Source organism: Strongylocentrotus purpuratus, unplaced genomic scaffold (assembly GCF_000002235.5).
Source record: "Strongylocentrotus purpuratus isolate Spur 01 unplaced genomic scaffold, Spur_5.0 spur5_scaffold_1, whole genome shotgun sequence".
Taxonomy (NCBI): Eukaryota; Metazoa; Echinodermata; class Echinoidea; order Camarodonta; family Strongylocentrotidae; genus Strongylocentrotus; species Strongylocentrotus purpuratus.
In genome coordinates, this window is record NW_022145594.1 from 40408366 (window position 1) to 40532404 (window position 124039).

Below are 124039 nucleotides of genomic sequence, written 5' to 3' on the forward strand. Positions count from 1 at the left end.
ATGTGAATACAATGATCTGATGATGAAACTGCCCATCGAAGTTTACGAATTAAGTTCACTGGCGTGAATACTTTTGAGCAATATTAACATCTTCGCTGATTTGATTATATGAAACTCTCTATACCAATGCAGTTAGAATGTCATTCACATAGTCAAATTCATTTCCTCATTTGCGGAAGCGATGGGGTTAAGAGATCAAACGCACGAAAACTTGATTGACTAATGGGAACGTTCTTTTGAGCTTGACCTTCCACATATCAACCTCAAAGTAGATATAGGAAAGAGAGAGTTGTAAGATAATTGAAGATCGGTATACACAGCCAAATATTGTATTTACCACCATGAGGGTCTAAAGCCTGGAAAATTACTTTATATTGGAAAGATTTAAGGAGTATTTCGTCACAACTCATTTTATACAAAGAATACATATTTTGTGATGTTCAATGTTTGGGTAACTCGGAAATGTGTTTGTGTAATGTTTATAGAAATTTAAAATTGTGTCAAATAATGGGGACGTAGGAAATGATCTCTTGACGTGCTACACACTAAGAAAAAAAGGTGCAACTATGCACCTTTAGGGGTTCAAACCGATGCAACAATAGCAGCACCTTTAGGGGTTAAATCCTGTACCCTTTTTAAAGGTGCAATCCTGCACCCTTCAAAAGGGTGCCAGATTGAACCTTTTGGGGGAAATGTTTGTACCCTTTATGGTTCAATCCTGCACCTTTAGGGGTGCAAACCGATGCAGCAATAGCAGCACCTTTAGGGGTTAAATCCTGCACCCTTTAGGAGGGTGCCAGAATGCACCTTTTAGGAGACATGTTAGTACCCTTATGGTTCAAACTGCTCCTTTAGGGGTGCAAACCGATGCAATAGCAGCACCTTATTAAAGGGGTTCAATCCTGCACCCTTTAAAAGGTGCAATCCTGCACCCATCATCGAGGAATACTCGTGACCTTTGCTCGTACACATATACATATTAAACATGCATGATGTTTCTTGGTTAGTAATCATATAATCAATATATATATATTGCTAAAACGTGAATGTAATTGTAACATGATCAGACAAAATAATCTATTGGTTAATGATTGCCGAAGGAAAATACAAATCACAAAATTGATGTGCATTGTCATAATTTGCTTAACAAATCATATGATAAATGTATTTTTATGTGAACACGTGGAAAGTAATCATGAATATGCATGCAATATGCAAACTTTTATTTTTGCACCTTTTTGGGTTGTTAGGGTTCATTTTTGTGGGAAGGGTGCAAAATCTTATATTGCACCATTTTTTGAACCCCTTTTCCTTTAATAGGGTTCATTTTTATGTAAAGGGTGCAAACTCTTATTTTGCACCCTTTTTTGCACCCTTTTTTCTTAGAGTGTACTGTAAATACCTGTGACAACAATATACAAACGAAACAATAAAAAAAGTACGTATACATTCACTTATTACAATGAACGTCAGAGGGGGATGAAGAAAAAAGAAGAAGAATTGCTTTAAGAAAAGGAGTTACCTAAAAGAAGTGCCCCCAACACAGTGCACGTATGAATACTTAAGAAACAGAGAGGTAGATTGATAAAGAAATAGATAGGTAGATGTAAGGAATTTTAGAGAGAGAGAAAGAGAGAGAGAGAGAGGGAGAGAAGACGACGAAGAAGAAGCGAGAGAGTAAGAGAGGGAGGGAGGGAGGAGGAGGAGGAGGAGGAGGAGGAGGAGGAGGATATATATATATATATATATATATAGAGAGAGAGAGAGAGAGAGAGAGAGAGAGAGAGAGGGAGATTTGCCGAGAAACAATACGGAACAGGGAGAAAACTTGGCGATATAGAGGGGAAGTATTCACGTGAGCAAGAACTAGAAAGAGGGATGAATAAAGAATGAGGATATGGGAAGAGATAGTAAGACAAATAAACAATATAGGCTATTCAAAAGAATAGAGAGAAAAAGATTGAATACACATCCGAACAACCAGAATAGAACACTTTTGATAAAGTCGTTCACCTACCCCACTACACGTCAAACCACTTCATCGTCTCTTCTATTAACACCTATCAAAATTTGATACACAAATCCACGGAATTGCATCCTCGTAATTCGTTTATGGAAATCTAATTTTCATATTAGGGCGATTCCTTATCAGGGCTGAGCGCGTTAGCGACGAGTGTGTTTTGACGAGGAGCTGGTTATCGGAGCCGATTGCCAGATGTGCACCTCGACCTGACATAACACGGCAGGTGACGTTCCGTGTTAATGTCACCATCGTGTCGGGTGAGACAGACATATGGAAAGATGGTTGGAAATAAAATACGAAAGTAAAGGCTAGGTATCTAAATTCAAGAAGAATTTGTATGGTGTTGCTCTAAAAAAAATTGGCAGCTATACCTAAACCATAAAAAAAATTTGTTTACTTCTCTCCAAGTCTTACGACTTTAATAAAAGTATCACTTTGGCTGTAGACAAACAGTCATTATTACAAACGCTCATATTGATAAATCCAACGATTTGGTCTATTCTTTTTTATATTAGACCCGGCTGTGCACCTAAATGAGAACAAAAGTATTTTGTGAGTAGACACAATCGACGGAAAAAGATTACGACACGAATTATGATATAGGAGCAGGGGCGTACGCAGGATTTTTTCAAGGGGGGGGTTTTAAAATATTTTGCTCCCGAAAATTTGAAAATCGCGCCGGCCGAAAAGTCGCTCAGTGGGGGGGGGGGGGGGGGGGGGGGGGGGGGGGGGGGGGGGGGTAAGCGGACCTTTTTTTTTTTTTTTTTGTCTCAAATTTCAAAATTTGACATTTTTTTACGTATGGGGGGGGTAAGGTCACCTTATTTAGGTTAGCCGTGGGTATAATTTTTTTTTTTTTTTTTTTTTTTTTTTTTTTTTTTAAATAAAAAAAAAAAAAAAAAAAAAAAAGCCAAAGGGGGGGGGGGGGGGGGGGGGGGGGGGGGGGGGGGGGGGGGGGGTTTTAGGTTTTTTTAGGGGGGTTTACATACATTAAAATACCAAAGGGGGGGTTTGAACCCCCAAAACACCCCCCCTGCGTACGCCCCTGTATAGGAGAATCAATAGACTTAAGAAATCAACTATATTGGGGTGATAAGTCGGGCAAGAAAAAGGTTCGGGTTGGTTCTACAAAACCACAAATTTCTTTAACTCCTTAAAATAAAATGAGACCTCGTGACTACGTTGTACCGGAAGCAAATTAGACTGCGATGTGAGTAATTTCTTCCATGGTATTTTCCTATTTTCATCTCTTTTTGGGGATGGCATTGCTTCTCTATAGGATCACCCTTGAAAACCTATGTCCCCACATATCGATTATTGCGTCTGGTTTGTCAACGCCTACGCGACGAAACTCTCTCTCTCCGTGCTGTGTGATTCATACTGTCACAATCATTCTGCGAATGAGAGCGATTGATCTACCAACCCGGGTGGCATGCTCTTTTCAGCGCCGAACTCTGGCGATGAGGTTCGGCGGATCTTGGTCGACACATACGCGGGTCTGGAAGGTCGAAACCACAGAACTTGTTTGACAAGTTGCAGGTCATGTCCATACGAGAATTTAGTTTATTCTCTGTTTCCTGCCTGGTACCTTTTACCAGGGAATAAACATCTGATGCCGGAAAATGAAACTTCGGTAAAGAGCCCATTTTCATTAACACAAAGCTCTTACTATCACACAATTAAATCCCATTGCCAAATTACATTGGTGGCATACGTAACGAAATATTGTACTTATTCAGGAACTTTTTCCGTAACAACGAAATTTAGTAGTGTTAATGACCACTTATCATTATACTAAAAACGGGAAGATCATTTAGTTATGCAAGTCTTTTAAACCTTGTCGAAACGAGGGTTCCTTTAGTTTCTGCATCCGTACAAGTCATTTAACCCAAAATGACATCGAAATGAAAATGTCGCACGACAATATACAAACATGTTTTAAGGTCGACCATCTTTTTCGAAAGTCGGTTAATTATATAGACTTTGTTTAAAAAAATTATAATAAAATTTTAATAACAAAAACAAAACATCATAGTTTTTCTGGACACCAAACGGTCTGAACAGAGTCAGAGAGATAGAGAGGCGAATTAAATTCTCGTATGAACAGAGCCTCTGTACCCGTCGGAGAGGGACGTGAAGACGATCGACAGCCCCGCGTATCTGTTCCCCAATGATAGCGTCTTCATTCGTGGCACCTCGGAGCAGTCGCGTGGCACGTAAGAGGGTCTCGGTGGGAAATTCAAAGTGAGTGGAACTTCACGATGGTGTAAATCCGACGATTATTTGGGATTTGAGGAATTGTTGCAACTGTTGAATTAGCAGCGATACAACATTATATCCTAATCATAATGACATGCTTATAAAGCTTCTATCATGTCTGTGATACCGACCGGGATACCGACAATGGGAACAGGAACTGGGTAAAGGGTTGAGAGGGGATGGAGGAGGGGGAGAACTTTCGCCAAGGAAGGACCAATAGTTGGCTTTACAGAGAGAGAGAGAGAGAGAGAGAGAGAGAGAGAGAGAGAGAGCGGAGAGAGAGAGAGAGAGAGAGAGAGAGAAAGTGAGAGAGGGAGAGGAAAAGAATGAGAAAGGATTGATAGAGAGAGAGATAGATAGATAGATCATGGATTGAGAACAAGAGAACGAAGCGATGAAAGCGAACGATGTGTATTTAGATAGGTAGAGAGAGAGAGAGAGAAAGGAAGAAAGAGAGAGAGGGGCAGAGAGACGAAGACAGAGGAAAAGATGGGAGACATAGACTATAGGAGATTGGGCGTTAGAGCGAGGTGGGGGGGGGGGGGCGACGATGACTAAATTATTCATCCCTTCTAGAGCTTTACTTTTCATTTTTCATCAACATTCAAACATAATTGACAAAACTGTAATTATAAATGATGATAATCATTTTGATAGATATGTACGCGGGTACTGCACTTTTCACGAATTCTTCCACATAGACACTGCCTGAAATGATCAATATAAGCGCCATAAGCTTTGGAGTGGTATTTTCATTTAATCATTTTCCTCCTTAAACATGCTGGGATATTAATACTGTATATATTCATCAATGATATTACCCGTTCGGTGCACACATTCATACATACATCCGATACATTATTATCATTGTGATTATCTTTTGTGAGGTGCCTTTTCACAACAGCGCGCGGCAGATCGGACCATCGGAGACATATACATATCACCGCCGAGGCTAGTCCGGTCAATACTCGTTGGGGTCGTATCACCTGCCGACGCGCTCGCCCGATCGATTTTCTCTGAATCTGTTTCAAGGAAGGAAAAGAAAAAACTGTTATGATTCAGTCGCAATTTGGACAAGCTTCAATTGCTGCTGCATAGTTCATTACCCCCTTCATTCACATGAGGCCTGAGGAGTAGAGAGAGAGAGAGAGAGGGAGGAAGGGAGAGAGAGAGAGAGAGAGAGAGAGAGAGAGAGAGAGAGAGAGAGAGAGAGATGGGAATGGCTGAAAGAGAAAGACAGTGATATGAAAACAGGATATATGGAAATAATAATAATAAGATGATGATGAAAGAGAAGAAACAGAAGAAGAAGAAGGAGGAGGAGAAAACGAACAAGATGAAGAAGTGTAGAAGAAGAAAAAGAAGAAGAGAGAGAGGGAGAGGGAGAGAGGGAGAGAGGGAGAGAGGGAGAGAGGGAGAGGAGAAATGGAAAAGGGAAAAAGAGAAAAGGCGAGGTATAAAGTGAAATAGTGATAACGAGACTGTAAAAGGAGTCTGCAAAAAAAAAAAAAAACATTGTCGTGTTATGAAATATTAAATTGGAAGTTCTAATGATAGTTATAATAATTAGGCGAAGTAATGAAGCACAGGTAGCAAACCAATTTACCACCCTTCACTGATGGATGTTATTTCTCTCCAATTTTTAACCATTACTAGGATATTCAACTTAGTGGGATACCAAAAATACATCAATTTTATCCTCACTTAACATGATGATTGATGTAATGATAATATGAAAATCTAGGACATAGTGTAGCGACGTACACAGCTCGAACATACTTCCATCTATCATCTTATTATCATGAACGGAGCTAGTTTTTGATGGTGAATATATTTGATTAATCTATTCTTTTAGCTTTTCTTTTTTCCATATGCTCTCTGAATGATTTCTGGTGACATTTTGACCCTCATAAACCATTAATTGATTCGTTATGACATTCATCATATTAAGCCTGAAGAAAAACTGTAACTAAACATTTTGAGCAAATACATGAAGAATCTAATAGATCTGTAGATATCATAATTTCCTTCCTCGTTTTTTGTGTCGCTGCCTTCAGATGTCAAACGCCATCTGCGGCAGACGAGTTGTAACAATTGCTGGTGAATATCGCTGATGGATGCGAGAGTGATATTCAATTATTAATTATTCCAGGCTTTTGAAGGGATTAAGTTGGATTTTGCTAAGTAAGGTGGACTTTCCTAACTTGATTTAAGTGAAATCACTGTCCTAAGTTTCTCATAGTTTAGGAGCTGTATTTTTAGACCCTCTAAATCTCGGAGTAATTCGAAAGTTTCGGCATTGTCTGGAGCATCCTCATGATCATTCTTGACTATAGTCACATTTATACGGCGATTTCTATAAACAAATACAAGTAGGAGAATTAGTAGAAGCAGAAGTAGAAGCAGAAGTAAAAGCAGTAGAAGAAGAAGAAGAAGAAGTAGTAGAAGAAGAAGAAGAAGAAGAAGAGGAAGAGGAAGAGAAGGAAGAAAAAGGAAAGTAAACGAAATGAGGAGGGTAAAATTTAGGAATAAGAAAAAGAAGAGAGGAGAAAGGGAAAAATTAGAGGAGAGGAAGAAGGAGCTAAACATATAAAAAACAGATAGTGTTATTGAGAAGAACACGACCAAACAACCCTCAACATTTACTAGCAAGAATTTAATGGTGCAATCTGAAATGTTCGACACATACTACGTGCATGATTTGTCCGTCGTAATGACTTCAATCGCATCCTGTTCAAATTAACATACTGGGTAGATAGGAGCAATCCAGACACGATTACGTAATCAAGTGATTAATACATCTACAACATTATCAAATGTAATGCAAGCAAATGCGGCCTGTTGTCGATTAATTACTAGAAATATTTCACCTGTTATGGGTAGCCGCCGTCGATGAGCGATCAATTTTGAAATCATGCCAGGAATAGTTTTGCCTCATCCCATTTCACGGTTTTGCGCCGCCATTTTGGAAATAAAACCCGCTGTTGTTTACTGGAATCATGTATTGCGTCATTTGTAATTGGAGTATCGTGAACCACGTTGGGTGTAAGCGGTGGATAGGCTTTTGTTGGCCAGACAAGGCCCTATAATAAAGCAATACGGGTACTTGGAAGATTATCTTTTCAATGTCTAAAGAGGCGGGCTGTGCTCTTCGGCACCTGTTTTGTGGCTTGTCTGCGCGAGCGTCGAGAATGACGATCTGCAAGTGGCGTTTGTTGGCTGTCAAAAAGGGATCCAATGAGTGGTTCAAGTGACTTTGGTTGTTTTAGAGGTTGGATGAGGGTAGGAATCGGGTGGGGAACGGGAAGGGGAGTACGGATTGAAAGGATATCGAGTGTGCCTTAATATAGTGAGTTAGGCCTACAGGAAAATAAGTCAACCTGATATGTGTACCTACAGACAAGGGAATTCGGAGGGGAGGATTTAGAGACCATTTAAGCTGATTTTCTTCATTTTTCACAAGCTGTTTATTCTGAATGGCAACGTCATTCCTTAGCGTTGCTCAAAATTAAAACAAAATGTTTATACAAATAATGGAAACTCCCGTTATATAATAGAATGGTAAGATGGAGAGCCGAAAGGGGGACAAGAGATGGCTAGCAGCAGGATGACGAAATGGAACAGGAAATATTACGAAAAGGATGAAAAAAGGTTTACAAAAAGGTTGACGAAGAGGGTGACGAAAAAGATGGTTAACATCGTGATGAAATGGAAAAGAAAAGACTGAATAGATAGAGACGATATGGTGACGAAAAGGGTGATGAACAGGGTCATGTATAGAATGAAAACATGGGGACAAAAAGGATGAACAGAGGGACGAAGAGAATGAGGAGCAGGGAGAGGAGGAGGATGAACAGAGTGACGAGTAGGGTGACGATAGGGTGACGATAAAATAGAGGACGAAAAAGGTGACGAAAAAGGATGAAGAAAAAGGGTGACGAAAAAGGGTGACGAAAAAGAGTGATATTATGTAGTGACGAAAGTGATTATCAAATCACCAGGTAAAATGATAAAATGGTAGCGAAAGGGTGTGGCGTGAAGCAGATTGGTATACAACCTGAGGCACAAGGGTGCAAAATCGATGACAAAAGGGTGACAATGAGGAGAACATAGAAGATATGTCCGATCACAAAAGGGTACTGAAAATATACGACATAGGGATTGCAACATGGTGACTGACAAGTTGACGGACATGTTGTCGAAACGGTTGACAATAGAGTGACGAAAGGGGAGATAAAACGGAATCACGTTAATAATGACGATCAGTTGTGCAACTTAGATAAAATAAGAATGGTGATTCTACATAAATGTGGTGGTATGATACATCGCTTGAATAGGCCTATATAGATTTTCCCTGGCTAGATATATTGAACAAATGAAATAGCTGGGAAATACTCGCATACCCTTTCTTGAGTATAAGATATGATCGTGTCTATACAATTATTTATTTATATACAGTTGAAAGTTAGGGATAGTCAACAGTAAATAAATGAATCTTAAAATTGAGTTTATTTCTTGTCGTATACTCTTGCAAAAAACGTTGCAAAGCATGTTAATCAAGGCAAATATTCTCTTGTCCATTTTCACTCAATTAAGGTCCGTTTGGGTTATTTCAAAGTACACACGTCATAGGCCCTAAGCAAGCGCGGAGAAAGTTCACAAAATCTGGGCTTCACCCCTGCGTTACCTATTGCCAGTACTTCGAATACAGTGTATGTGGACGAGATGAAGCAAGGATAAGATGTAAGCGATAATAAAGATGGAGAAAATAGGTATTACCGGTAACTGGCAGGACAGAGACCTCTGGGAAAACTTCCCCAAATCCAAGGAATCTTCATATTTTATGTCTTATCCGATTGGAGCCGTCAGCTCCGCTTCCTCCAATTAAAATCAAGAGAGAGGTGAAAAGAAGAAAGGCGATGGGAGGAGGGAAAGAGAGAGGGAGAGAGAGAGAGAGAAAGAGAGAGAGAGAGAGAGAGAGAGAGAGAGAGGGGAGAGAGAGAGAGAGAGAGAGAGATAGGGAGAGAGAGAGAGATTTTTAAGTGAAAGAACTGTGTGGCCTACTGCACAACTGAAGATGGTTAAACTTGATTTTCCTTCTCTTTTCTTCACCATCGACCTCTGACTCGTTCTGCTGACCGTTGTCCCATTGTCTTTCTGTCAAATTCTTTTTCCTTCTCCCCCAACTCTTCCCTCTCTCTCTCTCCCTCTCCCTCTCTCTCTCTCTCTCTCTCTCTCTTTCTCTCTCAATTTCTCTCTCTCTCTCTCCCACTAGTCACTCTCCCTGATGTCCATGTCTTTCTATCTCTTTATTTCTCTCTCCCCTCTCTTTCCTAACTCTAAGCTCACATTACCCCTTCTCTTCTTATCAATGTTATCCTTTATCTGAAATGATTTTTTTTATCCGTTCGATGTAGTGTCTCTCAGCTCCTGGTTTTGACCTCAGTAATTCTTAAACGAACATTTCCTTTGAAGGGGGAAACGGCAAAACGAATTTAGGAAATCTAGACAGACCGCGGGAATTCTCTCATATTCCTTTTCTTCCTTTCCTTCTTTCCCTTTTTCCTTCTTTCTTTTCTTATTGACTTACTTTCTCTATCTATCTGTCTATCTTCTTTTCAATATCCATCTGTCGACCTCTGTATTTCGACCTGTATTTTCGTCTGTTTTCTGTTCCCTGTCATTTTTGTAATTTATCCACCTCTCTCTTTTATCCATCTCTCCCTGGTATCCATCCACCTCTCTCTCTCTCTTTCCCTTTTCACTCTCTTCCTTCCCTCTCGTTCTCGCTCTCCCTCACTCCCCTACATTGCCATACTCTTGCATCTTTCTCCATCGTCCCTCTCACTCATTCACACACCTTCTACTATCATTGTTCTGTCTCTTGACCCGTCAAATGAAAGAGATGGGAAGGCCCTCTCGCCTCCCTGATGTTTAAAAGCATCCTTTCCAAGAAGTAAGAGGATTAAGCTCTTCCTTTTCCTTCTTTACTTTTGTTTTACTCTTAAGGTTTTCTTATTTCGCTTTACCCCATCATCTGTCACGTCGCATAATGCCAACAGACATAACAATCTTCGCATAACGTCAGCGAAAGCCTCTTAACGCTCTTAACATGACGGGATTTTTCCTTTCTCATTCGGTCCGAATCGGAGGAAGCAGCCTTAGATTCAGGTGTCTGTTTCTTAATCTACCATGAAAAAATATGACGTTATTCCCTGCTAATCCTGCCTTTAGTTCTTCCGTCAAAGACACGAAAACAATGTCAAAGCTATCAAATTTCATTATTTTCATGACGACTGGCATAAAGAGGTGCGAATAGAAACTTGCTCCATCATCATAGCGACGTCCAATTTAGAAATATGGACTTAGGTGATCGTTATCAATCTCATCGCGAGCTCGCTGATAATCCGTCTGACTTTACTTTAGCAGTATGTTTGAGAAGGGAAGCCTTTCTATGCTATGAGATGATACAACTCATCGAAAACGGGGTCAACTTCAGAATATTGCGCAAGTTTTTCTTTTTCTGATTGACGTTTTCACTGCCATGATTGCCATCGATTACCGTCTCGATTTTGTTCGATATTTGTTGAATTTACTTTGTGATTGGTGATTTTTTTAAATTTGATCTTTAACTTATGTTTCTTGCATATGATATTCCTGTTCTCATTAATAATATCTTACTGTCATTCAACCATCTTGTATTTAATTTTCCTGTCTGTTTTCCTGTATGTACTTAAATCGCAACATTTTCAGTTTTCTATCTTCTTCTCTGTTATGTCTTTTGTTTCTTCTTCTATCGCCTCTTTACCTCGTTTCAGCTCTGTATCTCTTTTCATCTTTTATAATCTAGGAATAACAATCGAATAATTATAAATATTTCTTTTCAATCTTTTTCTACACCCCCCCCCTCCACTTCTCGTTATGAAGATGTGATCATGAGTTGATTTTCACAAAATGGCGCCTGAATGACGTCACGATAACCTCCTTGATTCAATGAACTCCCTATATAATCGTGCGTGATATTCAGCGGGACCCGTCTATCATCTCTCGGCGAGGTCAGGGCAGGATGCTCACAGTCTCACACGGGGAAATCTTAACTCCATCTCCAGAACAAATTTCCACAATGCCGTTAAATTTGTGATATTTCCCTCTTTCATAACCCCCCCCCCCCCCTCGATTCTCTGTCTGGATACGTTGGTAACTTTATAGTGTCTCTTCCTTTATCTCTTTATTCTTTCGTGCTTTTGCTCATCTCTGGCTATTTTTTTCTTCCGAGATCTCTCTGTTTCTGTCTATCTCTTTCTCCACCCCTCTCTCCCCCCTCTCTCTTGTTCTCTCTCTCTGCCTCTGTGTATAACATGTATAACACATTATATCTCCGCCATGCACAACCCATCTCTAGCCTCGTTTCCTTGCCTGTCTTGATCTGTCTCTTCTGTCTTCTACCTCCCCTCTGTCTCTTTGCCTTTGCCTTTCTCTTAATTTCATCTCTCTCTGTTAGTACACATTATGAGCTCCTGTTTCTCTCTCTCTCTCACTCTCTCTCTCTCTCTCTCTCTCTGCATTTCCCCCTCTGTCTGTATGTTTGTCTCTCTGTCTGTCTCTCTGTTCTTCCTTCTTCCCTCTCTCTTCATTCCATCGAACCTTCTCAGAAGAAAAGTCCCTTTTCTGACTTGCAAACCATCGACGTCAGTAGCTCTCGGAACCCACTTTACAACCACATGATTCTCAGTCCCGGTTTTCATTTGCTTAAATTTCCGTTGTTTGGTCGCTTGAAAACGGACCGAGACAGTCACAAAACTGAAGGGTTTCACGACCAGATGAAAGGAGGCCTGTCCTCACCAGCTCGAGTTTGCCAAAATAACCCGCTATCTTAACTATCCCGATCGCAAATTAGCCAGTTAATTTGCGTCTTCATTAGCTCGCAGTTGCAATTAGAAGGATATTTGGTCGAGAAAATACCCCGGGAATTCTTGGTCTTGTTTCCGAATTATCCCGATATTTAGGAAATATCGGGCTAATTTGTCCCCGTCCGAGCAAGTTTGTGATGAGCGTATTGGTCTGGTGAAAATGTAATTTCGAGCTTCGGTAAAATATCAAGAGTCTGTACCAAAAAAGGGATAGATGTGAGGAGGCCATTTTCGTAATGTAATCAAATTTAATGCACAAACTTTGTGAATTGCATACATTACGTGTTGTTAGGTAGGATAGTCATAATATTTGTCTAACCTAGCAACAATTAATGTTTGCAATTCGCATTCTGACTATTGAAATACGATACCTCGTAACGGGTAAATGTGCATTACACTCGATCACATTACGAAAAGTATTGTCTATTGAATGAATATTAGGTCGATTTATTGGTATGTGGCAGAATTAATTTGATTTACTGAATTAACAGGAGAACCCGTGTTTCTGATATTTAAAGCACACTTCGTTTTGCATATTGGGAAGGGGGAAAGGGGGGGGGGGGTGATTTTGATCTTCTATTATTGCGGGAGTCGGAAATATACGCCTTCCTTTTCATGGCTTTTTGATACGAATTACAATGCCTATGGGTATCATACCGGTGTGGCTATTCCCGAATCAGGAAGCGATCATTTATCTTCCAAAAGGAAGACTGATTGACAAGTTGAATTCGGGCAAATTGTCTGCCTCTTTCCCCTAAAAGCAGAAAGGAAGGAAGGAAAGAAACGATTCATGGAAAACGGTAAATTGTCTGTTTCTTACCCCTAAAGAAGGAAAGAAAAGATAGTAAACTATTTATTGATAACTGCGATTGTCTTTTTCTGACTTTTGTTTGTGTTACCCTAAGTAGGGATTCGTCAGTTGCAACAGACAAGTAGATTACGTCCATGTATATAACTACATAACCATGTGTTGCATTTTATTTCTTATTAAAAACAGCGGCGCTTCCGAGCTCCTGCGAGCTTAATTTGTTTATTTTAAAAGTGTATCTTTTTTCAGACAAATGTATGTGCGAAAACACAGAGTTTATTGATTAACACTGTCATCTTTTACACAAAAAAACCAAATAAAATAAAATCATATTCATAATAATGGACAGGATTCAGGATAAACATTAATAATTTTAAAAAGACCTTCAAGTTTCAGGTTGATCAATATTCATCATAGTAAACCTATTAGGCCTATATATTTAAGCTAGTTTGAAAGATTTAAAAAAAATTGTGATCGACTGTGATTTTATGTTTATCAAAGGATACATAATCATACATGTCTTTTATCACAATATATTCAATAAACATGCCAAATTAAAACCTATACATGCTGCCCAAATAACGAGTTCTGAGAATATTTAAACTAAGTCAAATATAATATTATATTAAAGGCAATGTAAACAGGAAGACCCTCCCATCTCGGTTCATTAATCCAAACAAAGCACATTTTAGAATTTCGCTGGCAACAGACTTTAGGCGTGGTGGCCCTTGGGACTATAAATGTTGTTTTCTCAGTCCCGTAGCTAATGTTATGTACATGGGAAAGGGTTGCTTCGTTTTTAAAGCACATTTACATGTTTTCTGTAATAACGTTTTGGGGAAATTTGTGTAAGACTGGCAGGTAGTAGAGATGGTGATGGAAAATGTATTGTTATATTTACAAGAAAGTCAGAAAGTAAAATAGAAGAGGGAGAGGCAGAGAGAGAGATGGAGAGAGATAGAAAGAAACAAAGACAGGGGGGAAAGAGAGAGACAGAGACATTGATAAAATAAGAGAGACAGAGAGACAGAGACATTCAGAGATAGAGAAAAAGAAAGAACGAGAGAGAGAGAGAGAGAGAGAGAGAGAGAGAGAGAGCTGAGAAAGATGAGAGCATGTCTGGGCGGTTTTTAAAAAGAGCAATGATGACACACCCATTTCCGGCCTTGCAGTCAAAGGTCACGCTGATGACGTCATCAATCAGGAAATGTCACCCTCTTCGGACTAGTAATGTTAACTCTCAGAAGTGAAGCATGACCGGAATAGATTCGCCAAAGACTTTCCTTGTCTCCTTAAAACTAATGATTCCTTTATTTCTCTTGCTAACGTCAGGAAAAAAAGTTGTCAAAGTGACTCGTTAACATTGTTAAAGATTGACGAAAAAAATTGCGTAATTTTTGTATGAAATGTTACCTTTTATATTCCGTCTTCTGTACTAACCCTTTCACATGCAAGAAATCCCTAAAAAATTCTCGAAACACAACCATATTTATGATTTTCTTTTAAGGTGTCACTGTGCGACACAAGACATAAAACTGGCTTTTAAAAATCTTTCAACACTTAAATGTCCGGAATGGTATATAAAGCCAATTCTTTGCCTTGTGACTATTTACATCCACCTAAAGTGTAATTAAATTGGAATAATATAGTTTGGAGAATTAAGGAATGGATCAGATCAGTTTTTCCCAATTTGTATCATTAATAATGGTCTGTTTTCAATCAAACTTTCAGATTATCTTTAATTAGACATCTATCATTGAAGTCACTATACCTTAGCACCAATTTCTCTCGTCTGAACAATGTTACCGAGTCCCTTTAAATAAATGTGGTTAATTTAGAAATGACACAAAGGTATCAGAGTAAAGTAACACTGCATGCAAAGAAGCTATATAAAATTATATTGCAAATGAACTTTGAGAAACTTAAGCATATATGAGAAGGTGGTGATAATTGCTACGTGTCTCGAACGAATGTGATGGTTTACATTCTTGTTTTGTTAGAATAAACCAAGTCAATACAGAAATGAACAAAAATTGTCAAATTTTAATGCGATCTGGCAACTTATGAACACACACAAGCAACAACAACACGTATTGATTCCGAATGCTGGATATTTATTAACACGCTCTAATAGCACATTGTGGACTCTCAATAGATATGACACTGCGAATAAAAGCCCCTTCTGTTAGGCATATTGCTAGTTGAGTACTACCAAGAAATGAAGCAGCTTGTAACTAAATAAGAAAGATATGAACATTATAAATATGAGTTAATGAAGAAGAGGACACATGAGAACCTGAAACTTCAGCATTAATTATTAATTTTCAATTCACATAGCGTATTGAACAGTGATCATGGATTACGACTTCAGTCTCATGTCGCAAAGAAACAAAACTATATTGTTTGGAAGAATAACAAACTTCTGGGATGTATAGATATTTAATCGGATCTGTTAATGAAGATTAAGGACCGTTGCAACGCGTTGGTACGAATGCGGAAGAAGGAAGCTCTTGTGTGTACGTATCAACTGTTAGATTTCCCCCTTTATTTCCTGGTCGAGATGCATTACGCAGAAAAAAAAAGAAGAAAGACAATAGAGAAGAAAAAAGATTAGGAGAAGAAGATAATGTTTTATGTTGGAATAATTTCTCGGAATATAAGCCGCACTTAAAATGTGCTAAGAAGATAATTGACATAATACAAATAATACATAGAGGGATTAACGACGTTACAGTGAGAGAGAGAGAGAGGGTGAATAGGCAGAAGTATAGACAGAAAAATAGCAAAGACAGAAAGAAAAAGAGAGAGGCAGGGTAGAGAAAATATGGATATAGAGATAGAGATAGAGAGAGAGAGAGAGAGAGAGAGAGAGAGAGAGAGAGGTAAATATTAAATATAAAATAAAATTGAAATTTTTGCTTTGATCGATAATTAATTGACTTCACTTGACAGTATGGGGTGAAACTAAACAATATTTTCTTTCATTTTAAGCAAGAGATAATCCGTGTAGTTTGCGCAGAAATTTAGAAGGAAGATAAAAGGAGACATGGAGAAAATTGATAGAATAGCAAGGGGGAAGGTTGACGGGAAATGAAATATCATAAGCTATCATCATAAAAGTTAGACTTTGATTTTAGTTAAATCTGACAAAACGCTTGACAGTAGCCAAAAGCGTGAAGCTTTTATCGACTGCAATAATTCGATAAAGAGATAAAAATAGCTCAGTCATGCTGATATAAAATAATGCACTCGGGCTTTTTTTATTCTATAATTTTCCCCACCAAATATAATCCTGATTATCATTTTAGACATCCCTAGACAAAACGATAATTATTTTACATCCCTCGATGCTTAGAAAGCTATTGAGCTATTCTTTTCTCTCGTGGCTGTTTTGAGCTAAAACCGTAAACGGAGGATATTTGGGGGAAATGATGGTGGAAATGCCCCCGCAATCTGTTTTCACTTCACTGTGTTTAGGGTGCGAGGATCACCCCGCACTCAACTCCTCTTTAGTAAAACTTTTTATCCTCATCTCGACCCGATTTCTTATAATACTTTCTAGACTTTACTGAGCTTTTAAAGCACGTGCTATGATCAAAAGCAGATTTTCTTTTCTCGGTTGATTGTAATGTATTTTGAAATTGTTTTTTACTTAGAATTTTCCCTTTTTTATTATGAAAGCATCGTATTTTATATTACTCGTCCTTTGTCAAAAAGGTCCTTTTTAAATGTTCGCGCTCAAATACACGTAGTTTAGTTGTTTTACAAGATTTAATAAACGTGCATATAGCACATCAAAGAATGCTTGTAATAAAGTAAATAATCATATTTAAAGAAATTAGTTTTATTCAATACTAAATACAGCATATCAGTAAACAAATATTTGTTTTTCCTTGATCGTAATACAATGGTCTTTTAATACATCCAAAAACTTTGATGACGATAACTCGGGATCTGTATGCAACCAACAGCTCTTGCCTAACACATGCAACGCGATAAGTTCAACGAATCGTGTGCCAATTTGCGCCTTTGGTGTCAAATTCTAAGGATTTCTCACATATCGAGTGTACATATCACTCTATGAATGTCTGATTAGGTCTGAAGTCCGATCAGATGTGATCTAGATAGGTTCCAAACCTTGATTCCAACTGACAGCTCTCAAAACTATCCTTCTCTCCCCTCTCCAAATATGAAGATGATGCCACACGAAGACGAAAGGCGAAAGAAAGGAGAGGATTTGAAGCATTAACATGATTAGTTAGACATAAAAGAGGCGAGAGGGTTTTAAATCCCCCCTTAGGCAAGCCGCGATAAAATATCATTTTTTATTATCTCTTCAGAGGAACCATACATGTCGCCTTTGGACGATTTGAGGATCTTGGAGGACGATGTGTTTCGAATAAAATGGCCATGATTGCTTGCAGATATAAGAGAGTCGGCTGGTTTTCATAAAGTTGACGGAAAGTTGGGATTTGTGTTAGTCCGTCCTCTAAAGTCAAGAACGATTTATCAATTCGTTTAACTTGGACCGTAAGGATTATCGACATGGTGTTCAAGATACGAAAAGGAAAGGAGGAGGAGGAGGAGGAGGAGAGAGAAGTAAGAGAGAAGGAGAGAGAGAGAAAAGAGAGAGAGAGAGAGAGAGAGAGAGAGAGGGGGGGGGGGGGGGGAGGGAGAAATGGTTGAGAGTGCGTTATAGCAGAGAAGTAAGATACAAGGAAAGACAAAACTTCGTCAGAGCGAGGCACGAAACAATACTTTAATATAGAGAGATAGAGAGGAAAGAAAACAAGGAAAAGGGACGGAGAATACGAGAGAGACAGAGAGAGAGAGAGAGAGAGAGAGAGAGAGAGAGAGAGGGAGAGAGAGAAAGAGAGAGATATAGAGAAATGGAAAGAGAGAGATATAGTGGAAGACATGGAGGGCAACACACACGGACACACAAACAGACAGATGGAATTATTGAAGGAGAGAAGGGGAAAAAGTAAACAGAGCATGAGAGGGATCGGCAATGAGAAAGAGAAGGAGAGACGAACACAGATAATATATCACATTAAAAGGGGCCAAAATAAGGACACAAATCATTGGCTCATCTCGAGACAAATTAGCGACCTAATTCTACACGGCCACTGCAGGGGAAGTGTGGTGACCGGGCGTCGTAAATTATACAATTAGGATAAGAAGCGTAAAGGGAGCTGCAATTTGTCTCGATGTCAACTTCGGTTTCGTTCACCGTCGTCACAAAGTCTGGCCTCGGCCTCGTGATATTAATTAAAAATCATAACTTTCCTCAAGTTTTATCTTGAAAAAAAGAACACACTTTTGACCAGAAAGAGCAAAACAACTTGGACCGAGAGATTTGTTTACTGTTAAAAGTGCGCTCTCTTTCTTTAAAAAAGCAATCAAAAAGACAGTGAAAAATCATTCAGTAATGTAGTTCACCTTTAATTCGTTACATTTTGTTTTTCATCCTACATGTAGCTTACAAGGGGGGGGGGGGAGGAATAACTGATAAAGGACTACAGCAAACTACCAAATTATCTATTTTACACTTACTATTTTCTTCATAATTAAAAAACCGAGTTAATTTGAAATCCAAGCTTCCATTTCTGAGCATCACAATTTCTTGATCCGTGTTTGGCATCTAGCTATTACTGTATGATACGAAGATAAACAGCAGTTAAATCTATACATTTTGGGACATTACATGGACTCGAAACGCATGATAACATTTATACAGTACCCCTTTCAAATAGAATTGAAAAAACATGATAAATGTGAAATGTTCGCTCTACCCGAAATATAACTTGTTATGCCATGTTACATCCAGTTCCAAGATCCTCAATCTTTTCCTTACCCGGCTTACTCTTTCAATTTCCCCCACTTCTCCCCCTTTCCAATAAAACAAATTTTGCAATAAAAGTAAACTTCAATCTTCACGCAATGACACGTGTTTGACATTCCACGTTTCGCTGCGTCCTGGGGGAAACGTAATGATTTTCATACTAAGCTCTGCAGAAATGGTTCATGTAATTGTAAAGGATCTTCGGTACATGGGTGTTGGGGGATAGGGGGTGTGGCGACCCCCATACAAAGGAGGTGTCCTTAAACGCTTTACTAGAGATGTAAATGTCATGGGTTCGAAGCAAGGCATTTTAATCTACATCGCTTCTCTTCACCCAGGTGTTGTATTGGTACCCGATCAACGTACGAAAGTCATTGCAGTTTGATCAGTATTGTGAACGTCTGTAAAGTGGCTCCGATGACCGCGGTAATTTTAGATCGGTAAAGCAGTTTGAGACATCGTCGATTTATTAAGCGCTTCAAAACCAGAATATCTATATGACCCTCTTCTTTATTTCTACTTTGCTGCTACCAGTTGACTACAACCTTTTTGCCGGGAAATGTTGTCGTAACCGCCCCGCCCCCCTCAGTCAAAATGTTCTCGCGCCGCCCCTGGTATGAAAATACAATGTTCTTCTTTTTGGCGAATATTCAACTCGAAGTCGCTGCTTAAAATACATCGCAGCTGTTGCATCGAAGGACCAGACTTTTGATTTTTTCTTCTTTTCTTCTTCTTAAGATTGAATCAAGATTATCATCGCCAGACACTATATAATTATTGCGGCAGATGAGAGATCGCACGCGAATGGTCCCCAGCTCACAAACTATCAACAACTGCATGTCACTGTGGGGCACACTAACATGTTAACAATGATATTTTCTCCATAGCATGTAATTGTATAAATTCGTTGTGAGAAGGGCGTCGGCTCTGTGTTAAATGACACGAGTTTAATGCCCTTCTGGCTTCCATTGGACGCCATTTTGCAATCCTTCTTTTTACAGACTTTACGATGCCAATTTTAATTGTAAATTGCGATTCCTTCAAACACCATTACGTAGATAGCTAACACTTTAAAAAAAAATAACTCCAGAGCAAGTTATTGTAAATCATGTTCAGATTACATAGTGTATGTCACTGTAAATGTTCGTACATTTCAGACAGGGACGCACACGGCTTTTGAAATTACATTAGGTTGAATTTTGGAAGTCGAAGTTGCGATTGTATAGTCGATACGCAAAAACTATTTATTTATATTCTTAGATAATTATTAATTGTATTGATTAAAAGATAGGCATAGGGAGACCTGCGTTTAAGGCCGCTTAGTAGGTATGACTTTTCTTTGTATTGGAAGAAGTCATGCAGGATAATAGTTCGGAAATAACAGCAATCAGCAAAGTGTAAATATTAGGTTTAACAAAGAAAAATAATATAAAAGAGGTATAGTATATTAGCATATTAACTTTCTAGTTTTTAGGCCTAGTCTGAAAAACAGATTGGACAACTTTTTTCTCTGCTCATGCTGCACTCATAACGAAGACCATTAGTCTCGTTTATAATAAAATATTTTAGAAGTTAGCGCATATTTTCAAAAACGAACAAACAAATACAAGTGTATTAATATATAGCAGTGTTTGTGTATTTAGGCCCCTTTCCGCCGATTTCTAGCACGATTATTTGGTCTCAGAAACAGACTACAATTTTGTTTCTCATTTCATGCACTCATAACAAAGACCATTAGCCTCGTTCAGTATAAACTATTTTAGAAGTTAGCGCGTATTTTCTAAAACAAACAAACAAACTTACACAAGGGTATTATAGCATCATTAGCCTATTTAGGCCCATTTTTGCGGATTTCCAGCACCATTTTTTGGTCTTAGAACCAGACTACAATTTTTTCTTGTCTCTCGTCTCTAGCTGTCACTCATAATCAAGTCAATTAGTCTCGTTCGTTATAAAGTATTTTAGAGGTCAGTGCGTGGAGGAAGTCTATGTTATCAACCATGTGAGTATATAGTGAGCGCTGATGGAGGTATAGAAACGAACAAACAAGTGTATTGCAAATACATTATCAAGTTATTACATGACAACGTACTTAAGATATGAATACAAATGATTTCGATGATGTTATGACAAAATGATTACATTAACAGGATTTATTCCATTGTATTAGTGTATTTTGTACTCGCGTTCTAATAATGCTCACTGCATCAACCTGGGAAACGTAACGGTTTTGTAGATCGCTTGCAGGTATGCGTTTTTTCTGGTTAATTGAACAAACGCTTTTGAGATGGATTTGCGAACGAATATATTGACATAAAGACAATAATAATAATAATATATAACATTTATTAGGTGCTTAATACAGACAACATGATTTAATTAACAGGGATTCTTTATTCGTAGTAATATAGGCCTAATAAAGGAGTACTTGTGTTGTTTTCTTATTTTCGCGTCTGCTCTAACTGCGCGTGTAATACTTTCGCAAAATGCAAAATTTGCACGAAGTTGATGCGCTATGTATGATACATTTGGCAATGGTAAACGCTTATTTACAATGGAAATGGGAACAATTTTATAGACGTCGCGACAAAATCGACATGTTAGCAAGTTTCTCTCATTGCGATGATTAACTATACTTGCTTTTCTTTCACTCACCGTATAGTTCGCTGCGAAATTGTAAATGGAAGAATGAATTTGGGCAGGGTGTTTTGGGTCGAATGCAACAGAATTTCAAGATGTCGATACAAAAAATAATTACAATCCCTACCTCATATCTCTTCTGTTTGTGTTTTTGGTATTACATTCTTGTGTATTTTCTTTCATCGCTTGTTCACTGCGCATGCCCATCTACAAAAGGGCAATTTCTGAGAAAGCATTTACAACTTTTGTCAGACAAAACTGGCAACTTTGATCGTCTGTCGTCTGCAGCTATCGCGTTCGATGGAATGACCCCAGCTGATACGTTGCCATAGCGACAGACAATGGCTGTCGTGATTTATGCGTGTTTGATGTGGAGTGACAATGACCACGCGCGAGGCAGGAAGAGGTGCATTGACGGCGGGCCAGACGGTGGTCACCACCGTAGGTCACCCGGTGAGAACTCGGGCAAAGAGAGGTTGGAGGGTGGGAGGGAGGGAGCGTTGGAAGTGTGAATTGGACAGTGAAGGAGAGAGAGAGAGGAAGAGAGAGAGAAAGAGGGAGCGAGAGAGAGACGCAGAGACAGAGACAGACATACAGAGACAGAAAGAAGGAGAGCGAGATAGAGATAGAGAGAGAGAGAGAGAAAAAAAAAAGATACAGAGACGCAGAGACAGAGACAGACATACGAGACAGACGGAGACATAGGAAGATATATAAATAGATACATAGAGATAGATGATAGATGATAGATGAAATAGAGAAATATTGAGAAATAAAAGGAGAAGGGGAGGATATCTAATGAGACCGAAAGTTTGAGAGACTTTTATTAGCGAGATAGAAAATAGAGGCATAGGAAAAGGAGAGAAAGAGAGAAAGGAGAGAGAGAGAGAGAGAGAGAGAGAGAGAGAGAGAGAGAGAGAGAGAGAGAGAGGGGGGGGGGGGGCTTTTGAGTGAGATGAGGGCAGCAGGAAAAGGAAGAAAAGAGGAAGCCGGATGGAGAAATAAAAATGAATTCGTGTAAATGAATTTGACACTTGCTCTTTTTTCTAACAAATCACGGAACACCATTAAATTATCAGAAATTCGATTTGTTTCCTAATAGAATTATATCTTCCCGTCCCGATATGATCTCTCAACTTCAATCGACCTTCTTTTTAACATCTAACAGAGATTCTTCGACACTCAACCTATATGACCTTATCCTTTGAATACGTCGCTCAAACATAATATAGAGCAATTAAGCACCCACCTCACTGATCAGATAACGGAATCTTAAGGATTCTTTTTGAAAGATGCCAACAACTCAAAGGAAAACGAAAAGCTGAGAGAGGAAAAATTGTGCAAGGTAATAATATAGTAATCCGGTCTAATTATGTCGTCAAGTAACGGAAAGGGAATTTTTTCTTGTTGCAAGTTGGCGAGTCAAAATTTGAAGGAAATTCGGCTAAGCCCGGTATCCTGGCTTAGCCCGGGTTCAATTCCCCCCTAAAGACCGGGGTAAGAAGCCCGGTCGCAGTAGGGAAACACAGGTGTATGCGGGTGGGTAAATGTTTTCCTGGAGCATGTAGTTCAACTTGAACCCAATGCCCCAGAAGATTTCCCTTGAAGATTCTGTTTTTTATCGTATCGTCTCGTTTGCTTTAATTTTATGATGATATATTTATATAAATCTACCTTTCGTTCAACTGATTCCACTTCTTAATCCTACCAAAATATCCTGCTATATTGGATTACCTATGACCCAATGTAATCATATGTATTGCATATTAAATTCCTCATACTCGATCAATATCAGCTTCCTACAATTCAGTATGGGAATGTGGATCATTATAAACCGACAGTCGTTATGAGCGAAGTTATATCTATCCATGAGCCCCAATCTTCTTCTTCTCGATAAGAAGAAGAAGAAGATTCCGAAAAATCTTTCTAAGTTAAATGTATATACTCGTCAAACGTAACTATGATTACGTTATTATGAGACTTGTGGGAAAATTATCTGAGTCTTCTACTATATTGATTTTGATGAGTCGATCCGAATCGTTAGGAGTGAAATTGCTAACGAACTATGTCTCAATCGAAACGATGTTACATTTATGCATATTTTCATATCTTTACACAAATTCAACATGTAAAAAACAAAAAATGGGCTTTACATATATTTATTACTCCATTGATGTATATTTGTCACGTATGTATGTCACTTTTCTATCGGGGTTAATGGACATACTCCACTCCTCCAGACATTATTTCTGATGACATACCGAATTCGTCTCTCGTTAATTTATGTAGTCACATCACACACGAACGTCTCGTACATTTCACCTGTCGATCTATTGTTTGGCGCGCTAAGGGGTGAAAAGCGCGCGCTTTTTCACCTGTCTCTGTATTTATAGCTGACTGTACTATGTCTCCACAGTATTGCGCTGTCCAAAATTAGCTTCAGATGGATTTAAAGGACCCTTTCAAATTCTTTTAGACAGCATATATCTATACAAGCATAAATTACTGGAATTACATTAATTGTATTTCAGTACAATTCTCAATTTGAACAGTATGTATGTAAATAACCATTGGAGTGACAAAACCCCTGCTTCTACAGGTTTACCCTTTTCCGTTCCTGGTGTTGCATTATCTATACTTGTAAAGTAGGTGTTGTTGCCTATCTGATTTGTAATGCAACTTTCTTGGCCAAACAGATTTATTATTATAATAGAAACGAAACACAACAAATCAAAGCAGAATTGTGATCATATATAGTTTAGACAGACAATTAAAATCATATTGACATTAACCGAGTTTGTTGTTGACTCCTATTTTCAACGAACGTTATCATCTTTAGAAAATGCTTTGCGACGTACTTTTCCGTATCAAGCCTTATCCAATGCGTGTTCTAAACACTATGTTCAGTCATTACGCAAGCTATGTGACTGATTGCAGGCAAACTTGACTGCTGACGCAAGAACACTCGATGCGCCATTGTTGCTTTTAACCACCCTAGTTCGACCTGTTCAAGACAATCAGTACATGAGCCATTAACCCGAAGCAATGTTACTATCAAACCTTTTGCGTTAATGTTTTGTTCGATGCAACTATAGCATGGTGTGTCAATGCAAGCGTCAGTCACAACAACAACAATTCCTTGACGCATCACCCTATCTCAGCAAATGACGCCACGTGTGCGACGGACATTATCTACATGATTGTTCACTCTTTGTTTTAAAAGTGTGTTGACAATGGTTTGCCCTAATGTGATGGAGACTGCGAGACTGCCACAGGCTTAGGGGCGCAAGAAAATGGTATTCACTTATTACGCAATGATGAGTGATGACTGCACATTGATTACGTAACATTCTTATTCTCTACCCTACTTTGAAGGCATTTGCGGTCTGACACAAGAACTCAACTATCCCTTTAAGTATTACGTCTTCTATCTATTGAAAAATTTGATTATGTAAACTAATCAAGATTGATTTATTTCAGGTATATGCTTTGCAAATTCTGCATATTAGCCGTTGGCTGCGAATGATAAAAAACATTTACCTTACCTTAATTCGTCTATTTATTTATCTATCTATCTATAGGCCTATGTCTATTCTATCCTTTTATTTTGCTACCAATTATCTATGCATCTATCCATTGCATCACCTCCTGGAAAGCATTAGCTCCCGATCTTGGCACGCACCAACCCCCTTTCTCGATCCAGCATTACCCATCTCCGACCTTTCGTCATTTATAAAGGGGGAAAGGGGGGTTACTTTGAGGTCGAGGAGAGATAGATAGATAGATGGAGAGGAAGATGGGTAGATATAGGGGCGATAGCTCAGTTGATAGACCAGTGGTCTCGTAATCCGGCGACCCGGGTTCGAAACCAAGTCGATGCGCTATACCCTTTGGTAAGGCATTAATCCCCATTACCAGGTCCCTTCGGAGAGGACCTAAATCCGTCGGTCGTTTTGGTTGTTTAATAATAACAAGCATTTATGCTTTCTTAGCAGTCAGGTAAATAACAACCCACCAACCAACCAACTTGTAAGAGTGTAAGAGATATACAATGTACAAAGACAGAGAGAGATATATAATTTAGGTTTATCAAAAAGGATTGGAGATAGCTAGCTAGATATATAGATAGTTAGATAGTTAGAGAGAGAGAGAGAGAGAGAGAGAGAGAGAGAGAGAGAGAGAGAGAGAGTGGAGAAGACCCGGGATAATACGTCATATGCTATTTAGCTTCCTGTTCAAGTAAAGACGCGCTGCTTTGCCTGATAAGAAATGACGATTTCCGCTCTGAACCCCTCCACGGACCCTCGGCCAGGGGATACCTTAACCCCTTAAACCCCTCAAGTTCTGGTCACCATGAGAGGATGGGAGGGAGATTGAGGCAGAGTGAGAGAAAGATACACGGAGAGAGAGAGAGAGAGAGAGAGAGAGAGAGAGAGAGAGAAAGAGGCAGAGAGGACGTGCTGCATGGGGGGGGGGGGGGGGGGGGGTTAGAGAAGAGATAGTTAGTTAGTTAGACAGATAATTATAGAGATATATTGATTGATAGACAGATGTATAGACAGATATATTTCCGTTAACATACGGACATAACGGACCCTTGGCCAGAGCGAACCAAAGAAAAAGCCGAAGGATACCTTAACACCTTAAACCCCATAAAATCTGACCACCACGCAATCCATTATGATGTCCGTCTTTAAGGACTTGGTTGTGTTAAGGAGAAAGCTTGACGTTTGCAACCTGCCACGAAGATAACAATATTTAGAAGAGGTTTCAGGGCTATCTATCTATTGATAGAATATTAGCACATGCTTACTTTTTTAAAGCAAAAGTGTCTATTGATAACAAAAGCTTGCCCGACGTAGCAACAAATAAATACGTAAGTTAGATCAGCAGGTTGATTAAATCCCGTCTACACTAGTTTGGCAAGAGGGAGTAGACCTCCATGCAAGGTCACTGACAGGTGGTTATCTCATCAAATCAGCTCTCAATTTAAAAGAAAAAGAGGAACATGGGGGACCAACAGTCACCGATTAGCCTTTGTTTGCTACATGTATATAGAGGGCGCAAGTAGCTACAAGTAGTGCAATGGGGCTTTAAATGAAAAACGAAGAAGATGAAGATGAAGAAGAAAAAAAGGAGAGGAAGAAGGAAAAGAAGAAGAAGAAGAAAAAGAAGGAAGGAATCGCTACGCCAAATCTAGATCTTACAGTTTGACTGCAACTCCTTAAACAACCGTTGTATCTCAGTTTATAAGACATTTCTCCACAAAAAGAGTAACGATTTGTATTCCTTACATCCCAATACAGTCTATGCGCGCACGCTTTTTAGAGAGAGAGAAACAAATACACACACAAACCCACACACACGCTATTTTTATGCCGTTATTTCACACACGCATACACACGCACACACCGGACGAGTAATTTCTTAGCGACCACTTAAATGACGTCCGGTCATTAAAAAATCGCCGGCGCTCTTTCCCTTTTCTTTCAAAAAAACTTCTTTTCAAGTGTCTCCCTTAAAAGTTTTGTAGTGTGCACACGGGTTACTGCAAGCTCAGATTTTAGGAAGAAGAGGAAGGGGGCAATGAAACGAGACAGTCAAGGAGGATACCCATTCAGTTTAACGCTTCTTGTTGCCAAAGGGGGGTTCGTGCAATATCGGGTGTATAATTATTCGTCTACCTTTTGAGATAAGCGACGTTGTATATGACTGGTGATTATTTATTCATGATTATTGGAGCTTTGAGGGATCGTTATACTTCGTAAAAAGGGTAAGTGTCTAGTTTTGTTTATCATTACTGGACAGTGTGGGCTTTCGGAGATTTTGTCTTCTTCGGTGCGTTCGGTTGTCGTTATTCTAGTAATTATATTCTCACGTTAGTCCGAGAGTGAGTGGACATCAATTCGTTCTTCATTTAGCAACGTAATCGACTATTCGGGATTTGCAGAATATCATTTGTAGCTGTCAAGAAATAATATTAATAAAAAAGTCTTTAGAATTGTCCACCTTTCTTTAATGTAAACCAAACATTATTAAACCAACAAACGCATCAACACGTACAAACGTTTTCTAAGTACATAATGGATTATGGATATATTGTGTTTACATAATCTTTTTTAGTACACTCACAAAAAATGCCGATGAATTCATTCGGAATGCCAGCCTCATGTATCACAATTCAAACTTATTTGTATAGTTATATTTCCTATAATATCTGTTCATTTCTATTAAATATATATTTTATCGGAAATGCGGCCCTGTACGGGTTCTATCAAATCTGTCGCCGTATCCCCATACTTGTTTAGCTTTAAACCGAGTGTCTACGTGAATATGATTACAGATGCAAAATTATTATTAAAATTCATACTTTTACGAAATAAAATCTCATTGTGTTGGAGTGTACTATGTAATATACGTGCATGTTTTGACTCGAAGATGGAAGGATTTGAAATTTCGATCCGGGCTTTATTGCTATTGGAAACTCAATATATTACCCGACCCATTTATACGCGACAGGTGATATTTTGTAGCCATGAATGTATAAATATATATTTTATTCCAGAATGACATTTCCCCCTCCTCATACATTTAAATCCCCGCAGGTTTATCATTGCCATTTGTAGCTTTTGAAAAATAGAAATATGTTTTACAAATTCAATTTCACGTCAACTTCGTTGATATATTTAAGATCGACTAAAACATGTTATTTCAATCAGTAGGGGCTTTAGCATCATCGCGAGTAATAATTTTTACTCCTGTGCGTGGTAATGAAACATTATAATATTAAATTAATGTACAGGACTATTGTGAAATTAATAAGTTGTAAGTAAAGTGCAAAAATACTATCATGCTGTTATTTATGGCTAAAAAGTTCAATTCCATGACTCTATGCTTCTTTATAAATAGTGTTAGCTTTAAGTATCATGCATTAATTGTATTATTTTCTAGCTAATTGCATTTTTCTAATGTCAATATGTCACCGACTCATTTTATTGCCTTTCTCGGTTATCGATCTATCCTTTTTTCAGATTTTGAAGGCTTTTTTTTCTCATTGTAAAAGCGTCGGAAATGGTTACATTCATTCACCTTGAAGATGAGGATTATAGAGCAAATTAATCTACATACTTCAATGAAAAATGTGAAGAGTAACACAAAAAATAGACATATCAAATAAAGAAATGGAGAATCAAGCAAAGACGCAGAAACGAAATCATGACGGATAAATAATTTACACTTGCAGATACAATGTGTTTGGTTATGGAGATGAATTAGAGGCAATTTGTCTTGCACGATTGGTTTCCTAGCTACCTCGTTGTGTATCAATACTTATTGCAATATTACTTGTATGATTTCTATTGTTCATGCAAAATAACACTATTTTATTATACACACTTGTTTGATAATTTTATGAAATAAGATATCTGTCATAAATACTGGATATCTGATTTATTTATATGTGTATATATTATAAATACATCATTATGGATTGATCTAACACATGCACACGCATAATCGCATCGGTTCTTTATTATGGTTTTATACCTTTTCGTTATACTCTCATTTCCACCTGCCCCATTGACTACGACGTACAGCGAACCTTTTCATTATAATATATTCGATTTTATTTGAACTGTTTACAGAGTAAATTCATAAATATAATGCACTTTAAAATGATGATTTGATAGAAAATCAAAGCCTACTATTGTGCTCTTGTATATGAAACCCAAGATAATGATTATGATAATAATCATGAATGTATAATAAAACTAGAATTGCTGTAGTCTAGTCCATAGCTTACTTACGTATCTGACGTTTAAATATATCTCATAAAATTGCTTTCAGGAAAAAGAGACCTGTAAAGCGTCCATATAAACAAAATGTTTGATACATCAGTAAGCATTTTAGGGACTAATATTCATACATACGAAATATTATACAAATCGTTGATTTTTTTTTCCAGAAAGTATGGTCTGTTTATTAGTCCTGATCCTTTGTTTTGTTTGCGATATTCCGGGTAAAATATGAGTTTCCTTTGTAGCAAAACTAAGTCTTCCGCTGGGGCGCGATTAATTGCTCACAATTGACCGGAAGTGAACCTCTAAAGTGTCAATTATCGCTTTGACTTTGTAGGCGCTGAACAAAAACGGCCTAGTTGCATTCTAACGTTATGGCAATGCTACCTAACAGGTGAATATAGACATTATACAGAGTAGTCACGTTATAGTTATATTACAGCATCTCTCAAGTAAGTAGTTATATATTACATGACTACAGTTAGAAGTTAAATATTACATCTGTGCAGTAAGTAGGTTTATAACATCTTTGTAATATAGGATCAATTATCAGCCATGCAGGTGAATAGTCATACTAACACCATATAGACAATAGTCGCATTGTACTTATATTACACCTCTTTACTTACTTCTCTATAATACAGTAGAGAAGCACGTAGTCTAGTTAATATATATATATTGCTATCAACATAGATAATATACACATCGTAGGTAAATTGCATATTTACATGGCTGAAAGCACAGTAAAGAACTCCAAATGTACACAAAGAAAGTGAAATGGTTAAGCGTGACGTGCTCGTTTTTAATTAAGTCAAATTATCTTATTTATCTCGGAAGCAGAGAATTAGTCAAGGTAATGATGGGAAAGAGTTGAAAAACAAGTACTGCACGAATATGGAGATGTACACAGAATCGTGGGGAAAGGAAATTGGTAAAAACAAGAAGGAAAATAACAGTAAAGCATGGTGATAATACGCCTACAACATAATTAGAAATCACGAAGAAAAAACAGAGGAAGATGTACGCACTTACTTATTTATGTATGTTCAGATAAGACAGGTGGGGGAGAGCATCTATGCATTAACGTATATACGCCTTGTAACTGTGAAGTCATACTGAAATATTAAATCGATGAATACAATGACTGATGACTATATGATATCACAAGCCTATACACTTATTAAAGAGAAGGTTGAGTTCTGGGAAGAGGTGAAAAATAATTTGTGAGCGTAATAATTCTTATTATGCAAGTGTGGAAGATCATCAGATAAGACATGTCCCCTGAAAAGCATGGCTCTTCAAATGTCTTTATATTCTAAATATGTCAGTAACATCGTAAAACTCGGGGGTAGGATTTTTACGCCACGTGTTCATGTAGTCCCATATACATCTTTCTGTGTACAGTGTTTGTAACTTTACCAAGACTTGGCCAAATTTCTTACCATTTTGATGATTCTAGAACCTTGCAATACACACAAATTCTTATATGCTAAATGATCAACCTTTTCTGGTCGATTCCACATCGTTTCTTTCACAATGCAATCGCATGACCAGAACTCAACTTCATCTTTAAGCTTTCAATGGAAAATGACATTAATATTTCGTATGACTCATTATTATGATGATATTTAAATGTTTTAATGGGTCGTCGTCAATAAAATAGAATCAAAGTCGAAACCATATTCCATGTTACAAATAGCGTTCTTTTAAGTTCATATATTTTCTTAGAAAGTTTTAAATGCTAACGTCAACAAAATGCAGTACTAAAATTGTAGATATGCATAATTCACAGCACTATGAATACACGAGAAAAGAATGATGTTAACATATTCAAAAGCGTAACCCGCTAAGAATAAGTAAAACCCCTTGTTCTTTTTGGTAATTCTAATTTATTTTATATTGACAATCACCACCATCCTACTTCAATAATGTAAACATACACATTTACCGGGATAAACATGCGTGTCTCTCATCCCCGTGTGAATTTATTTGATTCAATGTAAATGTAAAAAGTAGGATACCCCTAATCCTATTCAATAATAAATTACATACTTCATTCATCTTATCCCGAACCAGCATACTTGTACCACATGTAAACATACTCACTTCTATTCTTATATACGGTGGCATATACAAGGACAAGGTCATTGTCTGTGGCTTTTGTAAAAGGTGTATAACAACTCTTGAATAGGCTAGCCGTGGAAAGCAGGGTATTATTGATAACCGTTATCTCATCGAGGGCATCTTGTATTGTTCGCGACCTCTGACCTGCTTTGCACGCAACCTTTGTGTTTGTATTCTATTCCGGTTTGCTTAAACATGTACAAAGGAAGATATTCTTTCTTCTAAGCTTTTTTTTATTCTTTTGATATTAGTTTGGGAAGACATTACAAAATGTTCTCTGAAACACATTGGTTTTCAAACGAATCCCCTTTATCCATTATTAACAAGAAACACCTTAGATTTTTACCAAACTTTTCGACAGTCAATGGATATGATTTTCAGCAATATTGAGGTAATTCCTTTTCATTCCATAACTTTATAGTAAATACAATTTGTTATGTATATACTAAATAATCACCCTTTCCCATCTTTTTTAGACAGTTTCTTGCACAATAATATAATGACATGACCAGAATTCAACCTTTTCTTAAATCGCACTTGATAAAGGCGCGTGCCTTTATTCAGCATAGCGGCGGAGTGAAAGGGGTTTAACCTGTTAATCGGGATTAAGAGAGGATTAAGATGCGCGTTTAATGACGTGCGATCCGTAAGCATCGTTAATCCGCTATTCGCTGACTGGTATTTAATTCTGTTCATCGCGGTATTTATACGCGAATAATTTTCCCAAATGCCAGTTTCTTGCAGGTACTTGATTTTGATTTAACTTCTTCGGTTTTTTTAAAACGCTTTTTCCCAATTTTAAAACGTTATGGTAATTTAGTGCTTCAGCGATCCCTAATAATTCAATATAATTCTGGTATTTAGCAAGATGCATTAAACTATGTTTTTAGGCGATTTTGTTATCTCATATTGCATGAATTATGTCGGTCAATAATGAAAATGACATTACAGCTAGCACATAATCTCATTTAGGTACCTGACTATAGGATACTCTAAATAACTTATGACCAAAACGATCGTGTATTGAACATCTTTTTTTAAATTATTTACTCTCTTAATAACCCCTAACATACATTTTTGTGTATCATTATTTTCTTTTTATTTCATTATTGAAGGTAGTTAAATATGTATTTAAACTTGGGATGTGAGACCGAAACACAATATGTTTAAATATTAGAAGGCATAACAAACAGTTTTTAATCATGTCGATCATGTAAATGCAAATCGAATCCTATATCTATACGAAACTTAGAGAAAGTCTACCTATTTGAAAAGAATATATAAAGAAATGTATAACTTTTCATCGTGTTTTACAGCTTTTGTCTCACCTTCACATCCTGAGCACCAATAGAAACAAGATTTGAATCGAAAGTTATACCCGGCTAATACAACAAACATTAACATTATACCATTTTAATGGACTGTCTGAAGAAAAAAAAAAGAAAAGAAAAGAAAAAAAAAAACGTTTCCAGTTGTTTTCAGTTGTTTTTTCCCGATCGCTCCGCAAACTAAACCGCATCTTCTAGTAACCTATCCCCGGGTCGCGTGCCGGGTTGATAATGATTTTCCGGCCTAGTTTTGTTTTCGCAAGAAAACTTTCTGGATTGGTTTATTTCTTTCAACACACGATGGTTGAGTACTTCTGAACATCACCGTAATATAGAAAACAAATTTGTTTCGCTCATCAAAACATTCCTTTCAAGAAAATTTTTAAGGGACACCATTAACTACAGCGATGAAACGTTACTTTATATATTTTCTGTTGTTTTTGTTGTGTTGCAAGGTATACAGATATTTAAAAAATAAGTGAACTTAACTTCAGTTTCAGTTTAGTTTCTTTTATTTTACATGAAAAACAATACTTAAAAAAACATGGCATAATAAAAAAAAAATTAATATTCATGAGAAACAAAGACATATACACAATGTTAGTTTGTATTGTATTTACACTGACTAATTTCAAAATTATATGTAGAAAAAAGGGCATACAGATATTTACAAAAATAAGTGAACTCAAGTTCAGTTTCAGTTTAGTTTCTTTTTATTTCACAAGAAAAAACAATACTTAAACAAAACATAGCATATCAACAAAATTGATATTCATGAATAACAAAGATATCTACACGAGCAAAACTCTGTATTGCATTTAATCTGGCTGATTTCGAAATTACATGTAAAAAAGGGAACTTAAGTATATAATACAAAACAATGAAATGATATAGACGGTGGATGTAAGAAAAAGAGAAATGGGAAGATATGGTAAAGAATGGGAGTCATTATAGGAGAATGAGAAGATAGAAGAGAACAATTTATAATGGAATGTTTAAGGTTCAGTTTTGTCACTATATTATAATACAACGATGAAATGATTTCGATAATAATGTACAAGCAAACGGCAATACCATTGTTTTAATATGAATATCTCTTTAATTTTATAAAAATACAATGAAAAAAAAAATCGTCCCAATGAGACTTTTTTTAATAAATATATTTCTTTACACTAATGTTTTATATAGGCCTATTGTTTTATTATACACATATTTATTCACATAGAGCGCTTTTTATATACAATTCAGTATAAAATATGATATGCCTAGAAGACCAATATTAAATTCACTTCTGCTTTTATTCGATTAAAACAAATATTTATTTGTGTCAAACGCTTCCATACTTCATTTTGAACTCCTGAATCTGTAGTTTAGATGTGTGCTACACTTTACCCCCAAAATGATAATAAAGCAATACAAGTTAAGGAACAGAGGCACACCAGTGTTTCGCTACTTCCGTATTGATACTCCGAAATGCAACACACATTGCGCGCTGATACTACGCGTCCAACGAGGTGTTATTAATCTTTTGATTATAATCAAGGAAGAGATCTTCCTTTAAGATTAAAACATTATCACCATCTTGCACAAAGTCCTCGTGACTTTGGAACTTTCATGATAACAAGTATAACTGTCTTTTTTGTATAGAGATACACTGCAGCAGGAGGGGGAACTAAAGGTTTTTCCCTGTTTTTTAAGAGTTTTTCCCCATTGGGTAGACGGAAAGAGGTGACAATGTTTATTTCCGCCTTCGAACTAAATCGTGTCGGTGTACATGGCCCCTGTGTGTATACAGAGCTCATAGGTCATACTCAAGAACCATTTTATAGCTATCCCTTCAATAGACGTTCTATATCTGGCTCAATAGTCAAACTATCCATTAACTCTTCCGCTGCCAGTAAGGGCTGATTGCATGGGATACTTGCATGTAGGATACCTCTCCAACCGTTGACGTGTTAATTACTTTCTGAGGCAGAGATGCACCAAAGAAGATCATTCGCTTTTTGAGAATATATTTAGACAAAGGCTTTTTTCTAAAGCTACTCCTACATTTGAAGTGCTATATTTGGATTAGTAGTTACTATCTCTTAACTCTTCTGCTGCTAGTATAGGACTAGATCGCGTCGAGCTACATGTATTGAGAGCCTGGACTACACTGACGAGGTGGTGTTAATTGCATTCGGATCTAGAACCGCGAGAAAGAAGACCTTTTGCATTATATCCATACATCATTTTTGTTTAGTTAGCCTTTTCCCCTCAACCTTACTGGAATTAGCAGAGTCTTATTATTATATTAATATGACTGAAATATACCCGCCATCTTTAGAATTTCCAGTGGACTTTAAAAGCACATCATCTTCGAACTTCGTGGGACCAATGTCTTTCTTCCCCTTTCTGGTATTTTGCGTACATTAATTCAACATATATAAAAATGATTTTTTTTATATTTTTTTTTAAGATTGTTATTTGGACTTATTTCTTTTTGTATATAGATGCTTAAATATTTTTTTAAAGTGATATATACTGTCGATTTGTTCAAAGAAGTGATGTTTATTGGATAAGTAAAGCATTAAAATTTCCTTTTTTATTTCCTTTTGATATAATTTTTGTTATAACTTTCGAGGCGAAGCTCAACTTCATGGTTCTTTTTGCTGTTGATTTTGTCTCTTAAAGGGATCGTTTACCAATGTTAAATCTGAGATACACGGCCCTAAGTGTTATCAGTGTCTGTGATATGGTGTAATACTGAAGCCCTAAAAAATTGCGCTTCAAAATGATCAAGAAGTGCCTCAAAAAAGTAAAAATCTTTGAGTGACCGGTTTTACCATACTCGTTTTCCCCAATAGACTGTAGTGTTATGAAAACCGTCAGGCGAACGGTTTTCAAAATTTGTAATTCCAATCATAAATATCTTGATAATCAGACAGGCGATCGGCTTGTAAAAGTCATGGGGCTCCTGACTGACCTTAAGGTTTATAATTATCATTGCATCATGAGCTAAATCCAGAATTTTATTTCAGAATCTGAGACAAAGTTACCGGATCCCTTTAATACCCCTATATCGCAGCTGTAACTTGAAGATATATGTGTTTCGTCTCATGAAAGAGGAGATACATTACATATGCACACTTTCTACTGTCTGATTATCCTACGTAAACAAAACAAAGGATGCATTAAACCTCTTTAGATCATATCCATTTACTTATACACAAGAGGGTTGAAGGTTATCCTTGACTTTGTGTTTGTTTGTTTGTTTGTTATTCTCTTTGTTTACGCTTCTTAAAATGGTGTAAAATTCAAAACAACAATTCTTTGATTACCCGTTCGCCCACATATTCTTAATAAAAAGGGCACTACCTGATAATATTATTTTGTTTTCAAGTACTATGTAATAAATGGACACTTATAACTAGGTTAAAGTTGTGCTTATACATCTAGGGTCAATATCCTAGTTATCATAACCATATGAGGAGTCTTTTTTCCGCAGGATCAGATGAACAATATTTGTCAAACCTGGAATAATACAATCTATGCTGACAGCGGTCGAATCGAGTCTGTTTTACGTCACTCGAGAGGGCAAGCGAATTTGTTCCTAATTGACCCGGAAGTGGTTAGTGGCGTCTCGCCTTCCCATATTCCACTAGGAGTTGTAGAGGTCAATCTTTAAGCGTTTTCCCCTTCTCAGAAGATTTGCGGTGAGGGGGGAGAGATAGAGAAGTTGGACAGATATTGTGGTGGGGTGCAAAATATAGCGAGGAACTTTCAATTCCTCTTCCATTACGTGCACATTTCCTTTTCAAATACTCTCGTTTATTGGCACTTGTGACAACCGCGGACTCGGGAAGAAGTCAAAGGTTTTACGCAAGTTAGCAAATTTTACAATACACTATCTTTAGTCAAAAGCGTCTGAAGTGCCTGATCAGTATTCCTCAATTTGTTATATGCCTAATTGGACCTCAATGATTATTGGGAAGCAAATAATATTTGATTGTGCAGTCATAAGGAATACTACTGTTGATTTTCGTCTCATGAATATCATCTCATTTATGTTTTCTGTATAGGAAGCATTATCGGTAGTCTCGGACGACCAGACGCTATTTGAGAACACATACCGTGAGGTGAATAAGTCCAACACTATCGTCTCGTCGCCACACAGCACCCACATCCTGACAACACCTGTCCACAAGCCTAAGCTATCCGTGGTTGCATCCCCCACCAACGAGAGCCACATCTGGAGCTCGTGCGTACAGGACCAAAGGATGAAACAAGAGATTGAGCAGCCCACTTCCGGTGCCCACGATGGGCTCCCGGGGCCACAGGTCAGTCGCGGGGGACCCGAGTCGCCGTTGGATTGTAGCGTAGCGAAACCCCGCCAGCAACCTCCTCCCCACGGAGCGCCACAGGGCACCATCAACGCGGAGCCAACACAGGCCGCGCCACCATATCCGTCGTGTCCGCCACAGCCGTACCTGGGTACCACGGGTTCCACGCCCGAGGAACGGTCGGCTTCAGCGGGTACCACGGGAAGGTCACCGCCACCAAATGTCACCACCAATGAGAAGAGGGTCATCGTACCTGCTGGTAAGCATATATCATTGCATATATCAAAAAACCATCTGATAATGAGTTCACATATCCCATTTGATCAGAATACTACACATTACTGCAATGAATAGTGATTCCACTTAATGTTACTCAATTTTAGTATACCATAAGGCGCCAGTCCATATAATATGTTATTTGTTGTATGTTTTCATCTTTGTTGTCACTTTATTTTCCCATTTAAGGGTCAGCGATACGAGTTGTATCAACGGGATATGCATCTTTAAAACAAAAAACCTATTTTCAATCCTTCTACAGTAGATAGATATTCAATTTAAATCAGAATATTGAATAGTCTCTTGAATAATCCTTTAAGTTATACAGAGTGCTTTAGTTAGATCGGTAAAGCCTGATTCTCTCCTGAACAATTGAAAATGATTCAATGATCATTCGCTCGTTGACATGCCTGTGGTGAAACTGAAATTATAAAGCCCTCTCACCTCTCTGTCTCTCTCTATCTCTCTCTCTTTCTTACTCTCTTTCACACCCCTCTCCTCCCTCCCACCGCCTTTCTCTCCCTCTCCCTCTCTACAGCCATGACTGTACACAATAAGTCATCATTGTTTCGTTATTGTCGTGAGTAACCGCGTACACTCACTTCATAGAAATACCTTAATAAGTGAATTGACGTTCACAAGCAGTCGTCAACAATTGAACAAATCTATTTTCACTGATGACATTTGTCATTCGGATCCCCGTATGGATTTTGTCAGACCACAGAAAATCCGAAGTGATCTAACGCGTCTAAAATGTCTAGCTCTAATTAAAGGGAACAGGGTACGATTAATCCATTGGCTACGAATTTCTTGGTATAGTCCGCCTTAATATCCGCATCATCTGCTCCTAAAAGATAGAATAAAGGTACATGTACATGTATATCTTTCTTCGATTTTTATTATTTTTTGTTCCCATTCCGTTCACCTAATTTGTCCTTCAACTCCACTCAACTCCACTCTTAATAGTTATCTCTTTCTTTGTATACCGTTCCCTCTTTCTTCCGCTACCTCTCATCCATCTCTCCTTCTCTAATGCTTATCTATCTCTCTCTCTCCCCGTCTCTCTCTCTCTCTGTCTTTACTTCCCTTCATTCTCTCTCTGTTATTTTCCCCCACCCGACCATCCTCTCTCACTCCCTCTCTCTCTCTCTCCCTCACCTCTCCTCACCTCCTCTGCATCTCTCTACACCTTCCCCCACATCCTCATAACAACTTCTTCTTGATATCAATTAGATTGGTAATTCACAAACCTTAATTGCTTAACCTCCTATTTTGACGCGGTTAATATTTGCGTACGAAGGCAGAACAGTGACATATTCATGATGGTGGTCAAAAAAGTGACGAACACTTACCATCAAAGTCCTAAACGTTTCACATGGAAATTTAAAGGTACATTTATAGTTGATATGTCAAGGATAATAGTACAAATCTATGATCTAAAAATCTGTGAACTATATCAAACGTTCAACTAGAAGTTATCTAGAAATCTATATCACCATAAGCATCATGACCATAGGTCTGAACTGACAAGAATCGATATGTCAAGAGAAAAAATAGTTAAATCTAGTTGTAGCCAGCAAAGAATTTACAAGAGGCATATGTGCTATATATGAAACCTTTAACTAGACATTATACTAGCACATCCCTAATACCATGAGTTTGACTTGATAAGAGTCGATATGTTATGAAAATAATATGAAAATAATATTAAAAAATATATTTTTTTTCTCGACATAATACCGTATACTATTAACACCTATGGTTTATATGCAACCTTTAACTAGCAGTTACCCGACCAGTACCTCATCATGAATAGCATTGACTCGATAAGTGTCGATATGTCAAGGAAAATAGTTAAAATTATTTCTGAAAAAATAGCACATGCTACTTATATTATCGGCACCTGTGGTTTATAATTCATGTAACCTTTAACTAGAAGTTAACCAGCCATTAGCTCATCATAAATATCATGGTTTTGACTTGATAAGAGTCGAAGGAAGTGTTCCATTAGTGCATCGCTACCTGCTGATCGGAGTCCTCTAAGCTTTCCACGTATCCCAAGACCCCTTCCCCACTGCCAAAATGTTAAGATTTTTAAGCCCTCGATAATATTCCAAAACAGGGCCAAAGAGTAATCGAATGCTGATACGGACTATCATTAATTAACTCACATCTGTTAAGCGCTCAAATGTATCAGTCAGTCCAAAAAGTTGGAAAGCAATGTCCTGGAAAACAAACGAATGCCCCAAATTAGAATACTACATTCAATTATTCTTTGGTTGCATTTTGATTGTTGCGTGTAAATTAGTTCTATATTTGTTGTTGTTCATAAGTTCAATATCTAAACATCAATTATGTATAATTCAAATCTCGAAACACCATTTCGGTTCTCATGATATACACTTAATTGTTAGAAGAAACATAAACTGAAACATGATTAAAGAATACTTTTATAATTTATTATTATTATTATTTACATTTATGTATAGCCTGATTTCGCTTTCACTTTTCACCTTGGAAAGTGCATGTAGCAGTTTACTTTAGCTTTAACTTGTCTGATTTAGAATGAAAAGAGTACTTCTAAATTCTTGGAAACCATGAATTTCATACTCCTCCCCCCAACTCCCATCGCCTGTTGTTTTGCTGATTTACACTCATTCAATCCACAATTGTATAAGCTTTATACGCCGTCCGCTGGTGTATACAGCGCCACCAAACCAACAACCTAACAACTGAATCCTATGGGAACATTCCCCTTCTAAACCCGTAGGTTATCGTGGAAATATTTTGGAGGGGGGAGAGAGCCTGCGAGAGGAAAATTCACTCAGCAATTAATTACGATGATGGTGAAAATAAACCGGAGTCTTATCGCTCTAGAAATTACTCGACTGTGTTCGTAGGTAGATGGTCGTTTCCATCAAAGTGTATACGGTCTGTATCAATTATCTACATGTTGATGGCAATGGGATCCGTAGAGACCAAGTGGTCTAGTGGCTTGTGTCCTACCTGGAAGGTCCGTGGTCCGATTCCCTTGTTCAATGTTGTTTGTCACTTATGGTGGCAGGAAAGCACAACGGTCAAGTTGAAAACTTTAACAAACTAAGTTTCCGAGTTTGGGGGGGGGGGGGGCACAGGAACCAGGGATAACCCGAAGAAAGTCCGACTTGCCCCTTAAATTAACGAGAACTACATAATTTTCGGCAAACTGTATTCACTTTCTCAGGGAGAGTAAGCTATTTGTATTCGGTGCAGTTTCAACTTGATGCATAATATCTTTACAGATCGCGTATCTTTTCAACCAAAATGATTATGATCTAATCGGATGGTCGGCCGTTTAATTTCGGGCCGAATTTAGCTCCCATTTCTTGAAATAACTCGTGACGTCACACAAGTCTCGTGGGAGCAAGCACACGCAACAAAATGTATCACGTGATACCTGGTTTTGATGAAAGAATCAAAGCAATATTCTAACCCCTTTATATAAACTTCCACATCAGCAGAAAATGTGGGATAATGCGAGAACATTCGGTATGATTGTGAGAGGCAATATTGAATTTTGTTGGGAAACAAACGTCCGTAGAGGGTTGATTTCCCCCTCTTTTTCCAACACAGATCCGGTTCAATTTCATTTTGATAAAAACTTGGCCAAATCTATTCAAGTACAAAAAGTGCGTGTGTACCGAAAAACTCTCTCTTTTTATTCCAGTAATATTTTTAACTTTTAAAAACATTCAACTCTATTTTTCTTGGTCTCAGATCGTGTTCCATGATTTTTCTTTAATAAAATATACAATTGCAGTGTTCAACATGATATGGAAACCAATGTTACTGTGATATGCAGTTATTATGCAGCGATATTTGAAGGTAAATTAGGCATAATATTTGATAACAATTACGCTCTCAGTAAAATGCTAACAATTTATCGATCTTGATATAATTTGATAGATAAAAGCAGAACCAATGATAAACATGCCTCCTGCTTTCTTTCTTTTTTTTTTTTTTTACCTATAACAAAACCCACAGAAGTTTAACACTGCTAAAGCTTGAGAAAACTAAATATTCATTTATTTGGACAAGGATCTTCATACTTCGAATTCCATGGCCCATAATGATACAACCTTTTTTTAACCAGTTGTCAACTGATCACGTATCACTAGGCTGTAGTACATACAGTAGTTGTATAGGTATATATTCTCGCCAATGACGATCGTAACCATTATGTTTTGATAGACGAATGATTGATGAATACAATCTTCACACTAACGAATGTGCACATTCATGCAACTTCATAAACAATGCATGCTTGACATTAAAACATGTGTATAGCCGAAGAATGCATTGCAACCTGTATCTAACATTCTTGCCTCAACCAAGCCGGCCATAAACTCTCCCGCCTTTGTTATTGCAGGCAATCGATCGCGCGGCTGACAGTTTTGACTAGCGCGCAGCAGACGTTTTTTGAATGAATAATACAGAAAAAGGCGGGAATAAACAAAGGCGAGCTCACGTGACATGGTGTGTGTGTGCGAAAATGCATGGTACACTCAGGGCATGTGAGTTTAAAGTCTCACCTCCCTGGTACACCTGCCTCGCGGATTTCGGAGAGTACGCCATTTATAGCCTAGCTCCAAGGAATATAATTTATTCTTTTCTATAGTAATCATGATCAGTATACAACCGGCAAAGCGCTAATTAATGTTATTTGATTAAAATATGAAAAGTGCTATTCATTATATTATATTCCCCTGTGTGGATAACGAGTAACATAATATTCATATTAGTATTATTGAATTGAAAGCTTTCTCGAAACAAATTAAAGTATTGATAAGTCTGTGACCAAAAACGTCAACTTCGTAAATAAAAAGAAAGAAGACGTAGATGAAAATAATGTTTGATCAGAAAAAATACTTAGGAGGGAAATTCAAAACAGGGAGTGCCTATCATAAACAAAAAGTAGTGGAAAAATCAACTTGATTGTGGTAAAATAAAGCGTACATGTACATCAGTTAATACAGCAAATAAACCTTCAAATTCCTCTACTAAACTAAATTGCATTACAATGTACTAGTTTAAATTTCTTCGCGACTTTCTTGTTTCCAACTAAACAACCCCTCCCGACCCCGCTGTTAGACCAAGTAGACCGGGAGTCCACTGGCCGGGCAGACACACTCCTGTTCGGAACAATTCACTGACAATGTTCAATGCATCGCTTACATTGCCCGGCTATTGGACCTGACATGAACGGGAAGCTGCAAGCCCCTAGCCGCAGAGATAACCATCAGACTTGGAGAATACAGCCACGGACGGATGCGGGCTAATGAGCGCTCTGAAATACTATCTTCCGAAGGCTGCGCGAGCAGAGGTGAAAACCGAGCAGGGATAGAGAGAGAATGAGGGAGGGAAGGAGAAGGACAGGGGGAGTAGAAGAAGAACTGGAGGGAAATAAGAAGAAAAGGAAGATGAAGAGAAGGAAGAAGAAGCAGATTAAGGAAAAGGAGAAGGAGAAGAAGGAGGAAGAGAAGCAGATGAAAAAGAAGGAGGATAAATTAAAAGAAGTGGAATATGAAGAAGAAGAAGAAGAAGAAGAAGAAGAAGAAGAAGAAGAAGAAGAAGAAGAAGAAGAAGAAGAAGAAGAAGAAAAAGAAGAAGAACATTCCATCGCTAGAGCAGCACGAATGACATTATAAGCAAATATCAAGGATTTCATAACAACATTAGACAAAACAAAAATTATTCATTAACCTCTGTACTCTAATACAACATGTTCATATTATATAAGAAGTCTGAAAACAAGGTTACAAAAGGGGTGAGGCAAGCCATCAAGTACAGGGGGTAAATATCTTCCAAGGAAGACTATTATCAGGCTTGTTAAACGCTCAAAGATTAAAGGTGCAAGTCAGTAAATAGTTGATAACTTATTCTTTCCGTCATCGCCCCTTCTGGATTAACCCCCTCTCAGATTACCAGATAGCCCCCTTTTCCTTTTTGTTTTCCTTAGAGGAGGGGGTCTTATCCCATGGTAGATGGGGATAGAAAGCGGCCCCGGGGAGGGCATCACCAAACCCCTTTCCCTTATCCCTCTCCCCTTCCCCTTCCTCCCCTCCTCTTCCCTCCCGACTTACCCCTCCTCGATAGCAAAGACTCTTCAGCGAATAGTTAATTAACCTCGACCGCTCAACAGACCCCATCATCTTCTCTTTTTTTTGGGGGGGGGGGGGAGTATTTTATTGTTTGTTTATTTTCGTTTGTTTTGGAGGTTGTTTTGATATGCACGGTAAAGATGATATTACCATGGCAACAACAACCATATCCTCGCAGAGCATTATAAACTTGTATGCATACATCGGAATGTTTTGTGAAATCTGTTTTAGAAAATGTGTAAAAGTGTAAATTTTACACAAAGGTTGTTAATTTCAGGTTGTATGTCAACAGGTAATTAATGAATATTAGGTGTAGCTGTTTTCAAAGTGGTATCAACGATAACACTATTACCTGTCTTTGGGTTATAGTGAGGGTACAAATGTGATGATGTATATAAGACCTAGGGGAAAATGGGTATATATATTTATATAAAAAAGTAAATATAGAAGCTAGGAAGAAATAATAGTAAGAAAAACAATTTTTCTCGAAGAAAAAGTGAAAACATACGCATCAGACTTAGACAGAGGTGATTCATTCAAGTGTATTTCATTCATTTTTGGAACTGTTGTTGGAACTGTTTTTTCGTGAAATACTTTCCAGAAAACAACCTTGCATTAGACGCTCCATATAGCCTGTACTCGGCTTCAATGCAATACCCATTGAACGCTTCACAATCCATTAGCCATGTCAAGCCCGAGTCGCTGGCCAGGCTCACAGCGAATGACGCTCGGCACCCTACGGGGCGTTTCCCGAGGGCCGTGCGGGGGTAAAAATAGGATGTCATTTTTCAAGCCGAAAGTCAAAATGTAAACACAGAGTCTGAGTCGAGGCACTATTCTTGAGAAGTCTCGAAAATGAAGGATAAAAAGGGGGAAGAATGAGGAAGGGGGAACAAACAAAGTTTCTTTTTGGAGAGGCAGAGCAGCTATGAGTAATGCCCGTGATGTTCTAGGCGGGCCGTGAATAGACGTGGGTTCGTCTGCAAGTGCTTTTATAAACATAGACGGGTATTGATCCCTTCTTTTTAGTAATAGACGATATAGCCATGATATTCATATTTGGGAGAACATGTACAAAGTTCATACAAGTTTTATTCATTACGTAATTAAACACTTAAAACCATTGTGCCGTTTTGTAGGAAAACACGGTAATACATGATGTAAATGTTCTTCTTTTTTCTTCAAAAGGGCACTTTCAATTTCATTAACATGGACAGTAAAAATCCAATACTAAATGGGGAAAAACGCAGAGATTAAAAAAATTGGAATGAAAATAGGAAAAGCTAGTCATTTGGAGAAAGGACATATTAATCTATAACACATAGAAAAGAGAACACGGAAAAGGAGAAGAAAAAAAAGAAGTGAGTGTCATTGAGGAAAAGGAGATAAAAATTACAAACAAAGTTAGTGAGGAAAATTAGTTGTCCAGATATTCGGCTACAACTTGGTCTCTTGGGGACCGTTCATACCTAACTCCTGAAATTACAGTTGACAGAACGGTATCTAACAACCAACTGGGGTGACGAAAACTTGTATAATTACCATGACAACACGGTGCTTTCTGGCAATCACGTGACCTTACTCTCTATAACTCATCCTTATCTCTGGATAATTCGTTTATGAATATCCTTGTGATATATGTTTTAACGTAGTAAAGATTGTCGTGAATTTGCGTAGAGGGAATTCCATTAAATTGAGGATTCGTGCAATAAAATATCGACGGTATTGAATTAGACACAGAGGAATTCCCAATAGGTATATTGTCAGCAAATGAAATGAAATCATAGAAATTAAGAAGATCATCTTGACGAGAGAGTGCATTGGAAGTCTCTTCGGTGGAAGATATACGTTCGGTAATTTTCGAAAGAGAATTCAGACTCAGTCTTTAATTTACCTTTCAAAGCGAGAACCTAGATTAAAGAATCTACGACGAAATTCATCATTTTTATGGAAAGCTCAATAGGTTTTTTTTTTATTTCTTGCATTATATAAGTTTGATGAACATTTCGTATTTTGTATGTATCATGTTTATGGTTGCATAAATGTCATTTTCTACTGTATGATATGCTCATTTATTGGTATATCAATCGAAAAAGCGCTTAATTCTTGCTGTGAATCAGAAAATATTAGTGAGAAGAAAATCTACGTGAATATAACAATAGTCAGGTGAGAGTACTTTGACTACAGAAGACAAAAACAAATATTTAAACTAAAAATACTGTGGGACATCTCAAACATTTTTGAAATCGAAACATTTGTTGAGATAAATTATTCATTGTTGATACAATACAACAGTATCCCATATCGTGGAAATAATTTAGTGTAGTATAAGGGCACCGACCACAAAATATACGTTATTAGGCCTACCTAACTCAGTTCTCGCACTAAGTAATAGACGGAATAACTTTGTCAAACTTATCAGACTTTTTTCGTCACTCTGCTTAAGGTAAGTTCGAGCTATGAAAAACCTGTAAACATGCTACAGTTTTGCTACAGGCTAATAATATCACAGTTAAATAGAGGGTTAACTTCCAAAGTTGACGGAACGAAGTTTTTTGGGAGAACCGTGGAAAGCAAATTCGTTTTGACACTTGTCCCTCAGTGGCAGACCTTTACCGGAAATAGCATCAATTGTCGGCCGTGTCTGTCGGCCTGATGGATACCGCGCCGTGCTCGTGGGCGCGTGGACGAGGGAGGCAAAGATGGAACATGTAACAAAATAATTTATTGAGAGAGAGAGAGAGAGAGAGAGAGAGAGAGAGAGAGAGAGAGAGAGAGAGAGAGAGAGAGAGAGGGAGAGTAACCAACATAGACAAATATATTCAAAACTTTTCGTCAACTTTGTAACTTATTGCATGTTGATAGCTCGACAGTAATATGTATTTTGGGGTTAATATGGAGGTGATATTAAACATGTTGATTGAATGTTTCAACTTTTTCTAGGAAAATCCCAGACTATAACTGGTTAGTTTGGTCACTATTGTGAGGAAAGCAGCATTTTAACAAAAGTCCTGAAATGAATATTAATCGTACAAATATGCGAGGAATTCCATAAAGGTCGTCTTTTTGGCGAATCAAACCGTAATTGACTGCAGGATGCGAAACAAATTTATACTTGTGTTGACAAAACAGGCAAGTCAGAAGTACGGCCCACGCGTCTTCTGTATTCTGCCTCTGGTGACGAACTTATGTTTTCTGTTTTAGAAGTAGAACAGAAGTATGTATTCAATTTGGGAAGGTACGTTCTTGGAATGGCTGACCGAAAAACAGTTGCCAATTTAGAGCACTGAAATCGTATTTCATGGGCAGCGATTTTAATTCAAGAGGGGGCGGGGGAGGGGGGGGGGGGGGTGTAACATTATATGCAGAAGTTTCATATCAAAATACGTGTATCATTTCAAATTGTAGTTCATTTATGAACATAACAACGGACAAAAGAAGTTAATTATTACTTTTTAAACAATTTTAGTGAGGAGATTGTTTTCCAACTTTTTGTTGATGCCCAAAGGCTTACTGAGGCATTGGTGGGTACCAATGCTTTCCCTCTAAAATTACAAGGGAATATTTTCATTTCTACACATTAACCAATTCATGCGCTATAATGTACCTGCTACGGCGATGTGTCTGATTCTCACTTACATGAACTTCAGCTGAGATAATCCCTTTCAAAGCAGACATAAACTTTTCCTAGCATTTCATAAATCGTATTAATATCGACCCTGAGTGATCACGATACAATACCGAAGGACGTTTCAAACAGGTGCATGTGAATATGAAAAGTACACCCTGCAAAATCAATATATCAATAGATAGAATGTTTTGCACAAACGTTGATCAATCATTTTAGACATTACCCTACCTATCCAAATCCAATGTATGTTTAATAATATGTCTTGTCCATGTGCAAATTAAACTTGCGCAGACGTTTTTCTCACGAACATCGAGATCGATATCAGCGATCGATTGGACGTTTACAAAAATAGGTTCGTAATCTGTATTAGCTTATTTTAATGTTTTCTTTTAGCTCTGAAAGACACGGATTGCAGTCTGGCTTTCAAGATGCGACAAATTTGAAATGATTATAATGCATCGACGATAAAAAGAACGTAGTAAAACGGACTATTGATAATATCAGTCAAGCTTTAGTTGAGAGAATTTTATAAAGCAGTTATGTAGTAGCGATTGCTAGTTTGAGATTGTATTGGTATGTCCACGCTTCCGAAGATTATTGATACGCGCTGATCAATTCTGCTTGTTCCATATACGGATTTTTACATGGTTTATATATTCATGGGTAAGACAGACACTCTACATAATTATGTGCAGTTTGCTTTAGATGTATTTGTGCATCAGGTTTTCTGACGCAGTTAATAACTTATGTTTTGGTTTATTATATCTCACTTGTCAACTCTAAAACTATTTTTTAAGAAATGACTGAATTATTTCCTTGATGAAATAAGCTGTATAGTATCTGTCATTTACTTTTTGTAGATACATAAGACGTATATACAACTGTAAAGTATAAGATTATTTTCATCTTTTAAATTCTTCTTGTCTCGAGGAGGTTCAGATCCACAAAGTTTTCAAGATCACTCCCACATGCTCACATTTGTGTATACCTCTTTTCATTCCTTTCCCAGACCCTAACATGTGGACTGCTGAGCACGTACAGCAGTGGGTCCAGTGGGCGGTCAGGGAATACTCCCTGGTGGATGTCCAGGTGTCCAGGTTTAACATGGACGGGAAACACCTTTGCAAGATGACCAGAGACGACTTCAGCAGACTGACCAACAACCTCAACGTAGATGTCCTCATCTCACATCTAACCTTCCTTAAACAAGGTAAGAAAATCTTCGATATATTCAGCAATCAGTCCATGAGGGGGGGGGGGGGGGAAATATGCAATAATGCTGAATGATATACTGGGCATTTGTTCAACAACAATAAAAAATGCCTAAGGTAGGCGAAGTAAAGTCTAAACACATTTTATTGATATTCCTCGTTCTTCGATCAAGATAGGGAAACAAAAATCGCCGCTATCTTCAGCAAAAGGCGATACACACGAATGGATTACGAAGTGGGCATTGACTGTAGCATTGTTTTAAGGTAGCTTTACTAGATACATACACGCTTATCAAAGAAATGTTTCTCTTTATTGCCATAGGACGAATGAAGTATTATGTCGTTCCTAATGGAATACAGACAGCGGGAAACATTCTACATGAAAAACTAAGACAAACATAAAATAGGAATAAATCACACTCTCGCTATCGAAATCCTTTTAATGCGATCACCCCCTCTCGTGACGAAATCTTGCACTAAATATTTTAATCACGCTGTATATCATGAGCAATTTTACGGATGGAAGATGAAAACAACCAATTATTAAGAGTATGCGTTGAAATGTTTGTATACATATTTCGATCAAAATAACGCTTCTGTTTTGTTGACTGTTTGTTTGCTTGATTGTTTTGTTTGTGTTGATGAAAAGAGCTTTACATCTTGTTTAGATCACAGTTATCAAATATAAAGAAGTGTAACAACCTTTTCTTCCGCATACACTACAACATTAAACAACAACTAAATCATATCAAGATGCCAGAGATTAAGGAAAGCAATCTTGTTCTTTTCGCCATATAAAAACACTTTTCGGTTCTATCTATCTTTTTTAAAACTGATCAGTTGACAGTTGATCTGAAGGAAAAAAAGTAAACTCGGTTTTATGTTGATCCTTGACACATGCCACACGCCGAAACTCTGCCGGGTCATGACCCCGTCACTTACACCTGTCGAGCGCGTGTGGCAGCGGTAGAGCACACCTGAGCACGCGCGTACCCCCTCAAGTCGCTTAACCCTTATTCACAAAGACAGCCAGACAACGAGGGGGGAGGAGTTAGCTTGATTAGGGGGAATCATGGAGATCCGGTGCTAGGGCACAAGACAACAGGTTGTTTACAAATGGGCGTGTCCAGGTGAAATGTATTTTTCAAAAAGGGTGGTCGGGGGGAAATGAAACTACACCATTCTTTGCTGACACAGAATACATTTAGTTCACAATGCCAGCTGAAGAAATTCGTAATAACTAAGGATGACTTTTGATATATTTTGAAGGATTTCAAAATTGAAAAGGAGGTTTGTATTGCATAATAACTCATATGTATTTAAAGCACTTTCTAGGCGTTTTATCGCCTTCAAAAACGGTCACAACACGGGACTCTACCATTAAGAAGATTGTTAAATATACATGTATAAGCATATCAATTTATTTTTAAAAGCCATGACAGCTTAAAAAAACACTAAATCACCATGTTCTTATCCCTTCCCCTCTTTCGATATTCGTCTCTACAAGACTGTACCATCATTTTTCCTTTCTGCAGATATATAAAGAACGATAACTTCATTCATTTCGTAAAGCTTTACGATAAAATTGAGAGAAATAATATTATAATATATTTTTTAATTTAAGGGGGACGCCCCTTCTCTTAGCTTCCCCTATTCCCCTTCGCTTGAGGGATACGCCATTCACCTGTTTCTTCGTGTTTTCCAAGTGTCCGCGAACGCTCTAATTGACCCTATAGCTCAGCGCTCTTAATTAGGAAGCCGCTTATCGGAACTCGGTAATCATAATCCTTCATAGGGGTACCTATCTTGACAACAAGGGGTTAAAGAAAAAGTTGAGATCTGGTAAAAATTGAAAGTTTATGAGCTTTCTCATCTTTTGAAAGGTCAGAACAATAATATTTGTTGAAGATTAACCATGGAAGAAACATCCGTTCTAAAGGATTGCCCTGCAAATGCCCTCATATTCAAAAGATTACTCGAAATGGCTAAAAGACTTGGATCAAACTCTCCTTCCACATGCTTGTACAGTCCCATATTTTGGTGTGTGTATAGTAAATGTAACATCTAGCAAGTTTTGATCAATTTCTTATAATTTGGATGATTCTAAAACTTCACAGTCCACACCTGTTCTCATGTAATACATAATTAACCTTTCTCTAATGCTTCCAGACAATTCTTTTTCATAATGTAATCGTGTAACCAGAATTCAACTTTAACCTTAAAGGAGGATGGATGGGAGGGGGGGGGGGGGGTAGAGGAGGGGGCAGATCATTGAGTTCTTCCTCTGTTTCGTCTTCGCCTGCCTTTGTCTTTTCTGGGTAACTGTCGCTCATGCTGCTTTCTTCAGTGACATTTAACCGTGTATATCAGAGTCCCCTGTTTATATTTATTGTCACTTTCCGTTTCCTTTCCTTCCTCTTGTTCTATTCTTCAAATGTCCTCGTTCTCTTTCTCGCTCTTTCCCTCTCTCCTTCTCTCTCTCTCTCTCTCTCTCTCTAATGTAATTGTCACTTTTCCCCGTTTCCTTCCTTTTCCATTGAATTTCTCTTTTTGAAAAATGCTGTTTTTCTGTTTCTTCCTCTTTCACGTTTCGATGTATTAACAACGATTTCCTTACCGTCCATTTACATCAATAAGTTCCACGAATAAGAATTTTAAAAGCAGTAAATTTTGGGTTTAAATCCACATGACTTTTCATGATTTATGGCTTAGCGTCGACCTACACACAACAATGTAAGCTCACAACCAAGCAGATGGCTTATTTTCCCAACTTTAACACCCTCAACTCAAACCACCCTGATTAAAGATTCCATGCGATTAAACGTTACCCCAATGCTGTCCACATTTTTTCTCTTACAAAATACACATTGACATGTATACAATTTTAGGGGCATTTCCATAACTGAACAGAAACAGCAGTTGTTATTACCGGTTTAATTAAGAGATGAAAAAGCGAAAGTTTCAGGAAAAACAAGATGGCGTCTAGCTAAACCGGACGTCGTGTATCTCTCTGCATGTAAGCCCGGCCCAAATCCCCCTAGCCTTACCGTACGTGTCACGAACGCAATTAAGGGATCTATCGGGACGATGCCTCGTAATACAAGCTTCGCTAACAAGCTACTTCCCTCCCACTTCTTAAGGAGAAAGAAGGTTAAGTTCTGGTTAGGGCGAAAAAGAATATTGGTGAGCTTATTAATTTTTCCCCAGGGATGAAATACCATAGGATCATAACACCCTTGAAATGCCTCATAGTTTCAAATATGAATACTAGTAGTAATGGTTTAACTCTTTTGGACCAAATAAGGATGTCAAATTGTCCTCTAGTCCCATGTACCCGCATCGTTGTGCAGTGCCTGCTACTCTTTGTGATTTTCTCCAAGACTGATTAAAAGTTACTTGTCATTTTGCTAATTCCAAACAAATTTACAATAATTATGCAATATCGTTCTTTTGTTCTGAAAAATCGACGTTTTCACAAAACCTCTAATCAGTTAATTATACAACGGCATTTGGTGACCATAACTGACTTTATCTTTAAACCCCACAAGGGTACTCAAAAACAGGGGGAGATTTACGGTAGAGCCTCGAAGACAAGTTAGATTGCCCTTCGTTGCGCAAGACGAGTATGTGGCATGTTCAGAGAGAAAACTATACCCTTTTATTTTTTTCACCAGGGTCGAGTTCTGGATACAGTTCTTATGAAACTTTCGTGCCTCAATCTTTCGCCATCCACCCTGTCAGTGCTGTTGCAAGGCAGGAATGACAATGCTACAATACGTTATTATAAACACGATTAACATTACAAATTCATAGCAACAGGATCACGTTGTAAATCAACTAATGTCTCTGAAAGTCATCCTATAATGACACTTTGAAACAAGTAAAAACGAACAAAACATATATAAATTAATAAACTGACTATCAAGTTAAATAATCATAACATATAATACGCTATAATATACAGAGTATTTAAGTATTATATATTTTTGGCAATCCATCCGTTTTTTTGTTTTTCATTTTTGAGGGAGTCTTTTGAAAGTGGGAAGTGTACAGCTTTGAAGCAGAGAACCAACCTATATAGCAGGTGACACATAGATGGCGCTCTACTGCTTAGCTCTAAAAACGTTTGTCTTGTACGATCACGCTGGAGCATTCCGAATGATTGAACAACATGAATATTCGGTAACAATCAGGCAGGCAAACAATTCAAAACATTACATGCGTCAGACATCTTTTAAAAAACGATTGCAAGATTTGTTATAATCTTTGGATAAAATTCATGTGAGGTTTAGATATCAGAACACATTATGCTACAATATTGCCGATAGCACACAACTCAATTTCAAAAATTGGGTGCTTTACTTTCTATACCAATGAACTGCTTTTTATAATCAACATCTGAACAAAGTGTTTCAGTTATACCGTAGATGGCAGCCTTGCTTTAAAAGTCGAACCGTGATCACAATAATGAAGTCCATCAGACCTTATCCGTTAAATGTTTGAAGGATGGTTCTTGAATGTTGTTATTAAAAAAATGGAATAGAAAGAAGAGGCTTTTAGTAATTTGATGGCTTCCAACAATTAATTACAAATGTATTTCTCTACATGAAAATCCAAAGGCAGACTCATAATATCATAAAACATATGGCAGCCGTAATATAATATGCCTCGATTTACATCCAAACACACGGCCTTTCATAAAAAACAAGCAAGCACTCATGTTAAAATTATTACAAATTGCGACATTTTGCGACAATGTTTGAACATCAGTCTGACGCCCACATATTTATGACCTTGTTTCATTGGCTTCAGCGACAGTCATTTGAATTCTATGAAGCTAAGGGGCAAGAGCAATCGCTAACATAAGGGGGAATACCTTTAAGTGAAGGAGGTGTCATAAAAAGTGGACCTTACCCCCAATAACTTCTCCGGAGTAGAAGTGGCCTTTCTCCGACGAAATTTGTATTAATCGCATTCTTTGAGAGGTTGGCCCTCGAGTAGCGGCGCTATCGAACGTCTCCCTCCCCCTCTCTTATGGTTAGAAATTAATTGATATGACTTACATCACAATCTCGTCTCTCGTCGCTTATTGAGAAGGGAGGGAAAAAACGCGCGCTCAAATCAAAATTACACGCGCTTCTTTCTTGTTAAAAGGATAAATCTCGATGACTTTTTTACTTGACAGATGAATCGATTTCAGAGCAGAGTGTGTGGGAGAAGTTCATAAAGTTCATGTTTAACCTGACATGCTATTACATGGGTATCTATCAAAGAAAATCAAATTTGGTGTGTTGAGATGACCGAGGGTTTAATTTCCTTTGCATATTAAGAGAGAGGGCTGTATTTTTATTTCTAATCTTGCTTTGATTTGTTCGTTTGTTTTATCTTGTTTTATGTTTACCTGTAAAAAGATGACACATTCATCAAACAGTCACAGCTAGATTATGTTTACTTAATTTTGTTCATGCTTTAGCGCTTGATATTTCAAATTTCTACATTGATCTCTTGCTTTAACCAGACTGTTGCAATCAGAATCTGTTTGCTATTATTGACTTAATATTAATTAATTTAATAATTATACAACTATACTTGCATACTGTTGGCAAAAATACAGCCTTCACATGAATATCAATGTCTTCAATCATTATATTTAGATAATAAAAATTACCATTTCATATTCTCAGTAACCATATTTAAAGCTCTTTGGTTTGAAATGCAAAACAGACTTGACAAATTAATCGGAGCTTCGAACCTTTCTCGTTGGAATAAAAAATATAATATTTCAATGTTTTGTTGACAGAATTATATTTTGTAATCTATGAATATTCTCTCATTAGATTCGAAGCTTTGAACTACAAGTAAGTCTCAGTGTATTGGGTGGTAATTGTCACGTGATCATGCTGATATTCTCTTGCTCTTTTGCTCTGCAACTTTAATTTTCTTTTTCAATTAATTTATGATAATTAATCGTAGTATGGGCTTTTACTAGATGAAGAATAAGTCAATTACAAAAAAGTACGAAACTAGCTGATTCAAATTTCCCTCGTTAAGTCGTTATACCCGACCAATTATAGATGGACCTTTTGATTTCATACTCATCTATAATTTTACAATTTTTGTCTAAATTTTCTGCAGCTCCACTGCCTAATCTAACGTCAGATGATATAGACAAAGCGCTGCAGCCCAGCCCGAGGAACCCACCCTCCTCTCAAGGTACGTAGGTCATCGCACATGCGCAATATATAACATATTAGCCCCGGGGGTCATTAGACATCCGCAGTAGATTAACCTGAACATCATCATGACTATTTATATAAAAAAGAGTAAAAATTGAAATGGATAATTATGAAAGAACAAAAATTAGATCGATTTGTGACACGGTTAATGGAGGTCAACAGCCATGCGCAGAGAAAACTCCAAGAACAAACAAATGTTCTGCCAAGATCCTCAGAGCTGATAGAATGTCTTACAATACTTGAATTCCATCGAGTTCATTAAAAACCCACCCCATTTCTGTAAAACATCCCTGCTGCGCTTTTTTATCGATACATTAGGGGAATGCCAAATGTAAAGATGTTTCAAATATTTATAACGTAACTGGGGAAATTTGGAATCAGTTAGTATTTTGGATTTTGGAGTTATCACATTAGAATCCTTATCTATTATTTTACATTATTGGGGAATATGGAATGTTTCTTCTTCTTCTTCTTCTTCTTAATCTTCTTCCTCATTATATTCTTATTTCTTCTTCTTCTTCTCCGTCTTCTTCTCCTCCTCCTCCACCTTTGTCTTCCTTTTCTTCTTGGTTGTCGATTTCTTTTGTCTTGATCGCCCTCAATTTTCTAAAATAAGTTTTAATTTCCATCTCCATGTCACTTTATTTTACTCTCCCTTTCAATTATCTCCCATCCTTATTCCCATCTGCAGGTTATACACCAGGGGCCAAGAGCAATCTGGATGACAACAAATACAACACTGCAGACCATCAGACCACTCTGGACACGAATCCATCAGGTATGTACGAGCACGCCCTCTCTCGACGTTTGCTATATATATATATATATAAGAAAATTAGAGATTGGAGGAAGATGGGAGGAGGAGAAGGGGGGGGGGGGGGGGGGGGCGGAATCAAAACAAATAGTAATAATGATGATGATGATGATAATAATAATAGTATTAATAATAACCGTATGATAATATTATATGACTAATGATATATTAAGATTTATAATACATAACCAGAAAGAAATAGAGGAAGAAATAAAAGAAGAAAAAGAAGAAGAAGAAGAAGAAGAAGAAGACAAATCAATAGAAATAAGTGAAAAGAGAGAGAGAGAGAGAGAGAGAGAGAGAGAGAGAGAAAGAGAGGGCGGGGGGGGGGGGAGAGAATGGATGAAGGATTGAGGATGGAAAGTTCATGGTATATCAAACTTAGCTTGACAGCAATAATTTTGACTCTGGTGATAGACCTGTCATCAGAATACGTAACGTTTTTATTATCACCAACATATTGAAGTAATTTCCATCTTCCTCCATATTTTTGTTCGTAGGTGGGTCAGCCTTTCCTTATCCTCCTTCCACTACTACCACTGTTGACAGTGTTCACCGCATGCCTCGCACAGGTAAAACGATAAAACAATTCAAAATAACAATTCAACTGATGGTACTACTAACACCACTTTTGTTTTAAACAAGTAACTAATCAAATAACTAATCAAAGCGCTTCAGAGTATAATGTACCCGTGTCATTGGATTAGATTGCATTGCTTACGATTCTCCACTGATACACTCTCCACTCCCCTTGCAGGACATGCGATCAGTTTACAGGTGTGTGCATTTTTTCGCATCCTACGTGATGCGCGCGCATTAAACACCTGGGTGGAGAGTGGCAGAGGAGAGAAAATGTTTCGTTTGACACCTCTTATTATTATCATTTTTGTATTTTGCTGTGCCTGTGCTCTAAAACACGACATTCATCACAGGGAAGTGAAGAAACCGCCCAAGTATAGTTTCTGACTGCTTTCCGTGTATGGATTGGATCTGATTTCACCTGTGGCGTTTTGCATAGAAAAGCAGACAGAGAAAGAGTGACTTATACCTTGTATTTGACAACATTGATGCTCATCCTGCAGCACTTTGAATAGGTTCGAACCCATACCCCTCAATTTCCATAACCGTGTACTTACCACTGAGCCACATGGGATATTTTTTTCCAACCACGATATTATTGTGTGCATTAAAACTAAAGTTATGGGTCGAACGTTATGATTCTTGAATGATCTTTTTAATTTTTTACTGATTGAATATGTTTCCAAGACTCTTTCATTATGGCAATACGGCACAATTGGTTTACTTCGTAAGCAGTTAGTTTCTCGTGACAGACTATCCAATTTCAGATAGCCTACTTTAGAAAATCAATATAATTTCTATGATATCTTTTGAAGAAAAAAAATGATAACGAGAAATGACTCGGTTCAAACATAATATTATCTCTGTCTACAGATGATGTTTGTAGCGCTGCGTGAGAAACCGTCTTATTGGGTCTTCTCAATTGCCGTATTAAAAAGATGATCTTAATATTGTCTTATCAAGAGGCTTCCGTGCTTTCAAAATGAAATTAAGATTACCCCGGCTCGGCGTCAATTAACCAAAATTATCCCGCTACTCTCCAAAAGGAAATTCTTTACACAGAGCTTGGACAGGAAACTGGATAAGAAAAGGGGTTCTTTTAGTTGAGATCGGGCCTGTCAATGGTATGTGTGTCTAAGACGGGAGGCAGTCAATACGAAAAGCTTAGCTTTGCCACGCGCGTGAATTGTGTAAGTTGTGATTATTAAAAAGTTGAGCCTAAGTCGGAAGCAAATCGTTTCAGTGGCCGTACGGTTTTTCAAACAGAGGAAGAAAAGACGGGAAAGCGAGAATCGTGAATAGGATTGGAGAGTTTAGCTTTGTCGATTGAGGTGGGGATTTGGTCACTATTATGTTTTCTCCCCTTTTTTTCTTCTCTCGCTCGATTTAGAGCCAAACATTGTGGGGGTATTGTATCGGCCACGCGCCGACTTAATTGGCCGACGGAGCCCCGTGCAAGTGGCGAGAGCACCCCGCTCCAGGAGAGAGGGCTAAGCAAATACTAATAAAGACCTGAACTCGGGCATGGATCATGCGCTTGGCCTCAATGTCCCAGCTCAATGTTAGGTTTACTCTTAATATCGGGGTACTCGAGGAGAAAACCTAGCTAAAGCACGTTGCTTCCTTCATTAACCGAGCATTTCTTACAATATTTTATTCATGGCACTCTCTAGAAAATGCGCAACACTTATGTAAATCTCATATTTTGAACATGCCCTGCAGAGACCCTCAACAACATAATTATCGAGGGCATTCATGTCTACATTTCAAAAAGAAAATTGGGGTGGTTTTGATCAGTGACAATTTTTATCTCCGTGAATTTAATTAAAACAATTATCGTAATTCATGTCGTCATTTCATTTTGCATCTAACATGATTAAAAGGTTGGGGCGGTCTCTCCGAAACTTGCGCTTGTGTAAGCCTTATAAGAAAATTCCGATTTTTTTTTTTCAAGTTATAACACGAGTAGAATATTTAACCAACTAGAAGGAGGAGGAGGGATCGGGAGGAGCTAGGAGAAGGATGTTTGGCTGTACAACTTTCACATTTCAAAGTTGTATGGAAAAGGGGGAAACACGAAGCTTAATAGCGATGGCAAATGTAATTTCTCAGTATTCAGATAATCACGCCATGTAAATCCCAACAAACACGACAAACCTCGTGCAAATGGTCTAATTGAAATGACGCCCCTATACAAGATATCCTATTGAAACAAAATAGAGAAGTATGCTGATGAAAGCGAGGACATCATTGAGAGGCCATCTCCTGTAGATGGGTAAGGATTCTCTTACACGAAGAAGTTCAAGAAAAGTCTGAGGAGAGGGACAATATCAGAGAAAGGAAGGAGAAGAAGACGAATAAGAAGGAAAAAATCTTTTATTAAGAGCCGAACGGGAGGTAGGGTTACACATACGCGATGCCGCCGGAAATACGCCTGATTTGGCGGTAGCAAAAGGGGACAGAAAGACAGAGCGAGAGAGAACAAAATTAAAGAGAGAAAACGAGAGAGATAGAAATAGAAAGATAGATAGATAGACATATAATTTATATAGGTATAAAGATAAACATATATTTAGATAGATAGATAGATAGATACAAAATACGTATACTTATAGATACATAAATAGATTGATTGATTAATAGATTGATAGATTGATAGATTGATAGATGGATAGATGGATAGATTGATAGATTGATAGATGGATAGATTAATAGATGGTTAGATTGATAGATGGATAGATTGATAGATGGATAGATTGATAGATGGATAGATTGATAGATGGATAGATTAAAAGATTAATAGATGGATAGATTGATAGATGGATAGATTGATAGATTGATAGATTGATAGATTGATAGATGGATAGGTTGATAGATTGATAGATGGATAGATTGATAGATGGATAGATTGATAGATGGATAGATTGATAGATGGATAGATTGATAGATGGATAGATTGATAGATTGATAGATGGATAGATTGATAGATGGATATATTGATAGATTGATAGATTGATAGATGGATAGATTGATAGATTGATAGATTGATAGATGGATAGATTAATAGATTGATAGATGGATAGATTGATAGATTGATAGATTGATAGATTGATAGATGGATAGATGGATAGATTGATAGATTGATAGATGGATAGATTGATAGATTGATAGATTGATAGATTGATAGATTGATGGATAATAGATTAATAGATTTAAATGGGCGGACAGAATGGCAAAAAGTTGGGTGAGGATGTTAAAGTGAGAAAGAGAGGTTGCTGTAAGAGGTAAATCGAAAGGTTATTTGTCCAGACAGAAAGAAAGAAAGAAGGAAAGAAGTTAGTAAAGATATATATATATATATATATATATATATATTGGTAGAGAGAAAGAAAGATAGATGGATAGGTATCTAAATAGAGAGATACATAGACAAGAGTAAAACGAAGCAAAAAGTAGAGATAAGAGCTGATTGATACATCAATATCTTGATTGAGAAAGGGATAGACTGATTGAAGGAGAGAGAGGGGAAATGGGGGACGGGGGACGCGGGAGGAAAGAAATTATGTATATATGTATATATAATGAATGAAACAACTTTTAAATCATTATTGTGATATTACCGTGATGGAGGATTATCCAAATGGATTTTTTTGGGTTATATTTATATATAATATTGTATATAGATAGATGAGAGAGAGAGAGAGAGAGAGAGAGAGAGAGAGGGAGAGAGAAATAGCCAATTGAAAACAGCTAAAGTCAGAGATAAAAGGTAGCTGAATATCAATACAATAAAGGGGAAGGGACAGACAAAGACAATGAGATAGATTGAGAAAGAGAGGTAGAGAGAGAGAGAGAGAGAGAGGGAGGAGGAGGAGGAAAAAAGGGGGGGGGGGGGGCAGGCAGGGGGAGATAAATACAGGGGTTGAACGATTTCAATTCCCTTCACTTAACTCTTCGTCCAGCCTCCATCTCTCGATCGGTGATGAGGCGACGTTGGTGTAAAGAGAGCGGGAAATGGCGCGAAAATTTAACACCGATACTCCTCAACGGTATCGGGTTTGCCTTGTCGTCTGCCGTCGGTCGTTGCTTCACGTAACCGATGGTCCAACGGTCCAACAACGATGACCAAATGACCAAGGATAGCTCAATCACTTTTAAAAAAAGTGATATCAGTGCTGAGTGGTCACTTGAATCGTCTCCATTCCAACATCTATGATGGATAAAAGAAACAAACAAAGAAATTCAGATGAATGAGATCTGAAGGCATTCTTCAAAGAGCCGTGAAATTACATACTTACATCTTGCCATGTTAAGGCATTTAAGAAATGTTATGTATCAGAGAGGAAGTGTCAATGTAATCATCGCATTATTGGACCGCATGTTGAGATAATTATTTTAGTTGTTAAAAACGTTTAACTCATTTATTCTGTGTTGTTCTCAAATATTTAACTTGAGCTACAACATTTCCTTCCCAACAATCATCGCCTGTCCGGTACTTTGCTCTAGCTCGTCTTTAAAATGGCGCAACAAACATGACCATGATGACAAAGGGAATTTTAACGCAATCCCTTGATTAACAAAGTTTATCGGATCAACTTCGCTCGGTGAACATTATCCGAGTATTAAAGCAATTAGCATGGAAGTCAACTTTGCGTCCTAGATTTTTCATCTTAATTTATTCCGCCACCCTTACACCGACAGGAACTTTGTTAACTGAGTCCATTAATCAAACTTGTAAATAAGACAATTATGTCAAAATAAATTTGTTCTCGTATCAATCAAAGTATCGTTGTTTTTTCCAAAATTAGACAAGAGAGAATGAGAGGGGGTAAAAAACAACACCAACAGGTTCTTGGCGAAGATCGACGGCAAGGGATGCGGTTGGGCGGGCTTACTCGGGGCGGGCTTCGGGGAGGAGATCGAAGGAAGGAAACTACCCTTTAAGAATTGATTGCGGAAAATTTGAGCACTTTCCAACATCCTTCCTTTTACCGGTTCGATATAACGACTGAGGGCGTTTTAGGCAACGGGGGATGCATAAATGAGGGGGGGGGGTGAGGATGAGATGATGTGAGTTGGGATAAAAGAGAGCGCACGTTTTTTTCCTAAGCCTGTCGGGGTTAGCGAGAGAGATGGAAGCCCGTTCAAGACTTCAGTGATTGAAAATGAGTGAAGAATCACCCTAGTAGGGATCGCGCCCCTAAAAAGCATGGAAAACACATCTTAGAGAGAATAATGAATTGGTGATAAAGACAAAAAGGCCCATTTTCGGCGAGCACTAAACGAAATGACGGCGCAGAGGAGATGGGAAGACTGTCGCGCGTACATGTTCGATCGAGTTGTGTTTGTACTCCTATTAAGTTACCGAAGAGATGTAGTTTGCGCCCTGCTAGTCAAGTATTTGCCGTGGTGTCCCGGCACGGCTAATAGTAGCGCTAATGGAAAAGAAGACGAGTCGCACGGCGTCCAAGTCCGCCACACTGCCTTGATGTCGAATTTGCAAGTCAAAATTGAGTCCCGTAAGTAGACGAGGGTCAACCCTAAGACCTTAGAACAAATAAAGGGTATTGGATGATGATCACGGGAGAAAAGGGGAGAAGAGAGGCGAAGAAGAAGAAAGAAGGGGAGAGGAGTCGGTGAAGGAGGAGAGGGGGAAGAGGACGAGGTTTATTGATTATCGCGAGACGTTGAAGTCCCGATGCGGTGGGGGCCGCCCGCTTCTTAGCGTTACTCATTGCTCGAAGAAAAGAAAAAAAGTTACGTGCCTTTTAGCATTTGATGAATGCCCTCTGAAAATGGGACTTCATTATTGACTCGAGAAAACATGACAGTCGGTGATCATTTCAGTGTCTCCTACAGACAAGGTGCAAATAGTGACATTATAAAAGGAGGACCGAGGAAGGAAAAGAAGTCAACAGGGGGTTCTTAAAGTCTTAACCCGATAAACGGAGAAAAGAAATCGTACACTCTTGCGCTACAAGCATTAACTGAATCAACTTCTATTATAAAGACTTGATTTTAGATGGTAAAGATATAGGCCTAGTTATTAATTCGAATCTCCTGAATGAAGAGGGTAAAGAAGAATTGACAACCTTGCCCCCTCTTTTTTGTTTACTCTATATTACCCTATCCCTTTTATTTATTTGCTCTCTCTCTCTCTCTCTCTCTCTGTCTCTCTCTCTCCCTCTTTCTATCTATTTACACTCCCCAAAACGTCTCCCTCTCTCCCCTCTCTTTTTTCCTTCTATCTGTATTATTGTATCAAAACATGCTTTTTGCAAACCCTAATGACGTTTTTCTTCTCTCTCACCCCCCAAAACTTCTATATCATTCTCACACTCCTTTCAATGCCCTCTCCATTTAACATTTCATCTCTCTCTGTCTCTCTGTCTCTCTCTGTCTGTCTCTGTCTCTCTCTCTCTCCCTTTCTGTTTCTCCCTCTCAATCATTCTTTTACACCTTCGCTAGATACTGTTACAAATATAACGCTTATCAGCTCAAGATATTATGAATAGAATGACTTCAGCGCTTAGAGGTTGCAAGGAGCGTGAGGGGTAAAAACAAAAGAACATTAGCGCAATTAACATCCATTGTGAGTGGGGTATGATGGATGGATGCACTCCTGAGGGGTGTAAGGTCTTTGCTTGGTGGTTCGGCTGGTCCTACAGAACACCCATCATGGATGATGAATGTGCTAATTTCTACGTGATCTCACTGGTTTATAAGTCACTGTTAATACGCCTTGAATGAACTTGAGCAATGTTTGAACAGTGTTCCCAGTCTCCTTTGCGATTGAGTTTTAATTAGCACGTTTGCTCAGACGAAGGGGCAGAGACAAAGTGAAAGCGGAGTTGAAATTGGTGTTTGATAAGAAACAGAGAGTGAAAGAACGAGAAGTATGTCATGTTTTAAATTACAAATGCTAGAAGCATCCCTAAGAACAAAGGAACAGAGTCTTACACTCGTAACTTTCATGGGGAGGGTCAAATTAGTCGAGGATGAAAGGATATCGAGGGTGAAAATGATTATGTTTGGCGGTAAAGGTTAGCCATAGTTAATGACTTTCGAGAAAAATTAAAAGATCAACGCAAAGTTCAACTAAGAGGAAAAAGAAATCAATTCATGAATATTGAGAATGTTTAAGGGAACCCCAAGTGCAGTTAAGAGGCAATCAGGAACGAGCTTGTGAAGAAGAAAACAAAATCAAACATTGAATTTGAAATATAAGAAGTATTAATTAGACAGTGCGAGCTGAGGGAGGCATTTGATGAAGTGAAATTGATCCAACGGGTCATAATTAAAGGGTTTTCGAGACGAAATGAGGATGCTAATGAATAATTGGACTACATTAGAACACCTTAAGGTATGCGACAGATGGATGAAGAAGTTGAGGGCGTAAGACGAGAATTAATAGATGTCTTGGATGTTCGGAATGTTTTTGTCAGAACAAAGCCCAACCAGTCATGAATAGAGAACATTATTCTCAGTTTCAATATGTATTTTTTTCTTGTTCTTTTAAATGTCTTGTGAAGAGAGGAGAGGGTTGTGATGGCAGCGCGCATCATGAGATCGACTCCAAACGATGACTGTTGGTATCGATAACAGGAAAACGGAAGGAAGCCATCATCTCGCATGCATGGCCGCCATATTGGATAGAGGGCAGTCTCCCTCTCTCGTTTCACGTGCCTTTAGCTCAGGCATCAAACATGCCTCCAAGAACCATCACCCGTTCATTTAACATTCATAACCATTCATTTAGTTTTATGATGTCAAGGTAGTGCCAAATGCTCACATATTATATCGCACGTCCCAACAACCTCGTCCGTCTGTTCACTAATTTCTCCCACATTGCCCTACTTCTCGCTAACCAAGTCCCAGATTCCGCCCCCATCCTCACCGCCTCTCTCCCCGGTCCTCACCCAACCTTTGGTCGTTACTACCGCGCAATTGTTGGTCAATGAAGCTCATTACTTCACCGTTTCCCCGATACGGTGTATGACTTAAGCCAACATGGCTCCGAGCTCGCCCTTTGCCCTCATGTCATGGATGTTAGAACCGAGGCGGAGGCGTTTGAAAAGTCGTCCCCTGAGTCAACCGGGCGAGGAAGTGGAGGACTTGTTCGGCAATCCCCGCACTCGCCCCGGAGCGGCTAATGTAATACAGCCCCACGTATATATATCCATGTATGTGCAGTCTTGTCATCCAGCATATGTTCACAATCTTGGCTGGCCTGTAAGGGAAGCCAAACTGCTCAACAGCCCGACAATAAAGCAAGGATGAGAAAGCAAGACTCAAGTGGTTTGTTGACTATGTAGTGAGCAAACATTTCTCGACTTATCACCATATGGGATTGTTCCTTAAACCGCCAAAGAATCGCATTTCCACCCACGCCCTTCATACCAATTTGCATTTTTATGACATCTTGTAACATACTGCAGTCTTTACAAGAGTAATAAAATGTGGTATTAGGGACATTATCATTTTCTCCCCACTATTTCGTTAATTTTAACTGTCACATGATTTAATGACTACTTATACTTAAATAAATCAGAATCTCGAAAAATATTAATGAAATAGTCATCTTTGTTTTAACACTTGAGAGGTTTATTTTGTAAACTCTTAATTAAAACATAATGTAGGCGTAAATGAATAAAGTTGTATCAATCTCACCACTTCAAACTTTCAAAAAAGACTAGAGCGTAAGATCGTCAACATCAATCAGATTTCAGGGGAGGGGGGGGGGGGGTAGGAGTAGAGAAAGTCAGATTACGCCCCACCCACAATCACATATGCACCCACTCTCTTGCCAAGGTACAATGTCGAAATTTTAGCATTATAAGAATTACCTCTTTTAGTATTGAAAACATTATCACAAACGGGGGGAAATAAAAAATAATTTAACGAACACGGCCGTGAAATTCAGAATTTAGATATCCTTCGTAGTTAGAATTTTACACCATCCTGCTTTTGAGAACTGACGACCAACGTGTTGCTAAATGTACTATTGATCCCCAGATCGATTATGCTAATCACGCCCTGGCCCGGGTTTGATCTCGCTTGAGAGAGGGTAATGTCAATACGGGAGAATATTGAATGAGAGAGAGAGAGAGATGGAAAAAAAAACATAGCAGGTACAATGTAGAGAATATTTAGAGTGAACAAGTGAAATTTAAGAAAAAGAAGGAAGGCAAGGAGAAGAAGGAAAAGAAAAACAAAATAATGAGAAGAGAAGAAGAAGGAAGAAAGGAGATAACCAGAGGAGGGAACAGAAAGAATAAGAGGAATAACGTGATGGACGGTTAAAACACGATGATAATAATAGGCTTTACTCAATATCTGCAAATGGAACATGTCAATATAATCATAATTATCCTTATTATTATAAACAAATTAAAACAAATATATTATTGCTATCATTTTAGTTTGCTTCTTTGTTTGGTCATTTTGCTTTTTTTGTTTTTTTGTTTTACTCGTTTGGTTTGCCTCTCTTTCATACTATCCAGGCTCTCTTACCCACTCCTGCGTTTTCTACAGATTCATAACTATCACGTGACCAAATTGTTGACTATAATAAGTTTAGTACATGCTAACCAACCATACAATGACAGTCATATCAAATATCTAACATTAAAAAGGAACTGAAAGAATTATCTCGTTACCCATACCATTTTAATTGTATTTTCTGACCGTAACGCTCATGTTGATTTTCCATCCATCACTTGATCGCTGTATAACAAATACAGTGATATGAAATAATCCCCCACTTTCCTTTCGATCAATGTCGTTTCCCTCCGCTTCATAGCGCACCGTCTAAATTCTATCCGCCGGAAAAGAGCCGCATCCTAAGCGAATAATATATCGCCCAATATCATAATCTTACTATTGTCTCATCATCCGATTTCTTTTTTTCTCTTTTTGCTTATACGCTGCAATACACCGACGATCACTGGACCTCGCCCGTCTCGGAGCGTGCGCTTCTATTGTTTCGAACGCGCGCGTGGCGAGATACGCGTGGCTGCGTAATCGCTCCCTTTGTCTTAGCCAGGCTTTTGTTAAGCGGACGAGGCACGCGCGCAGCACAATAGCTATGTAGATTTAGATGAGCGCTTTTATTAGCACGGGTTAATCGAAGCTAGCAAGTGCAGAGTTTTTACTACGCCGTGCCAACTGAAGGGGTAAATTTGGATCGCGTAAGATCGATGCAATTTGGCCTTTTTGATAAAAAGATAATTGAGCTATTTTGCTAGCACCTGACTGTTCACTCTGCATTTGTCGACCGGTGTGCAATGGATAAGTGCTTCCGTTGAGCTAAGCAAAAAAGAAAATCGTGAAATAAATGATTTATGCGTGATTTCATATCTCATATCAAATCTTTACAGAATATGAAATACAGGAGCAAACGTAAAAAGATATAAATATAAATTCCAAATCAGATATTAGTTGAAATCAGTTCTTAATAGGATAAAGCAATAAACAAGAACGCCTATTCAAAATGCCTCATAATTATACTAACAAAAGGTGAAAAGGTATGGAAAGAGAAACATGAAATTTTCACAAGATGCAGAGAGTGAATATTCATTAAAAAAAATTGAATAAAAGGTGCTGTGTTGTGCATTCATATACCGCAGAGTGATGCGCAAACTAAAAGATACTTTTACAGTATCCCAAGAAGACAGTGTGACACAAATCATAACGAATTCATAATTTTTATAATAAATACAAAATACTCATACTTAGATGGTGCAGTGACAGTATTCATGCAGTGGTGTGCATTCATCTACCACAGAGTGATGCGTAAATTAAAAGATACTTTTACAGTTTCCCAAGAAGACAGTGTGACACAAATCATAACGAATTCATAATTTTTATAATAAATACAAAATACTCATACTTAGATGGTGCAGTGACAGTAGCTGACTTGATTTAACCTCGCTTTTTCATAAAACTTTTTTTGTCTCGCTCCTCGGCGGACCACCCGTCCATCTATATACTGCCCACAGGTCAGGGGCACTTTAGGCATGCTCGCTTGGCCTCACTCATACCATCCCTCATATCTCATTCTCCCCATTATCTTACTGCCTCTCTCTCTCTCTCTCTCTCTCTCTCTCCATCTCCCCCCTCCATCTCCCCCCTTCTCTCTCTCTCTCTCTCTCTCTCCATCTCTCTCTTTCCCTCTTTCCTTACGGCCGCAATCTTCCAAATATATTTCCCTAGCTTTCTCTTCTTCCAAAAAATCACCTGCTTTTTAACTCGTCAATCTTTCATGAGTGAGTGCACTGCCCCACTCCCGGCGCTGCGCCTCATAATCTCTCGCCGCCATCATCCCTATATGAAGTGAACAAAGTATAATAGTAATAAATCTACTGATATCATAAGCAATCTTTATACTAAGTTATCACCCGTCATCTCTCTCTCTCTCTCTCTCTCTCTCTCTCTCTCTTTCTCTCTCTCTTTCTCCCTTTCTCTCTCTGTCTCTTCCTCTCGCTCTCTCTGTCTCTCTCTCCCTCTACCTTATCTCTTTATCTTCTGTAACTGTATGTCTGCCTGTCTTTCTCCCCCACCTGCCTCCCTCTCTTACTCTGCCTATCTATACCTATCCATATTATCTCTCCCTTCCTCTGTTTCTATCTCTATCTCTCTCTATACGTTATTATATCTCTCATCCGGACCCTCCTCCTCTCTCTGCGTCTATCTATGTTATCTCTCCCTCTATTCCCCTCTCTCTCCCTATCTTTTCTACATTCACCTTGCTTAGTAGTAATACCAACTTCACTCTATTTCTCCATCCTCCCACTACCTACCATCGTCTCCCCCATCTCACCCGATGCCACCTCTCAGCTCCTCTCTCAATATCTCCCTCACCGCATCACCAATCGTTAGGAGGTCAGAGAAGATGTAATACATCATTTCTGTGCACCATAGTGACCAAAAATATGAAAGAGTGATGTCCATATCTATCCCCTGTCATTTACTGCCTCGTCCAGCTCCTATCACCCGTCCCAGCGAAGGTCAGCTTTACAGTGAAAAACATAACATTTCCGCAGAGAGACAAAGAAGATGTCATAATACGAGTGACAGAATGAAATATGGATGCTCTTTTTAACCCATTATTGACCAGAAAGATAACGATGCTTTGATCGAGGGTGTACATCAGGGTGGTGTGGTCAGACAGAGTAAGAAAGTGCTGCAAAGCTTGAAGCAATCATGAAGCATCATGTCTGTTGTATAGCGAGTTTTATGCTAACGATAGGTGTGGTAAAATCAAATGCAAATCTCAAGATGGCACCCCACAATCCGATGTGTTTCATTGTTGCCCTTACTATATAAACGAGTTAGAACCCCCTTCGTGCTTTGATGCTTTGCTGTTAGAGGGTCAATCAAGCGCCTTGCATGGCCATAGAAAGTAAAAATCACTGCAAATTCTAAAGTCACTTCTGTTTTCATATGGAAACATGACCAGGATAAGCATTACCAGCATCAATTGTGAAAGAAGCAACATTTTCAATGTACATTTCAATTTTCCCCAAAGTAACTTAATTTCTAGTTGATACTTTGCTAAGGTATGCTACATGACACGACACATGATGTTGGAAAGAGCAAAACTCACTGCAAAGCTTGGAACAGATCCTCTTGTATAAGGACATTTGTTTGTAAGGTTAGGTGAAGAATAATAGGAATGGTAATCGTAAATATCGCAACACGCTCACGAATGTCATTTCACTGATACCACTGAAAAGTAGTTATTTTTAATTGATTAATTTCATGTTACACATCTATTCTGATTTATAACTGATAAAACTGGCAACATTTAGAAGGCGCGTTATCCTTCTCTAAAGATGTTCACGGCGCCTAACATTCCTTTCGTATTCTGAAGCATTTCAGATATACTAAAATATAATTAATATAAGAAAAATACATTACAATGAACAAAAACATTAGTAGTTCATGGAAAAGAATAGTATCTATAGAAAAACAGAGTTGCCAATTTGAACTGAGGAAAGAAATTCTTCCAGTCCTTTAGAATTTTCTTTCTCGACGGGTCAATATGTCACGAGCTTATATCCTCCACCTGGTCGTCCTAGATAAGACGACATGTATTACACCCGATCTATCCCGGACAATAGTGGGTGAAGAAGGAGCGATGGTGTCTTTTGATTAGAGTCAAGAGCGTACTTCGATTTGAAAAACAACATTCTGATACCCCCCTTCTAAACAAATATATTTCAAGGGGAAACAATTCTAAAGTTGTGGCAAATGACATTTCTTTCTGAACCAAGACAATAGAAGATGGGAGAGATAGAGAGAGAGAGAGAGAGAGAAAGAAAAGAGAGAGAGAGAGAGAGAGGGAGAGAGAGAGAGAAAGAAAATGAATTATCTGATTAGAGTCAATATAGATGTCCGATTTGAAATTAAAAAAAAGGTTGTCTCATCATCCCTTGTAAAATATTAGATGGAGAAACAATTCTAAAGGACATGGGAAAATACCATCTCTAAACCGACAAGTAAGGCTTGACCTTGTTTAGGTTTATTTATCATTTCCTTCCTTCTTTTTTTTTTTTTATTTCTCCCCCTCTTCTATATCTTTCCACCAATTTCAAACAACCATAATACAATCAGTGTTTCTTCCCGTATCTTTCTATTTTTATTGAATTATTAAATGTGATGCGTTTCACCTTTTATGGTTCTCTTTGCAGACGTATCATTCATACTCCTGTATCTCCTAACTGTCTATTCAAATATTCTTTTCCTACACCATAAACCTCTTCTTGATATATTTGGATCGATATTGAGTTAGTTCATAGTTTTTAGTTAAGCCACCTTTTGACCTTGACTCCCTGTGAGAAACATATCGTCGATTGCAAGTCCTTCATTCATAACGCCTCAGCTCATGCGAATAGACCCTACGTCCTATGTATTTCTTAAAGGGCTAAGGCATCAAGGATTGGTTAGTCAATCCAGATATTTCTGTTATCTTCTTTCCTCTCTGGTTAATGATATTTTTTTCAGTGATTAACAACTTTTTCTTCCCCGATATTTAAAAAGATTGCTTGATTTTGCCAAAACTTCCGCACTTCGTAAAATACTGTTTTAAGTTTCAAAGAAATACTGTTTTTTTCTTTTGATATGAAATAAATTTAAACATTATTTGAAGTGAAAGCTTCTAAAATGATTTAGTTTCAGTTCGGGTTTGACTTAGATCATTTAATCACGGTTAAATGGCATGCTATCAGCTAAGATCGCGTTTATAATCATGAATGTGATTATATGGCCTAATAAAGAGATGATAACCATTTGTTTCATGATTTTCGGTTGTCACCATACTTGATATTGTAAAGACAAAATGGTCGTTACGTTTTAGTAAATACATACCAACATCAAACGTAACAACAACAAAAATGAAATTACATCGTTTTTTGCAAGTTTCGCGTCATTCAGATGCATGAATTTTCGTTCACGCGCGGCAACTGTTTAGAAATCACTGTGTTACAAGGGCTTTTATCATATTTATCGTCATGATATTCATATAGCTTTTATCGATATAGTCAGAACAAATTCTATAGACAAATTTTCATGACTGTTAACGGGAGGATTGATACTCGTGGAATAATGAATTCCAGTTCCGTTCGAGAATGGTTTACGATTTAAAGTTGTATAGAATAATACCGATATTGCAATCCTTTAACGGTCTTCTGCACGAGATCCGTTCGCGTGTATATGATTGGGCAGGTGCGATTACGATACACCGAGGTCATATCGATTAATCGATTGGAAATCACAGTGCAGATTTCCAGACGATACATAGCGGCTTGGCGGGAATGTTTTGTTGCAACTCTTGTTATTTTCTCGCAATCGTTCGTTGCTCGCAGTCAGTTAATTTCCGCTTTGCTTTTGTACCCAGTAATATATCTTGCGACCCTCGAGTTGCGCTGGATTTCCAGTAGCTATTTTCCTAACTTCTCCCTCTCTCCTTATCCTTTTCTCTTCTCATCTCCCTTTCTCTTATCCTGATTCTACGTCAGGAGTTTATTTGAATTCATACGGCGCTATTCACAATTGAGATGACGGCAGAGCGATCGATACCATGGAAGTATGTCAGGCTTTCAAAGTAAAGGGTATCTTTGTTAGCGTACAGGGTTTTTTTTCGTGGTAGCTCTTTCTCATAAATCTGCTCTTAGAATTGGACAGGAATATTTGAAGGATATCGATAAACACGTGTATTTTATTCGAAAGCGATATAAAGCTTCGTGTAACTACGTTGTTGGCTTTTTCCGACTCAGCCGGGGGGAATAGATTTACATAAACATGCTTCTTGTAAAGCCAGGCCTTCACAATTTCGATTTTATTATAAACATCGACCAAGACGTACGAATGGCAAAATCTGCATTTCGTTTGACTACAGGCTTGGACTTATAGATCATGTAAAATTCCATTTCTCCTGAATAAAATTACATATTTTTACCAATATATAAACCTAAAGATAGGAATTATTACATTTTTGTAACATATGGCATCATGAACCTTTTTTTGGAAACCTAAAATATGTAAAACGCAATATTTTAGTAGTACAGTTCAATATTATAGAAATTGAAGAAAGTACTGAGGGTCTCTTTTTTTCCAAACGAAGAATAAAAGCATATAAAACCACAAAAAGTTCCTTAACCACCTTTAAAATGATGTCATTTGCTGAAGGCTAACTAATCAGACTGCAGTATAAACACACTGTGGGTTTATCTGAGAAAAAGACTCGTTTACTTTTATCAATTTTCGGAAATCCAAACAATCTATTCGTCCCACATAGGCCTATGCTAAAGGCTACCTTCTTTTGTATAGAGGTTACCTTATTATTCACTGTTGACGTACTCATTTAATGTGAATTACAATTTTTGTTAAAGGTTGCTTGATTTATAGAGACTCTTTCATATGAAGTTCATACCAAAGTAAGATAATTCTTAGTGTTTAAAGTACAGATGCTTCCATCTGACTACCTTTGCATAGGGGTATATTTTAAGACTGTTGTGGATTTATATAGAAGAAAGAAGTAAATGGAATAAAATGATTATATGAAACGTAAAAGAAGTCATGCCAAAAAGGATTTTCATGTTTCTTTCCCCCTTTTGGAATACCTTAGAGGCGGGTTTCTTTTGTGGGCCATTTAAAGATAATTCAATCTCATCATTCGGCTCGGGATATTTGTGATTATAGTTGGCACCTGTTTCCTCTTCTGTCTCATTTCATGTAGCCAGCTTCAGATCTAACGAAGATGAAGACTTATTATTTACTTTAGTCTTTCTCATTTCATTGTCTTCTGATTTTGATAGCCACATTTGTGATTCTATTTTAATTTCTATCCCTACTTTTCTATGTCTATTACCCCCTCCTCTTTCCCTCTCTCTCTCTCCCTCTCTCTCCCTCTCTCGCTTTCTTGGTGTATTTAGGTCTAAGGGTCGCTCTCCAGGTACTTATGTAATTATTACCTCTAATACCGTAGTGTAGATAACTCACACCCCACCTCTCCCACCTCTCTCTTTCTCTTTCCAACTCTCTCCATCTCTCTCCATCTCTCATCCTATATAAATAACTGGCACCAATGCGTTAATATACAGCAGGAAAATAGCCAGCTGTGTATTTCTAAGAATATATAATAATATCATCTCTACAATGAACAGCAGTACTCGTTTATTCCAACCATATCTGCACATCATTCTCCTTGTATGGCCAGCTTTCTAGAATGTAATTCTTCAACCCAATGCTTCAACCTATAGGCTTAAATGCTCCCAACGGGTATGTAAACTGACCTTAATCTCTCCATCATCTGCCAAAAAAAAAAAAAGAATTCGAAGAGGGGCGGATCAGGGATATTGCAGAAGAGGGGGCAACACCATTTCTAACATTTGTTATTTAGCAAAAAGCAACACCAACAAACAAACACAGTTAAATGGTTCAACCTCAACAAGAGGCGCGGGCACAATTTCAAACGTAATATGTAGTGAAGATAACAATTATGTCGCTTGGGTTTTAGGAGGGAGGGGGTCGTTGAGCCACCCCTTAAATCCTCCACTGCTCCTCAGAACCTACAGATGATGTGTTGGCATCATGATTCATTAACCTCAATCGGCACACCAGGTTCGATTCTCTCATCTCTACCTACCAGCCAAACTCTCCTCCTTCGCCATCATCACATTAGTCACATCTCCTCTCGTTAAGGCAATCCTCAATCTATCCACCCTCCCTGACATATATATTTAGGCTCCTCCGGTATGCCTACTTTAAAGCACCACCGTACTACTTATAGCTACTTACGCCCTCTATATAGCGAGCATGCCTCATCGGTGGCTGTTGGTTCCCCATGATTCCCTTTTTCTTATGTTAATGGAGAGCTGAGTTGATGAGATAACCACCAGTCAGTGAGCTTGCCGGGTGGTCTTATCCCTCCTGTAAACTAGTACAGACGGCCTTTAAACCTGAAAACGCATCCCAGATAAATGAGCATCTCATGTGGATCATCATCATCTATCTATTGTCAGCGTTGGGCCTTTTATTTAGACTGGACCTAAAATTCATTGTCAGGGTTTCAACGCCTGGTTGCTCTGTATAGTCTGATGCAATAACAAAAAGAGAAAATATTCGGTTGGCTTGGTAACAAATCTCACAGAAGAGATGCAGGTCATTCACAATTTCTATTTGGGTATAATTTTTCGTAAATAGATAAAATATTGAAAGTATTTTTCTACAGTTCAATCAGTAGTTTCGAAAGTCAACATTACTCTTACAAAGAAGCCCCTTTTCTTGTTTCATTATTTACAATTATTTTCCGAAATTATACAATGATATTTGAATTTTCTGCCGACGCTCATAATTTGTTTTCAGTTGCAATAAATTACATTCCTCCCCTCCCTAAAACTGAAGTCTCGTTTGTAATTATGTTTTTAATATGCTCAATGAGAGTTTATTTGCCTCCCCCACTCCGCTTTCCCCTTTCGAAATCACTCAATATGTGCTTCAATATTGGCAATAACTGTCCCATTTATTTCTTCTTCTTTTCCCAGATACAATACATTTGCTCTGAAGGAGGAACGTATTTTTTTAATGAAACATCCCACCGCTCTCACCTTAGAAAAATAAACAGACAAAATAGGACAAAAGCTAAATGAAATAGATAATTAAGGCGCAAAATCAAAGCACGAAATGACAATAAAGAAAAAAATGAAAAATTAAAAAAATGAAAATGAAGCCACAACTCCCTCGTATTCTAATAACGCTCAATAATATATTTTTTGATAGAAATGGAAAAGACAATTAAAGAATGGCAATGTGTATTATGACATCATTGTCAGTGCGATGCAGATAAAAACACGGCACAAGAAGCAAACCATCCACGTTTAACAATGGCATATATTAGTTTTGTTAATTGGATGGTAAAAGTCACGTGGGGTTAGCTTAATTAAAAGCGGACCTGACTCGTGATGGTTCTGTGAGCGTGTACTGATTTTGTTTTTGTGTGCGGGCGTGTGTGTGTGGGTGCGTGTACAATGAACACAATTTATGCATAAGGAATGAGTTGCGGAGTGCTTTTGATCACTCTGTATTGTTTCGATGTCTCTCTCCTCGGTTGCTAGCACGAATCCGTTTATTAGCTTTTCTTGAATTGTTTGGTTTTGAGCGGTAGGCATTATGTAAATAATTGGGTCATTCTTAATGGCCAACTTTGACTTCACAGTTATGAAAGAGTCTTTTTTTCCCATCTAAAACTTGACTTGGTAGATTTGAAGGGCAGTTTCTCATCTTTTAAATCAATGATATGGATGACAGAGAGTGATACAGAACCTCATTAAATGTTCAGAAATGGAAACATTATAGAGAACTGATACTGGGTATAAACATAACGCGACCTTTCTCTATTTTAGATGTTTAGTTATGACACCCCTATTATGATCATTATACCACTGAAAGTTCATCATTAATTACCATACAAATATTTCTACCATATTTCCCGATGCCTATGCTAACAGCAGGTGATTTATACCATACTACTTCGACATCTACCGCTGATAGCCCTACCAGAAACTCTATTTTGATACCACTGTCCTAATTAAAAACCATTGGATTCTTACCATAGTTTTAACATTACATTTTCCTAAGACATTAACCAAAGAGATTACACCATCGGTAATAATTATTACTCTGATTTAGACAAATAATGTTTCTACATCTACGTCTGATACAAATTCCAAATAACTTCAATTGGTACCTTTATCATACCTTTCATGTCACTGAATTTAAAAACCATTGCACAGCTCTTGAAATGTTCTCCTATTGAAAGTTCAACTTACCTAATCAATATTAGAACGACTTTTTAAAATAATACGCTTACATCTACGACCGAAAACAGTATACCGAACACCATATTCGAGTATGATTACTTTATGTATTTCATGATCATCCAACTGATAATATACTTTTGTAATTGGTTTCAGTCACACATATTACACTTAGCCTTTCAATTCTGCTTTTTATCTCCCGATTCGAAGATCTTTCTCTTTTTAATACTTTTAACTTCTTTCTATAATGACAGATACAACTCTTCACTTTTCGCCACATCAAGATTATTGCCCATGATAGATTTCTATATCACGAAATCTATCATCAAAATCAATCATTCCCTAACTTCCGTTATCGTAGAAATGCCCATCCCTTGTCTCTCTTCATCCTTCTTGCTGCCAAAAATATCAATTCCACCAACCCGACCAACGTATCATCTCCATCTTATCCTCTCTCCAAAACTTTTTTTAATTTTGAGACTTCATCATCTTTGGTCTCCATCTGACCTTTCTGTCTCCATTCCTTTATCCAGGGGGTGATCATGTTACCCCGATGGCGGCTCCACCCAGCCGCCGTAAACAGGTTACATTAGACGTTCGAGCCTGATTAGGTGGTGTTAGGCCACGTTCACACATGACGAGATAAACCTCCTCCAAAACCTCGCTCGAGAAGATAAAACGATATAAGAATAACTGCGTGCCACATTCCTCATCTGAAGAAACACATATCACTGAGTACGCGCCTGAAACTTGCTCCAGCAAGAATTGTCCCGGTCTTTTTTCGTCAAAGGTAAAGGGATAGTATTAGGGTTGCAATCGGGTTTTAGGTTAGTTTAAGGGTTAGGGTTAGCCAAAATGTTGGGCCAGAGGTTGTTCTTTGAAATTCGATAAGTGTAGGAAATTATCGTGGGGACAACTGTCGCAGGTGCGTGAGTGAAATAAATGCGGAGGGCTCTTTTAGCGTGCAGCTATTTTGTATGACCACCTCCTCTCGCCATTCGTTTAAAAGGAAAAGTGATTTGATTTGACCTGGTATGAACGAAGCTTTAATGTTTCGTTGGTATCCAGCGACTCGCATGCAACTCGTCCTGACGTGGACGCCACGCCGCTATTCCAACCCACCCGCCTCCTTTCCGCTTCCCTACGCTTCATTTCATCACACATACACGACCCTACTGCGGCCGTTTACAATATCCATCAAAAAATCGTGCGCTAGATTATTACCAATTTCCAAATATCACTGATTCCCTGCCAAACCCGGCTGAGGCTGGGCTTTAGACGATACACTTTTTTCTTCTCCTTCTTCATACTCCGTCCCTTCTCCTCGTTTGATTAAGGAGGGAGCGTGGATAATGCTTCGCTTGAACCTTTAATCGTAAAGCTTTGAGCGACTTAATAAAGAGCTCTTCAACAGCGCGGAGAATAAAATCAATCAGGTCCCCTTCTTACTCACTCATTTTCATCTTTATTTTTTGTGTTTGATTTATCTCTGATGTTTTATTAACTCCAGCCCACTTTATTGGCGCTCTCCGCTGACATTTTCCTTGCAAAGTGGATGATAATAGATTGCCCGTCTCCGTCCTCACCAAACCCAATTTCTTCACCACCAAAAACCCTTCCCTATTTTTTCTCCTCCCCATCTCGTTCCATCTTGCCTCAGGGTTGCACTTTTATGTTCACGAGAGCTCGTGTTAGGTAGGAATTCTTCCAATAAAGACCCATCTTAGGTGGGAGAAATGAGAGAAAAAAAGGAGGGAAAGGCATAAGACAAATATAAAATGGCTGCCGGCGAACTATTAGAGGAAGGAAATTCTTTGAAATGATCGATTTCCTCAGCATATTTTCTCGCGCGCGGGAAACTTCCTGGGGTCTTGAATAAGTCTTCGTCAAGCAGTGCCATTAAGGATTTCCTCTACGACAAAGGCATTTTCCTTTTCTTGTTTCCGAGACGGAAAGTTACGTAATGTAATTTCTCTGCTCATTAATTGAGCACACAGATAGCAGTGATGGGAGGAGAAACGTTTTCTTGTTTACATTGAATCACCAATCTACTATTAATTACAAGCTGAAAAGGGCTGACGGTCAGAGCGAAAAAAACGGTCACTTGTGAAATAAAGGCGATCTATTTTTGTGTCATAAGAAACACAAATTACACTTTATAATTTGCAAAAGAAACATATTGGCTTAGGCGATGTAACTGAACTATCTATTATCAGAGTCCATCTTACGCCCTTCCATTACCATACGTTGAATGGGGGGGGGGGGGGCAGGTCCATGGCTGTAGAAGCTTGTAATATTAGAGAGATAAAAGCTTAATTGGAAGATAGTACGCTTTTAACCGAACTTTTAAGATTGTCCATCTTTTGTAATGATTGTAATCATAATTCATAAACGTTTTCGGGACTGCCATTATATTTATAATAAATATAATACTATGCTAAAGCGTTAATTTGCATTTTAAGTGCCAGCTTATTAACGTCTCACCGAAACATTGAAACTAAAGGATATTATCCCATCGGCCCATTTTGGATCTTGAACAAAACTAGAATAGTAACCAATTATACTGCTGCAACTGGTACTAAATGATGCAGATACGTGAACAGATTTCTCCCTTTTTGAATTGATAATGGTGTAATGATTATGAAATTATGACATTAGAAGAAAAAAACTTGTTTCCCATAATCATTATTTAGAACAAACTGCTTAGTAGTATAATCAGTGATACTGTGCTTCTTCTAAATTTTCACCAATTTGTTTTGATGACACAATGTAATTGAGTTTCGTATTCTAGATTATCATAATTTGAGAGGCGTCAAATAAACTAGTTTAAATATGGAAATCATATAGAACACGGTAAAAACTATTTTATGTCTTTTAGAGGTGCAAACAGGCTATCGAATATCTTCACGCTTATCATTTAACTTTGTAGTTTTATAAATATGCTTTTAAGATGTGATAAAAAAATGTTCCACTTAAAATGCGAATATTATTTTTGATGTATACATTTCATACACTCATAATTATAATTTTTCTATTGGATCGGCCATAATTGACTATAAGATTAGACAATCAGTGCTCTAGATAAATATACGGAAACCTCGAATCACGCCGGCGGCTATGAAATTGACCGTTTTAGTCAATCACAGTGGCGCTTTCTTATGAAGATAGTAACTTGTTATTGGAAAATAGATCACCTCAATTCAGTTTTCTTGAAATATTTAGATTACGTCCCAGTTTCGGAGCAAAAATACTCTCCTAGCACAGATATGATGGTAATAAAGGGCGCGTTATTGGCCTGGTAGCGCGCGAGCGGCTTTCGTTCCACTTCGTCATGTAAGCTAAACGCCCATTCGGGAATTCTGAACAATACGGTCCATAAGCCGCACGTAGTGCTACCTCAAATAAAGAGCAGTGCACGTGTGGAGGGGAGCCTATGTTATTGAGACTAATACGGCGGGGAGTCCAGGGGGAGAAAATAGTGCGGTGAACCGTCGAAACTCAACACCCATACCTAGGGACACCCACCCACCCACCCACCTACTGCCATTTTTTCATTGACTTCCAAAGTCTCGTCATGATCCATAAAGCGGCCATTTACAGTCAGGGACGGTTTCCTGTGCTTCAGGGAAGATAAAACATGTGCAATATTGCTTGAGAGCTGATCTTAGTCTCGGGATACCATCACTAGGAAATAAAAAGCGGGAAAAAAATAAGGTGCGCGTCGCGATCTCTTTTTGTTCTTCACGGTGCCGCGTACACCTGATCCGTATTTCACGCGCGCGTTTTTAATATCGAGCGAGCTTGCGCGTCTCGCGTAACCCTTCGAGAATATTAAGAAAGAAAACGCTTGTCGTGTAGATTATAGCCCGCTAGCGGGATATAGGTCGCCCGACCCTTTCTTCATGATAGTGATATGCAAATCTGATGTTATGTCGGGCTGGCGACTTAGCGCCGCAATCGAGATATCCATACCGAGACCCCGCAGCATTCCGGCGGGAGAGCCGCCCGGTAAATGTCGAATCAAATCTGACTTGGTGCTATCAATATGTGCTAATCTTACTCACAGTTCAAAAGGCCCGGGAAAAGTCAGAGTGGAAAGAGAATACCGTCTGCGGTAGGATAATTGAGACGAAAGTCATAAAATACGAATATTGAACCGTCTTTCAATAATAGCTAATAACTGCGAAGTGATTGGAGGATAAAAGAAGATATATGAAGAGCGTAGTTGAGTGTGCATTCGGGCTATCAATTAGTATTGACGCGCTTGGAGCTACCAAATAATAGTTAAAATGATAAATGAGAGGACAGCTCGATCCATCTTAGCTATTTGGAGACACCATCACATCGAGTCAGCGCATCACGTCTCGTATAGGAACCCATCAATCCAACCAGCTAATCAAATGAACTATTCAACAACAAAAAGTTGTGCATCGTCCTCAAATTTTATTTACAAATAGTCCATCTTTTTTACTCAAATATGAAAGGGCCCACTGACTTAATCTGCTATGAAAAACATAAATATGATAAAGTTTACCTTTTGTGTGTTTAAGAACAAAAAAAGGTGCGCAAGGAAAAAGATATGGACCATTTTTCAAACTCTTTAATATTCTAATGAGAGTTAGGAGAACTTAACTAACGCTGTTTAAAATGTGTGAATTAATACCCTTCTGATTCTTACAATACTAAATATGGCAAAGCTTATAACTATTCTTCAGCATTGTTTTAATAATATTTTATATTTCAAATTGTCTTTTTCATCTGTTTATTATTTCATTGTCTCCCATTGTATATATATCGGGTATCCCCCAAACTCTTTTTTTTCTCTCTCTCTCTCTCTCTCTCTCTCTCTCCCTGTCTGTCTCTTTCTTTATAAATTATACCTCATCTCAATATCCCCTCTCTCTTTCCCCCTCTCTTTCTCTATCTCTTCTCTATCTTTCTCCATTTGTTGATCTCATCCTCTTTCTTTCCTTCTTTCTTTCTCTTTCTCTCATTCTTTCTTGCAATTACGTACTTCTACATGTTCTTCTGTCTGATTACATTTCTTTTCCCATCCATCCATCCATCTTTTTCTGGTGCACTCCCACAATTCTCCCTTTTCGCTCCTTACCCCCAAATTTCACTTGTCATGTACGAAATCGAAGCACGCGTTTGCAGGCCGAATGCAATAAAGGCATTGTTTGCACTTCGGTTTAGTAGAGGGTATAAGGGGGGCAGAAATTGAAAAAGGTGCGTCATTTTATCATTTCGGTCTTCTTAATCATTCCGTCAAGTAAAACGTAACATTTCAAATTTGCTTCTTCAAATTTGAAAATTCCACTAAATTGGATTCTAAAGAAAAACATGGCGTTGAGATATTCTACAAGAAAATGCTTATTTTTTAATGACCAAATAACATAAATGCTTAAATTTCATTTAACTTTTAGTTTAATTTTGTTAATGATAAATCATTATTATCAACATTATTACTATTGTTATTAATATTATTAGTATACCTATGAGCATGGTTCAAAGTCCAGGCGACTTATACACTGGACAGCAGTACCTCTACATGTTATGTTTAGGGATATACAACATTCCATATCCATATATCAATGCGAATATATATCTTTTGTCTGCGTTTTAAAACTTCATTATTTTTGTTTTATTGATTCTGATTATGGGTACAATTTTTCTCAAATTGCGTAAGCACACCTATTGTTTTCAACTAATCCCTCAGCTTAACATTGCTTTCTATTCATTAACATGGTTAAAAAAGCTGTTCACCCTTTTCGAGCTAGTCCTCTTTATGTTTGCTTTCATAACATGAATGGACCTTACCCATGATTATGCATTTTACATTCAATTCAAATTTGTGCCTGTCCAATGGGAAATTACTTAATATGAAATGGGAAAATTGTTGATAATAATCATATACTGCCACTGTGCCACATTATGTAATCTCAGTATATCCAACCTTCCCGAGTGTACTTTTATTCTCAAAATGACAAACTGAACACGCTGAAAGGGAAAGGGAAAACGTGACCGCAACGTATTCTATGCGTTATTACCTTGCATTTTTATTAGGGAAAACAACACATAAAGCATACATTCACTCAGTAATAAGAATCTAAAAATCAGGACAAAGTATATAAATCATCTGCTCGCGTTTGTTAATCAAAATGTCGAGTCGTGATCTGTCACAAGCAACCGCGTTTTTTCTCGCTCTCAATCAATCTGATTGATATATGAAACATTGTTTATTTCTCATCCCAATAATAAACACATTATTGGCCGATCATATCGGGTTCCTTTACCTCGTAACGGTCCCTAAATGGAAATTCCAAGTTAACAATGAAAACAGCGAACCGAATTGTAATAATAACGGCATTAAAGGACATTATCACTTTGCTGTTGGCTTTTTCCTTCCTTCTCTCTCTCTCTCTCTGACTCTCTCTCTTTGGTGACCTCAAAATGGACAGGAAAAGTGCATTTACACCATCGCAGCAAAAATTGTTCCAAATTGAATAAAAGTACGGAGAATCCGACGTACTTTGCATCATAATGAGCCCTAATTTAGGTCCCGGAGCCGTGCGACATTGAAAGATGATTATGAATATGCGTATTTCAATTATTGCATTTAGATATGACCAGGTTTTGGACGTCTGATTTGTGGTGTTAGTTCGTTGTCGGTATTTGATTTCGTCACTTTACTCATTTTGATTTACCCTCGATGCTTTTTTCCATGTAGATTTCTTGGCGCATTTTTTTCATACAGACATTAATTTTCATTCCTTAATTTTTGTTTTTCACTCGAGACTAAGCTCTGTGTATTCACTGAGCGTCTTTACTCAATATTACTTCTTTTCCTGTGCATACTATATTTTATCTCTGCCTAGTAGTTATTGATCTATACCTCAATTCTAATCGAAGAACCCTCGGTGCTATTATTACTTTCTTTTCTTGTATATCCCTCTTGTTCGTACGGCATAGTTCTTAAATGCACGTTAACATCTCCCGAATATAATTATTAAATAGTAAGAATGATAAATCTGGATGCATATCGCACTTCGTACTAAATACCGTCTCTAAGCGGTTACAAATAAACAATATTATATTAATATACAAGATAGTTGTTGAAATGTCACATTTCTTTCCATTCGCTTTACCTTAGTTGGTATTTTCTTTCCTATTTCCTTTATATTTTTGATCGATCTCTCTTCATTTCATTTCATTTCATTTCATTTCTTTATTGAGTCCATATAGGATAATTGTTTATATGCACATGAACAATCTTGCTTCAACATATACATCTCTCTGTATAATTATATTTATATAATTATATATATCTTTATATCTTCCATGTGTATTTCTGTCTCTGTCTGTCTGTCTTTCTCTCTCACTTATTTCTCTTGCTTTCTCCCCTCAATTCTTTTTTTCGTTTCACCACCCCTCTCCTTCTTTTCTCCTTAACGTCTCTGCCCCTCTCTCTCCCTCTCTCTCTCTCTCTCTCTTTCTCTCTCTCGTCGCGTTATCACAATAATAAAACTGTTCTCTGTTTCTGCCCTGACCATGAATGCAGCCTGCGGAGCTCGTGCCTCTATGTTTGGCTACGGAAACCCGGAAATGTCGCTCTCTTTCCTCTTTTCCTGCCCAGGCAATATACCTAAAGCTACATTTCAACTTCTCCCTTCTCCCGCCATTTATTATACCATCAAACCGAGCCTTGGCGATATTAAAAACATCCCCACGAGATTTATCTTTTTCTTTTGTGAGCATCCTTGTCGTATTTACTTAAGTCCTTTCTCCATCTTTCCCCACACTCTTTCCTCATTGATTGGAACTATTTTCTCTCCTACTAGTAAGGACGTTTTTATATATCTCATTCTTCGTCCAATTGCAATATAAACCTTCAATTTTTTATCATTTATGTGTCAGCGGTGATAGTGTTACACACATCCCCATCCCGTTTATTACCATGCCTCCCTCGTCAGGAGTAATTACCTCTCCGCTGCGATGGGCGATACAACAATATGCATTCCTAATAGAAATCTAAGCCCGAATTTTAAAGCAACATAACGTTACATCTACAATGTCTACTACTGTTGATTAGACATTTTTTCCCTCTCGTCGTCATTATTGCCGCTGTCTTGAAATCGTTTACTTAATGACTCCGGGCTAGAAAAAACGCCAGCCACAATAAGTATGAGATCTCTTGTGTTTTCTTAACGAGTCTCCGCGATTGTCAGTATGATTTGGCGTGTGTTTTAGAGGAGTATTCGATGGGCAAGTCACCATCACTGGCGTACACGCCACCGCTGGACCCGCAGGCGAAATTAGTCTGCTGGGCGCGATGCCCTTCGCGCGAAGCTATATTGGCATGTCAGCGTGCTTCAAGAATCATAAATGCATCTTGACCAAACAAAGGAGGATGAAAAATCACTTTCGATCTCATTGCCTACCGATCTCTCTCACTGTCTGTCTCTGTTTCTCCACCTCTTTCTCACTTTATCTCACGCTATCTCTCTTCTCTCCATCACTGTCTATCTATCTATCTGTTTATCTATCTCTTGTATTCCTTTGCCCTTCCCTGTTTTCTATCCTTCTCCCTACCGTTTCTCTCTCCTTCTACTTCTCTCCCGGTCAAACATTGCAATTTACTCTCTTCCCTACCTTTCATTCCATTTACCTTTCCCTCCATCCTTTTTGATATTTTTTTTTTGATATATATATATATATATATCTTCTATTTCTGTTGTTTGCCCCATCCTTCATCCTCTCCCTCTCACTCGCCCAATTTATTTCCATATTTCTCCATCTCTCTTCCCCCTCTCTCTCTCTCTCTCTCTCTCTCTCTCTCTCTCTCTCTCTCTCTCTCTCTCTCTCTCTCTCTCACACACACACACTTTCTCTCTCTCTCTCTCTCACTCTCTCTCTTTCTCTCTCTTTTACCCGGGACATGATTGAAAGAGAATCACTTAGCTCGCAGGCAATTGTCTTGCGTGTGTAAGTCCTCAACAAGTTGAATTAAATCTCCTCTAATTGCGTATATAGAGCTTTCTTTTTTTTCCCCTCCCATCCCTTGCAGCGCTGCGTTTACTTATGAAAAGATAACAAAAATCGCATGTCAAGTCCCGCTCGTATTACACGGGAGTTCATTTCTCCTTCCCCCTACACCATTTCGCGCCAAAATCATATCAGAATTTTATTCATATTGTCCCGTAAGATATCGTCTGCTGAGAGGCATAAAGGCGTGTACTCATGTACCTTAACACATTGTTTAAAGCCGTTTCGGCTCTCAACTCATGAACACACAACTGTTTCCGTTTACATTCAAACGTCTTGTTATCCATTGCCTGCTAAGGGCTAGAAAGGCGTATATCCTAACTCGATATTACACCGTTTTGGTTCTCAGTGTTTACTTACGTTAACATTGAATTTCATTCATAGTTTCTTCTTGTATACCAACTGCTGCGAGCGAGAACGCAGTTGTATTACACCCTTCTGGCTCTCAGCACGCCTTGTACACAACACAATGGCTCATTTACATTTACATTGCAATTAGCAACAACGAAATGTCTTTTTAAATTGTGTTATATCGTCTGTTTCGAACTAGAAAGAATGTAACCCTTTCTCAAAGGATATGAGTTAACGATCTTCTGGCGCTTACGTAAAGATTTGTGGGAATCTTCAATCTTCTGTTCTGAAGGGAAAAGGTTGCGACGCACCTCATCAAAATAAACGCATTGTTTAACCATCCTGCAAACAGTTTAACATATTTTATTTTTTCCACGCAAACTTTTCCTCATTAAAAAGAAAACTGTATCAAAGGCAGATGATACGATCTTACTAACAGACGGACATTGAAATGAGACGTGTGAAGAGTCCTCTTCATACATTACAAGCTAGAAGCGTTGCCATGGAAACATCTGTATACATACCGTGGTGATGCGCGCTTTCGTGTTGTTATGGACGGTGGAGTGTTTAATGCGCCTATTTTGGCGGGGGGCAGGCGAGTTGCAAAAACACGAATATTCACCTGCTATTATTATTGGGGGCTTGAAGAGAAAATCTAATTATTACAGTCTGATCCGTGTGGAGTGGCGATATTTAACTGTGATTGGCATAAGGCGATGTAAAAAGGGAAAGAACAAATCGATAATTTCTCAACTTATTAAGCTCACCTTCCTCAAATCCGTGGGCTTTGTTAACACTCTTATGGCTGGTTTTATATTAGGCCTAAATCACAGTCATTATTTTATAATGTTAACAAAGTTCTGATAACTACCGTTTCCCTCCTTTACAATAGAAGCTCCATTGTTATACAGACTTAACAAGTAATTGAATTTAAAATTATAGCACTCTTTAAAGTAAGACATAACACACAAATTTATATCAAAGCTAGAGTCATGATTAAAAATGACAGCGATTGTAGATGTAACTTATATGTTTCTATTGTACAATCTTTAATCTTATCATGAAAATATTTGTAATTTTTCAGCCAATATAGCCAATTGGAATGGTATCTCTAGATGTGGCAAGAACGAGTAGTAGATCTGATTCTATTTAGACCAAAGAAAATATGGGGGCATTGTGACGTCACGTGCTTATGAAGAACAACAAAGAGCGATGACATTGATAATGGTTGCTGACAGTGGGAAGAAAGAGAAGGGGGAAAAAAAAAATCACTTTTCTGCACGTGGTGTGTGCCTAGCGTTAAAACGAAATAAAGAGGAGAAAATTAATCTTCCCCGCACCACAACTCATCTCTCTCTCTCTCTCTTTCTCCCTCTTTCACTCTCACTCTCTGTCATTTGCCTCGTTTGGGAGTAGAGATTTTGGGCACGAGCCTGCGATTTGCATAACAAAAGAGATCTAAACCCTTCCGTAAACGAGGAGTCTATTTTTACGTACGCGTGCGCGCTCACCCGGTGATGGGAATGGCTAATTATACTCACGTCGTATATCGTTCCGTTGAGCGAGTGTGTAAACGTGACGGGTTAGACGAGGGAAATGCGCGCTTTTATGAGTTCGGCTTGAGCTGTGATTGGCCAAATCTCCTCATCAAAATTCATTCTGATTTCTCTCCCCGTCTTCCCCCACCTACCACTCTTTACCATCTTTAGAGGAAAGGGAAAAAATAATAACCGTTTCGGGTGAAGGACCAATAGAAAGTAAATGAAAGATGAAGGCATTTTTGAGAGGTAAACAGAGTTAAGTTTGACACGGTTAATACCAGACGCAGGGAGTCATCACGGGCTTGAACAGTTGAAGTTATCTTTTGGATTAGACGGTATACGTATAGGGAGAGACAGGGGGAAAGTAGTCACAGAGAGTCATAGAGAGAGAAAGAGAAAGAGAGAGAAGTGATAAGAGGAGCCTGTAATACGTGCGTGTAGTGAATGAAGCTTGATTCATCTCCGTGTTCATTCAGCGGGTCGGGTCGCTCATTTCTTAAAACTTCCTCTCTCCACATCCTCCGGATTTTGAGTTAACGAGCCAACGAGGAGAGATGTCAAGTACTCCAAGCAGATAGCTAGGTCTCCCTCATCACCAGACATCGACGAGCCGAATCATCTCCGCAGTCTGAATAATTAGCCCTCACCAACCGCTGATTTACTCTTCTTCCGGAGTTACTTTTCTAACGTTGTATTACCGTCCTTCATTCCTTTAATCAACGCGCGGTATTTTTTTTAGAGAGACTCAGCTCCAGAAGAGAGATTTCATCATGTTTTTAACTGGTATGTATCCCCTCTCTATCTATTTTTACCTCCAATTTCACCCATTTCTAGCTCCTTTCCCAGTGCCTCCTATTTCTCTAGCAAATGCCATCGCAAATCAAAGGCAGTGAGCATAATTTTCTGCTCAGGAAAAGTCGGGTATTTGTGAGTTTCCTGCAGCAAATTGGTTTGGTTATTCACCTCTTCCTTTTTGCGGGGAGGGTAATTTCCGTGATTGGGGGCCCCACCGTTTATCGCCGTTTCCTGCCCGAGCCCATTCCGGGGGACTCCACCGGTGCAGGGCCGAAGAAGAGCAGAGCTCGGCGGAAGAGAGGAAGGAAATCGACCAACTTCTTCATGCCGAACTCAAGTGCTCGTCCCTTAGTCCCGTGTACAGTAATAATTATGTCATCTCCCAGCGTCTCCCTTTTGCCTCCTCCTCCCTTCATCTTCCAAATCAACAAGATGACATCGTCATGACCAAAGGCACTTGTTATTTTCCACTTGCTTCCAAGGATTCTCATAGCGGACCATCTTCGTTCTGTTGGCAGTTCTTTCCTTCACCAATCGCTTTGGAATGTTCATCTCATCTTATGCTTTGCATTTTATCCGTTCAGGACCTTGGCGGAAAACCTAACCTAATCTCATGTCTTTCCTAAAATGGAGATGGCTGTAAAATGTCGACGAATCGTTGGTTGAAATCCTGCGATACAAGGAAATAACTTATGGGTGTTTTTAATCATCTTGGATCAGTTTTGCCTTTTTATGTGTTGCGTGGCTGCTTTGGTAGTGCTGGTAAAGACGTTTATTTCTAACTTGTCTAACGAAATGTTTGCTTTCAGCTTCCCAGCTGCATTAATTTAAGTTGCGACTTTTTGAATACATGTATTTTTTAAACCCATGTTTATGGTCAGTGAAATTATGAAGATATCGCTTTTCCAACTTCAGTTTAAAAAAAAAGACATCATCTTTACTCTTTCCATTGTAAAAGGAAATCGGGAAAGAGAGTACGGAACGAAGACAGCAGCAGAGAAGAGCTTAATTTGTTGTTTATTTTACTCCTACCAGAACCTGCGATTGTACATTATTACAACTTAAGGTGTTATTACACAATAATAATGATTTTGTATGGTCATGCAAAGGTTGCTTCGCGTGGGGAAAAGCATTGATCATCAAAAGCATGTTTATACGTGAATTTATAAAATCGCAATGCTGTTGTATTGTTATGTATTCTATGTGTGTGATTAAACTGTCAAGCAACTAACTGTAACTGCCAATAGTAGTAAAACGCACGCAGGTTTAAATTGATCCATATAATAGAAATTGTAAGCATATAAATTGTACAGTGATTTTCAGTATAAGAAGACGTGATGTGGAAAATGCCTTCTAAATTTGTATAGGAGTTCTTTTCATGTGAGAGCAGTTTACAGAGTTCCCAGAACATTTGGCTTTCTCATTTACTGATTGCCTTTGTTTATTTGTCTATATACCGGTATTTATCGAAGCATCTTTAATATGAATGCACATAACCTACCGGATGCATTGTGACGACTGATGTTCATAGCGGCAGCTTACATAAGTATTATGTCAATGAGGTGTCAAACACATATATCTGATAAATAAAAACAATCACCAAAACTTGTAAACTTCTATCTTTGTAGTAACCATGGTAACATAATTTCATATATTTCTTTCTCCTTCTTTCCTTAAAATTCAGAACCCTCATGTGATAGCCTTGTTGGAAGGGGAAGACCCAACGCTTGGCCCACCACCGTCCCATCCGCTGTATCCAAGGGTAAGTCACTGCACCCCTCTTGTACCCCTCCATTACCCCTCTTCCATTACTTTTGCACCCCTGCTCTTGCGGATGCTCCCTCTTGCTGAATAGAGGTTTAGTAGTTGTGGCGATGTTAAGAAGTTGCAAGGGTTGAACAATAAGAATGTTATTCATTGTGATATTATAAAAAAAACTATTTTGAGGCTGAAGAAACTGATTTGGAGTGTCTACCAAAAACTGGCATGGAATCAAATGTATTTTGCTACTTGGTCCACAAATAATCATAGGAATATTCATAGAAGGTGAATATTTTCAAATTGTGTATGAAACGAATCAATGATTATCAAAGGAACACAATTTCAAAGCATTTTTATTATTATTGTCATAATCATAAGAAACATATTAATGCTTCTCCTTTGTCTATGACTTTATGTTTGTATGTTTTAAAGATTTATATCTATTCACGTGACACAGTCCTCTCGATTGCAGGCCTGAGAATAGATTTTAAAATATCCGCTTAAAGGATAATTCAAACTTTACATGGTATAATCACAAGATATCCCCAAAATGCAATTATATCTATTGTGAAAAGACTTAAACGTTTGTCAAAACAGCCATTTAATATATCTAGGACAAGCGCCTGTGGCAAGGACAAAATATTCAGTTTCAGTCACAATTGAAACGGAAAATGAGATTTGCGAAGAGATTGCAAGAAGCAACAGTTTAAAGCGGGAAAAGAAGATTTTAATAATCAGCTTCTTTTGCGGGCGCACTTGTTCGGATTCCCACGCAGATTACAGCGGGACACCACCCCGCTGGCTTTCAGCCGATGCACCGTACAACACCGCCGCACGCGACCCTATCTCGGTGCGTTTTGTCCGCCGTGTGCCTCCGAATTCATTTAGGACCGTTTGCCTTGGCAACGCTCGCCCGGCTCAGGTGCGTGGGGCGTCGATAACACGGTGGGAAACATGTATGAAAGGGAGGGGAGAGAGACTGAATAAGAGAGAGAGAGAGAGAGAGAAAGAAGATTAGATAAAAGAGACGGTGTGATCGTATTTGCAAACAGAATTCTTAATTAAGGACTTTTATTCCAGTTTTAGGAGTAGAATAAAAACATATTACCCTGGAAATTTCACAGTTTGACATTCAAACTTCTCCCACAATCAAGATATAACACACATTTTGTCTGATTATCTCTCTTTCTCTCTTCTCTTCGTACAATAAAATCAGAATACACGAAGCACTGTCATGAGTATCATAATATCGCTTCACCGGTCGAGATTTCGCTGCAACCAATTACTGTCATTTCTATCTCGTGATCATGAGGTAATTGTGTACCGAGCAATAAGCTCACTGAGATAAGCAAACACCGTTTTCCGAGTTAATTTTGTCCCCTTTTGATCGGCGACCCGAGAAAATCGGCTCTGTATCTCATTTGTCATCTAGCGACAAGCCACAAGTCTTAATTTAATACTGAACGAATAGCTTGGTATCCATGCACAGGGCTGTATGATAATGGTTACGTGGGTCTTATGAATAGACTATTGCACGGAGGTGGAATCTCTGCATCGAGATTGTATCAAGTCCAGTTTAAGACTTGAATAATTATAGAGAATGCAAAATAATTTTTCTTCAATTCTCTGGCTTACCGAGCCTACTTTAATGTATATTTGCATGATCGTATATTTACATTGCGTATTAAATTTTAAAGGAAAGGGTATTGGAATACTTTAGCCGAGGAAATGAATATAGAACATCGATATTCATCTCTTCCCTCGCTCGATGAGTATGCTTATGTTAAACAAATGTATATTTAGACATATTGTAGATTTGAAGAAAAAACACGGATATAAAAGGAAACTGAAATTGTTCCCTCATATTTAGCATGTTTTTTTATCCTACAAGATTGCAGATACAAAAGAAACTGAGTAGATAATACATAAAACATCGTGCAATTAGAGTGCCCTTGCGGCCTAATAAACGCGTATTTATGCCCTTATCGCTAAAAGAATAGAATGGTGCCATTTTGTAATGACGATATATATACTTAAGTATGGTTGTCGAGAGCCAGAAGGGCACAACTGTTTGAATATATGGTTTAATGTCCTTCTGGCCTTATAATCAGACGATATACGCGAAAATGTTCATCTTTTGATATGTTCTCATGACAAAAATCAACGTTAACGGGAGCTCATGACCCTCGAATCACGAGTGAGAACCCCTAATAATATCCATGCCCTTCATCAGCATCCCCCGACGAATAGTGAACAAAAAACGCCCATTCCATACTCATTTAAAATGTTTCAACAGGACTGCGGGTCTGTTATTTTCTAAATATGGCGATCATGAAAATGAATGAACACGAACCCGCGAGCATGAAAACACGTCACAGTCTTGTATATCAATTGATATACAACTTCTCTTCCAAAGGCGGTACTATTATTGCTCGATTCGATATGACAATGATAACATAACCCTAACATACTACTGATATCACCATTGGGGGTAGGTTCATTTACACTACGATCCGAACGATCCGAAGCGTCATTTCCCTAATCCAGCCATTGGAGAAAATTATCTCATACTAAGGGGGGGGGGGGGGGGATGTTTCACAAAGCCTTTTTTCAATGACAAATGACAAAAATCAGTGACAAATGTGCTGATAACCAATCAGGAGCAAGGATTTTACTAGCATACCAAAAACTGTCATATTTTGTCACTGATGACAAATTTTGTGAAACTCCCCCTGTAATAGCACTGTTGCTTGTGTGTTTATTCTCTTTGCACGATATCACTCATACATGGTGTGTCAATTAAAGACCACATCAGTCGCTGACGCAGTCCTGTGTCATGCGAATGAATGAAAAGGCCAATCCTGGAAAGACAGGCTTTCCTATTTGTTGACATAACTGCCAATAACGCATTTTTTTTTAAATCCCAAATTACCATCGTGACGTTAACCCATTGCACACAAGTCGCTACCCCCCTTTGCGTTATAGCCAGCGTCAAAAGACAAATATCTCAAACAAAAACAAGGTTTGCACTAATTATTTTATATTCACTTTTCTGTGTATAACTTTAACCTCAAATGGCGCGCGTCAAAGACCACGCCAGTGGCTGACGCATGCCTACGCCATTAAATGACGTTTCGTACGTGTGCAACGGGTATTCAAAAAATCGAATAGCTTGAACTGCAGTGTAAATGGGACCTCTAGCATAATATCTCGTTCTGTCTAGCTCATGTTAAGGTTTTCAACTAACCACACCACCGTTAAGGACATGATAGTATTTCCCACGAGGATTTAGGCCTCGATTATTTTCATTAGACGCTGATCAATATGGCATTGACGTTATTAATGTCTGTATTTTTTCCGAAACGCACCGGGCCCAATATCAAATGCAGGTAGATGATACGCTGTAATTACCTCGACAATCATGACATTTTGAGGGTCGGCAGGGAAACAAGATGGCGGACATGTCAAAAAGTGGCACGAGCTTTTTGTTAGTCCTATTAGTGATAATACTTCTCTAGCTAGAAACGATACAAAAAACAGTCTGATATCTGCTGATATTTACTCTGCTACGTAAAATAGTTATCTTCTAATAATATGAAATACTACTATAATTACCTTCTTATGCGCAATTTTGAAAAGTATTGATTGTGTACAAGCTATAGCATGTAAGGATATTTTCTCATATTGCCATGCCAAACATGACACATCGAACATGTCAAAAGATTCCTTAGAAATGTTTCAACTGATTCGTTCAAAAGGTCAAACTAAACAGAAAGAATCATGCATAATTATATACATATATATAAATATATATATACATATCATATTTTATAAATCCACTTATAGCAAGAACTCTGGTCGTGTACGATCGTTTACCAAGATAAAAGCTGATTATATTATTTTCATTCTTCTTCCCTACTCTCTCTCTCTCGCTCTTTCACTCTGTTCGTCTGTATATGTCACTAACTCACTCTCTCCAGCTCTGTATCCTCCTTTTTATTTGTGTCATCCCGTCTACATATCTATCTCTTTCTACATCCCTTGAAAGAACATCATTGTCGCATACTGACAGCCATTCGCGATCGATTATGGGATAAATATGACCCAATTCGAATTTCTGACGACCTCAACCTTATACGCTCTTGAGTAATGTTAATCGTTCTTGACAATGCCTGAGTCATCGTGAATACTATCAGGACCATTTCGATCCAAGCGTATTCTTCCGCCAACAAAGGATATGTATAACTCTGCTCAGTAGCAGTGGGATATATTACAGGGCGGCTGTTTTGATTTAACAAAAATAAACAAAATGGTTTACAATACAAGCATGCTTTCATAAATTAATAGGCCTACAACAAAAGCATTATTTCTGTAAACACAATATTTCTGAATATCGTGTTGAATAGTCCGTAATACCTTTATCTTTACTTTGATGTAAAATATTTACCAATGCTTAGTGCAAGTTTAGTTTGTCGGCAATATCGCCATTGTAATTAATATCACTGACACCACTACCACCACCATCATGTATTATCGTCCATATTCTTCACAATGGCAAGCACACGCATTTTAAATGATGTTTTCCATGCTACCACCATGTTTCATTTCAAAAGAAAGTACTAAAAATCATGATAACAGAACAACTCTTTACAACTCGTTTTTTTGTACACCAAACCGTCATTACCACCTTCTGATTCACGATATCCACACTCGTCTATATCACCATAGTCATCATCATCCTCATCATCATCAACCTCATCATCACCATCATCATCATCATCACCATCATTTTCATCATCACCATCATTTTCATCTTCATCATCTTCATCATCTTCTCCATCATCATCATCATCATCATCTTCTCCATCATCATCCTCATCATCATCATCATCATCATCTTCATCATCATCCTCATCATCTTCATCATCTTCATCATCATCATCATCATCTACATCATCATCATCATCATCATCTCCATCATCATCATGATCACCATTATCATCATCTTCATCATCATCATCATCATCATCATCTTCATCATCTTCATCATCATCATCATCATCATCTCCATCATCTTCTCCATCTCCCATCCCGATCTCCATCTCATCCCTGACAACCCTCTCTCCCATTCTCTCTCTTCCCCGCCGACATCTCCATTTGTCACGAGATAGCCCTCTCTGGCTCAAGTTGGCAAAATATTATCTTAGCAAATGGCCGTGTTTAGCATCTTCGGAGGGTTCCCCCGCGTGCAATCTTCCCCGGCTCGAGAGATAAAATGCCTAGAATTGTGACTACTACTCTCTTCATCAGCATTCCCTCTTGTGAATCATATCACTCACTTAATGTTTTATTCACATCAATCTCAACCTGTCTTTAACTCCATCCCCCATGCATGCTAAAAACCTCTCCGAGCATGTATGTTGCGATGCCGTGCTAATTGAATTGAAATAGGAGGTCATTCGGTGTTATGTATCCATTGCGTAATAATGGAGGCATACATGGGTTTCCTTTACACCCTCTCTCTCTCTCTCTCTCTCTATCTCTTTTATTTACTCTCTCTCCCTCCCTCTATCTCCTTATGTCTTTCCCTTTTTTGGTTATCAATCTACCTCTCCATATCTCTCTCTTCATCTTTTCTTCTTTCTCTCCTATTCCCCTTCTCTCACTCACACACTACATAAACACATATATACATATTAAATCCATGCATATATGTTTTTCTAACCAATTTTTATGAAAGGACATATTACATTCTCTCTCCCTCTCTCTCTCTGTATTGTTTACTTTGATATCATCAACGAAGCATATGTTATTTATATCATGATTGGCTCCTCTGACATCTAAAGTTCCTTTGCGATCACTGAATATCATTACCTTTTTTTTGTCCTCTCAATATTCATATTTTCAATAATGAAATTACAGGGATTCGTTTGATTAAGCCTCACCTTAATAACACCTTTAAGTATAGGCTTCAAAACACCTAATCTTCATGAAACTCCCATAACCAATTACATATTAAAAAGATTTTTAATTATTAGTCATCATCATGTTCATCGTGTTTATGACACTAGAGCCATTTGATCATCATCGTAAACACGGTATGCGAAATTCCGCCAATACCCTAACCCGTCGCGGCACACAAAACGCTAATGGCTATTATTCATAAACATTAATTTGATGCCGTTAAGTGTGACGGCCGGCGAGTCAAATTTACCCCAACCCTTGAGCGAAAAATGATCAAGAATGCTTAGCACTTCATGCCACCTCCTAGACGGGGATAAATCTCTGCAGTCAAACGAGCTGTTTATAATTATTCAATTATCTACCCCCTTTACCGTAAGGAAATGAAATATAATACCCTGGTCTTATAAACATGTACATCATAAAGAATGGCTTCATCTGACGTAGATGTGGACGTATTATTTTGTCTAGCTTTTATTGTTCGGCTTCCTGGGAGTAATTTCATTTTAAAAATATTTATTTGTTTGGCTTGCACCCAGTTAATAGAGATGGCGTACTCAATATTGTAATTGAACTATTTATTCTGTTTTTTTTTATTTACTGTGAACCTATGTTCTTAATGAAGGCGGACATAGTGTTTTGACGGGTATACATCGTAAATACCCATCAGGAAATATATATTTATTTCATGGATATAATAACACTCCCACGAAAATCACCTCTGTATGATTATTACGTTATTCTTTGTGCTAAACAGCTTCAAAAAGTGTCATCGTGCACAACAATCAACACTGAGATTCTTTAATCGGGCATTGTCCTCACTTTGACGGTATTATTGAACACATTATATCAACTTAGTTGAACTAGGTGTCCTCACTTTGACGGTATGAATTATTGAATACATTATATCACCTTAGTTGAACTAGGTGGGGAATAAGGGGGGGGGGGGGGTCTCCCTTCTACTATGAAATATCGAGACTCCCCGTTCGACTCATGGTATCCTCAGACATCAAAGAGAAAAAAAAGCACGAATTGGCAAAGCGCGCCAAAAATCAATGGCAGCAAATTATATGCGGTGCAAAGCCGGCTCTTGACTTCACAATCCGTCTGCCTATATCACTCCACACGGGAAAACCACGTGAGAGAACTCCCGCCGTTGACAATGAATGGGAATTAAGACATCAGATATTCGGGGGATTCCGACTTTTTCAGGAGGCGCAAATTAGCATTGAAATGATATTCCGATCACGATCACCAGCATCCGGGCGTTTAAATGGAGACATCACTCATCCCGCGCGAGCTCGTATAAAAGCACCTGGTCAATATTGAGATTTGTGGGTTTTGCTGGTGAGCTTTAAAGGCACACTGTCGCTTGTCAGAAGGGTTATCTCTATGTGCGTTTTGTATACGGACTATGTTCTGTGCTCATGGCAGTAGATATAATGAACATCCTCTATGCGAGGATAATGTTGATACCTTTAAGCTTTTGCACATATTGAGATGTGTGGGTTTGCTGGTAAGCTTAAAGGCACGCTGTCGCTCCCTACCATAACGACCCCATAGACGTTTCGAGGAATATCCTCGTACAAGATTTTAATTTGCACACGGTTCTGTCGTATGATAATTTTTTTCTCAAACAAAACATCTTCCGTAGAAAAATTTAACACTGGTTTGATATCATAAATTATGAGATCACTTAGAAAAAAAACCTATCCTTATCCAAATGCATTACAAATAGGGAGAAAAAGATGAGAGAATCTTTGTGACAGCATGTCTTGATGTGTTTAAGTTTATGTGATATTTTGTATAGTGTGCGTTTATCAATAACACAATGCAAGTCATGAATAACGATGAAAACAGGAACTCATATTCACAGTGTCCTCATTTTCTCTTTATCATTTTCTCTTTGACGAGACTTTGCCAAAGGTCTGTTAAACTTGCAAATGAAAAGCTAAACGCAACTCAAGGGACTCTCACATGCATATGGCAAAAGGGGAATCACTAGCCGGCATCGAATAACATTTCGAGCTCAATTTCGTGCACTTTTTCTATACATCCATCACGTCTGTGTACTTTTATTCCGCCATCCATGACAATGTTCAGAATGAGCTCTGTTTGGGGTTTCTTTGTGGAATTAGGCTGCCGTATACATGCGTGTCTAGTTCGGGGGTGAAGTCGAAGATCCCTGGAACGTTAAATTGTATCCGCTATATCTGGGCTCCTTAACGAGCTAGATAAGCCCGAATGCCAAGGTTAATGCTATAGGATCTAGCATTTCATTAAAGGAATAATGGCTTTATAATCCTCCCCGGGATTGAAGCTAACCAGTTGCGCCGGCGCCGATGGAGCGATCCCCGCCTTCGCCGTGGTAGTGCAGGCTTGTACTTGCCGTTGCCCCTGTACGCGGGCCGAACACATTTTTGACCAAACCATGGATAGACATAATGAATATTGAGAATTAATGAACAATTTGCAGGGCCTGCTTGAGGTCTCGCCCATGATGGCCATTTTGGGGGTATTTAATTGACCGATTGATTAATCAAAAGGAACCGAGTCTTAATCAAATAAATTTGTGCTTTGTCTTTGGGAAGGGGGTAATTAATCAATATTATCTGCATTGCTATCGCGATTATGAGCAATGCTTTCTGAATCAAAACATGACTACTCTGGTACCATATGTACTTTGAAGTGTTCTTGATGTCAGCAGTCTGATCTGTTTGAGTCCGCATTTCTATCAGGTCAACATTATTTCTACCTAAATAATGTCTGTTTTTCCCCTGCAATGTCTGTTCTTGTATGTGCAAATCCCTGCAGTAAACTAGTGATATATAATGCTTAGAGAAAGTGAGAGAGAAAATCGAAGCATAAACATTTTTGTTCATCAATGAATAACCACAAGCCGCAAAAATGAAATACCTTATTCTATTTTCTCTGCATGCTTCAAAGCTGGAGAGAAAAAACGCAACATTATTTCCATGGTTCAAAATTGGGTAGGGTGGGAAGGGGGGGGGGGGTTCAATCGTAGAGAAAATAGCCATCCAAATTTGTGCGTGTCTTTGATTAAGCGCTCCGTTCATCCACCTTTGTAATCAAACTAGAATCTCAGTATCAGGCCTTCTCATCTCTACCCTAGTAACCACGTGGATTGATGTCAATATTCTACTAACAGAGACTCTGCTCATTTATCCCGAACCAGTCTCGATCTCGAATTACCATGGTAACAAGGGGAACTATGTACACGCGATACGATGATGTAAAACGAACATGTAATCGAAAACGATGAGGAACAAAATATAGGCCGACATAATGGAAGATGGAAATATTAAACATGTTCAAATACAATTTGCTTTACCCTTAAAATCAATAGTAGTTCTCAAAATGCTCTTCTCCTATTTTGTATTAATTATTGGGTTAATTTAATTATAATATACATCTAAACTCTATTTGGGGAATATTAGTAAGTAATAAAGGTGCAAACGAAATGATGTTTAAACAAATTTGGTTAATTATGTTGGTATGCCTTCCAGCTATTGTCACTGTTAAACACTTTAAACATCACCTTTAGGGCATCTGTCGCCAACAGCATACAAATAATTTCCCTGATTATAAAGATACAATTTAAATATCATATATCATATAATCAAAATATGACATTTGTTATCAACCCATCCAGATTATCTAGTAGTTTCAGATGTCGAAATATTTAATTGTGATTCAATTCAAAACTTCTATGTCGTAATGGGTGTTCTTACGTCAACGTTTGTATCAACAGATTGAACAAGAATTTCACCGTTCGAAAGTTTACACGCCTTCAATAAAATACCTCGACGATGAAAAAAAAGAGACACCTCCTCTTGCGAGAGGCACTCTCCATCCTCTTTTGTAGAATACTTTCATTTTCTCCTCTAAGATGCGATCAATAAAGGAAGAAAAATATAGGGAAGGCAGATATTGCAAGAGTATAATACAGCTTCCGTCGAGTTTCATTTATCTGCCGAGCGCAATTACTGTTTTATCTCTTGCCCGTCAAACCAACAAGCCAGTAAATCACTGACAGACACATGCTGTTTTCATAAATTCTCTCATCATTTCGCTGTTATAATTCCTAAGGGACGAGACTCCGCTGCCTCGGACGAGTATAATGTCCTCTTGATTAAATCACTGACTTTATTAGGCTGTGTATTTACACTTCGCCTCCTCGCTTAACGGTGGCGTAGTTAACATCTCCCTGCAGTATCCCCAGGGCTTACGTTGTCTTCTCATACAGAGTAGCGTCCTTTTGACTGTTGCACTGACACAATTGCTTATAAGTGGGACTGTAGGTCTTTTATGTATTACGATTGAAATGGTTCATAGATTCATTTCAATTTTCCTAGACAGTATTCGCTTGAGAATTGAACAGATTTTACGCTCAGTGAATACGCCTATATGAGTCATTGTCTTGCTCTTATGAACACATGCAAGGCTAAGAAGGTCCTTTATAAACAATTTGCTGAAAATCTGTAACGTTATCCACATTGCCTTTGTCGTATTTGTTAACAGAAAGTATACAGTGAGCGTGTTTCAAGGATTGTCCGATTCCTTAATTGGATTTGCATTATTGTTTGATTTTTCGCTCTCCAATTCTATCCGATTTTAACATGATAACTGAAATATACCTGAGCCTACTCTTTCATTAAAATTGTACATGAATATTATGGACAATATCTAGAGAATATTGAACATGAAGGCTGCTTCGAAGGAATTAATAATTAATACTGGGAACACTAAGACTTTAGAAGAAATAATATTTCATACAGAAAAAGTTGCATATTGTGCTTTTTTTTCTACTACAATAAAATGTCTATACAAAGTGTATATTCTGAGATATAGATTTCTACAAATTGAGACGTTTTTTTTCTTCAATTAGACTAGTATCTCCCATGCTTATTTTGTTATGTAACGTTTCCTTATGCACTGTTAAGACTGGGTCAAATTTCTTATAATTTTGATGATACACATTTTGAAGGTACTTGCAGTACACATCGATCAATATATATGCTGCATGATCAACTTCTTTTGATCGATTCTACACCGTTTCCTTCACAATGCAATCGCATGACCAGAACTCAACTTTATCTTTAAATACATGTAGAGTCTTTGTAAATCTGGACTATTCTTCCGTGAGAAATGGTTAAGATAAAGGTAAGTACTGGTCAATTGCATGTCCAAGGATGTGGCCTGCAACGTTAGGAAATGATGATTGTGCAGTGCATTACGTATTGGGAATTTGAGGTATCATTAGCGCTATATATGACAAAACACATTGACACGCAGTAAAACAAACAAAATCAAAGCACATGGATATGGATACACGGGACTACACACACGTGTCGCATTACAATTTGGTCTTGGTGTATGACTTTTGCAGTCACATTTTAAAACATGGAGGCATTTCATGAACAACCCTTCTCACGAGGCATTTCTGCAATGACATCCTGTCACACAGGAATGAAAAAGAATGGGAAAACCAACAGATATATATAGATAGAAATGGTTCACCTGTACCCCCAGCCTCAGTCTCTCCAGTTAAAGGTGTCCTCTGTTATTTTATCTCCTCTTTTTACAGGGTTTACACAAACATCGCCTACCTTGCCCAAGCCTGGTATCGATTCCTCCGCTACACAAATTAGACCCGCAGGGAGGCCGGCCTATGGGGGCAGTGATTTCGGTAAGACCGAGAAGGACGTTTTGTAGAAAATTGACACTTACGCTTTGCAAGTTTTACACAAGTTTTATACAAGCATATTAAACTTAGAAAGTGCACAGCACCAATGGTGAAAATACCAAGAGTGGGGTACTGTAGAAGGGCAAACTTTCCCCGTCCAAATACCGACAAGGGCAATAACGGTACCAGTGTCTTCGGAGTATGGAACTTTAGAAGAAATAAAATACCAGAGGCAAATTTTCTCCGTCAAAATAAAGACAAGGACAATAAAGGTACATATGAGGGACGTGAGAATAACACAAAATACAAACTACAAAGGGAAAAATTTGCCCTACAAAATAGCCACAAAAGCACTCGATACACAAGTGTATACAATTATCTTAAACTTCCATTTTTTTATAACCGGTCAGCCATGGCTTACATGACAATCTCAGTTAGATTAATTTTACCACAAGCTAGAATGATTTTTTTTTTGGAAAAAGGAAACTGTTCGTGGTCGTGAATACACACTATTTCGTTAAGTGTCATTTGGTACTTGCATTGGTCTAGGACTATAGACATTCACTTAATACATGCACCCTATCAATACGTCTGACATGGAATAATTTATAGCACAGGCGGAGTTAATACTTATATGCCCGCATTCTAGGGCCATTACAGCTAATAATAATACTGGGAAAGAATCATTCTGTTTTTGGTGTCGATGCCAGGACTGAAAATCATGAAAATAGAGAAACCTAAAAACATAAAATGTATTGGAAATGTCCAGCATGACCTTTAGAAAAAATAGATCACTTCATTTCAAGAAGGCGAGTCAGATTAATTTCAATCAAGAAGAAAACAGACTTTTACTGAAACATAAGGTGCGTTTGTGAAACCCGGCTAGATAACTTCACATGCACCCATATCATATCAATGCTAAAGCTTTGCACAATGCACAACGTCTTTATTTGTGACGTGTTTTGCTTTGATGGTGATCACGGCTAATGATGGCGGTTAATCAAAGACAAAGCGTTGCCAATTTAATACTCTCATGAGCATGTGATCACGAACTGACCTGTCCGGTTCGCGTGGCCAAAGGGAGAAAGAGAGAGAGAGAGAGAGAGAAAGTGAGAGAAAGATAGAGTGAGAAAGAATGAGAGAGAGAAACAGAGATTACTAGCGAAAGAAAGATAGAACGATATTGAAAGAGAGAGAGAGAGAGAGAGAGAGAGAGAGAGAGAGAGACAGAGACAGAGGGAGAAAGAGAAAAAAGAGAGAGAGGAGATAAGTAGCCTTTTAATCACTCGGAAACGCGCTTTAATTAAAGTCAACCGTCTCGTTGTAAGCGCTGTTAGTACATGCAGGTGGTTCTGGTAGTGCCATTGTCTCGACTGTCATGCATTTAAAATGCTTAACATGGTAGATTAAAAGGGGGTGTTCCCGCTGCCGAGGATTTATCTAGTGTATAATGGTTCGAAAATATCTCTGTTTGCCATGGTGGCAATAAGTACTAAATAATGCATTAAATAACCACATTTAAATTATGTATGAGTTCACGTTTTTTTGTGTTAAACACTATTTTTGGACTGTTTTGGACTGTTTTGGACTTCCCATTGCACAGATAACAGCAACAAAATAAATAAGCACACACACATCTATATAAAGCAATATAAAAAAAAATACTTTCGAAAGGTAATTTCAGTGGCCTTGTACGTCAACTTGATTTTTATAAGACATACAATATGTATTCAAATTATCCTCGAGTTGATTTGTTGAAAGTAGTTCCGATCATGTCATATATATATATATATATATCATTCAAATTTGGAAATATACATATATCGACAGTGAATCGAGACATTCAATGTCATATAAAGGTTTATAGTATCGACAGAGAATGTCATGTATATATATATATATATATATATATGTTTATAACATTCACTTGTTTAGAACTGTTTCAACGTTGTATTTGTTCTGTTGTTGCAAAAACATTATTTTTTCTTTAACTTTTCTTTAACTAGAATTAAACGTAACGTGTATCATCCATTCTGACGTAAATCACATAAATCGTACACTGGTGAAGCAATGGAATTTTGTTTTACAGACATTTTGAAGGGAGATAGGAAAATTTATGAAATGTCTTTGAGTTTGAGAGTGGTTACAGGAAAAGGTTGGTAAGAGATGGGCTGATGTATTTTTGTCTGGAAGGCTTGGACATGGCCTAGCCAAGTTGATTATAGCTCGCTATCGGTGTACACTAGCGGATATATGCGATCGCATTGTCGGAATGCCGGGTCGTTGTTATTATCTTTTCTCCCCTGCCATCCCAGCCCGACGTTTTCTCTATTCACCAAACCACCTGCTCGGGAAATGAACCAAAAAACAAGCACAAGGGGTCTATTGACGGATTCGTAGCCATCAGGTCCTGTGATCATATTCAGTTTTTCTTTCATCCGCCTCTCCTTCTCATCCCCTTCCAGCTATACTCGACGATGCAGCGAGCGAGAAAGAGATGGAAGAAGGGGGAAAGGGATAGAGGGGAAATATCACAACAGGGGTATTCCAGTGCTATGTGGATTCGTTGCTGTTATAAAGCGCTTTCCTGGTTTCGCGATCGATAACTAAATCTTTTTTCCGTTGTCAGCGAGCATTATCTCTCGCGTTTGTCCATGCGATTAAGGGAGGTAGACAGCGGGTTAAAGAAAGAAAGGGCACGCGAAGGAGAGATAGATAGAGGGGGTTAAAAGAACGGACGAATGACGAAGAGAGAAATGGGAGAGAGAGAGAGTACATGAGAGATACGGAGGGGGGGGGGGGATATAAAGAGAGATAGAGAGTAAGACAGACAGGCACAGAGGAAAGCAGATATAAAGAATAAGATAGATTAAAACAAAGAGTCAGAACAAATTTGCAAAAAGTACATTGGAAGAGTGGTGAAGAGGCGCATAAGGCGAGAGAGAGAGGGAGAGAGAGAGAAACAGGAACATATACCAAAACCAAGGGAAAGACACAAATTATAATGAATGGAAGTATATATTTTTATGTATACAGTATATAATTATGGGAGTAATAACACGGATCGAAAAAGAAAGAGTGACAGGGAGAAAGAGAGAGGGGAAGAAAGAGAGAGAGAGAGAGAAATAAAATGGAGGGAGAGGAGAAGAATGGATGCATGATCTCAATCTCTAACATAAATTCCTTCCTGAACTCTCGCTCTTTTCTTTTTTTCTTCTTTTTTTTTCTTGTCGATGATCACCGTCCATTGTGAAGCTCTAAATTGTCCCTCCGCCACGCTTGTGGAGTAATTAGCCCCCGTCGGATTTTATTAGGGAACTAGAGCTTAGTCACCTCGATAAGCCAGCCGGCACGAGCCAATCAAATCCCACCATTCACGGCTCCCCTATTCAACCATTTCGGAAAGAAAACACACCGGCGGAGGCTTCGGAAAATACCCCCTTTTTCCCTGTTTTGGGGAAACATGGACAAAATCAATGCGATAGTAAATGAAGAGGTTACAGAATAAATCAGATCGGCTCTGTTCGACACCTCAATAGAAATTCTGTTATTATCAGTATAGACATTTGGGGAAGAAATATTACAACTCCCTTTTCTCTCTTCTCTCTCTCTCTCTCTCTCCCTCTATACAGATTATAATAGTTCAAGTTGTGGCGGAAATTTTCTACTGCAAGTAGAGAAATAGAGAAACTGAAAAAAGGGAAGTTGAAAAAATCGAATTGTTGGCTTAGCAGGAGAAAAAAATTAGCACTTAAAATATTGACAAACAAAAGTTAACGCCTTGTAGTAACATGTACGTCGTGAAACATAGATACGTCATTTTCATATTCATGTCAATGCAGTTTCTGCTTACAGCATTTTTGGGAACAAAGAACACCTTTACTTCCTTTGCGCACCGCGTGGTTTGAAGAGAGTTTTTTGTTTTTAATGTTAGGTTGATGTTAAGCATGCATATTCCTTGCTGGCATCAATTCACTCAATAACGACATTATTATCGCAGCATCCACGTCTCAAATTGTGATTAATACTCATAATCAAAGCGCCAATGATCAAAGGGCAAGGCCCTTAAAAAAGAAATCACCAACATCAAACAGTGACATTTAACTTTGGAGAGCACCGCGGTGGTTGAGCGCCTGCGCTTGCAAACATACATACACACCGGGGACACACACAAACAATACACGCCCAAATCCATACCACTTGCAAGGCGTACATGATAAGCCAGCATTGGCGTGCATATCGTGTATTATACGTGGCGCCATAGTCCATGGCTCTTGCACACCGGGGTTAATAGCGCTTGGTGTTTGCACCCCTGATCTTGTCTTGCTACCATTCTACTCCACCCCTCTGGCTCATAGAAGACCCGCATCATGGTTTCTGTCATCAATCGTCACCATTCTTTTCTCTCTCATCCCAACACAGATCCGTACCAAGTCTTCGGGCACACAAGCAGGACACTTGCAAATCCTGGTAAGTCTATCTTATTATCATATCACAGTAAACAAAAGCATAAAGATTCTCAAAATCAACCCTACGCAATCTCAATGGCATTTTGAGTCAATGATTAAAAAGTACGGATATTATAATGATATGACATACATTTTGGAAACAGAATGTTAGGGCATCGATATTGCTCTCCAGTTGATTAATATAAACTTTTATGATAGTGTGTTTATTTAAAAAACATGTGAAACAATGTTTTCAGGTCTCTTATATACCAGGGACCTGTTTCATAAAACTGACCACTGATGGTAGCTTTGCCATTACTGGTAACATCCATGGAAACCTTGATTTGATTGGCTGTTGAGGGATGTTACCGTGGTAGTTAATATTAATGGCAACGTTACCAACCAGTTTAAAGCAACAGCGACAAGGACCAAGATGCAAACAGTATTGTATCTGACTTTGCTATTTTGTATAAAGATGTTTGAGTAAACAGGTTACTAATTTATGTTGGTCTAGTTACACATCTACTATACATCTTATTCAAACGAATCAATTTGTTAAATTTGCAATATTAATAATCCTTTTATATTTCTATACTGTTATAAATAGAGAAGTTGAGACAATAGAAAGGAAACTTATTATCCATCAGACATAATTGATTATTCATTATTGATGACGCATGTCACTTATTTATAAAATCTATTATTATGAATATGATTATTTAAATGTACACCAAATCAAAAAGTAATATTTTACGTTTTTCACAATTGTATATGAATTTTAGTGTAGTAGTGTACTCTATTTAAGAACATGCACGAGATTGCATGCCGATTGTATCTCAACTTTAGTTAACATCTGAATTCATACTACTGATTTATTTTTCATAATTTCCGCCATGTTTATAACACATCCATGAATAAATCATCATCATTCTCAATTGTATCACAATCATATCTTTTGTGTCAATACATTTATTTTCTCTCGTTCATTTCAGTTAATTTTTTTAGATGATTTACAAAATAATAGTCTTTCAAATTATTAGCAAATTGATGACTATATCTTATAGATTTGTTGAAGAGAGAATCCTTCAATATATTCATGACACTTTTATTTTTCCAAGTGTCATCTTGTGTCATAGCAGTTACATTATCAAGCGTATTTTAAGTGTTCATATTAACCCTTTTTACTTAAAATTCGTCATTTACCCAAAACTAAAATCTGATAAAAGTAAACTAATTTTTAGAGATATATTGATGTAGTTCGTATCACATCTAAACTAAAATAAAGACCATGCATCTTCATTTAATTTCATTCATCCATTACATGTATTTATAAATGTATTGAAGTAATAGTACTATTTTCTGGCCATCCGTGAGTTAATTTATCATTCATTTCAAATCTTGAGCTAAGCATTTCGGCATTCAATTACTGCAACCATCATGAAAATACTTTTTACTTATCGTACCTTTTTATTATTTTTCTTTCTTTGCCAGTAATTCCAAGTGATTGGCAAAATCTACAATCCGTGATATTAGCACTCAGACATAACAAAGGTACGAGAAATTTATTTAAATTATTGAATTTCACTACTGCAAAAACAGTTGGAGTAAATGTTTCTACTTCTTTTCATGAAATGATTGTGACTCTACTATATTTTGTATTTTTTAATATTCTGTGTACTTTATTGATCAATAAGTATTCTTTAACAACGATTTATCAATTAAAGTTCTTAAAAGATATAAACTATATCAAGAATAAATCTTGTTGTCACAATCATTTTATGAAAATGGTTATTTCGAAAAATTATTCCAACTTAATGAGCAACAGTGTACATAATGCATCGGTCTTGCTATTAAATATGCTTGCTAATGAGTTCAGTATTGAAACAAAGCATTTTAGAAAACTGACTTTAATTTAAAACTGTCTTGGTATGATTTATGTAAAAGAAATGGATATGGAATTCGGAATGAGTTTGCATGGATCTTCTGTAATGATAAATACCATTCTTATGTTTAATTGCAAGGAATTATTCTAAGTGAATTAAATCGTGCATTTTATTGTCGCCTGATCGAATTTTTTTGTAATGGTATGTGCATGTTTGCAGTTGCCTTGTTTCGATGGTATTTGCGTATACATACTTACCCAGGAATTAATTTCCTTGCAATCCTCGGTGCCTTTCTTACTTCCTTCGCGTCTCTCTCTCTCTCGGTACGCTCTTTTTGTTGTTTCACTATAATAGATAAAAATAGATAATGAAATAATAATAAATAAATATATACAAGTAAATAGATAAAAGACTTTTCCCAAAGAGAAGTTCAACAAAACGTGAAACAAACAATTGGCAGTAAAAAAAAGAAAAGCACCAACAACTTGTAGAAAAAGATAATATAGATAGTATTCATAGAAATAAACAAGGATTATGCCAAATAAGTTTGGAGTTTTAACGTCTGTAATAAATGAAGTTAAAACAGGAATCGAAAGTCTGCGAAAAATCAAACCTTTCGTCTCCATTTATGTTTGTTCTACACTTAAAGAGGTTCGGTTTTTTTCTGGAGGCATGTGAAACAACAAAAAAAGCTTTGAAATATTCTAAAATTGGCCTTCGCATTCCGTCAGTAAACTATGCTGAAGGCGATCACTTTTATATAAATGTGGGGATCTAAATACTAATCTTTTGACATTTCTGTCTGTTTTTTTGTTTATTTGGGAAGGAGCGTCAACTTTAATCAGCCCATTACAATGAATTTCAGCAGTCATTTTACACCACCATTTAGTTGATTGAGCTAAAACACTCTCCGTGAAATGCATTTGGCTCATCATTTCGTAAAAAGTCTCAAGAAATAGCAATCAGAATATAAAGCCTTCTATCGGATGCTTTTCCTGTCGCGGTCTTTCTTGCCATCTCGACTTTTCACCCCTTCAATTTCCCGAGAGCGTGGCGGGCGATCCGGCGTCGCCGCGTCTCACAATCATCGTCGGGCAAGTTCCCCGTGAGTCTCAAGTTACCACTCCGTGGATCATTCAGCTACTTATGGCACCGGCGCGTGACGCGTCCGAGATGTGCCAGCGACCCGCAAGCATGTGCTTCTTCATCGCCAGCATTGCGCCGTAGCCCGCGGGCAGGCAACACAAGCCTATCTCCAGAAAATGAAGAAGACAATTCGCGCGACTTCTCGGGATATCAGAAAACATGGGCGCGAGAGGGAAGAGGATATAGGGACTCCCGACAAGAAGGGGGTGTAAGAAGAAGGGAAAAAAGGGCCAGGGGAAAGAAGAGAGAAATCACTTTGGGTGAGATGTATAGGATATGAAACTTAGAAAGCAGTATGTAGGGGTTGGGAGATGAAGTGCCCGATTCTGTTCCGCGAGAGAGAGGACCTGAAGCACCCTCTTAAATTTGGAGTTTGTCGTCCCGGCGAAACGAGACGCAGATTTGCAGTTTGCGATACCTTGCGGCCATTTTGCTCACTTTAAAGACGACTCCATATTATCTCTTATAGCTTTCTAATTATACGAAGCGGGTCAGATTCAAGCATGGATCATTCGAGCTTCGCGCTGAAGTAAGATTGTTTTCGACTCTCTCTCACCGCGGTTTTGATGTTACCTCACAAGGAGCAGACGGCAGCTATACTTCCCTTTTCTCTTTCCTGTTAGTTTTGGCGCGCGATCTCATTCGCACGTGTAAACAGCTTTGTGACGTAACAATCCACCGTGAGGTGACGTCATCGTTGTTGGAATAGTTCACGCCGTTTCGCCACAAATCAGCATCAAATATCCATAAACGAATAATAGGGAAAGAAGAAAAATTACTTATCCTTTTATATTATGTTCTTGTGCATAAAGTACGAGACGGGGAAGATTAAAAGCATGGCAGCAAACGAAATAAACAAAAGTATTGGCATATCTTTATGATCTTTTTCGAGAATGACTTAAAAATAGTCAAAATAACGACACCAATTCTACATTATTAACTGCAGCGGTGAGATACAAATGGGATGAAGATTTAAAGTATTTAAACAAGGTAAACTTACTAGAAAAATAATCAGATACAAACTCTGTTAAAATGTTCCTTTCTATCATGGTAGACATTCGCAGAATTTCTCGGTAGCCTTATATTTTCATTTAAGAAATTATTGTTAGAATGCCAGTTCGTCACTTTACAGCGCAGAAATAAAACAAAACTGTCGTAACAAAGAATTTTCCATAAAAATGTATTTTCTCTCACTGCGTAACACCATTGTGTTTTGTAATATCCATAGAATAACCATTTTGCATTTGAATCAGTATCCATATGTGAGATCACAGACACGTTTGCAAAAATAATTAAATTAAACGTAATAATCAGGAAATGCCAACCATTTCAGAATTGATATAATTCACATTTCTGTCGGCCACATTCTCTTCGCTATTTGCATCCTTTAACTCTATGCTAACCAGGGCCCTGTTTCACAAAACTTGTTTTCAATAGGGAGTTGTACAAACCTGTTATAAGCTACTGAAATCATTACATTTGATTGGCTGAGAGCCAATTTGTGATAGAATGTTAGCCTTTATTGTTGATTAAAAAGTGTTATGAAACAGGGCCCGAGTTGTACGTATAATTGATCATAACTAAACAAGTGGACCAGGATAAAATAAATGATTAACAAGCCTGACAGGAAAGAAAATAGTCGTTTTACAACCGAATTGGATCCGAGCAAGGCGAAAGGCGTGAAGAGCAAAGCACTGAATACTAATCGTGTTTAGTCAGGCAAGACTGACCAAACACCCAGCCGTTCCAATCAGTGCAGCTGAATCTCTATTGTAATAGGCCATTGGGGGACAGCTGAAACGTGTCGAAGAGACGCGAGAGGAGACTAGCAACAGGTCACCCCACTGTCATGAATATGATCTGTAAAATAAGAAGAGAAAATTATGACGAACATAAAGAAAATTAAAGTATTATTAAACACAATAGTAATAAATATTTTTTCATCAAAAGTCGGAATAACTAAATGTTATAATTACGATTACGGGCAATCAGAGATAGAAACTAATTGAAAGACGGTGCGATGATATTAGGGGTTGTAATTCTTTCCTGATTGGGCTTTCTAGTTTTCGTGTTTTGGCTTGTGTTATCTAATAAAATCCAAAGCATTCAGAGAAAAATAATAAATGACATTGCTCAAAGGAACGGGGAATAGAACTAATTAGAAGGAGTAAATTGAAAGGGGAAAAAGATGAATTTAACGGTCTAAGAAGGAAGTCTAATTCAATTCGATTCAATAAACATCCTTCTGTTTCTCCTAATAACACATGAAAATCAAACACATCAATGATATTGAATCATATATTTTATTACAAAAAAAGAATTACAAAATTATTAGTTTTAACAGATAAAGGACGTGCGATAATAGAATAGAATCAAAAGAAAATACAACCACCAAAATCGGGATAAGACGACACATTGCCTAACATACCAACAACAACAAAACGACAAGTAGTGGGATAGTGATGATGACCGATGCAATACGTCCAGAGGATACCAAAGAGGGTTGGGGAGGGGGCAGGCAAGAGGCGGAGGCGTCAATTTTGTTCTTAATGAGTATTAGCTTTTATTGCCCGTCCTGAACAAACCAAAAGCCGGCTGGCCTGGACTCGCTTAGTTTGTCTTCTTAACCGTCCATATCGACTATCTGTCAAGTAGATTCATGCCAGATTTGTACTCACGCCAATCAGCGTACAAGGGACTGAAGACTTTCCTTGCCAAAACATTCTACATAAAGCTACCATTTATTCACTTCAGCCGTCTTAAAAGCGAAAACAAAAAGATGATGAAAAATTACATTACATTGTGATTAATTGACTTTTTTCTTTGACTGATTTCGGTTTTATAATAAAACAACAATGTCCACTAAATCAGGATAAATCGAATCAGCGCACTGCAATTTCACTTCAAAAATGTTATCTTATACAAGCTTGCAATTCAAACCACTGTGTTTATGAAAATTATTTGTTTTAAAACAGAAATCAGTTATTGCCCACGTTACATTGTCAGTACAAAAGTAGTAACGTTTTATTTAATTAATATTAATAAATATGCGCATCATCTATCTCAAGATCTGCCCACTTCAAATTCGTTTTTAAATGAATTTCATATAACATGAATATTGTTTTATGAAAGTCATAGGAACTGCTACTTTTTGTAAAATCAATTCATTGAAATGTTAGGCATGTTAAGATTTCGTTTAACAGGAAGGGAAACCGTTCGGATTCTAAATCAAACCTATCTATATTATACCATAATTGGTTAGGTAGTCAAGAGCATGCAATTGAAGGATGTTGGACTTCAATATGTTTAATTGAAATCACTTGTATGATTATAATTGTGCGATATTGAGCATATATTTACATTTCTCTAACGAACAAACCTTACATTATGATAAGCGCTTGTTAATTATTTTAATCAGCTTATTAATGTTGTGTATGTGGTAGAATTAAATTTCTAAATAAAGGAATTAATAGATAAATAATCAAATAAATTTATAAATAAATAAATACACGAATAATAGATAGATGAATAAATTAATGAATTAATTAAAACAGAATCAAATACATAAATGAACCTGCAGAAAGAACCATATCTCATTCTATCATATCTGTCTTTACAAAATGGTATTATTTGATAATTCTGATACCAATGTGCGCTATATTTATAACCCTTGTAGTGTATTTGACATGGTGTGCTTTCTTCTGTAATCATTCCTTTGTACTTGTACTTGTACATGCATGTGTGCATACGAACACTCTTCACTTCTTCGTTTTTTCAATTTCGATTCAATTCAAATAAATTCATTACCATATCTACATCAAAACACGAAAAAATGCTTATATAAAATGAAGATCAAGTGACATTTACAATGCTCATTTTTTGGCATTACGTTTAATCTAGTAGCCTTCCATTCATGTCTGCAAGATAATACATCATGATTCAACCCGGCAAGTTATCATGTATATTTTCTGTCCGAATATAAACGGAGTGAATTCGATGCGGTTCGATGACACAAAGGAAAGATTTCATCTCTTTGGAGCCAGAGGGGCCCTAACTCGTATCATGTTAAACCGTGTGAACGCCCTTTTAGCTCCAGACCCAATCGCGATCATTATTGCCAACACGCTCGTGGAGGCATTGCCTCCCGAAGACACGCGTTCGATTTTATTGACTTATGGAGTCAGGCAAACTGAAAAGGTTTCCAGCGGACGGATATTTACAATTGGCTGTCTTCTAGTCCTCAATTGCACCCTCTAAAGTCTTCGACATTACCGTGTATGCTTGATCAAACAGAAGCACACTCGGCTCGTTGCATCCCGAAGTTCGCCTCGGTGTACAGCTCTACCGAGCGACGTCGTGGCGCTGGCCCTTTAAACCTTTTAACCCAGGTTAACATGTCGTTTTTCCGAAGGTTCGTATTTAAAATCCGAAGGCTCGTTTGTTCTCCGAAGGATCATAAATCTGAAATTCCAAAAGATGAAACAGGGTTTGTCACTCTCAATATCACATCTACTACAACTAAAATGATAAAAATTCACTGGAGTGTTGCATACAATTGCCGATGTGTTTCTCAGACACATAAATATCCTCATTAGGGAAGAGTCAATATTTTATATACTTTGACTTCTTTCACTCACCCGCTCTCTCTCTCTCTCTCTCTCTCCCTCTTTCTGTCTCTCTTTCTGTCTCTGTCTCTCTTTCTCTCTCTCTCTCTGTCTCCCTCTCACAATGAAATAATCGAGACTATACTAATTTTTGTGTGGATGTATTACGGACTATAGATCGAGCTAGTAATATCTTGAATTGTGCTCGTATACTATATATATATATATATATATATATATATATATATATATATATATATATATATATGAAATCAGTAACAAAATCAGTAATCAAAATCAAAATCAAAATCAAAATCAGTAATAACGCCAGTAACCTTGACGAGTGTGTGACAAGAATAAAATGCAACAACAACATGGAAATAAGGATAAATGCCCAAGTTATCACAGAAAATGCTTCCCTTTAATCTTGAAACATATCGTATCATCACAAAGGGTCATCTTCTTGATGACGCTTAAGACGGCAAGGAAATGTTAAAATTCATGAAAAAAATTTCCACTCCTTTGATAAATATTGCTAATAAATCACGGTTAGATAGAAAAAAGGCGTTGATATTTCCCTAGTCGGCAGCGAATCTTTCTTTTCTTTCCTTCGTCTGAACCCCGGTGTCCGCTTGCCTGAGCATTCAAGGCTTCGCACTTCAGAAGTGCCACGGCTGTAGGGTATATCTAAGCTGAACAATGACGACGAGAGCTTCGACAAAACATCCAAACATATTTCTCCCACATCGCGAGAGTATTTTTTTCAATAAACGAAGATGAAAAGAAGAGAGTGTCATCCAGACTTAAGATACGATGAGATTCTTTTAGGGAAGGTGATGCAAAGCGAGTAGGCAGCGTTTGTGCAAGAAATATAGTTTGTCCTTCTATTTACAGGGATTTATAAAATCAAACAAAAGTGTGATCGTCAACGCGAAAATTCTCTATCACAATTAATCAAAGAAATGATATTCTGCTCATATGCGTCTCCGAAATAACTGAGGTCAAATGAGATATTCAATTTCAAATATCGTCTCTTAAATATAAAAATAAACTTTTTGTTGTTTAAGTAACCTCTTTATCGGCATCGCGTCTGAAGGAGAAACAGTTTGACGCTCTTGCAAAGCCAATTTTTATTGAAATCCGAACAAAACACGCAAGAAAACAAACCCGTCTCCATTGGCAAATTATTTTTATCGCATAAATGCCACTTTCGACCGGTAGATTTTGTTAATGTATAATTTGATAAGCCTTTTCATTGAAAAAGAGATGTAAAGTCAAGAAAACTGCTTGCTCTTTGATCCTTAGGTCACGAAGATGCTTTAATATGTTTGAGGGGAATTCTCCTCGCGTTTATTTGTTTCATTTTTATTAGTTATTTTATGAATATTTCATGACTATTATAAAACCTTGATTGATTTTTTTTTTTTATCTTGCAATATTTGTTTTTATTACACTCGCAAGGTATGCTGTTTATTGTTATAAGAGAAATAACTCGTCAATGCTGCATAATAACATTGCGTTGTGGCTTGATAAGCATTTGCATATGCATTTATCCTCGCAAATTGCACTTTACAATTACAGAGTAATATATTTACAATATATATTACCTATAAATCTTACTGGGTGTAATCAACACTGATTTAAAAAAGAATTTTTTTTTTAGGGGGTAATACAAAGTCATTGGAATTTAATGGTACATGTAAACAATGGATTAAAAAAAAAATATTGGATGATGCGCATTCGCCTAATAAATGTATGAAAGCATTGTTAATTAATTATCATCATTTTGCTTGAAATGTTTATCATTAAATTGGTGAGCCTATTACGGACGTCGATTGAAAGAGCTCTATGTATCTATACGTTCTGTTAATGCTCCTGAAACTTCGTAACAAGGAAATTTCGTAACAAGAATTGATGGATTCATTACTTTAGTAGTAGCTACAATCCAGATATTTAATGCTTTTTGTTGGAGATCACCTAAACTGCATTTAATCGTAATTATATCTTAATAGGAATAGCAAACAATGCCTGTTTTGCATTTTACCATTTTTACTATTTCTGTTTCATTGTCATTACCTTTATTCGAGTGTGAGAGGGCATTTGAATAGACGATTTTCGTTTTTAAGAATAATACTAATAAATATGACGATCATATAAATATGCGAGATATAAACCCAAGGGCATCCCAGTACCCTTGCCCAATCCCCTCTACTCTATTGAAGTGTGAACCTTACAATGATGTATTACGTAAACGGAACACGTTTTATATGGGATATAAAATAGGGTATTGAAATTGCCAGGGATTTAATTTTAAAAGTCTGTGTTGTCTTGTTAACCGTTTTTAAAGCGCTTCGTTAAATAGAACGTTACCAACCAAAGTGCTTACATTATCATTATCATTACATAGGTCAAAATTCTCTTCCGATTCAGCACTTTAAACACTTTTTTTGTTGTTCGTTTTTGCAGGAAGTGGCCAGATACAACTGTGGCAGTTCCTTCTGGAGCTCCTATCGGACAGTTCCAACGCCAACTGCATCACTTGGGAGGGAACCAATGGCGAGTTCAAGATGACCGACCCGGATGAAGTCGCCAGGAGATGGGGAGAGCGGAAAAGCAAACCCAACATGAACTACGACAAGCTCAGCCGGGCTCTGCGCTACTACTACGACAAGAACATCATGACCAAGGTTCATGGCAAGAGATACGCGTACAAGTTCGACTTCGCCGGGTTAGCCCAAGCCATGCAGCCGGTCCAAGCTGATCCTAGCATGTACCGCTACCAGTCAGACCTCTCGTACCTGCAGAGCTATCACCACCCGACCAAGCTGAACTTTGTGGGTACCCCGATCAACCCGTCCACCAATGCCAGCCTCTTTAGCTCTCACAGTTCATACTGGTCATCTCCAACAGGCGCCAATATCTACCCCAGCGGTCACGTGACACATCCTCACCCGGGTCACATGTCCTCGCACATAGGCACATACTATGGATAACACCAAGTGCCCTTTACCCGTTGCAATTGCCGGACTCTATAACAGACTCTTTATGAAGTGCCATCACTTTTTTGTATTGTATGAAGAAGAAAATGTTGCACAGTCAGATTAAAAAATAAATATACCTATACAAACTGATCGTCTAGAGATCGTGATAGACGCGTAAAGCTGACTATAGAAGGCGGATGCCGCTTTTCTTGTTCGGGACACGTGATAAGTTCGAACGTGGAAATGAGCCGCAATGGACCGCCGCAGAGGGCGTCTCCCATCGTGGAGACCGCAAGAGACTGTACAAAGAAACCAGAGAGGACTGCAAATAATGCCATAGTATTTAGCCTTGAATGCAGTCGATAAACATTTTATATAAATATAATGATAAACTTTTCGACGTGGATCGTCATCAACGAGTATTTTTTTCTTACTGCGAAGTATTGACCTCTTTGTAATGGGTCATCTAGAGAGGGCAGTCTTCTCTATAAAAGATTTATACACCAATGAATTGAAATGTTGCATATACTATTAATAATATTGTTTTGTAAAATACTCATTTGGAGTATGACTAGTTTTAGCCTACCCATTGAATTAGTTTTTAGCTGCATGAAAACCTATACATAAATAATTATATGACTGTTTTGAAATGTCTTTCGTTACTTTTTCCTCACTTCTTTTAATATATGAAAAGAAAGGGATATCTCAAAATATCACAATGTTTATATGTATTAAGTAAGATTACTCTATATTGTATTTTCAGGATAAACACAGACATACCTTAATGATATCTTTTAATTTATGCTACCGTTCTTAAAAGAAACAACTATTTTCACTTATTATGGAATCATTTCCGAAGATTAAATGCCAAACCGAATTTGTCAATGTAACCTGTCCTATCTTCATGAAACCTTTTTGACTTAAACTCCCAAACGATGTATACCTGTTAATCACAATGAAACGGGTTACGTATTTAGTAAGGGTACAACAATATACCATTATCCTCCAATTGATGTATTGTTTAATCAAACGGGGAGTAAACATTATACTTTCATTTATTTGACCCGAGAGGTAGTGCAATTTCAGTACTTTGTAGATCTATTTCTCAATAACTTGTTCGTATTTCTTTGGTACGGGTATAGAAGAAAAAATGCTGTATTTCTCTTGGTTTTTGTGTTGCTATGGGTTGGTTGTGAACATAAACAAAACATTCTACAAATTACATTCAATTTCTGCGGAATTAAAATGTGTATGAAATACTTGTCCCTTATATTGTAATAAACATATGTAGTATTATCATAGTATTTCATTCAAACATTACAGTTACCTTGCACGATCGTGGCAATTGGCTTGGTGACGGTCGGGAAATTTTGTTCTCATGTGGCAAATGATTAAACCCTCTAAAGGTACATTAGTCGCCAATAATGATAATAATAACATAAGTATAATTCTAACACTAAAATAATAATAATAATAATAATATTCTTATTGTATAATGACAATGGAGCATTTACATTGTGTGACATAGCCTGACTGCAAACGAAATAATAAGATAGACGCTGGAATGTAAATGTTCTTAAAACAGAGACATATCTCAAGAGATACGACTTTGATGACGATTGGTGTGTTGTTACTTTGTAACACCTAACGGCTTGTTCAAATATGTCGCGATAAACCGCCGCAATATGGATGTTGACAATGTTATTTGTTATTGTTATTATCATCTTTTTACGTGCACACATTCTGAGTCAGAAGACACATGAACGTGATTAAAACACTTATGTCAACATACAAAGAAAGACATCCGCGGTTTATTACGTCATACCTGATCAAGTCTCAGCCATGCTATTTCATCCAGCGTTTTTCTATTTATTTTTACGGGTCAGTCGTAGGCTATGCAGTTGGTCACAAATTTAGTCACAATTTTTATTGAGGATTTCATCGTATACATCACCTACATAAAACACTTGACGTTCAATGTTATAATTTGAACATTTTATGCATGCTATGCCATTTTGAAGAAGAAAATTACCTACAAATGGAAAGACAGTACAGAATGTGAGAAAAAGCAGACATTCCGTCGATTTGTCATACTTCTTCTGTGAGTAATGAAACCATGATGGATCCTACAATGAAAGTGATCTAATACGACGATTAACAGGAATAGAAAAAAAACAATTATAACTGCCTTTAATGTGTTATATATTAAGACAGGAATACGAGGCCAAAATTACGATAAATATGTTTATGTTATCTTATTAATTTTGTTTTTCTTTTCTGCAATTTTTTTTCTATGAAGTGCAATAACAAGAATTGCAAACATTAATATATATATTTTTTGTTGAAATACTATACCATGATGTTTCCGAACATTCCAATGTGTTACCATTGCAAATATTCCATGGAAATAGAGGTTTTGTTTTATTTATTTTCATTCCGATCTTATTTGATGCTTGCCATCTTTTAGTTGAGAGGTTGCAATACCAGATTTCTTTTTATTATTTCCACTGATCTCTGGCTCGTTTCTGTACAAGAAACATAATATTCTATATAGTTTGAAATTGACATAGCATTACCCATCATTTTAAATGCTATTATGTCATTATTTTTGCATTGTCCTCTTCGTTTTCTGCTAATATATTACTCATGAAAACGAAATTGATCACGAATTGTCAGAGGAATTTGCCAATAAGACATAGTTTGTGTGTCCTTTTGTTGCCAGTTCGATTTATAAGAATTTGACAATAATTATATGTTTTACTGAGTGTATTATATTATGAGAATTTTGTTGATGTTAGTACGATGTACTTAATGTAGAATATAACGCGCAATACAAAGTTTTAAGAAATAGATGATGTTTTACTGAAGTTATGTTTTGTTTATGTATACGTTTTTACAGAGTCATCGACATAATAAAGAATCATGTTTGTAATTTGCGCATGTATAAAAGGCAATGAAAATAAAGGATCAGTTTTTGATTTATAAAAACAAAATTTCTTCCTTTTGGTATTTGGAATATGCTAGGATTTCATTAATTAAGTTTGATAATGGCATATCTAACATAATCATAATGCCATTTTAAATACGTAGTTTTCCATACATACTTATATACCTACCTATACCGCCCTACTGATATGTTACTACACAGCAAGTAATCATTTTACAAGCGTCATTCGTTATATTAAATGAAAATAACTTGTACACTTAAAATCTCAAAGGGACAAAGCCGGAATGCATACCTAATAGATAAATATTATATACAGTATGTCAGAGGGGCAGAGAGAGCATAGAAAAATGTAGGAGAGAGTGAAATAGAGAGAGAGAGAGAGAGAGAGAGAGAGATAGAGAGGGGGATATAAAGGGGAACATAGCAGATACAGATAAAGAGAGAGAGAGATATAGATACAGAGAGTGAGAAAGAGAGAGAGAGAGAGAGAGAGAGAGAGAGAGAGAGAGAGAGAGAGATGATGAGAGACAATGTAATTGTATTTAAATTGTATACAGTAGATACGAGAAAAGTGCTAGAAGACAGGGAATGCGAAAAAGAGAGAAAGAGGGGAGGAGGGAGATAGAGAGGGGAAAAAGGGAAGAGAATGAGAGAGAGAGAGAGAGAGAGAGAGAGAGAGAGAGGGGGGGGGGACGGATGGGGAGAGAGAGGAAGAGAGAAAAAGATGATACACAAACAGAAATACATAAGACATATCCTAAACAAAATCAAGTGGGGCCAATACTAAACAGTTGCCATAATATTCATACTTGCTCCAAACGAAAAGTAAATGTTTCTATTTCATGACCTTACCCCCCCCCCCTAAAGAAAAAAAACATATACAGAGAAGCCTGAACAAAAATCTATGCAGATAGGCCAACTCAAGAAACAAAGCACCACGAAATCAAATAAAACTTTACCATACTTTCAAGACTTTTCGGATAAGCAATACATTTTATGCATTCATTTTCGCCATTAGACTGCTGGACTGGAAAAGGCCCATCAATTAATTTACATCAATTCTTGTTTATCCACAAAATAATAATCAATTTTCAAAGAAATTTTGTGTTTTAAACTTATTTTCTTGGAGAAAACAGGGCTACATTTTGAGAAGCTAGAGTTTAAGCAGAACTGTATGATTAGCACATGTTTTGCTTATATATATATAGTTTTGTATATCATGATCAAAAATCAACTCAGGGGCAAATTCAATACCCTAATGTTTATTTCCTCTATAAAATCATGTTCGAAGAACGTTACGTGTAAAGATAATGCTCGCACATCCAAAGTGTGATGGAGAAGTTTATTGAAATAGTCTAGAGTTTAACTTCTTCATTCAATATAGCTTTAAAATAATGAAAGCGCGAGCATTTCCTTAACTGGTATGAAATCCAAAGAAATTGCTGAATGTTTTTGGGTGACGTCATCACTTCCAACTCCAAGTATAGGGTGCAAAGTGAAATTTTCTGAGCAAAATTATGTCGTGTCTTTGCTCACTGATACAAACAAAAGTATAGAAAAGAAGATTACATTTCCAATATACAATTAATTGGTAATGATTTTAATGATAACCTCGGCAACCCTATATTCAGTCTTTATGGAACAAGGGCAGGAGTATGGTCGTCTCCCGGCTATGAGGAGTTGTCATAGCAACAAGAAAAGGCTTACTCTTCCGTGAGTGGTTCGTTCTTCGGCCATTGGTGAGTTCGGGTTTCTTCTGTTTGGAGTTCACGAGTGAGTGACGCGAGGCGATGGCACGCACGCGTACGCGAGCGCGGCGTGAGACCGCCCGAGGGTGGAAGAATCCAACCTTCGACGGCCGAACAATGACTCGCATTTCCACGGATGACTATGCCGTGCGGTCGCGATTTTTTTATTCACGCCCGGTAGTCCAGCTAAAACCAGCGAAATAATACGAAAGAATGATTACGAACGTCATCGCCTTGACCTGATAGATGCTCTTGTGTAGAAGGTGACGGAGATAAAAACGTTTGAGAAAGAGTTGGAAAAGGGGGCAAGAGAGAAGCCTTGCGCGCACGTGCACGCGGGAGGGGTTTCGCCCGGGCCTGAGCTGAATAAGTGTTCACGAGCCGGTGCGTGGCCGCACTCCTTGCCCCAACCCTCAGGGGCCGATTGAGCTTAGCGTGCCGCAAATCTTGACAACCCCTAATCGAATGCTCTGATTTTTGCACGTGCAAAATGACTATTTTCTCCCCTTGTTTTTCGTCATCTATTTCTCAGGACACCCCCTCCCCTTTCTCTTTCTCTTTCTCTCTCTCTCTCTCTCTCTCTCTTCCTCTCGCTTACTGTCTCTCTCTTTCTCTCTCATCTCCCTCACTTGCACACACACACACACACACACGCACACGTACTCTCTCTCTCTCTATCTCTTTCTGTATCTCTTGCATTTTCTCTCTCTCTCTGTCCCTCTTAATTTATCTATCTCCTCCCCTCTATCTCTTTTTCTCTTCCCCACTCTGTACATTCCAATTTCCGTTCTCTTTACCTTTTCCTATCCCGCCATCTCTGTGCCTCTTTCCTCATCATTTCTCCTCTCTTTACAACCCCTCCCCGCACTTTCCCTCCCTCATTCTCTGTCTACCTATACATATCCTTTTTCTACCTCATGTTTCCTCCTAGTTTCCCTCCTCCATCTCTCTTATCCTATCGCTGTATTCCCATCCCTCTCTCTAACTTACCCGTTCCTAATATTATGATAATTGCCATGCAAATCTATTTTTACATTCTTCTCTTTTTCGAAATTGTTTTCACTTCTTTTTCTTTTTCATCTTAAGTACCTATTCACAAAGACCTCTATCTATCATTTTCATTTTTTTTTCCATAACGACTCATAACTACTGGGTACACATTTATCACCTGGGTGGAGAGTGGCAAATGTAGAACAATGTCTTACCAAAGGACATTAGTGCCGCAGCGGCACTTGAACCGCGGACTTTGTGATCCCCAGTCCGATGACATATCTACACAACCACGACTGCCCTTTTTTGTACTGTACAATATTTCTTACGAAAGGGTACAAGAGATATATAAATGAAGGTATTCTTGGGATAATGTAATGCCTTTTAGCATGACATGAGCGCAGCCATTTTCTTGTAAATGAGACGTACCAGGCGAAGTTGTACATGCCATTTGTTATGCACTAAGCTTTAGTTGGAAAAACTTTTTAAATCAATAACAAATCCTTTACTTTTCAATCAGGGAAAATCAGAGCTGAGAAGGTATACATTATAATTAGCGAAAATGTATTACAGGGGAACAATATTGTAACTCATAAAAATACTAACATTTAGCAGTTGACAATCTATTTCATTTATGAAAAACCTTCGCCCCAGAAAAGCACCAACTTATGCATTTGCGTTTTGACAGTTTTAGTACAGGGGATAATAGCAGGTGAATGTAAAGCTTTATCACCATACACGTCCTGGAAGGAAGCATCAATGCATTTTAATACATTTACTTCATAAACGACTTCACATAGTAGGCCTTGGTGATAGTGGTGGTTATTTCACCTGACAGCTAAGAAAGCAATAAATGCTTGTTAGTAAACAGCCAGAAGACGGCTTAAGGTCCTCTCCGAGGGACCTGGTATGAGGATTAATGCCTTACCAAAGGGCACTAGCGCATCGGCTTGGTTTCGAACCCGGGTTACCAGATAACGAGACCACTGCTCTACCAACTGAGCTTCGTCACGTTATCAAGAAAATGGCGATGTCCATGTCGTGCTAAGAAACTGTACATTATTCTTGCTTTATGCATCTCTCATACACTTTGGTGGGGAATCTTGTAGATTAATGGGCAAAAATAGAATAATTATCTAGTTTTTCTTGGGGTAAAGTTTCATTTAAGCTCACAATACTATAGATTCCTCACTAACCTATGATGACGTGGTCGGAAATTAATCAGGGGTGGAACCCCCCCCCCCCCGACATGTAGTTATGGGGTTTCTATTTAGTATTTTGTTAATGCAGTTGATACAGATTTAAATTCCCACTTATAATCAAAATAAATTATCATGAAACATTATAAGTACTATTTGAGTAGACGGCGAAATTCCCTAAACGCACAAAACTCGTGGTGATGTAGCCATAACAAAACAAGTATACATATATGAATAAAATTTCAATGATAATATTACTATAATAGCTTTTAAAAGGATAATCTAAAAGATAATATTCAAAAAATGGGATAAACAAACAAACAATACAACCAGTTCCCTAGCCCTGCCTCGTACGTATCCATTTTTTCGGAATAAATCTCCCTCACAAATTCGACGGGTAACATTCTTCTCCTTTCTGCACTCCCGTAACCCACATTTTAAGCAAGATCGTGTCTTCTCCTCAATTTACATCATTTATCTCTATAAGTGGGACCAAGGCCGATTCGGTTCAGCCGGAAATGGTTTATACTCCTCCCGACATCTTAAATTCTCTTTGAGTTCCATTTGGCTGAAGGTCATTCTGAAATAAAGAAGGATTTATAATCATGTGCAACCCAACTTTCCTTTTGCATTGCTTCCCTTTTCGTATGTTTTCGTATGTTTTTTTTTTGTTCTTTTGATCTTGTTTCTTTTTTTCCTGTATGTGTGTGTTTTAGGGATAGGCTTCCATATAAATAATCCCTCCTTTCTGCCTATACCAAATGCTTTTTCAATATAAATTGCCATTGTTATTATTTTCACTGTCTTGTTTTTTATCATTCCTTTCTGTATTTATATGTTTTAAATGTTTTATAAAGAGTGTTGAATAAACTTTGAATTGAATTAAATTGAATTTTGTTTTACCTTTTGAACCCTCGTTTACTGAAATAACTATTTTTTTATTTCAAGGAGATGAATAATGCTAATAACTAAACTTACAATGTTGGTATACTTGGAAGGAAAGTAAAAAAAAACAAAAAAAACAGACCCCCCCCCCCCAAACAAATAACGAGGGAAATGGAAAGATGGGATAAAGAGAGGGATACATAAAGAGAAGGTCATCATCATCATCATCAGATGAAGAAGAAGAAGAAGAAGAAGAGAGAGAAAGAGAGAGAGAGAGAGAGAGAGAGAGAGAGAGAGAGAAGATGATGATAAAAGGATGGGACACACAAAACAAGAGAGAGTCAGAGAGAGATGTAGAGAGAGAGAGAGAGAGAAAGAGAGAGAGAGAGAGAGAGAGAGAAAGAGAGAGAGAGAGAGAAAAGAGAGAGAGAGAGAGAGAGAGAAGATGGGAAGAGAGATGGGAATAAGGATGGAAAGGAAGTAAGATGGTGAGAGGGGGATGGATATATTTAGAGAGAGATTGGGACAGGGGAAGAGTAAGAGATGGGAGATCAGAAGACCAGAACGGAGAAAGATTGAGGGAGCTAGATATGGAGTAATGAGCATGACAAATAAAAGGAAATATAATGTAAATCGTGTGATAATGCTATTAAAGAAAGGTTAAAAATAACCGTTTTCACACATAATCATGGTATTATCAAAGACAACTCTTTGTGATCCCATTGCAGCCCCTACACTACTTCTTATAATAATAATGATAATAATGATTATGATAATGATGGTAAT

At 37.8% G+C, this 124039-nt stretch overlaps 1 protein-coding gene across 6 annotated transcripts; it reads left to right on the forward strand.

The window, feature by feature from the left end:
* Positions 1 to 26920: 26920 nt before the first annotated feature.
* On the forward strand, positions 26921 to 118477 carry LOC115917879 (transcriptional regulator Erg-like). Of its 6 annotated transcripts, none has more exons than XM_011674541.2 (11): positions 26921 to 27258; positions 36795 to 37314; positions 48112 to 48312; positions 54449 to 54526; positions 55241 to 55327; positions 55864 to 55935; positions 88678 to 88755; positions 100324 to 100425; positions 104845 to 104892; positions 106362 to 106421; positions 114970 to 118477. In XM_011674541.2, exons 2-11 carry the CDS (start codon positions 36993 to 36995, stop codon positions 115494 to 115496), a joined length of 1575 nt encoding a protein of 524 aa, XP_011672843.1. In that variant the 5' UTR covers positions 26921 to 27258; positions 36795 to 36992; the 3' UTR covers positions 115497 to 118477. The 6 variants fall into 6 exon arrangements, with proteins under 6 accessions (XP_011672843.1, XP_011672836.1, XP_030834088.1 ...); XM_011674534.2 differs by lacking the exon at positions 26921 to 27258 and adding an exon at positions 34843 to 35130; XM_030978228.1 differs by lacking the exon at positions 26921 to 27258 and adding an exon at positions 36212 to 36343.
* Positions 118478 to 124039: the final 5562 nt, after the last annotated feature.

Bases quoted from the DNA above. Each gene is read 5' to 3' on its own strand.
- LOC115917879 (XM_030978228.1), top strand. From the start codon at position 36,227: ATGAACAATATTTGTCAAACCTGGAATAATACAATCTATGCTGACAGC. The intron at 36,344-36,794 runs GTTAGTGGCGTC...TTTTCTGTATAG, and splicing joins TCCTAATTGACCCGGAAGTG to GAAGCATTATCGGTAGTCTC. The intron at 55,936-88,677 runs GTAAAACGATAA...CTTAAAATTCAG, and splicing joins TCACCGCATGCCTCGCACAG to AACCCTCATGTGATAGCCTT.